This window comes from Vicugna pacos, chromosome 11 (genome assembly GCF_048564905.1).
Source record: "Vicugna pacos chromosome 11, VicPac4, whole genome shotgun sequence".
In the NCBI taxonomy this organism is placed as follows: domain Eukaryota; kingdom Metazoa; phylum Chordata; class Mammalia; order Artiodactyla; family Camelidae; genus Vicugna; species Vicugna pacos.
The window spans coordinates 78,104,199-78,219,493 of record NC_132997.1 but is presented as its reverse complement, the minus strand read 5'-3'; the positions used below and the strand labels follow the sequence as shown (position 1 = coordinate 78,219,493).

General features: G+C 40.0%; 1 protein-coding gene across 5 annotated transcripts; it reads right to left on the bottom strand.

Annotated features, from left to right (window-relative positions):
- Positions 1 to 4,822: 4,822 nt before the first annotated feature.
- Positions 4,823 to 114,416, bottom strand: GBF1 (golgi brefeldin A resistant guanine nucleotide exchange factor 1). 5 transcript variants are annotated; one of them, XM_031682697.2, is made up of 41 exons: positions 114,158 to 114,416; positions 103,192 to 103,297; positions 101,675 to 101,741; positions 35,296 to 35,427; positions 30,841 to 30,959; positions 30,206 to 30,314; positions 29,637 to 29,697; positions 28,299 to 28,353; positions 27,487 to 27,585; positions 24,495 to 24,642; positions 23,940 to 24,163; positions 23,252 to 23,417; positions 22,440 to 22,651; positions 22,001 to 22,099; positions 21,211 to 21,405; positions 20,810 to 20,999; positions 20,078 to 20,218; positions 19,674 to 19,762; positions 18,556 to 18,758; positions 17,956 to 18,079; positions 17,522 to 17,647; positions 17,172 to 17,254; positions 16,265 to 16,501; positions 15,908 to 16,001; positions 15,364 to 15,540; positions 14,968 to 15,032; positions 14,759 to 14,882; positions 14,487 to 14,558; positions 14,235 to 14,329; positions 13,824 to 13,977; positions 10,297 to 10,522; positions 9,619 to 9,779; positions 9,241 to 9,487; positions 8,912 to 9,117; positions 7,705 to 7,855; positions 7,474 to 7,604; positions 7,171 to 7,272; positions 6,775 to 6,888; positions 6,447 to 6,627; positions 6,173 to 6,301; positions 4,823 to 5,683 (listed from the first exon to the last, which is right to left on the bottom strand). In XM_031682697.2, exons 2-41 carry the CDS (start codon positions 103,285 to 103,287, stop codon positions 5,403 to 5,405), a joined length of 5,685 nt encoding a protein of 1,894 aa, XP_031538557.1. In that variant the 5' UTR covers positions 103,288 to 103,297; positions 114,158 to 114,416; the 3' UTR covers positions 4,823 to 5,402. The 5 variants fall into 5 exon arrangements, with proteins under 5 accessions (XP_031538557.1, XP_015100131.1, XP_006210535.1 ...); XM_015244645.3 differs by lacking the exon at positions 27,487 to 27,585 and having other exon boundaries at positions 23,252 to 23,420; XM_006210473.3 differs by lacking the exon at positions 27,487 to 27,585 and having other exon boundaries at positions 8,924 to 9,117; positions 23,252 to 23,420.
- Between the last annotated feature and the right edge of the window lie 879 nt (positions 114,417 to 115,295).

Genomic DNA, 115,295 nt, shown 5'->3' with positions numbered 1-115,295 from the left:
AATGCTTGGCCACTTTGGAAGCCGGGGAACCCCAGGGGGAAGCTGGCGGGCCCCAACCCTGTGTTCCTCCGCCCGGAGCGGGGCCCCGGTACCGGGAAGAATTAGGGGAAGAGGAAGTTGATCTTGCAGTTAGTCCCAGAGCGCCATCTGGCGGAAGCTACAGGGAGACTCCGTAATCGTCTCGATCAGTATCTTAACTCAGTCTTCCCTGGAAGAGACAATCTGTACCTAACTTATTCTTAAAAATAGCAGGTTAACAGCGGGCTAGACTTTCAGACCTGAACTCAGAAGCTCTGCTTCGGGTAAGGGAAAATGCGGTGTTTATCTGAGAGACTCAAGCCTTGTTCATCGCTCACGGAGATTTGGAATATTAGAATTGAAAAGGCATCCAAAATTAATAGTTCAGACTTCCTCTGTTGTAGGAAATTGCCCTTTGTACAATTTTCAGCGTCTGCTTCAACACTTCTAGCGACAGCAAGGTCGGTACAGAATTTCATATAGTAGTGAACTCGGCGGCTGAACGTCTCTGGTTGGTAGAATTTCTCTTTAGGTGGTACCATGAGTAATCTCCATTACTGGAGGCATCCTCCCTTAGGCTCATGGTAGAACACAGGCTGTTATTTCAGACCTTTCCTGCAACTTTCCCCTGACCTTAATAACGGAATTACGGGCCTGCAGTAGCTCTGTATAAATGGAGACTATTATGGCTCTTGATTTGGGCTATTTCCTGTCACTTCCCCCTCATCTTCATCTTGCCTGCAGATGGAATGTGCCAGATACTGTGTTAAGGTACTTTAGTATATATTCTTATTCTTCCTCCCAGCAACACTAGGAGGTAAATATTACCTTTACTTTACTGATAAGAAAAATTAAGTCTCAGAGAGATGAAGTAACAACACTAAATGCACAGCTAGAAAGGAATAGAACAAGAATCAAACCCAGTCTGTTAACTCTAGGACAAAGCTCTTTACCCTAATTTTGTGTAAAACAAAGCCAGCCTTTCCAAATAACTTGCAGGCCTCCAAATAACTTGAAATTCAGGGATATTATCTACTACATCCCCCTGGTAAGTCAGATCCTTAACCCTTAAATTAAAATGGAATGAGGTTAGATTGGTATACTTCTATTTAGTGAACTTGTGCTGGTTACCATGAATCCCATTGTCCTTCAAAGTGCTCGTAAACCAACAGCTGAAATTGACATGAACTCTTCCAGTCTCCACAATGTCTCTAAAAGCACCCCTAAGAATTGATCTATTTTAGTGATAAGATTCTGAGCTGTAATTTATCTGAAGATTAAAAAAAGAAAAACCTTCATTATAGAAAATTTCAAACATATATATATATATAGTGGAGAAAATAGCATAATGAATCCCCAGGTACCCATTTGTCAGCTCCAACAAATCCCACTGTTGGCCTGGAGATTTAAACTGACTCAGAGTTTATTGTTAGTTGCTATAGCCTCACCAACTGCACTTAAGAAACCTCTTCATTGTTTGTTCCACTAATTTCCAGTCTAATGATTATCTGTTTCTGTCCCCAGCCCTAGCACTACTGCTGGCCCAGAATGGAGTCACCATTAATTCACTCCATTCATTCACCAATAAACAGTGAGGGCCTATTCTAGAAATCAGTGTTCCTGTCTGCAGACAAAAATCGAATGAATGTATATATGTCAGTTGGTGATTAAGTGCTACAGAGAAAAATAGGATAGAGAGTGATAAGGGTTTTCTGTGTAGAAGTCAGGGAAGTCTTTTCTGATGAGGTAACATTTGAAAAGTGACTTGAAATAAGTGAGGAAGTGAGTTATGTGGGTATCTGGGGGAAGAGTATCCGAGATGGAGGGACTAGCAGTGTTTGGTATATTTGAGGACCAGCAAGAAGGTAGGTGGGAAAAAGTAAGAACTTCAGATTTTATTCTGAACCATCTGAGGGTTTTAAGTAGCTGAGTGAAAATGATATGACATGTGTTAAAAGCATCCATTTGGCTGCTGTGTGCAGAGTAAGGTATAGAGAGTATGGGACTATAATGGGGGGGCAGTAGTCTAATAGGTGGTGTCTTAGACTTGGATGGTGGTGGATGAGGGTGGGAGAAGTAGTCACAACCTAGACAGATTTGAAAATCAGAAGCAGTGAGCCTTGCTGAGGGATTGGACATGGGAATGTGAAAGGGCAGGTGGGGGAGGGGATTGGTACAAGAACCTGAAGAGATGGAGTTGTCATTTACTGATATGGGGCAGACAGAGGAGAGGATTTGTAGGGGGGTAATCAAGAATTTTTCCTCTTAAATTTGTTATATTTGAGAGCCTATGACGCATGCAAGTGGAGATGATGAGGGGTAGTTGTACTTAAAGTCAGTGTAATGGATGGTATTTAAAGTTTAGACAGCGGACATCACCCCGTGATTGTGGAGAAAGGAATTGACCAGCACTGAGCCCTGGGGCATTCTTATGTTCAGAGGCTGTGGAGATGAGGAGGAGCCAACAACGGAAATTGAAAAGGCAGAGGAGAACCGAGAAAAACTAGTGTTGCTGAAGCTAGGTGAAGAGTATCTCAAGGAGGGGGTGATGAACTATTTACTTGAACTAAAGTTCTTTTTCCTCAACTAAGCTCAGAGGCTGAGTAGTTCTTGCTTTCTTACAGCCACTTGTCTCCCAAGCAGTGGGCCTTGAACAAAAGTAAATCCCAAGGGCTTCAAAAGCCACATATTTTGTTGTTCCTAGCATATTTTCCCCCACAGTGGGGAAATGTGTGCCCATTGTAACTAATTCTGTAATTCATCCTTCCTGGTATCATTCTTATGTGCTTAGAAAATTTACATTTATTCTTGGTCTTCTGTGTCTTTTTTCCAGTTTTCTAGTGAATTCTTGGCTTACTATTTAATTGACTATTTCTTCAAGGTGTTCAAACTCTTATTTCTTATGAGAAGCTACAGAAAATGTATGTAGTTTTGGAGGGTTTCCACACCACCACCATCACCACTACTTTGGAGTTTAGAGTGAGACAGACTAGCTCCCTAACTTCCCAGGGATTTGGCCTCTGAACATGTTGCCTCACCTGTAAGAGAAATAAATACTTCTACAAGGTTGGGTGCGCAGTGCACTTTGTATTGACACCTATGACTCATGTTAGGGTCTTAGGTCTGCAGCTTTCCTCTGGACTTTTTGAAATCTGCTAGCCTAGAGTTCTTATAGGAGACAACATTAAGACCAGCATTTCCCTCTAGATCACACTATTACTTTCCCACAAATTTTTGTCACTTCCACGTCACCAAGCCATGCTTCTTTGTTGGTCAGAATTAAGGCCTGAATATTAGTTCCTCTTTTAGCTTCCTTTGCCTTCTCAGAGATAATACTGTCAACAACACAAGGCATGTATGTGTTAGCTGATCTTTCTGTAACAGAAGGAGACTTCCGACAAACATTTTTCTCTGCTTCCCAGTGAGGAGGGATTCAGTTTGCAATCACTCCCGCTGCTTTCCTAATATTGCAGACTGAGGGATACAGACTTCATATTTCTTTGTTTGCAGGGTGGCCTTCAGAGTTCTATACAGCAACCAATGTTGTTCCCCCCATAGGGAAATACACAGAGCTGTGGGGCTCAGACGGTAGAATAGAGACATTACAGCAGAAGCCAAGGGCCCGAGTGTCTACCTGACTGTAGGTCCAGGCTTTTCTGCACTTGTACAGAAAAGTGCAGATGCGGCGTGCAGTCTTACTTCTAATTTTCCCAGGGGCAGGGCAGGCAAGGCTTCTAGTTAGTGTGGGAAGCGGGCCACTTGCAGGAGAAGGAAAGGAGAGGGGGAAAGTAGTGTAGGAGCAGCAGGGCTCATGTCAGTAGTTTTACATCAGGCTGTTTCCATTTCCAAGGTGCTCTTTTTACACCTGAGGGAGGCAGTTACACGGACGTCCAGACTCCTGGCAATATCCACGTGGTTGTGCTGGGCAGAGAGAAGCCTGGGATGCTGAGTGATCACATAGCCAGCTGGGCCCAATGAAAATGGTGAGTGTCCCTAACTCTCCATGAGGGAGGCTAGCTGGTAGTACAGCAGAGTACCACTCTCTGCCCTCCCTGGCCCCCAAAGGGGAATGGGATCACTCTGGAGGAAGAAGCCAAGATGATGGAGATGCTTCACTTGGGAAAGCTTAATAGCATTCTGCATCCACAGTCAGCCAGCCCTGCAGGGGCCACACTGCCTGCCCCACGCACACTCCCACTTGTCTTACCCCAAAACAAAGGGAAAGAAGGGGAGGGGTTCTCCAACCATGCTTCAGTGACTGGGGTGGATGGAGGCTGTGGGGTGGGAAAAAATTTTCCCTCTTCAGTTCTGGGCCAAAATGAATGCACTGTGCCAGAAACACATGATCGCAGCTGTGGGCAAGATAGCTCCCTACTCCCTGAGCCCCATGAGCTCCTTTGTGTTCCTGAACCACGAGGCACATCTGGGGGAAGACTTCTGAATAACTACAACTCAGCTCTGGCTCACCTTCCCTTTGACCAATCTAGGCTGTCACAGACATCTCCATTGGAGCAGTTAGGGAAGAGGACAACTGCCCTCTAGCATATCCCTGGTGACAAGGGCACACTGCTATAGTGGTGGTGGTGGTGGCAGCAGTGGTAGCAGTGGGGCAGCGGTGGCAGCAGCATTGGTGAAGGAATCCTGACCAAGTCCCGGCGTCTGGCTGGCTGGTGGCCAGGGGCCACGTGGGCCAGACTGTTGGTCGGCTCGGTTTCACTTCTGTTCGTGCAAGGTTCAAGCCCTAGGTATCCCAGTAACATGCTGCCCACAAGCTCAAGAAAGAAACCAGAGGTAAAGGCAATGATATTGGTACTAAGACATTTATTACATCATAAAAAGTCCATTGTTTGTCCTGTTTTTCCATATGTACATGCTCCTATGGGCAGTCCCTCTGTCCAGCCCCACCTGCCCACACTCCATGGTGCCAATCAACTCTCCAGACTGACCAACTAATGAGTAAAAGAGGAAGAACTAGAGGAGGTGGCCCAGGGCTGATGGGAGTGGGGCTGGGAGAGGGAAACAAAGTGCAGAGTGGTTGGCTTGGTTCTCGATGCCTGACCACGAGCAGGAGGGGCATGAGAGCAGGCACTGCAGGGTTGGCATACTGATGCCTCCCCAGAGCTGCCAGGCTGCAGGTGATACCTGAGTGTGTTCTCAGGTCAGACCCCCAGGAATGGAGAGCAGAGGAGGAAGGTCCCACAGACTGACTGTGGGGACTGTGGGTCTCAGGAGGGGCTATAAAAGTTCTTTTTCAGGTCCCCATCCAAGCAGCAGTGAAACAGCCTGGGCTGGGACTGGAGAGTTTGTGGCCCCTGGAACAGCCAAGTGGGGAGCTAGGGACAGCCTGGTAGGAAGTACTGGTCCTGATCTCTGAGGAGCCTGCCTTAGTTGACCTCAGAGGTGGGCATGGGGTCTGTGGGGCGGGGTGTGGCCAGGAGGGGCACTGGTGAGGTGGCCTCGATGAGAGCGGGGTTGAGGATGATGGGCAGAGTCATGGGTGGCACGCCCACCTGCAGTGGGGAGGCCAAGGGCTGCAGGATCAGTGGGGGCTGAGCCAGGGGTGGAGACCCATCTGGGGTAGGGCTCAGCCTGCTGGGGCTGGATGCCGCTGGTGATCCAGGGGAGCTGCTGTTGGCAGGTCGGGGGCCCTCCGGCTTCTCAAAATCTACAGGGAAAGCAAAGTGGCTACAGTCAGACTCCCTCACGTTTCATAGCTGGTTTACCAAACTTCTGATCCTCCCCATTCCTGTCAGCAAAATGACCCAGTCTACCTAGTTGGGAGTCTCCTCTCAAAACTATTCTATTCTGATGTCCAGCTACCTTCTTTCTACCCTCTACCTCTTTTGCTGTACCTCTAGTCAGCCTTTTTGGTCTGGACTTTACCAAAATCCCTGAAGGGCAACCTCTGCACATTCATTCCAAGTCTCTGATCCAGCCTTCTCCTCTGAAGCCTGCAAATCTCAAGCATCCAGCTCATCATAGCTGACCCGGCCCTGCCATTTCCCCTAAGAAGAGCAGGTGAACAGGATCCTCTGGTTCTTCCCTTCCATTGGCTCACAGCCCACGCTCGGCAGCAATCCCAAGCTATCTGGGCCTCCTCTGAGGCCTCCAACTTCCTGCTTGACACCCAGCAGGCTCACTCAGAGGAACTTACCACAGGTCCCCAGCTCAGAGGGCATCTCTGGGGGAGGTGGATGGCCAGGTGTCCTGGTGTCGCCAGCAGCAGGAGTCAGGTGGGCTGAAGCCAGAGGTTTGGGGACATGAGGCTCCATGGGCACAGGGTCTGGGGAGGGCAGAGAATCCAGACGGTGGCTCTTGCTGCTTGCTTTTAAGTGGAGCCCTGGCTACCCACAAGACTTCCCATCCACCAGGGCACAGAGGACTAGTAGCTCCACTCTTTTTTGATGAAGTTGGGCAGAGCCCCCTACCCTGGATGACAGTCTGCTTGAAGAGCTCATCTCGTAGGTGGGGCAGGAAACAGTCAATGCGCTCCCAGGTGATCTCCCAGAGGGCTGAGGGGCTGCCTCCTCGGGCATCCGCACTGTGGAAAATCTCCGCTGTGTCCATCACCAGGAGCATGTTCTTCAGAGACTCAGGGATGGCCTCTGACTGCAGGTGGCAGTGGGGCCATGAGAACAGGAAAGGGGCATGGAGGGTATGGTAAGGAGGAGGTAGCCACCAAGGGGGAAACAGCAAGTCTTCCCAGCAGGTGGGAGAGGAAGCAGGCAGTGGGAATGGGGCTGAGGTAGAACGTACCAGTAAGTCACTGGAGCCTGCGTGCATGTACTTGTCCATGAAGTCCAGGATGGTCAGCCAGAGGGCCGCAAAGGTAGAGAGTGACAGCAGTGGAGACAGGTGCTGCAGGAAGACCTATGGCCCGCCAGCCCCTTTCAGCTGAGGGTAGGGTAGGAGCCTTCTGCACCCCTCTCCAAGGCTGGGAGGCAAGGCTGCCCTATCTTGTGTGGGAATCTTAGATCAGAGACTCCTCTGAATTCCAGAGTCCTCCCCGGTCCCTGGTTCTGCTGAGTCTCCACAGCTGGGGGTCCTGAGCACCTACACTACATCTCTAGGTCCTACCAGAAGCCTTGGCTTCCCTGTTTGCAAAGAGACAGGTGGGGGGAGAGTGGGTGGGTGAAGGGTGGTGAGCAGTACCTTAGAGAGCAGTGTGGAAGCCCTCATCCGGGTCTCCTCCATCCCGCCCACATCTGCAGGGCTGATGTTTTCCAAGAGCTTGGTCAGTAGAGGAAACAGCACCTGATGGATAAGAAGCCAACATCTCCTTAGCAGGGTCAGATGGCAGCCTTGCCCACGTGACCCTGGGCTGGGGTGGGATGGGTACAGAGCAGGAAGGAAGGTATGATGCAGGCTGAGGACTGACATTAGGGGCTGTTCAGGCTGCCTGGCTCTCCTTGTCTTTAGGATTCACTTTACTTTAAGAACAGAGGGAAGGCCTACCTTGTTAAAACAGGACTCCCACTCCAGGGCATCTAACTTTTGCAGATCATGTACCAGTAGTGCTCGCTGCAGATAGGTCAGTGCCTGCATCCTCACCTGGCGCCGGGCGTCACAGCACAGGCAGGCAATGCCTGAGAATAAGAAAAGGCTTGGGATCCTTCAGGCATCCTGATACTTCCCAAGCTCTAACTCCACCTCTGCCCCTGCCCTGCCAGCTCCCCTGAGATTTACCCTGCAGTAAAGGGCACCAGCAGTGGGCCCAGAGGGTACGTGAATCCGCTTCGATCTTCCGGCCTCCTGTCTCCAGGTGGCGCTGCTCCTCCGCCCATGAGCTATAGATAGAGGCTGCCCTTGTGTGCAGGGTGTGCATCAGGTCTAGTAACTGGGGTCATAGGAGGGGCAGGACATGAGTCGGGTTAGGTCTGGTGTACCTCCTCCCCGCCAGCCCACCTCCACTGTCCCTGACTGAGTGGACAGTCCCTCCCTCAACAGAGCCCCTGGTACTGATCACACCATACTTCACCCCTCTCCTCACTCCCTTCTTGACCCTTCTTGACTTCATGAACTGGTTGTCCTAGTCCTGGCCAGTGTTTCCCAAAGTTGGGTATTACTCCTAGTAGAGGGGACTTGAGGAGGTGTGTGGACAAAGAATTTAAGAACACAAGTACACAGTGAGAAAGGAGCTTTCTTTTCAATTCTCTTTCACACCTTCTTTTTTTAAAATATCTTTTTTTTTTTCCTGGGGGGCAGGTAATTAGAGTTTATTTTTAAAGGAGGTACTGGGGATTGAACCCAGGACCTCATGCATGTTAAACATGCACTCTACCACTTGAGCTATACCCTCCCCCGTTCTTTTACACCTTCTGATGACAGATAAAGCCTCATCTTGTTAATCTCATTTTAAAAATGAAAGTAAACCTCGGGCTCAGAGGCTTTGATGGGCAATAGTGTCTGTCTGGCCACATTTAGTAATTTTTTATTTTCATCATTTTTCTAAGGTTATTCTAGTTAAGGCAATTAGTTCTCCATTTATTTAGTGATATAAAGTCTGCTCATGAAATAAATTTTATATGCCTTGAATAGACAGACTAACTCTGGAAGGATAGAAAAGAAACTGGTGGCAGAGGTTGCCTCCAGGGAGCAGAACTTAGCAGCGGGGGACAGGAATGGAATGGGACTTACTTTGATCTGCTTACCCTTTTGTACCTTTTGAACTTTGTACCATGTACATTTGAATCACTTATTTAAAAAATAAACTGTAACTTAAAAATTAAGCAAAGACACACAGGTGCTCTTAGGGGAGTACTGTAGAAGTACTGGCTGAGGACCTAGGCTGGAAAACAGGCCCTTCCTCTCAGCCCTGGCTGTCCCTGGCCCGACCCAGACTCCCAATGTCAGGTGCAGGGAGAGGAGAGGAAGTAAAGGGTGCCATACTTACGTCCTGACTGACCTGTAAAGACACCGTATGGTAGCTAGCAGGCACGCCTTCATCCTCATCATCATCACTATGCCCACCCCGAGTGGCATGTTGGTTGGAGGTTCGAGGCCGCCGAAGCATTGAGCTTTCCTTGGATTTCTTCTTGAAGCGGTTCCCTTTGCTGTCATATTTGTGACTCTTGCCACGTTTCTCCTGGGACTTGCACCCTGAGCAGGGCCAGACCCAGGTCACATTTCCATATCCATGGGCACAAATGGCCTGCCTTTTCCTCCCTTTCCCCCATAATTCACATGGCTACTCCCCAACTGCCCGTTCATCAGGTGACCCACCGCCATTCAGACTGGCCTCCACAAAGATGCGGAGAGTCTTGACACAGAGCTCAAAGTTGTCAGGTGTGATGTGGGCAGCGTCACGCACGATGAAGGACAGTGACTCCACACACTTGAGCAGGGACTTGGTGTCATGTGGCCCGAGGTCCAGCCCCACTGTTAGGCTGTACTGATTGACCAGGGGTGAAGGGCCTGGTCGGCTGGGCCCAGGCCCTGGCTTGGAGTTATCAATATCATCCTTCCCCACCTGTGAAGTACAGAGGAGCTAAGAATCCAAGCTTGACCCCGATCTTCCCTGAGATGCCCTCTCAGAGGACCAGGGATCTTTCCCACAGGCCAAGGAGGAAAGACCCACCCGCTGCCCGTACACTCACTCACCACTAACCAACCGCTGTTGACCACATCAGCATCTGTGGCCGATCGGTGAATCTTGCCAGGCCTGCCATGGTCAGTGTAGACCTCTGAGTCAGAAGTGTACCCTCTGTCTAGGCTCACATCATTTTGATGGTAGGTTGGGAGCTCACTGTCCGACTGGGCCCCTGAGCCAGTAGGGAGAGGGGCAGAGTCAGGGTGGAGATGTGGACATTGGGATGAAGGATAATTTCAGCTCTCAGAAGAAAGGTGTAGAAGCCTGGCCTCTCTTTTCTCTTGGTCTGGTTTAGTTTCAGCCCTGTCACCAGAGGGCTGAAGGATGGCCTGGAGAGCTTCTCTCTTGACCAAATGCGGCAGCAGGCTAATTTGGGCTCCTGATGGCATCTAGTAGCAGCTGTCACAGAAGGAGGTGGCAATGAGGACATAGTTTCTGAGAAAACAGTTCTCAGAACAGTAGGAAGCCTGGCTTCATAGCCTTCTCCCTTGCCTACTTGCCTTTACGCTGTTTAGTCTGGGTAATGGGGAGAGGCCAGTGGGCACAGGAAGCTCTGGAAGTAGATGGCAGAAGCCAGGGGTGTTTAATCTGCTGAATGCTGCAATAACCTGTGTTTTGTCTTCCTGTCTCAACCACTGGGGCCATAACTGTTTATCTGCCAGTGTGGGTCCCTCTGGAAAAAAGCTTACCAGCATCAGGTGCATCGGCCCTGGCTGTGGCCTGCAGGGCAGCTGGAGGCTTTACGCCAGAACCAATGCACTCCAGCAGTGTGAAGAGGGTGGCCCAGTCATCACCTGAGTGGATGTTGGCTGCGTTGGTCTTAAGGAGTTCATGGAGCCCATAGGCTATCTGGTGACTGACTCGGGATAGCACGCTAGGCTTCATTAGTAGCAAAATGCGCAGGGAGAGCAGTACCTAGGGTGGGGATGGAGAGCAGGAAGTAGGAATTGGGCACACAGCATCTTGTCTAGTCTCCTCCCCAACAAGTCTCCTTAGGCCAGTGAGGACAGTTTGGCTAAGATCCAACTTAGCATACTTTGTGGACAGATGGCCAGGCTAGGGATTGGGGTAGGAAAGAGGCAAGTGTGGTTATAAAAGGGCAACATGAGGGAACCTATGGTGTTGGAACTATTCAGCATCTTGGGTAGTGGTGGATATACAAACCTACACAGGTGATGAAATTGTGTAAAACTTACTACATACATGTATACACATATTTAGTACAAGTAAAACTGGGGAAATCTGAATAAGATCAATGAATTATATCTGTATCAGTATCCTAGTTATGATACTATAGTTTTGCATAATATTACTGGTCTTTTCCTTTTTTCAGTTTTTTAACAATTAATTAATTAATTTATATTTTTAAAAATTAAAAAATATTTTAGGGGGAGGTAATTAAAAAATTAAACTTTTTAAATTGAGATAATTATAGATTCTCATGCAATCTATTTTGTAATACAAGTGTTGAATATGTCAGGTAATTCATTGAATACTGTACTGAAAGTGGCAAACAGAATGGTTTTCTGGGTGCAGAACAGTTGAAAGCGCATCAGTTGTTCACCTCGTGATGGCGTGGCTGACTGGGAGCTATGGCTTCCTGCACTGCTCAGCATCACAAGAGAGTACTGTAACTGCATATCACTAGCCTGGGAAAAGATCAAAATTCAAAATTCTAAGTATGGTTTCTACTGAATGAGTATTGCTTTTGTAAAGTCACGGTAAAGTCAAAAAATCTTAGTCAAACCATTGTAAGTTGGGGGCCGTCTGTACACTTTACCCATTTTACCCCAACGGTAACATTATGCAAAGCTATAGTATAGTATCACAACCAGGATATTGACATGGGTACATTTCACTGATCTTATTCAGATTTCCCCAGTTTTACTTGTATGTGTATACATGTGTGTATTAAGTTCTACACAATTTCATCACCTGTGTAGGTTTGTATATCCACCACTAGCCAAGATGCTGAATAGTTTCAACACCATAGGTTCCCTCATGTTGCCCTTTTACAACCACACATGCCTCTTTCCTGCCCCCATCCCTAGCCCCTGGCCATCTGTCCACAACTTCTAAAACTCTGTCATTTCAAAAATGTTACTTGTGGTGGGGGGAGTTGGTGTAGCTCAGTGGTAGAGCATATGCTTAGCATGCACAAGGACCTGGGTTCAATCCCCAGTTGCTTCCATTTAAATAAATAAGTAAATAAAGAACCAAGATTTATTAAAAAATTAATAAATTCCAACCAATCCAACTTAAAAAAAAACACACACAAATGTCATATAAATGAAATTATATAGTAAATAACCTTTGGGGACTGGCTTTTTTCACTTAGCATTAATTCCTTGGAGATTCATCCAAGTTGCTGCTGCATGTATCAATAGTTTGTTGCTTTTAATTGCTGAATAGTATTCCATGGTATGTATGTAACACAGTTTACCTGTTCACCTGCTGGAAATCATCTGGGCTGATTCTGGTTTTTGGCTTCTATGAACATTCATGTATAGGTTTTTATAAGAAAGTAAGCTTTCATTTCTCTAGGAAATGAAGTGCCCAAGAGTACAATTGTTGGATTGTGTGGTAATTGCATTTAGTTTTATAAGAAACTGCCAATAGACTGACTGTATCATTTTACATTCCCATCAGCAATGTCCGAGTGACCCACATCCTTGTCTACATTTGGCATTATCAATATTTTCCACTTTAGCCATTCTGATAGGTGTGGAGAGGTATGTAGTGATATCTCATCATGGTTTTAATTTGCATTTCCCTGTTGGTTAATGATGCTGAACATCAATTAATTATCTTCATGTGCTTATTTTGCCATCTGTGTATCTTCTTCAGTGAAATGACTGTTCATATCTTTTGCCCATTTTCTAACTGGTCTGTTTTTTTACTGCTGTGTTTTGAATTTTTATATTTTAGATATTAGTCTTCTTCAGATAGTTGACTTGCAAACATATGCTCCTAGTCTTTACATCCTTTTCTAACTGGCTCTCCTAGAGTAGAATCTTTAATATTGATAAATTAGACTTCATCAATTTTTCCTTTTATGGATGATTGTATTTTTGGCATGAAGTCTAAGAATTCTTTGCCTAGCTCCTGAAGATATCCTCTTATACTTCTTTCTAAAGGTCTCATAGTTTTACACTTTACATTTAAATCTATGTTTCATTTTGAGTTGATTTTTCTATAAGGTATGAGGCTTAGGTCAAAGTTCATTTGTTTCCCTGACCCCTATAGATACCAATTGCTCCTGCAATTGAAAAGGCTATCCCTTCCTCCATTGAATTGTTTTTGCACCTTTGTCAAAAAATTAATTAGGCATCTTTGTGTGGGTCTATTTCTGCATTCTCTAGTTGCACTGATACATGTGTCTATCCCTCCATAAATACACAGTATTGATTACCATAGCTTTATAGTAAGCCTTAATATCAGATGTAATGACTCCTCCCACCTCCTTCTTTCTCAAAATGTTTAGCTATTCTAGGGTCCGTGCTTTTTCATCTAAATTTTAGTATAAGCTTGTCTATGACTACAAAAAACCTTGTTGCGATTTTCATAGGAGCTGCATTAAACTTACAGATCAATCAGGGGAGGAATGACATCTTTACTATGTTGAGTCTTCCAATCCACAAACATGCATGGTATGCCTCTTCATTTATATGGGTCTTCTTTGCTATCTTTCATTAACATTTTGTAATTTGCAGCATACAGATCCTATACATGTTTTGTTAGGTGTATATCTAAGTATTTGATTTCATTTGGAATGCTTGTAAATGGTTTCATTTTCCACATGTTCACTGCTAGTATAAAGAAATGCGATTAATTTTTGTGTCCTGATCTTATATCATGTAACCTTGCTGAACTCACTTATTATTTCTATGCTGGTTGTCTAAGTTGGGCCAAGAGATCTCAGGAGGGTCTTAAGTATGAGAGCCAGGAAACCAGGTATAGGGCTGAATTGCCACAGGGCAGCAGCCATCCAGCCCTACTGAGCAGAGCTGCTAAGTACCAGCTCCATGCCTGAGGCCATTCCAGACTCACCCCGCAATGCTACCTGTTAAGACTCCCCCAACCCCTATGTGTGGTAGGTCACTGGGCTTATGCTATGGAGCACTAAATATACTCTGTCTTAGGCCATATCCATAACTGATACTGTGACTTGAGTCCCTTGCATACCTTTCTGCCCTCCTAGCTGCACTCTGCTTACCTGGCCACTGATCTCCTCTCTCCGGAGTAGCCGAATGGCTAGGCGCAGCAGCCCCACCACTGCCCGCTCCACAAGGAAGCAGAAATCCTGTGCCTGGACACACAGGTGGTACAGATGGTCTCGAACAGTCTGCCACACACAGCCCACACGGTCCCTGAGGAACATAAAGGGTGAGCATAGTCTCAGCTATAGAGGCCAGTGGGCAATAAGCCTCCTTTTCTGACAGAGGCTAGGCCTTTCAAGGGCTCAGTGTTATCACACCCTAAGCATGCAGATATGAGCAAGCTTCTCCCCCACTGCCTATAGCTTCATGTGCTTCTTGTCCCTGGAGCCCACTCTACAAGATTAGTCCATGCTTCCATCCCTTTGGCACAAGCTCAGTATGAAGCCTGCCTAAGGACTGCCTTCTACCTGTTCTCCAGCACAATCCTCAGCAGCATCTCCAGGCAGAAAGCAGCATCCTCCTCATCATATGTCTCTTCATCTGGTGTCACTGAGACCAGAGCCTGGAGAAGAATAATAGCAGGAAAGTAGGCATGGAGGAGAAGCCAGCCACTGGCCCAGCCCAGACAGAATTTGAGGCATATGCCACTCCTGTATAAGGAGGTCTCCACTCCTGGACCCAGCCAGCCCTTTCATTCCTCTTTCCTCTTCATTCTGTACCTTCATGAGCTCCTGCAGTGACTCCAGCTGGAGGAACTTGCTTTCTGTGATCATCTTTTCTGGGTCACATTGCTAGAGGGGCCACGAGAGAGAGAGAGGGGTTACTGATAAGGACTAGAGGGAAGAGAATGTTCCCAAGAGCTGGGGAGAGAGGGCAGGAGTCAGCACTGGTCACAAACTCTGGATGATTCTATTCTTCAGTTCATAGGACAGCACTTGCCTAATAGAGGGGGTCTAGGCTTGTTTCACCAGGAGTAGACAGGGGCAATTACCTTGATACAGTCCAAGGCCATTCGCTTGGCCTCTTGGTTCTCAGTGGATGGGCCCCGAACACTAGACTGCTCAGTACCACTTAGTGTCAGCCAGCTTACGAAGCTCAGCACTGTTGACTCTCCTCTATACAAAGAAAGTACAAGCCCTAGTGAGCTCCAGAGTTCTGATCCTCCCTCCCCAACATCTCCAGCCTCTGATTTGCACTCACCGGTTCGATGGTGTCTCCTCCCGCTGTAGAGATATCTTGCCGTTGGGATCCACAAAATCTTCTACCTGGAAAACCAAGTCAAGAATAATTTCTTTCTACATGCCCTCTGCATTTCCTGCTCCTCTATGCTAAGTTCTCTGGCTTTCTTTCTGTTGCTCTCTGCCCTACATTATTGACTGGGCCCCCTCCAACTGGTGACTGGCAATGACTTCTACCAGCTTTCCTTTACAGCTAGCCCCACCACCAAAGATCTGTGGTTTTACATTTGAGGTGTTGCCAATAAGTTTCAGCAGGCATCAGGCCCAGTGCTGTTCTCAACCAGTTCTATATACAGACAGTACATAACCGTGGAGTGCTTGCCTTATTGTTACTGATTAGTCTCCTACCAAGAATTACCTCCACCATAGCCTTGGGTAGCAGCTGGGCTCGGAAGAGCTGCAGCATGGCCTCCATGATATTCTTCCAGCCCTCCCTCAGGATGTCACCATGACGATGGGCCAAATGGAATACTGTCCTGGCTGCAATGTGGGCTTTAGGATTGCTTCCAAACACACTGGGCAGGTTCTCAACAGACTGGAAAAGAAGATGAGAAGATGCTTAGGGGCTGGCAAATGTCTTGAAAGGTGATTCTCTTAGGCCTCTACCTCTGGTTCCCCAAGGGTCCTTCTGCTAAGTTCTGCTTCACTCCCCCATAATACTGGTGGGAAGGGCTAACTTGGTTAAGGCCTTCCCCATTATTTCATCTCCTCTCTCATCCCCAGTATATGAGGTGACACTCTTCTCATGCTAGTGTGTGTCAAACAGAAATGGCTGAAGCTCTACTGCAGTTGAGGGGGATTGAGAGAATATGCTGAGGGAAACCAATTTCACAGATAAGGGCAGATCTAAAAGAGAGGTCCTCCCCTGGAAGTCGAAGTACACAGTTCCTGTCCCTGCTCACCTCACTGCTGAGCGCTGTGAATTTGCATAGAGAGATGATGAGATTGTCAAACACATCACTGAGGCCATAGTGGGCGGAGATCATGGCGCACTTCCTGCAACGTCACACACCAGAAACAGTCACTGGAAAGCCAGGCAGCCCTTCCAAGTCCTTGAGGGATTCTTCCCTAATCAGTCCCAGGAAGAAATCTTTTACTCTTGAGTTTGTGTAAGTCTGAGCTTTGCCAAACTTCAGCCTCCCTCTAAAAACTCAGAAGGAACCCCATTCTATGGAAAATAAGGGTAGAGGTCAGAGAGGCATGGAGGAAACTCAGAGAGGTGAGAGAGGAGATCAAGACCAAAGTCAAACCCCAGCTACCTGAAGCCTGAGATGGCTTTCTGGATGATTGTCTCCTCAAGGCTTTTGTCAAAGACATAAGAGAGAGCAGCAATAGTGGGGCCCCAAGTCATGGTGAAGAGATCAAGATCGTAGCTGCCAGAAGGCACACGCAGGAATATGCCCTCTGGGGTGGCACCTCGATGAAGCAGCACATTCCATACATAATTCTCCCGAACCAAGCCTGTTTGCTCCTCAGGCATCACAATTTCCTCATTCCTGTCAGGAGGTAATGGAAGGAATACATACACTGCTGTGAACCTGGCTGGTTACAAGCTAGGACAAGGGGCTTTGCCCATTACTGGCACTTTCCATCAATAAAAGGCCATAAAAACTGCAGCTCAGTGGTCTGCTTCCCCCTGACCAGTAGTATGAGGGAAGTATCCCATAATCTCCAAGCTCTATCTCTAAATGGGCCTTTGGTTCTGTAGTAAAATCTCATATTCTTTCTGGGTATAAAAGGATGAATAATTCTATCTTTTCTGATTTACAGTAAAAACCTAAATGTCCTATATTTGACCTCTGACCCAAACCCCTCACCCTCCAGCACCCATCCTGGTTTGTTTTTGTTTTTGTTTTTGTTTTTTACCAGACTGCATCTTGTAAGCTAGACAGGAAAACCCACTGCTCTGGGTTCGGAAAATGGGGCCATGACACTCCCCTTAGTAGAGGCAGTTTGGATCCTAGCTCAGAGTACTAGAATTCCAGTACTGTTCAGGATTCTTTAAGGAATAAATGAGTTGAGGGAGAGGGTGCTGCCCAGCTAAATTGTGAGGCTAAATCCAGGGCATGAGTCATTGCAGTCTGATGTGACTCTCTCAAATCTGGAAAAGGAAGCAGAGTGCTTACTGTTAACAGAGATGCTACACCATTCTCCCCACATACTCACTTGATGGCATGGTACATGTCCTCTAGGATGTCTTGCTCAAAGTCTTTGCCTCCATTCACACCTTTTAGGTTTTTTCGAAACTCCTAGAAATAGGGCAGTAAACTTTTTACCCCATGTGTCAATGCTGAAGCCCCACCCAAGGAACTCCTGGGTCTGTGCTAAACAGGACTTAGGAAACAGTAAGTGGAAGAATCCATCTCCCTACCCGAGTTCCTATTCTGGATTGGCCAGCCCTCTCTGACTCCTTGGACAGAACATTGCCTATTGTGCCCACTGGAAATCCTATGTCTTTCCTGCTACCTCCAAAGCTGTGCTGGATCTTCTCTGCCTTGGCTGAGATCCACGCTTACCTCCAGGGTCATGGGTGCATTCTGTTTCCGAACGTTGTGGTTGTGCTGGTCAGTATTAAGCATGATGACAGCATAGGCCAGGGCAAAGCAGGCATCACTATTGGCAAATGGGGAGCCATTACAATTCTGAAAAAGCAAAGACCCCACCTATGTCAATGTCCTTCTCTGGCCAATCAAACCCTTACTACCAACTGACTGGTCAATGCTGGTACGAAGGGAAGGTACCAGCCAGAAAGCAGCACATCTCTTGCCAACTCCTTAAAGAAACCTGGCCCTTCCCTGGAAAGCTCATTGATGTTGCTCTCAGCCTTCTCAGGAGATAGTAACTGGGTCCTTCAGTTGGTTGCTCCAACTGGTACTGGGTTGGAGCCATTGGAAACCCTTAGTCAAATTAACTTGGGATGCTAGGCTCAGCCCCTGCCACTCAAACTCACCCTCCAATGTTCTGTGAATGCCTCTAGCAACCTCTGGATGACTGGTGCTTCCCCAGGCAAGCGGAAGGCTTCCAAGTAGAGACGGAGAGCTTCGTCCAGCCGCAGACCCTGAAAGCTGAAGGTGCTACAGGGATAGAAAGAAGGATGAAAGGCTTAAAATATGTAAGCTGCAAATTGTGGGCACTCTCTTGAGCCACAGTCCCTCTAAGCTTTTCCTACTGCAAGAGGAGGCTGAGGTCTCTAGCAAAGGGAGCTATCGCCTGGTCATCTCTAACACAGAACCAGAATTTGACAACTCCTAACCATAGTACTTTTTACATCAGCATTTTCTTGCCAAAAACCTCATCCGTTGAAACCCAGAATCTACCCTGCACTCAGGAACACTGCTCCACCCCTTTGCAATGCTCTCTATGTAGAATGAAATGGTTTCCAAAGCTATCTTGCTGGAGACCTCTTTCAGATTCAACAAATACAAATCAGGAGAGTGGAGAGGAAGAATGTGTGACCTGGGTCACCAGCTAGAACTAATACTGCTTTGAAGGAGTCTGTCCCCCCAGACTGATCATCAACTATGTCCCACATTTCTTGCAGCTTCCTCACCTCACAAAGCTCTCCAACAGGTCAATGTTTTTGCGGTCACTCACAAACTCTCCAATCATTTTCTTGTCCAGCCGAGGGTTCTCTCGCAGCCACTGGGCTACCTCTGTGTTGTTCATTGGGATGGTGAGGAGGCCTTTTTCCTGCAGAAACTGGATCCCCTTCTTTGGTTTCTGGTTGAACTGCTCTGTGCCAGTGATCAGCAGCTGCAGGAGAAATACGAGAGGTGTCAAAAGCTGCTCTGCCTCTAAACCAGACAAGGCCAGACCTCCATCATTGTCCACAGCTGGTCACCTAACAAGCTCCTAGGACATCGTTCTAAGTCACTCTAGAACTAAGGCTGCATCATATTGGCCCCTAGCCTTCCCTGATCTCCATAATTAACTAGAATTGGTTGAGGAGCTCCTTTTCACTCCTTTTCTGAGTGCTGATGATACATAGCACACTCCTCCAACTTGGAAAAAAAAAAGTAGAAGAAAGAGACTAGAGAAAGTTATCGTCTCTCTCCAGTTTTATTGCCATCCCTGGTATGTGTTTACAGTTTAGTTTGTATCCCCCTTCTTTCTTTGGTTTCCTAGCTCTTGAAGTCCCTGGGGTTTGAAGAACAAGATGAACTAATTGTGATGAAAACAACTTTTTGACCGTCTAATCACAGCCCTGCAATCAAGGCCATACATAAACCAGTCATTTAGGCTGGCCTTAAGAGGAAGAAAGGGTTAAAGAGAAGATTTTCTTTGTGTTAAAAAACCAAAAAGCAGAGTTATTTGAATTTTACTAAAGCTCCAGAATAAATGTCAATTCCCTTTTATTGCCAACTGTCACCCCAGGGCTTGAGATGACCAATAACCTCCAGTGACCCACAGGAAACCAGTTCCCAGGGCTCTTGTCACCACCAGTAACACTTGGCTCTCAGATAGGGCCAGGAGCACATAATAGAATATGACTGATTACATGGCTTAGGAGTAAGGGAAGACCTTCAAAGGAGACTGGGGGTTTGGTGAAGTCCCAGCAAGCCGAAAGACTAGTCAGAATGAGACGCTCTCTCATTCTCTGAGACAGAAACCCTACAAAGAACACTCAGAGGTGGGCAGAGGCTAAGCTCTGGGAATATCTATATATACCTTCTTTTTGTTCTTAATTTCAGTCAGTTCCCGTGGATCTGGCAGGAGACAGGAAAATCGAGGTGGTTTCCGGGTAAACTTTTTGTCAGCTAGGAAAAAGAGAGGGAAAAACCAGTAAGATTCTTTTACCAGGATAATGACTTTTGGAAGGTTGCTGATATACTCTCTAGTGAAAAAGGAAGATGCCTCAGAAAACTTCTTGTCCTTATCAGTCTTCCACTTCCCTACAAGTCCTACCTTCCAGAGCTCCAAATGTTTTCTTTCCTGTGTCTGGGTTTAAAGGCATGGTAAACAGCCAAGTTTCACTCAGGTACTGCCCTAGGGTGTTCCTGCTCCCTTCCCCTCTGTTCTCCACCAGGCCCTCTAGTTGAGGGAGCTTAGGATCATGGACATCCAGTACCCACCCCCAGAGTCACCAGCTTCCTCCAGATCACTGCATCCTGGTTTTCCATGTTCTGCTGGCAGCCACCCTCCACCTGGCAGATTCAGGCCTGTGATGTCTGGGGCGACACCTACAGATTTCCCATCGCTGGCTGCTCTCTCAGCTATAAGAGAGAAGAAGATAAGTGAAGGCTTATGGTGAAGGAGTATGCAGGCAGAGCTGCAAGAGAATTGAGTCTTAGGCCAAGGAGACCTGCATGTTTGTACATAGGTCACCAGCCCTGAATAGGACAAACCCAAGCCCAAATAAGTAGGCACTGTCTCAGGCCAAACATTTGATTCTATAATTTAATAAAGAGCTTACCCAGTCACTTTCCCTGATCTTCTACAACCTCAATCTCAAGGAGAAGTTAGAGAAGATTAATTAGAGTAGAGGCAGACATTGGAGGTGGGAAAAGGTAGGGCCTGGATATTTTAGGGACAGAAGTCCTATATCCTTTAATCTATGTTCTCTTTTCTCCCCATAAAGAAATAATAATTATGTTTGAAAAAAAAAAAGCTAAAGTGTGGGAGAGGAAAAAGGGAGAAGTCCATGAGTCCTGCCTGGCCTATCATTCGAATCACCAAACCTCGGAAAAATACAGAATTAGGAATACTTCAAAGGAAGTGAAATAAGGGTAGGCAAAAGAATTCAGTGAGTAGAGAAAGGATAAACATAGAACCCTGGGATCCTCAAAGAAAGAAATGCCTCTCACTATCATTGGCTTCTCGAGTGCCATCTATTGCTTCATAGCCAGGTCTGGCTGCCTCTTTCTTCTCTTGCTGGGTAAGGTTGTTGAGAACTTTGGCCTGGCAGTGGGCCTCAGTGCTGTCAATCACTGTCAACAGGGCATCAAGAGACAACAGGTGTGTTGTATAGAGCTGACCAGACACAGGGAAGGCATTCTGGAAAGTAAACAGATACAGTAAACTTGAGGTTAGAATACTTCTCCAAAAATCCTAAAATCGCCTATAACTTTCATATTGCCTTAGGATGCCCTTCTGCTTGTTCCCCAACTCTAAAGTATTTCCCTCTCTGTATGTAGCATCCTCATTACCACCAGAGAGACTTTCTTAATACAGCCTTCTTCTAGAGGCCAGTAATAATACTCAGCACCTTGGACAGCAGCTTGGTGAGATCTTCAAAGAGGTTGGAACAGTAGTAGTCACAATCATAGTTGATATAGAGCTCAGTGACAAAGCTGGGGATGTGCCAGAGCTGCACAATGGCCTCCAGTGCCATCTCCTTCATCTCATAAGGCATCTTGGGGTTCTCCACAGTGATGATCTCCATGAGCTTTTTGATGTACATCTGACAATAATCCAGTAATTGCCATTTGGGGGGTGGAAAGGGTTCAAGATAGGAAGAGACAAATTGGACAGGAAAAACATTAAACAGGAAGCAGACACCTAGCCAAGAGGCATGTATTAAGAGACACATAAAGGTATTCCATCCCCTAAATACATCTTCCTCTTTGGTCTTCATGTTGGAGGAGGCCTGGGTCTCTACCTCATGCTTGACTGAAAACAAGGAGCCTATTGCCCTTTTCGTGCTCACTATGTTTGCCTGATCTGGTCCTATTCAGAGTTCACTCTTGCAATTTAGTAGCAAAGCTAGTTTGACTTGCCTGCTTGTATTGCAAAAGAACTGCAGGCAGAAGAGCTGTACGCATTCATGGTGAGGTTACCTGCTAGTCCTCATATTTGGGTTCTCCCATTTTATAGCCAGCCAGTTTTCCCTGGGCTCCTTGTAATTTCTCCACTAAAGAGGACAGCCAATGAACCGGAGGCTAAAAGCACTCTCCTAAGAAGCTGCTAAATCCCACCCCTGCAGCAAGACAGAGCTGATTCTAATGAAGGTGTCATGCATCTTCCTATTTGTTTTCTTTCAGGTTCAAGAAACTCACCTCCAGTTGGAACTTGAGGTGCTCCCTCATGCTCTCAAACAGTAGGAAGCATACCCGCAAGGAAGCAGCATAAAGGTTCAGTCGCTCTACGCTGAGTAGCTGGAGATCACAGTAGGATGGACCATTAGGTTTCTGAATCTGACTATGGCCCAACCAAGAGAAAGGCAGCAGAGCAAACTGTGGGGAGTTGCTACTAAGGTCCTGTGCTTTGAGGGAACTCTATATCTAGCCATTTCTGTTTCCCTTTGGCTGCCAGAGTCCCTGGGGAACTACTGGAGTCCTGCTGACTATGACTACTGATCAACAGGGGAGGAAGGTTCTTTCCTGGGTTTTATACTCTTTGCACAAATCAGCCAAACCTCCCTGTGCTCCCATGACCCTTAAGAGACTCTGAAAAAAAAGCCAGGAGCTGGGACCCCTTCTAGAAATCCAATCTTACCTGGAATAAGTGGCGGCACATCTCATCCTTGATGAGGCCCAAGAGGGTTTGGCACTGGGCTACAGGGGCTGACTCAAGAGCCACTGTCAGCAAATGCAGTCCCATGTGGATCATAACCTCTGAGTTGTGGCGGTCATGTGGGTTGGTGAGGGAGATGAGGAAGCGGAAGAGCTCACGGATGCAGGGAAGACCATAGGGGACCAAAGCTGTGCCTGGGAAAGGCCAGGAAGGAAGTGGGACTGCTAAGACTGCTAACTGGCTTGACTGCTTGGCGTAGCCAGCCCTCCATTATATAGGGATTTCAGGTAAGTGATTCTCTTCAGAAAAAAAAAAAAGTTTTTTTCTGGGGAAGTAGGGAGACTTGTCTCACTTTCTAAAAAAATTTATTATTTTTTTTACATATATATATTTTTTTTTGCAGGGGGAGGTAATTAGGTTTATTTTTAGAGGAGGTACTGGGGATTGAACCCAGGACCTCGTGCATGCTAAGCATGAGCTCTACCACTTGAGCTATGCCCTCCCACTTTGTCTCACTCATTATAGGCAATCAAAATTACTGATCCCACTTTTCTGTTAAAAGTCCCAAGCTTTCTATTCTTCCCTTTCACTTCCTATTGTCCATCAAACTCCTTCTCTGTAAGTTAGGGAAAGGTTCTATCCTATAGTCCTCTGGCTTGATTCAATTTCCTGACTAGAAAATGGCCTAGGTCTTGAACCAGCAGACATTGTGGGTCTACGATGGTCTAGGCTCAGGCAGCTTAGTGGATAGGATGGGGGAAGGTGAACAGGCAAGCCTGCCTGAGAGTACGCACCTTCTTTCTGAGAGGACTGTGTAAAGCGCACGCCCCGGGGATTGACGTAATCCATATCATGGACAGAGGCAGAGTCAGAGTGGTCAGCCGGGGATGTGCACTCCTCTAATACTTCAGGTATGGATTCCACGGATACTGATTGGGCCTTTTCCACATGGGCCCCTTCCTGCTATGAGCGGTAGGAGGGGGATATAGGAAAAGGGATGAAGCAAGAGCAACTTGGAACATACTTCCCTGAAATATCCATCCTCCAAGTGTCTCTAATGGACCGCAGGTGCAGGGCAAGCTCAGTGGGCTATGAATCTACGCAAGATGGCTCAGGGCAGAAGTATGATGAAGGACTCAGAAAACAACACCTGAGGCATCATTGACCTACAGTTATTAGAAGCCCAGAGGCAACAGAGGCCCTCAGGCGCTTGGAATTTAGATCATTACCATCCAGAAAAAGCCATGAGCTGCATCCTCACCTTTTCCACGTACTGCCTATGTGCACAACTTGAAAATCCCATGAGCTACCTCTCACAGTGAGTTGTGCTGTGGTTTTTCTAGATGCACAGCTAATTCTAGGAAACAGGGAAGAACCCCCCACCCCAACCTTATTTTGAGCCAAGGCCGGGACAAAGGATCCAAAGGATCAAGCCAATTCCCACAGTAGACTGGACAGGGGCCTTAGAAATCAAAGCTATACCTGGGGGTCAGATTGCTCAGGAACCCCTAGCTCGCTGCTGCCAGGCTCTGCAACTGAGCTGTACCCTGGAGAGCCAGGTTGCTCCAGGTCAGTGAGGTCCTCTTTGGAGGTGGTCTGGGAGGAGAACTCTAGGCCACTGTCGGTAGAGGGGCTGACCACTGCTGAGGCAGCTTCTGAACTTGCAGAGGAGATGGGAGTGGGCACATCAATGAAGGGCATGCTACCTGCCAAGCAAAGTAAGTGAAGCTTGAAGAAGAGAGACTTTGTGGGAAACATATACCCTCCACAGTACTGGGTTTTTTTCCGTCCTAAACTGCATATTGATTTCTGCATTTGCTGGGCTAAAGCAGTCAGAGTCCCACTGGAAGAATAACCTTAAGTCACTGCAGAATTGCCAAATGGTCACAGTCTGATATGATCTGGAGTTTTCCCTTTTTGTTCTCAGCATAAAGACCAAAGCTGCTCCATTGATTGGTCTGCAGTATCAAAATTCCTGAGAGGAAGGAGCTTTTTTCTTATTCATTCTAATCAGAAGCAGCAGCTCAGGGTACTCACCAGTGAGGTTAGAGGATAAGGTGGTTCCATTGGGGGTGGGCAGCTCTGAACCTGGTGTGACTTTGGTCATATGGCGTGGGGGCCGGGGGGATCTCTTCTGTTTCTTCCACTTGGATGAATCACTCATGCCTCCCGCTCTCATTTTCAGCTGGAAATATCACACCTCATTAGCACTGGTATTCAAATTAAGACTCTATCCCTAGAAATCTCCCTTCCTTTAGTCCTACTGGTCCCTAGAAGACAGTCTATACCCTGCATCTGTGACAAAGTAAGAATCTAGACCATCAGAGCACATACCTACTCCCCTAACTGGCCTTCTACATTTGCCACTTTAAAGGTCAGCCTGGGACCCTCCATGTGGAAGGTGACATTCTGTTTTTAGGCTGGCCATAGATAAGGCCAGTCCTCACACATCACTTCACTCTTGAATCATGGGTGCCAATCCTGAATCCTGCAGATGGTGCCTCACCCTCTGGCAGACAGGGTAAGGGCAGGGGGTCCTTGCTTGAAATTTCAGATTCAGGCCCTAGACCCCTGGGCTCTCCTCCTCAACCACCTGCAGAGCAGCTGCCTACTCCTAGTTCTTATCCAATAATGAGAGTATACTCCTCCCTATCCAGACTTTTAGGGTTCCTATTACTTTGTGAACTGGGCCTACATCTTAACTATACCCCTTACTCTGGAATGTCTACATCAAGTTGGTCAAAGATTCGTTCTTTGGAATTAAGAAAGGAGTGGCATCCCAGCTGATTTGTGGAGGTAAGGACAGAAGGTCATGTCATGTTGCTAATCTGCTCTGCTGCTCCCAATTTTGGTGTGTCAATAAGACCTTCTGTCCTTTTCACTGTTGGTCTTTCTAGATGCAACTTTGTTTTCAGATGGTAAGGCTACTGATTTCTTGGACTCTTGCTCTATTCCATTTCCCTTTCTCTTGTATTTTTATCTCTCCTGTAGCTTCCTTTTAGTCACAAAGGAAAATCTCTATCATTTGTTGACTACTTTAAGGTGTATGTTTTCATGCATTTTCTCCACCCTAAGTTTACAGCTATTTTGTTTAGGCCCATTTCATTTTCTTAATCCTGATGCCTTCTCAGTTAGGGTTTGAATCCAGAGAGTAGAAACACTTCCTCCCTGCCTCTTTCTAAAGGCTAGCCGACTATACCATATTATCCTTGGCCTGTCCAATTCCATCTGATATTTGAGGAATAGGACCCCCTTCCTCAACCTCCCCCAAGCTCTCCAGTAACCTCTGATCCCTTGCTTAGAAACCATATAATTCTTCCTTCTCTACCCATAGTTTCATCCATAAAGGAGAGAGGCCCAACAGCTGAGCCCCACCCCCAGCTCTTAGTAACACAGCAACAGCCTCATATTGGATTTACACTTTTAGTCCCTGTATCTCCAGAATTCCTGCAATTATATGTCTAGAATAGAGCTTCAAGTGTTCTGAGCACTATGGTTAAGTAGGAACCAGGATGCTCCCTCCAGGAACCACGGTAGCCCATCTGGATCAAACTCACGGTAAAAAAAAAAAAAAGTTCTGAGGGGTAAGAGTCAGTCAAACATGCAGATAAGCAAGAAGTCCAAGAGATCAATGAGGAAAAACAGGAATCTCCTGGCTTTAACTAGAAACTGTCACTGAGCTCCAAAAAGTGCTAACATCTGGGTGGACTTTGGTGAGGTATCTTTTCTCTCCAGATGGCCCCCCACCAATTATAGGAATTCTAGGTAGCCCTACTTCCACTGAGAAACCAGTCATTGAGATTCCTTCCCACACTAGGGTCAGTCCTTCCTGTTTCCTTCTCTATCCTCTGCAACAGTAGTTCTAACTTGATCATTTCAACGAATGTTCTTTGCCTCTTGGCTGGAGAAGGAGCCGAGAGGCTGCCAGTTCTCAGTCCTTAGAAAGTATAGCTGTGTTCCCTATCCTAAGGTCCTAAGGCAGGTAGGCGAGCAGTTTATGAAACTCTACATCACCTTATCCTTGTAATTCTCTATTTCTAAAGGCCAATATACGCTGTACAAAGAAAGGGCAGGTCCTAGGTTAATAATCATGGCAAAATGCTGGGTAGCTACTGAAGAGAGCTGCAACTTAAAACTAGGCAAGCACACAAATGAAACTTGAGACAAGGCATGCAAAGAGAACACAGGCCTATGGACTGTCTAGTGTACACACACACACACACACACACACACACACACACACACACACAGACTCACAGTTCTTTTTATCTTCATTGACCTGGATGTCCACAGCCACACCTCTAGCATGCACCCTTCTGTGATAGACAGCCTACATAACCCATATCCCTTCTCTCTCTCTTCTTCCCAAAGCAGGGATATGGGGATTAGGGTAATCTCTAGCTTGCACCTCTAAGTTCCCATACATTTTTACTTTTAAAAGACAAAGGGCATCTTTGCAGATCCCAAAGTATTCCCAGTGTCCAGGGCTATCCTGGCACCTGGCTCTTTTCCACCTATCTAGAGTCCTAAAACTGAGAATGACCCTTTAGTGGTAACCAAGAGAAAAAAAAAAAAAAAGTCCCCAACTAGATCGGCTACCCTTTCTCTCAAAACCAAGTTCAGGTATTCAGACAGAGTCAAAGGACTGTGCTTAAGCTTTCTGTGCCAGCTCTGAGACAGGGAGAGGATAAAAGAGGGAAGGGTTTTATCTGAAGGTCCCTCATAGTCCCTCTAGAAATGGTAGACATTAAGCCTCCCCACAAGATGTCAGCAGGACCCAGGCTCTCTATCTAGGCTTACTACATGATGTATCACCAGTTCAAGGCTTTCTTCTGCCTCCAGGCAGCCAGATGCCCCAGAATTCCCAACACTGCAAAGTTACGAACACATGCAACTCTTCCAAAGCCGTGCTGTTACTAGGGAGGGGTGAATTGTGCTCTACACAGTGGAAATGGGACCCAGATGTTACATATAAAAAATAAACATTTAAATAAATGAATAAAAAGGGTAGAGGGAGAGGGAGAGAGACCTTGAGGTTCTTAAAGAGTAGTACCCTCTCTAACTGGTTCAGGGCTTTGGTCTGCTCCCCACTACTTAGCTCCAGTTTGTTGAGGAGACATGGAGAAATCTGTGAAAGACAGGCAAACGAACGATTTAAACAGAGTGAAATAAACTGAGACACAAGCCAACAGGGCAAAGGGCAGGAATGGGGATGGATGGCAGGGGAAAGGGGAAGGTCAGGTGCATGCACCAAACAGCCAAGGGTCATCTCCATGGGCAGAACCTCTCAGGGCTGCAAGCAGAATCCTCATCAGAGGCCTGTGAAGTCCAGGGCTTTAGTTCAAGATAGAAAGAGGGCATTCTTCTGACACCATTCTTCTTCTAGCAGTTTGAGAACCTTCTGATTTGGAGTCAGGCTTAATTTATCTCATCAACAGAGACTAGCCCAAGCATAAACTCAGTCTAATCCAGCATTAGAGTGGGATTTGAAGTATAGCGTCTCTAGGCCTCCTACCTGCTGACAAGGCTGGGCCCTGAGGGGATGGCAGGACTTTCACCTTTATCAACATACATTTTTAGCCCAGTCTGTTGTTTCCATGAAGGACTGGCTCACCAGCTTACATGGAAGGTCAACAAAGATAGGCTCGAAAGGAGAAGTTGGGGAAGGAGAGGTACCTGGGAAAGAATAAATTTCTTGCTACAGGAGTGATAGCTTTTTCTGGATTCCAACCTGACCTGTCTAAGCAAAAGCATGTTTTTGCTAAGCAAGGGTATCCAGGAAAATCCCCATAGCATGGAATTTGGGAGATCAAAGTTTGGATGAGGGACAGCATGTCATACCTTCTTCATGTTGGTCCCCACATAGTTCTTGGGTTCTTCTTTAAACTGAGGTAACCTGTAAGATAGAAAAATCCCGTGGACTGTAATTAGGGATAACAACAAATCTTCCCCTCCACATTAGCCACAGCCCAAAGATGCTCTGGGTCAGAGCACGCTCTATCTCTTAGGAAAAGCTAGGAAGAGAAGCAGGCTAATTTCACCCTTTTCAGAGCTTTATCAAAGAACCACAGGAATTGAGCAACATATGACACAGACACTTTCTTAAAAAGAAGGTAGTCATCAGGGAAAGGTGACTAAGTACCCTCGGATGACAGAGGCTCTTTTTGTCTTCAAATTGATTCCTCCCACTTGGCAAGTATTGCTGAAAATCATGAGATGGGGAGAGGGCAGTCTATCAAAACCCCAGGAGACTGGGCATAGTCTGAGAACTAAAAGACAGGTTGCAGTTTTGAAACCAGTAAATTTGAACCCGAGAAGAAACAATCTGCAGCAGGGACCAGGGGCCAATCAAGTCTGTAAATAAGGATTATTATTTATAGATCTGATCTATAATCAGATCTGATTATTTATAGATCTGATTTAACAATCTGGGATTTATAAATCCCAGGGGGAAGTTTTTTGGTTTTTTTGTTCTAAAAAAATAGACTATTTTTAAGAACAACCTTAGGTTCACAGCAAAACTGAGTGAAAGGTACAGTGATTTCCCATATAAGCCCTGCCCCATGTCTAACTTCTCCTATTGCCAATATCCCCTAGGGAAGGCTGTAAAGCCCTCGCCTCAGCTCTTCTCAAAGTCTATCGAAAGGAAGTGTAGAATACAGGGTGTTAGGCACAGTATGAATAGGTCTCCTAGACCCTACATTGAGGGCCTTGACGAGGGTAACCAACAGTTTTGGTTTGTGGGGATGTGGGACTTTCAGTGTTAAAACTGGGACAGTCGGGCAAACCAGGATTGTTGGTCACCCTAGCCTTGGTCCTTCCTCACAGAAATCAGGCTGAGCTCTGGGAGCTCAGCAACCTGTTCCAGGCTCCCTTGAGTTTGGCTTCCTCTCTGGGTTCCCTTCCCAGCTGCTGCCTGCACAGAAACAGACACAAGTTTGGGAAGCATAAGATCTGTCAGCCTAGATCAAATAACCCTCTGTCTCCCCCTGAGGCCAAGCCAGCTCCCTCCTCCTCCTTTTATCGGTAACCCTGGGCCCAGAGAACCACCCTCATCCATAATCTCAGTGGCCTCTGATGTGGCTGTGGGGTTGGCCAAGTCCCTGAAGTGGCTGTGTGGAAGCAGGCAGGCTCAAGAGGCCCGGGCAGCCGGGCTGAAGCAAACAGCAGCAGGTTTACCTTGTGAAGAGCAGCTGCACCATGTCTACGAGAGTGTGCTCTGCGGATTTTCTCAATAACTCTGCACAGGCAAAAACAAATAACACAGGTGTCATTACTTGCCGTGCTATTATCAGGAGGCTTCTCAGAGCAGACTCCCCTCCAAACCTTGTTTACTAAGGATTATGCCAAACTTATTAAAACCAGCTCTAGCTCAGCCTGGCAGTCATAACCTCACTGGCCCACTAGATGGCACTACTGAGTCAGGAAAAAAAGGGGTGCAGTGATGTGTTCTCAGGAGTTGCAGACGGGTGTCAATCCTAGAAACCCCAAGGGAGGAAAGTTTGGTGGGCTGAGTCAGTCTGAGATCTATCCCAGTTCCTGCCCTGGCACGAAGAGCTAAGGTCTCTGTTCTAGCTGTACAACAAATAGTCAAGTACAGAGACGTTTAGACTCCTCTGGCTCCACAAGGTAGGTGATGGAGAAGCCATGAGTTTTCCATCTCTCTGAGGTTCAGAGACAGCATCCTGTATTCATACTCACAGATCCTGGCCCCAGGAATGGTGAAGGGCCCATATTCAAGCACCTACCACTGAGCCTCATTTCAAAGCAGATCCGGAAGCAAGACTGCATGATCTCACACACAGATTCATTGGTTAGGTGGGCACCCACTGGAGTTAGCAAAAGAGTCCGCAGCACCTACCAGGAAGAAAGAGGAGGTACTGTGATAAACAAGGCAGGCTGGTTGAAGAAGGGTATACCTGAGGGGAGAGAAGCTGGCTCCTGTTTCCCTAGTATCCTACAGAAGCACTCAGGGGTGAGAAAGAGGTTAGCAAGAATGCTGATCTTGCTTCAGTTTGGTAGGGGGGTCTTCCAGGAGCTTGTCTTGGGAACTGTCTTTACTCTGCATGACCGCGACATAGTTCAGCACTCATTCCAGCCCTAGCCCAGGAGCCTAACAGATGGATGGCACAGATATAGTCTGTCAGAGGTACAAGTGTATTAAAGGTTCTGGTATTTGATATCAATTCATTTAAAGTTTTTAATTAGTTTCCTTAGAAAAAGCTTTTACTTTGGGTACCAGAGCCGCTTGTTTGGAAACAAAGTAGCTCCCTAAGCCCCAGTGGAGTCAAAACACAGCTTCACGCTGCCAGCAGACTCGGGTAAGTAGAGCCAGCAGCACCAGCTCCTGGCCATTTGCCTAATTGCTCTTCCCCTCATTTACCTGAAGGATTTTCATCAGGACAACCTCATCGCTGGCAGGATCCGTGCCCACAAAACGGGCGTGGGTGACAGCATCTGCCATGTTCTCCATGCCCTCTGCTGTGCCCTCATGAGTGGGATCTGCTCCAGTGAAAAAGGAAAGACTAAATGATGTTCAGAGGAAAGACAGAAAAGGCAAGACATCCTGTCTCAGGACTCTTTTGAGAGACTTTGGTTTTCTCCTCTCCAATTTCCTAACCTAGCTTCTTGAGCTAGCTGAGAATTTTTGCCCATAAACTGCTTTAATGAGCTTCTCAACACAAACTACTGTGTGGAACAGTGGTTCTCAAACTTAAAACATGTATCAGAATCACTTGGAGGGCTTGTTAAAAATACAAATCGCTTGACCCACTCCCAAAATTTTTCGATTTAGTAGGCCTAGAGTGTGGCCTTAGAATTTGCATTTTAAACAAGATCCCAGGTAAAGTTAATGCTGCTGGCCAGGGGACCACACTTTGGGAATCACTGGTGTAAAGCTACTCATTTCACAGAGGAAGGGCATGGAAATTTAAGTTTTTGGCCCAGAGAAAGGGCCAAGTAGGGCCAGAGCTTTGAATGCTAAGACTGCAGCCTTCCTCTTTTCATGTGTTATTTTTCAACACATCTCATTGCTTTTGGAATTCTGTGCTCAGGTGCAACTAAGGTAGGGGAGTGGGGAATAAACAGTCACTGCTGCCAATACTTATATCTGGGTGCCCCATTATAGCAAATCAGAGACCTCTTCCAACTTTAATTCCATTCTTATTTACAACAGTGTGACACGAACAAGAATCCTGTCACTAGCTTAACTAAAGACGAAGGAGAGATAAAGGACAAACTAAACAGGACAGGAGGCTGGCTAACTGGGAAGTAGGAGGGAGGGAGACTTTCATCTGTGAATAAGAAGAGAGTGGAGAAGCTAGTTCTGCCAACCAACACTATGCTGAAAGCTAACACAAATGTTGCCAAGGGGACAACTCTGCTCCCATTCATAAGTTAAATATCCACAAGAGTAGCCAAAGAAGTGGCCCCATCAAGACCTACAAGGGTCCTGCAGAACTGCCTAGACTGTCCTTGAAAGGGAAGCATAAGTAGGAAAAAAAGGTAGGGACATGACAAAGCTTTGTGAGTGACAGAGAAAGATGCTCCAGAAGTGGCATGGTATAATGTAGAAGTACCTCCTACTTTTAAGTGCAGGAATTAGAAGAAATTCTTACCATTTTCTTATTCCTGGTACCTGAAGTTAATGGATTTCCTAAACATGAAGCTCAGGGGGTAGCTGAGAAACCAGAATAGTTATCTTCCAACAATGAGCCAGAAAACTTTCATTAATTGTGCGTGGTTTTCATCTTTCTCTTCTGTCCTGGTTAGTCTCTGACACCTAGTCAAAGACTCTGTTCTATTTACTGCATGTCTCTATTCCAGCATCATAAGTGGTGACTTTAGAGGTCATGTAGAAGGAAGCCAATTTCATGATGATATACAGTGACCCAGCTCCTTCTATCACCCCAGCTCTCCATGTTTCTCCCACTCAACACAGAAAATCCTATATTCTCAAAGCCCTTGCCTGAGTCCTCTCTCTCACAGCCCTGCCTAACATTCAGGTCCTTATGGTCCACAGAAGGACCTTTCCTTGCTCGGGAAATCTAGGTCCTTCTCAGTGTTATGTGGTGCTTCAGAGCTCCCAGTGAATGGCAGCCTTGCTCCCACCTCACAAACTCCTGGGGGGGCCCATTTCTTCCCATCTTTCAGTAATCTCCCTTGTTGAAGTAGTTTAAGCTCTACTGATCTTTTTGTAGCTCTTATCCCCTGAGCTTGAATGAACCAGCAAAGTTAATTTTCTAAAAAGGTAGGTAAGAGTGACAGGTCCTTAGAACCACAGGCAGGGCCCAGCAAGCCAAGCAATCAACGGCACAAATCCTGGCCTGGCAGCTGTGTGGTGCCAAACAAAAGGCTGGTCTTTGGAGTAGGACCTAAAATAATCCTAGAACCCTTGAGTCACAGGATTGAGGGGTAGAGGGCAGTTCCTTACAGAGGGGCAGCCTAAACAAAAGGCTGGCTCACTTAGCAGACCTTGTCTTTCCCAGGGTCCCTTCTCTAGAATGTCTTCCTTTTCGGGCCACTCTGGGGAAGGCTGCAGGGAAATTTGCCAATCTCATCTTCTTTGCTGTCTGGCTTTCATACGCTCCTTCCTGCTCCTTTTCTCAGGCCTACTGCAATCACCACCTCCAGCATTCTCTTTTCCCACTACAGGAAACTCCAATGACCAGCTGGCCTGAGGTCTCCGATGACCAGCTTGTCTGCCAAGTCGAGGAAGGGGAGAGGGTAACACTGACAAAAGAGCAAAGGGAAAAGGCACAGAGGGCAGCTGGAGGCCGTGAAGAGAGATGGCCTGCAGGTGGTGCTCAAGGTAAGGGTGTAAGTAGCTGGGCCTGATTTTTGCTAGGGAAAGGTCTGAAGTTAGGACGAGGGTGACTGGAAAGGCTGATGCACCTATTCAGAACCTAGCTGGCACCCAGGATTCCTGTTCAGGATCCTGAACACTTCAGCTAAGCAAATCCAACTTTTTAGAAAAGACAAAGGATTTTCTTGCCTTGAACTGAAGGCCATTTTCCTTTCTGGCTAGCTACAGCCTGAGCTGCTCTTTTCTTGTCTCCCTACTTAGAAACAAGGACAGCTGCCTGTTTACTATGCCCCTCACCCTTGCAAATGGGCAGGCAATAGGGGAAAAGGAATTCAGGATCTTGAGTGACAAGACCAACTAAAAAGGAATCTAAAAAAGACACCATAAACAAATTCAGAGATAAACAATCAACTGCAAAAAATATTTAGGCTAGACTGGGAGAAAATATTTGTAATGCTATGACAGACAATGGATCAATATCCTCACTATACAAAGAACTCCTACAAATTGATAAGCAAAACAAAAACAACTCAATAAAATAATAGGCAAAGAAGAAGAAATTCAAATGTTCAACCTTAAAGATATAAAATCAATAAAATACCAGTTTTCACCCACTAAATTAGCACAAATAAAGAATACCAATAATATTCAGTGCTGGTGACATGGTGGGGAATTGGAAACTCTCAAACTTTACTGTTGGAAGTGCAAACGATACAATCTTTTGGGCATGCAAACTGGTAGTACCTATAAAAATGTAATTTGAACATTATAGATTTAATCCAGAAATTTCAAGTATAGGAATCTATCACACAAAAGGAAAAATTGATAAATAAAGTCATATGAACAAGGATGCTTACTTCAGCATTATTTATAATGGCTCAAAATAAGAAACAATGTAAATATTAAATATTACTCAATAAGAGAATGATTAAATAAATTGTATTCTATCTATACTATGAAAATTACACAGCTACCAAAAAGAAAAAAATCTTAACAGGGGCTGAGGGGAGGGGGAAATAGTGTATTATTGCTCAATGGTTAGAATTTCTTTTTTGGTGTGATGAAAAAGTTCAAGAAACAGATGGTGGTGATAGTTGCACAACACTGCAAATGTAATTAATACCACTGAATTACATACTAAAAAAATGATTAAAATGGCATTTTTATTATGTATATTTTATCACAATTAAAAAAGAATATACAAACTCCCAGTTATAAGATTAATGAGTTTTGGGGATGTTGTGTACAGCATGGGGACTACAGTTAACAATATTGTGGTGTATATTTGAAAATTGCTAAGACAGTAGATCTTAAAAGATCTCATCACAAGAAAAAAATTTGTAACTATGTGAGGTGATGGATTTAACAAAACTTATTATGCAATAATTTTCCAGCATATATTAAACTAATACAATGTTCTATGTCAATTATATCTCAATGAAACTAGGGGAAAGAATAAATGAGATGGATAATTATATCATACATACCTTTCTAAGTTAATACTATTAAGTGAAAAAAGAAAACATGTAAGCACATAATCCTATTTTTCTTTTTTTAAAAAGGTGGGACTTTATGTGTATTTATATACATGTAGAAAAAGAAACAGAAAGAATCCAACCTGTTAACATTATTTACCTAAAGAACGAGGTGGACCATTGAGAAAGATAGTGACCATTAACTTTTCTTTTAGACACCCATTCACTGTTTATCTTCTTAACATAGCATGCATTATATTTTTTAAAATAACCTTAAAAATAAACCAAACCAAATCAAACATCCAAAGACACTATACCCTTACCTCCCAAAGCATAAAGAAACCAGAGTCCTAAGGAAATCTCCCCTCACTCCCTACTCTGTACAACCTGAGTCAAGTAGCGTGATGAATAATCAATAACAATCCTATTTCTCTACTGTAAGGAAATAGCTGGCTGGGAAGAACTTTCCAGCATCACCAGCTCATTGCCTAGAGCCTGACCACCCCAGGAGAGGCAGGAAATTAAGAGCTGTGGTCATCCACAAAGCCTGAGCTCTTACCTATGAGCGCATAGGACAGGAACTTATTGACAGAGGTCAGTGCTAGTCCAGTGATAGGGCCAGTGGTATCTTCGGAGCGAATTACTTCCAGAAACGGACGAAGGAACACATTGGGCTCAATTTCTGAGAGTTCTGTAAGAAAAGAAATGAGAAAATGAAGAGATGCCATTTTACAAAAAGCTAGACCCTAGAAAAAGGCCCTTTTTATCTATACCATGAGGCTAGAGTTCTTAGCTGCTGGAACAATCTTACTCCATGTGGATTACTTTGAATCAAATCCTAGACACTACGTCATTTTATCTGTAAAATTTTTAGTATGTAGCTCTAAAGGATTAAAAAGCTTTAAAAAAAATCACAGTATCATTACCATGCTTTAAAATTAAAAATAAAATGAGTAAGATGGTTAATTTTATGTTTTATATATTTAAACGTATTTAACCACAATTTTAAAAATTAACAATAATTATTTAATATCATCAAATATTGCTGGGTCAATTTCCGATGTCCATTTCATCACGCTCTCTAGTAATACAGAGGTAAACCTCATCTTAAGTACTGCCAACATGGGCAAATAGATTCCAGAATGAGCTGCTCTCTATGTCTATGTCTATGCTGTTACAAAGATAAAGAGATGTTAGAGATAAAGAATGCAGCACATCACAGGAAGGTGAGGGGGAACCTTGAGGTTTATAGTCCCTTGCTGAAAAATAACCTTAAAAAGAACAAAAGGCTGTGTAGTCCCTACTTGTGGAGGCAGTCTGTAACCTTGTAAGGTCCTCACCACTCTCTAGCCTCCTTTCTATCTACAGTAAGCAGACGGCTAACTGCCCTGAGATGAAGGGGCAATTCATAATCTTTATTTTACAGATGTGAAAAATAAAGCTCAAATAAGACACATGATTGGTCCCAAATCACACAGCTAATAAGAAGCAGTGCTGGGATTTGAACTCAGTCTATACATACGGTTCCAAAACCTGTAAAACCATTACATCTATTCTACCTAATTAACAGCACATACTCCTGAATTTAGAAGGTTTCATTCCAGGTCTAAGAAGCTACTCTTCTCTGGACCTGCTCCCTACCCTACTCTGCCCAGAGCTGAATTTGTTTTTCTAGAGTCGGCTGTGCTTTCATCTCTAACAGACCAGCCACCTAAAAGGCTTCCTAAATAGGCCAGAAAGATTTGGGGACATGGTAGGGGGCTGCCCCACCTTTAGAGACAAAAGGAAGCTGGGTTTCCTAAGCACTTTCATTTTCATGCAAATACAGGGAGCTTCCCACTCAATTCCTATCACCCTCCTCACTGGGTAAACAGTCCCTGGGCCCGGCTGCTCCTCAGATTAATGCTTTAATTAATTGGCAGATTGGGTAGCATTTTCCAAGCTTGTCTCTACAGTGATCACATCAGCTGTATAAAACCTGCTTCTCATCCCCCACTACCCCCACCTAGAGATCTACAGTCTGAAGGAAAAAAACCTAAAGAAAAACCTTTCTGTGTGTGTAAGGTGGTAGAAGGTTGAGATGAAAGGAACAGAAATATTTGGAAAAACTAAAACGCATAAAGTACTTTTAAAAAGCTTATTAAAAAACTTACAGTCCCTTAGTCTTGCTGCTTTAGGAACACAACTACATTACATATGATTTGGTGTGTCATTAAAAAAAATAGTCATGTTTGGTATATTTGAGATAGGAAAGTCTAGACTGAAAAAAAAAATCTTTGAGAGGTGGTATAGGGAACAGATTTTCTAAGCATTCAACCCAGTTGCTACAAATATACTAGCTTCATGTCTTCATGGTGAAGGACTAGGGCAATTTTACAGCCATGGTTTGAAACTTCCAGAGCCACATGCATTCTGCCTTTTTTGGTTTGTTTAATTTTGTAAAACTGACTATTTTTGAGTTCTATAAATTTCAACACACACACAGATCTCTGTAACCACTATGGCAGTTTCAGTGCTCCAGAAAACTCCCTCTGTTATTCCTTTGTAGTCACACCCTCCCCAGGCCCCTAACCCCTGTCAACCACTGATCTATTCTCCATCACCACAGTTTTATTATAAAGGTCATATAAATGGAATCATACAGTATGCAACATTTTGAGACTGATTTCTTTCACTCTACATGATACCTTTGAGATTCGTCCAAACTGCTGCATAGATCAATAATTTGCTCCCTTTTGATTGCCGAGTAGTATTCCATTATATGTCTGTACCACAGTTTGTTTATCCATCCATTCACTAGCTGAAGGACATTTGGCATCTCCAGTTTGGAGCACTTATGAATAGAGCTGCTATAAACATCTGTGTACAGGCTTTTGTGTGAAGAACACTGGTTTTCATTTCTCTGGGATAAACACACAAGAGTGAGATTTCTGGTCAAAGGGTAAGTGTATGTTTAGCTTTTACAAGAAACTTGCCAAACTGTTTTCTGGAGTCTCTGCATTCACACCAACAATGAGAATTCTAGTTTTTCCACATCCTCTCCGGTGCTTGGTATTTTCATTTAAGCTATTCTAGTAGGTGTCTCCATGTGGTTTACATTTGCATTTCTCTAATGGCTGGTGACATCAAACACCTTTTTCACATGCTTATTTGCCATTCATGTATCCTTTCTTTCTCGTGACATATCTGTACGTATCTTTTTCCCATTTATTAAATGAATTGTTTTCTTACTATTGAGTATAGAGACTTAGAGAAGTCTATTCCAGATTCAAGTCCTTTATTACAATGACACTTATATAGTTATTTACAAATATTTTCTCCCAGTCTGTGGCTTGTTTTTTCAATCTCTTAACAGTATCTCCCATAGAGCAGACATTTTATTTTTGATGAAGTCCAGTGTACCAGTTTTTTCATTTTGTGCATAATGCTTTTGGTATCATATCTAAGCACTCTCCCAAGTCACAAAGATTTTTCCTATGTTTTCTTCTAAAAAATATGCAGATTTAGTCTTGTCATTTACGTCTATGCTCTATTTTGAGTTAAATTTTGTATAATATGTGAGGTTTAGATTGTGTTTCATTTTTGTTTTTGTTTCTGCATATGGATGCCCTATTGTTCCAACACCATTTATTGAAATTAATGTCTTTTTTGGTACTAAATTCTCCTTAGGACTGTATCTTATTTAGGAATGAAAGAGTTATGGAGGATTCTCTTCAGTTCCTCCTCTCCAGCAATCACCCTTGTTCTACTCCCTTGTTTGTTTCTGGGTCTTTCTGAATTTGGGTTTGTTTTTAATGCTATGTAATGGAACACTCATTATTTGTAAGTTGATTGAGCATAAAGTATTTCATTATAAAGTGGCCATCCATCACAAGGAGGCATGTGGGCTGTAAAAAACATTAACTGTGCACTCTGGGCTGGAATGCAACTTTACCAGAATAATGCAGCTTTTGTATTGTGTGCAGTTGGGATAAAATGAGAGACAGAGAGACAGATATTGTTGGGGGAACAGGTGTTGGCTGAACTGGGGTTCTGTCCCATGTTTTCTAAAGTTGTTTCCCAACCCTTTCAGGATTGCTTCTCTAGATCCAGCTGTCTTGAAGGTTCTCTGGCCACCTTTCAGAGCAGATAATAAGTGACTGACTTCTCAGAGTACTGCTGCTCCCATAAACTTTATTCTGCTCACAGACATGCCTTTAGAGGCAGCAATGCAAGTTGTTAGAGTACTTGTTCTGCCCTTATTGGTTGTTTTTGATGCCTTTATTTTTCTTGTCAGAAAAATGGGAAATATCCCTTATCATAAAGTTCTTGAGCCCATTAGCACAAAGGGTGGCTGAAGCAGAGTAAGATTCTTCAGTCTTAATGTGACTAAGAATTTACATGTAGCTGTAAAGAACATTTCCAGCTACTTGAGAAAGGTGAGTAAGTAGGATTCTGTACACTTAGGGAACAGGGAGAGTTGCTACCAGTCCCATAACTGAAACTCTTTAGGGATTCTCTTGTTCTTCTCCAAAAGCTTTGGCTATTGACCCTTTAGTCCTTTCCATCATCAACTGCTAATGTCAATTTAGAATTTAGTTCTTTTTTATTTCCTTTTACTTCCCTTCAGAGCCCCTAGAGGAGACCTGATAGGATGGTATTTGGTGATAAACCTCTAATTGTCTTTTCTTGCTGCCATTGAATAGTGAAATACTTTCCTAGACTACTAGAGGAATTTAGATTAAAAAAGTTGCTCCAAGTATGTAGTGACTGCATAAAACTGGGGTGAATGTCCTGTTTTAAAGTATTGCAACAGAAGTTTTTAATTTCTCCTGGGCTTTCAAATTGCCTGCTTAAGTTTTGACTTGGTCTTATACAATGAATACAGAAAACAGCAAGGCAGAGTAAAGGACCACAGCAGCTCTGGTTTGCCTGTGTGTTACAACCTAATTGCTTTCCTTTCAATATGTGCCAATTTCCTCTAGAAGGAAGAGAACTAGTGTTTAGAGTGGATACGCATCAAACTTACGCTCTCAGTAAGACAGATGGATCAGTCTGTCCTCGGGCCTCTGCGATATGTTTGAGGCTGGTCCCTATGGGCCTAATTTAGCCCTGCTGGCCTTGTTAAAGGGGCCTCACTCTTCCCTCTTGGATTAGGAGGAAACCTGGGCAAACCTGAAGCTTAATTTATATAGCAGTCCTAAAATCAATAACTAAGTGTTTAGTCATTGGTTAGGAAGAGGAAAGGTACGGAAGAAACTTCAATTCTAGGTTAGTTTTAAATTTTTATTTGCCATCCAAGTCAAATGCAGTTTAATATACCTAGTAGTAAACCTGGAGCAACAGCATGGTATAATAATAGTTAAGAACATAATCTATAACAGACCTGGATTTAAATTCTACCTCTTCCACTTAATGTGTGACCTTGGGTAAGTCACTTAACCTCTTAGATCTTGGTCTTCTTATCTGTAAAATGGGAACAGTAATACTATTTCTCAGGGTTATTAGGAGGATAAAATAATCTACATATGATAAGTAGTTTAGTAATCTCTAGCTGTTGCTGATGTCTGAGGCAAATTAAGGTTGTCCTGGGCAACAGACTGGGATTCTTTTAAGGGTGGTAGACAGCAGCTCCTAGCAGCAAGCTAACCTGGCTTATTTAGCAGGAATGCCCAAGGTGGAAAGCTTATTTCTCTTCCTGTCAGGATTATGTATCACAGTGGAGAAATCATGCAATAAACTATTTTCCCGTGGGTATGCTGCTTTTAAGTGCCTGTGTTATCTTCTGAAAGTGAAGGCTAAATCTGACCTCAAGCAGACCAGAGTGGTCCTACTCAACAAGGAGGAGATGGTAAAAGTGAGAATTTCAGGAGCAGATTTATGGAAAGCAGCCTGCTATTGGCTCTATATGCTGTTAGAGATTTCAATCTGAAAAAAAGTACATCTTTCTATCCTCTTCCTAAGGGGAGATGGACCTGCTATAGGCACAGAGGCCGCCAAGGTCCTGACAAGGTGTTTGAGCCAGAGAACATACATAAATGCCGAAAACCCTTTTCTTTTTGGTCATCTTGAACATTTGGGGCCCAGATATCTAGGGAGGAGGAGTTTTTATGTCATCGCTGGCTTATGTTGGGACCTCATGAACATGACCTTCTACAAATTACTTATCAAAGACAGCTTGGGGGAAATAAAAATTTTGATTTCTAATCCTCGGGATTTTCAAAATTTCAGTAAAACCCCAAGACGTGTAAGTTCATGAAATGCTTACTTATGTTTAATTAGAGTGAGAGTTAAGGTTTAGGTTTTTGATTCATAAAAACAGGTTGGGTTAGCCTTTGAGGGATAGATCAGTCTTAAAAATGAATATTTCTCAAAGAGTTTTTAAGGGATCAAGTGTTCAAAATAATTTGCCTTTCTTGATGTAAGGTGGTTGGTACCACTATCTCCTACTGGCGCTATGTGGACTCATGGACTCACTTTGTACCTAGATGCGGCAATGATTAAGCCATCACCATACTTTGTTTCTTAAAGGGTCATAATACCAAAGATAATCTCCTCAACCCCAACCCCTTAAGGCACCTTGAGAAACTAAACATTTGTTTAAGAATAGGAAGGAAACAGATCTGGGAAACTGTTGGGTGATAGCTGAAAAAAGAGGATGCAGTGTTAGGATCTCAGACAAATAAACTGGGCTTGCTTTCCCCTCAGGCGACCTTTGTAACAGGCTGTCTGCATTCATGTGCATTTACTCCCAAACTGTACTTTACGTTTAGAATAAGTTTTGGGGATTTAAAGGGAACCGTAAAGAATTTAGTTAAACTGTATACTACCACCACCATCTTCCCCAGGAAAACCCTGTGGATGAGGAAACAACAGCCCAAAGAAGTGAAATGTTTGCCCAAGGTCACATAATTAATGAGAGACGAAGACTGGGCCTAGTGCATTTCTTTTTTTCATTTCTCCTGTTCTATAGTGCAGGGTTGCAAAGGCTTGTCTGGGTTTGAACGTTAAGCCTGGACTAGGTTATTTCTTTAAGAGCTGCCCTTCGGCAGTCTTCTCTCAAGTCAGTTCCTGAAATCAAGCCTAATTCCCCACCTGACCATTCAAGGCTGGAAATAAAGGTGTGACAGATATTCCAGAGGTTTCTGGCTCCACCAAAGTTTGGTTTGGCTCATCCTCTGGACTACTACTCCTGATGTCCCCTAGTGACCAAAAAGAGCACAGCTCTTTCCTACTGAATTTACAGTATCTCATTTGCAGATCATTCTCAATCTTACTTCGACTTTTACAAGAAATATTCCAAGGTATAGCATAGTCAGAGAAGTAGAATATGAGGCCCTAACACTTTCTCCTAGAATGGAATGTGCAGGATAGACGATAAACCCAAAACCAAAAAGCTTTTTATGCTCAAGTAATTTTGTCTTGTGTCTCTGGATATAGAAATGTCAAGAGGAGTAAATGAATTAGACTTCTGTTTTTACCATGCTCTGATTTATTACTCTGCTATACATGATCTACTTTGTGAATGATGATATTCTGTCTTCAGGAACATAAGCCAAAATTTCCAGGATGAAGAGCTAGGACGGGAGCAGGCTGGTGACCCTCTAGAAAGCAAGATGGGAGAAGTAGGTTCTAAGGGCAAAAGGGTCGAGACAGGCATTTCTGAAGCCAAATGGTGTTGAAATAATATACCACAGGACTTTTTCCTTGTCAGCGTAATCCAATTGAGAATGCCCAACTGCCCCTGATAAGAGTCACTCAGGAGTAAAGAGCTTCGCTACCAGGGAAAGCAGCTTATGTGTGCATTTTGGCTCAGGAATGTGCCAGTCCATTGCTGGCCAAATGAGAAAAGGCTGCTGTGGGGTGGAGAACACAAGCCTCCTGGGAAGATGGTGACTACTCTCCTGTATGCTGAAAAGAGAGTGTTCCCTTTTGTCTAAGGGCAGTGCGTGATGCCACAAGTTGAGGTCTTTGATGTAGATTATTGGAGAGGGTGGCAGCTCTGATGTGAGAAGAGAAAATAATGTCATGATTCATCCCCTTTTGGACAGATCACCTCACCATCTGAGAAGAGTAGGGGGACATCTGCAGATTCTCAACCTGACTTTAGGCCAAATTGAGACTTCTCTGTTTTAATGTCATAATATAGGGAGTTGAGAGCCCTCTTCACTGATGTTGAGCAGAGTATGGGCAGAACACCACCAAGACATCTCTAAAAAGCTTCATTTTTCTTTGTGTTGAAGTGGCCTATGAGCTTTTCCAGAAATAGTTTAATAAATCTCGTTGTGATTATTCTTATTGGGCACTGACTAGCTAGAAGGTAGACCTGGATTTGATTTCAGAAGCAGGTGGCCTAGTCCTAGAAGGATCCCAAGTGTTCTTCCTCCAGTAGGGAGTTGAATTTCCCCTCCTTCTTGTACCCATTCCTTTTTTTTTTTTCTCCTTCCCATCTTAATGAGCCAGTAACCTTCAGAGCACCTCTCTACCTGATCTGCACTCTCTGTTTACTGAACTGTTTGTGCCTTGAGGTTGACCGTCTTCCAGGGTGGGAATTTTGGCTGCTTGGCAGGGGTGTCAGATGTCTCCTTGGTAGTGAAATTACTCAGCCTGCTTACTATGGGCAGCATCATGGCACCTTTTCCCTGAAGGACTCAGGCAGCTCTTCTCACTCTTCTGAAGAAGATCTAGACAGCTGAATCTCAGTCCACAGGCAGGCTGAGCCAGGAGGTAGAACACCAGAAACTTTTCTATTCTGGCTTCATAGGAAGCAGTAGAGTTGAATGGGTAGAAGCACAGATTTTGGAGTCAGATGAACCTGGATTTGATTCCCATATCCACCACTTGCTAGTTGTATGATCTTAGCTGGTGGGTAAGTCTACTTATCCTTTCTAAGTCTCATTTTCATCTTTAAAATGGGGATAATGATGAAGAGAGAAGGTATTTAAAGTGCCTAGCAAATGGCATGGCTCAAAGTAATAAATGGTAGTTGCTATTATTATTGTCATTTTTCTCTCTTCTAAAAGGAGGATGAATATTTCTATCATTCATTTAAAAAAGGAAGCCTGTTGCATTCTCCAATAACTGTGTATACCACAGGAAGAGTGGAAACCCTCAGAAATTAAAAGAGCTATTCCAAATTACACCATACATAAATAAGAACCACCAGTTATCTTGGTATTTATCCTTAACTTGTATCCCTTTAAAGGTTTAGTAATCAAAGGTAGAAGGCTTACCTTTGAAGTTTTTTATATTTACTTAATAAGAAATAAACTGAACTTACAGTATCTTACAGCATTAAGAACACTGGATTGGGACTCTAAAGCTAAAAAATTAGAATAATAATATCTTAATTATGTTTTATTGTACATTTACTTTATTCCATGCATTGTACCACATGTTTTACATGAGATACACGAGATAATGTATGTGAATTCCTGAGCACAGTGCCTGGCACATAGTATATGTTCAATACATTTTAGTGCTATTATTTATTTTTAAATTGAATTTATTTTAATTCTCTAACACCCATTTTACAGGTGATAAAATACAGGCTTAGAAAAGTTCAGTATCACATAGCATTAAAACGCAGAGCTAGAATTTGAACCCTACACCTATGTTTTTACCTAGAACCCTCAACTTCTAGTCCTGGTTCCAACACTAACTGTATTTGTGGCATTGCACAAATTACCTAACCTCCCTAAATCTTAATAACCTTATTTGTAAATTATTTTTAGGATTTATTTAAGCTATAATCTCCTATGGATTTGGAGGATTTTCTGGAATGGCTAGTTGAAAATTAGGGTATTTTTGCAGAGCACTATTACTCAAAGTATAATCTGTAAACTGTTTCAGGTTCACAAACTGCTGCTTAGTGCACAAAGGGATATACACAGAAATTGAAAGAAAGCATTTTGAAAATTTTATAACATCTTGACAGAGTAATTTTATGTATGTTGATTCTAACAATAAAAAATAAGACTTGTATTATGTCTGTTTTTTAAATTTCATTTTTCTGGTAATCTGGTTTATTACAGTTTATAAAACTATGGGTCTGCAGTGGATTGACATAAAGGAAAAAACAAAACAAAACTCTGGTCCTTCACCACAGATAGTACTATCCATCTATGAAAAAGTACTAATCTAGAGGACTACGTGAACATCTCACCAGGATTATGAAACAAAATTTTAGGTTTCTTTAAAAAATTACATGTTTACAAAGAGGTACACATTAAATCAGAAATGTCCTTACTACTGGTACCCTGCTAGGAGCACAGCATCCCCTGCCATTTCCCCCACCCTACCACCACCAAAAGCCGTAGGAGTTGCTCCTGTTAGAGCTCTCCTGATACACCTAGCAATCAGCAGTTGAACCTAGAGGGCAAAACTCCAATTCCGCCTAGACTGAACTCTCTTGGAAAAGTTAATACTTTTAAACCATCATTCCCTTTTTTTGGAAGGGTCGGGGAGTGAGGGTGATAGTGAAGGTTCTTGGCAGGCTCATTTAAAAGTCTAGCCCTTCTAGTTTTCCATCACTAAGTTTCCATAAAGCGTTGACTCACAAAATGGAAGTGCTGGAATTTTAACAGTCAGATTCCAACTATCTAATTTGACAGATGAGCTTAGGTATTATATGCCTGGTTATTGGTAGGAGTGGGACTAATGATTCCTTGTCCATTGACTGGACTGTATACTACGTAAGGGTCACATCCAGAGCATCCAGAGAGTTTTCCATGAGACTTTGTCCAAGCCTCTGTATGGTATCACTCCTGCCCCTTCTCCAAGTCTCTCAATGCCTTATTTGAGCTCTTTCCTTTTAAGAAGCAGACTAGCAAATCAAATCTAGCAATATATAAAAAGAATCATATACAAAGACTAAGTGAGGTTAATCCTGGGAATATAAGACTGATTCAGTATTTGAAAATCAATTAATCTACCATATTAACATTCTAAAGAAGAAAAACCTCATAATCATGACAACTGTTGAAGAAAAGGCATTTGACAAAATATAACACCCATTTGTATACATCTACAAAAAACTATGGCTAACAGCATACTTTACAGTGAAATAACAATGCATTTATCCTAAAATTTGGAACAAGGGAAACTGTCTACTTTCATAGTACTGGAAGTCCTAACCAGTGCAATGAGACAAGAAAAGGAAATAAAAGGCATGTAAATTGAAAAAGAAGAAACAAAACTGTCACTGTTTGCAGACAACACAACTGTCTGTGTAGAAAACGCTAAGGAATCTAACAACAATAACAAAAAAAGAATGAATAAGTGAGTTTTAGTAAGATTACGGGAATACAAGGTCAACAGACAAAAATGAATCACATTTCTTAACTGGATAAAGAAGTTGTGGTATGTTTATACAGTGGAAAACTACTCAGCCATAAAAAGAATAAAATAATGCCACTTGTAGCAACATGGATGGATATGGAGATCGTTATTGTAAGTGAAGTAAGCCAGACAAAGAAAGAAAAATACCATATGATATCACTTATATGTGGAATCTAAAAAAAAAAAAAGACACAAAGGAACTTATTTATAAAACAGAAACAGACTCAGACATAGAAAACAAACTTATGGTTACCAGAAAACAAACTTATGGTTAGCAGTGGGGAAAAGGGTGGGAAGGGATAAATTGAGTTTGAGATTTGCAGATACTACTATATATAAAATAGATAAACAACAAATTTCTACTGTATAGCACAGGGAAATATATTCAATATCCTATAGTAACCTATAATGAAAAAGAATATGAAAAGGAATATATGTATATATATGTATGACTGAAACATTATGCTGTACATCAGAAATTGATACAACATTGTAAACTGACTATACTTACATAAAAAAATTTAAAGGCATTTGTAGAACAACAACAACAAAATCACATTTCTACACACTAACAATGAACATCTGGAAACTGAAATTAAAACACATACCATTTACAAACATGCCAAACAAACTTACTTAGGTATAAATCTAACATAACATATACAGAATCTGTATGTTGAGAACTATGACATGCTGATGAGAAAAGTCAAGACGATCTAAATACACACAGAGACATACCACGTGCATGGATTGTTAGACAAAACATAGTAAAGATGTCATTTCTCCCCAAACTGATCTATAGTCTCTATGCAATTCCTATAAAACTTCAGACAAGATTTTTTTTTGCAAATATAGACAAGTTTATCATATTGAAATGAAAAGGCAAAGGAACTAGATAGAATACTGAAAGTAGTATTGAAAAAAGAAGCATACAGTTGGAAGAATCACACTACCTGATTTTAAGATTTAGAATACAGCCATAGTGATCTACATAGTGTTGTGCTGTCAGTGTTGTGACACACAGATCAATGGAATAGAACAGAGAACCCAGAATAGACTTACATGAAAAAGACCAGTTGATTTTTGACAAAAGTGTAAAGACAATTCACTGAAGAAAGGATCAGTTTTTTTTTTTCCCACCAACAAATGGTATTGAAACAATTGGGCATCCATATGCCTCCCCAAAACAAAAGAACCTTGATTTAAAACCTCACATATTATACAAAACATTAACTCAGATCATAGATGTAAATGAAAAACATAAATCTGTTTATTTTTTAGAAGAAAACATAGGAAAAATCTTTGTGACCTGGGAGAGTGCTTAGATATGATACCAAAAGCATTATGCACAAAATGAAAAAACTGGTACACTGGACTTCATCAAAAATAAAATGTCTGCTCTATGGGAGATACTGTTAAGAGATTGAAAAAACAAGCTACAGACTGGGAGAAAATATTTGTAAATAACTATATAAGTGTCATTGTAATAAAGGACTTGAATCTGGAATAGACTTCTCTAAGTCTCTATACTCAATAGTAAGAAAACAATTCATTTAATAAATGGGAAAAAGATACGTACAGATATGTCACGAGAAAGAAAGGATACATGAATGGCAAATAAGCATGTGAAAAAGGTGTTTGATGTCACCAGCCATTAGAGAAATGCAAATGTAAACCACATGGAGACACCTACTAGAATGGCTTAAATGAAAATACCAAGCACCGGAGAGGATGTGGAAAAACTAGAATTCTCATTGTTGGTGTGAATGCAAAGAGATACAGAGACTCTAGAAAACAGTTTGGCAGTTTCTTGTAAAAGCTAAACATACACTTACCCTTTGACTAGAAATCTCACTCTTGTGTGTTTATCCCAGAGAAATGAAAACCAGTGTTCTTCACACAAAAGCCTGTACACAGATGTTTATAGCAGCTCTATTCATAAGTGCTCCAAACTGGAGATGCCAAATGTCCTTCAGCTAGTGAATGGATGGATAAGCAAACTGTGGTACAGATGGTGATGGAATACTACTCAGCAATCAAAAGGGAAGACTATTGATCTATGCAGCAGTTTAGACGAATCTCAAAAGTATCATGTAGAGTGAAAAAAATCAGTCTCAAAATGTTGCAAACTGTATGATTCCATTTATATGACCTTCGTGATAAAACTGTGGTGTTGGAGAATAGATCAGGGGCCTGGGGAGGGTGTGACTACAAAGGAATAATAGAGGGAGTTTTCTGGGGCACTGAAACTGCCACAGTGATTACAGAGATATATGTGTGTGTTAAAATTCATAGCTCTGTATACTAAAAAAAAGTTAATTTAACTATATGATAATTAAAATTTTTTAAAAAGTACTGAAGGAGGGAGGGTATAGCTCAAGCGGTAGAGTGCATACTTAGCATGCATGAAGTCCTGGGTTCAATCCCCAGTACCTCCTCTAAAAATAAATAAACAAATCTAATTACCTACCCCAACCCCACCCCCTCAAAAAAGATCTGAAAGAACTTTACACAAATCTCAGTCTAGTTCACACCAAGAATGGCATCCACATGATGTAGCGCAATATCAGGCCCTGACTTCCAAGACTGAGTTCTGAAGATATCAAGATTAGGTTATTAAGGGAATGGACACCTATGAAAGTGGACCTGAATTCAGAAACGTTCTTTCTCCTCAAGGGCTGTGTAAATGCTAGACTGGCATAGAGGGCCTATTTCTTCTCTCCCTGGGCTCTTCTAACCAATATTAGAAAATATCTGGAATGGAAACCCATTCTTTTAAAATCTTCAGTTGAAGCAGTCCTGCAAAGATAGATCACATTTCTATCAATTTAAAGCCCACTGAGCATAGTAGAGAAGCTATTGCCTAGTACATTAAATCACTTGGCTGTAGGAGCTCACACCCTAACCTTCCATTTCTTGCTTTAACCTTTGGCCCATGAGAATTAGTTCCCTAAGGCCTAGGTAAGATAGAGGCATTAAATATATAGAGAAAGAATTTACCAGGGCATAATTTATCTTCCACAATACACAAAGGGTACCAAATCCTACCTGGCTAAAGGCCCTTGGCATTATTAAAGTCACTATGGGAAGTGCTGACAACTACTGCATGCAGCTTCAAGGAGAAGAGGTGGGGATAAAAAGCAAGGGTGGGAAGGGGGCTTTCATCTGCCACAAAGACTAACCCATGCTCCGGAAGCATTTGGGCCACCAAAGGCCCCTCTCCTACATGACGATGTTCACCTGTCTGCTTCAAATGTGCCAACAGTATATACATTATTAAGTAGCCATGTCCTGAAAAATCTCTAATCCAGCATCCATTAGATTAAGTCTGAATTCTGCTGGCCAAGCCCCAGCCTCTCAGGGGGCTGGCATCAACTATGGAGGATGGAGTAGGGTTTCAAACACCTGTTTCAGCTTTTTAAGTGTCCGATTCAGGCCACTGTGCTCTGGCTCAGGGACCCTGATGATGTGCATTCTCTTCTCCTGCCAAATCCTTAATTTAAAGAGCCTAGCCCCTCAGGGGAGGAAAAGATAGCCACTTTGAAGAAATGTTTCTTTTAAAGTTAAACACACATATACCCTATGATACAGCAATTTCACTCTTAAATATTTATTCAAGAGACACTAAAATATACATTCACAAAAAGACTTGTATAGGAACATTTACAGCAGCCTATTCATAACAGACAAAAACTGGAAACAATCCAAATGTCCTTCAATAAGAAAATGAGTAAGTTCTCTTATGGCTTATCCATACAATTGAATATTACTCAGTAAAACAGAACAAATCAAAACAAAACAAAAAAACTAGTGATACATGCAACAACATGGATGAATTCCAAAAACATGCTAGGTGAAAAGAAGCTAGATACAAAAGAGTATATCCTGTATGATTCCATTTATATGAAATCCAAAACCAAAATTAATCCATGATAATAGAACACAGAAAGTGGTTTTGTGTATGTGTGTCAGGGATAACTTAAAGGGGGCATGAGGAAACTTTCTCGGGTAATGAAAATGTTCTTTATCTTTTTTTAAAGATGGTTAATGAATTTATATAATTATCAAAATTTATCAACTGAACACCTAAGGTCTGTGCATTTCATATGTTAATTATATCTCAATTTAAAAAAAAAGAGAGAACTGGGGGCTTGGAATGAACCTCCCCTACTGGGCATTATCTTGGAGGAGGACAGAGAAGGGAAGAAACAAATTTGCTTCCCTCACAATTCTGGGAGCAGAGGCTCACCAGCCAGCTGAGCTGCCACCACAAGTGCCCCTTGGGCAACTTTTGGGGAAAAAAGAGATTTTCAGGTGGTAACTGATAATACCCTCAATGGGCCCTGTTCCCCCACCTAAGGAGTGTCACTGAAGTGTCTTCAACAGTATTTTACTTCCCCATTGCTCAAAGTATAATCAGGGTTCAACTTAGAAGAAGAAAGTTCACATATAACATAAGCTAGGCTCTCAGTACTTACAATTCAGTCTTTAAAAAAAATTATATTATAACCATAGTAATAGACAAGTCAGAGCTCTAGTTCCAGAACTACAACTTTCTCTGTCATGAGGCCTTGCACAAGTCATGACCTTCTCTAAGCCACAGTTCTTTCTGTATAAAATGAGACTGGATGAGCTCTATGTTTCATTTTAGCTCTACTGTTGTATGATTTTATAAATCTTATGTGGCCTCCAGGATCAGATGTGGAAGGCAAGCCTTGTAATCCTTCTCAGCATTGTTACAGAGACTCATCCTTTAGCTTAATGAGGAATCCCATAGGGATTCTGCATATCATGTGAAATGATTTCTCCTCTCTAACACACTTAAAGAGTTAGTTAGATTCAAAGAGAACAGCAACAAATTTAAGATGTGAGAAGATGCTTACATGGCAAACCTAATGTGGCACAGGATAAAAGAAGAGTAGGTATCCTCAAAATCCAGTGAGAAGACTGGAGAAGAAAACAAACGTATCTAGTGCCTACTATGTGCAAGGTATGTACTGTACTAGACACCTTGCACACATCATCTCATTTCACAAGACCCCTTTAAGACAAGTTTTTATCTCCATTTTACAGATGAAAAATGGAGGTTCAAGTAGGTCAAGTAACTGTCAAGACAACCCAATGGCAGGGATGGAACTTCAACCCAGGTTTACTCAGCTCGAAAATTTATGCTTTCTCTCACAACCATTTGGCAGGAAATAGGTAGGTCCTACATCTGCAAGGGGTCCTAGCATTTTCTTCTTGTTAATAACTCATTTCATCTATCTTAGTTGTCCTTGGTACTACACAGAAGAAAGGGTTAAACCTACAGTTAGGAAGAGGAAATTCCCTGTAAAATTGAAACACATGCTGTGGCTCTGACTAAATTTCACACCCATTCTGTTGAGCAACATCCATAGTGTGTGAGAAAAGATTCCTTCTCTCCCCCCACCCCCATCCTTTATCCATTCCATCACCTGCTGCCTTCCTTCAGACTAAGCTAAGGGGGAGGAAGGGAGGAAGACTATACATCTTTGCTTGGTGCACATTTAATCAGAGGTTAGTAAACCCAGGGTAAGAAGAAGTACTATGTGAAAAAGGAAAAGGAAAAACACTTTCTCATTTCTACTTGGACCAGCAGAGGAGGGAGCATTTACGATAAGCCATAATGAGGAAAGGGGTTGGACTTCTGCTGGAAAGAAGGAGGAAAGGAGGAGGCTGTCCTTCCCAGAAAGTAGGCAGAATTCAGGGGAATAAGGCCAGTTTACACCTGTCCCATTGTCTGGTATTTCATGCTCGAGTGAACCCTGTATTTCTGTCCATGAGAATAATGTCTCACCCAAGAAAGCAAATGGGAAGGTGGGAACACTGATTTTTTTCCCCTCTGCTACCCTCTTCAACTAGATTGCAACTTCCAGTACCAAATAACAATAAATATAGTTATTTGACACTTGAAATTGACTGGATAGAAGATGCTTGTGAGAATTTGAATCTAGGGTAGCTACTTGGTATAAAAGAAAGGAGGGTAAGGTCAAATGAACAAATGCCATTATGATAATTAGTCTCCAAAGATAGCCCCATATAATGCCACCTCTCATATGCCCTTCCTCCAATCAAGAGGTAGAACTTAAGTCTATTACCCTTGAATCTGGTCTGTGACTTCTTTGACAGATAAAATGAAGAGGAAGTGACAATCTGGGACTTCCATGCCCAGTCACTAAAAAGGCTATGAAGCTTCTATTTCTTTCACTTTGGAGATCTGAGCTGCCATGTACAGAGTCTAAGAGAGAGAGGTCATGAGAGAAAGCCCTAAAGACTGAGGCATCATGTCAAAAGAAACCACATGGCACTAGACATCCAAGTCACAGCCATAGCAGACTGCAATCTGAGGAGAGACCCCAAGTGAGACTATTAGAAGAACTACCTAGCTGAGCCCTAGTCAACCCATGGAATCGTGAGATATAATAGAATGGTTGTTGCTTTAGGACCACAGTTTTGGAGTGGTTTGTAACGTAGTGATAGATGACTGAAACAGCTGGCTTTGTAAAAATGAAGCTAGTAGTTCTTTTGTTCTCAGCTTATAACATAAACCATATTGCAGAAATACAGGGAAATATACTCAGTTTTAGTTAGAATATAAGGAATTTATACTGGTGGGAATCCCATTCTCACTAGCAACTGAAAATTAAAAACACCAAAAATAAACTTAAGAAATTTATGGCACATAAATGGAGGAACAACAAATCTGCAAATTTTACTAGAGTCACAAAAGAAGTCTTGAATAAATGAAGAAGCCATAATATGTATCTGGATAGGGAGGCCAAATATATTATAAAGATGTCAAGTCTCCCCATATTAACTTATGTTTTTAAATCAAAATTCCAGTGGGAATTTTTTAAAGAACTTCAGTAAGTGACCCTATACTTCATGTGAAAGAATAACAGGATAAGGATGGCCATAATATTTTTTTAAAACAACTAATGACAGAAAGTTTGCAATATTATTTTTAAATGAATTATAAAGCTATAACAAATAAGCAAGTATAATACTAGCAAAAGAATAGGTAGTGAAAATATGTACTCTGTGATATATCATAAAAGAATATTCAGTAAATGATACTGTAACACATGGTTAACTATTAGGGACTAAAAGTTAAATTCCTGTTTCATTCCACTTGACAAAATAAACTCTATTTGATTAAAGGAACACTCAACAAATATTTATGAGCACCAACTATGTGCCAGTCAGTGGGCTAGATAATAGAAATATAGCGGTGAACAATGCAACGCAATCTCTGCCCTCATGGAGTTTCCTGTGTAATGCAAGAGACATTAGGGCTCATATAAGTATTATGAAGGACAAGTGAAAGGTGTTCAAGCGTTAAATATAAAAATTGAAACATACAATAGGCAGAATAAAGTGACCTGAGGTGAAGAGAAAGTAGTTATAAGATTCATCAACATATTTTTAGCATAAGAAAAGGAAATGGAAGCAGAACTGAAAAGGGCTGAATACTAAGAGTCTTTAGAAAGAAGCACCAATGAGAAATAAGTTCTGAAATGGAAGCACTAGGTGTAGGGTGAGAAAAAAGAAGGAATACACAGAAAAAAATGGAAGAGGAAATCACTGAAGAACATCTCTCAAAATCAAATGATATGATTTTCATAGATCAAGAGGACTCTCATTAAGAACCTAATACAAAGAATAAAGAGAGACCCACATCAAGTGTTTTAGAACACTGGAACAAAGAATTTGCCAAAAAAAAAAAAAAAACAAACAAAAACCAAAAACCTTCTAGTTCAAATACAAAGGACTGATTGATAATCAACATGGCACCAGACTACTTGAGATCAACACTGGAAATGAGAAGACAAAGAAGCAAAGCCACTAGATTCTGAAAGAGAATAATTTCTAAACTAGAATTCTATATCCTGTCAAATCTTAAGTGTCAGTATAGAATACAAATAGTTTCAGACATGAAGAATTCAAAAAAATTTGTATCTCAGGTAGCTTTTTCTAGGAGCCTTTGGAGGATTTTTTTTTTTAACCAAAATGAGTGTAAACCAAAAAAGAAATGGACATAGAATCCAGGAAAAAGGAGTCCAGAGAAAAGTGAAGGGAAGTTCCAAGATGACAGCTGTGCCTAGTGCCTAGAGAGGAACCAATGCAGAATGGAAGAGGATAGAAGGCACTGAGAAAGATTCTCTAGGAAGAAATAAAAATTGAGTAGAAGAGCTGTGTAGTATTCAAAACAGTATTCAAAGAGTTTTTAAAACTGTATTGCAGAGCTTGAGAAGAAACGATGAAACTAACATAGAAAACTAAGCATATTTTTTAAAAAGGGAGCAATACTTGACTTGGTATTGAATAATACTTAAAATCTTAATAAGGTAAAGACTGAATATAGATTTAACCAATTGGAGAAAGAACTATATTGGGAGGATGGAGGGAAGGAAAATGAGTACCAAGCAGTACTATAAAAGTATTATCTCTACATCTAGGGGAAGGACGTCAATACATATTATTTCTAAGGTAAAAAATCTACTTTTACAATAAGGCAGTATCAGCATATTATTAAGGAATATAAAAGTAAATATCTGGACAAATAAAAGAGTTTAGGGAGGGGGTCTTAAAAGGTTGGGGGTGGTATTATACGCCTTGCAGCATTATTGGATTTTTAAAACTATTACCTAAACAAATAAAAATAATAAAGAGAATCTATCTTAAAGAAATAAGAGTGATAGGTAAAGAATTCTGTACAATGATATTTACACTACATTGCTTATAATATTGAAAATGAAATAATCTAAATAACCAACAGAAAACTTTAAACAAAAATTCTGAAACATTCAGAAACATTCATACAATGAGTATTAGATCTTGTTTTTGAAGAATGTGTAATAATGTGGAAAAATGCCCATAATATATGATAACAGATAGAAGAGGCAAAAATATATAGAATATGGTCCCAATTTTGCTAAAAGGTGTGTGTGTGCATAAAAAAAAGATAAACCAATAGGTATTTCCAGGTGACTGGACTATGGATGGGTTTTATTTCCATCTCTTTTACTCTGTATTTTCCAAAGTTTTCTACATGGAATATTCTATTATTACACAATTACTAAATATTATTTAAAAACTTTTTAAAAGCTAGTTCAAAAAAGGGGGGGGGAGAATTATGCAGCCTAAATGACAGTCTGATGGAATTTTTTTAACATTTTTTATTGATTTATAATCATTTTACAATGTTGTGTCAAATTCCAGTGTTCAGCACAATTTTTCAGTCATTCATGGACATATACACACTCATTGTCACATTTTTTTCTCTGTGAGTTATTATAACATTTTGTGTATATTTCCCTGTGCCTGATGAAATATTATCACTAAGTTTTAATAAAACTACCATTTACCCAAAACTTGTTATGAATACTGATTCTGTTGTTCATAAATAGCTAAGAATAATTTTTTACTACAATATTCTCATGTTTAGAAAACTAAAATAATCATAAAAACGTGGCACTTATAAGATCATTGAAATAATACTGGCCTTTCTGGATTCATGTCCCTCACCCTCACCTTCAATAAATACTATTCTGTACATCCCAGTCCTGGCCCTATGTTAGACTTTAGAGATACTAAGATGAATAGCTTATAGCACTTGCTCACAGACTACAGACTATACTAGCTGTATGACCACAGCCAAACTTCAAGTTTTCTGGGTCTCAATTTATTAGCTTGCTTTCATTCTTTCTTTTCTTTTTTCTTTTCTTTCTTTCTTTTCTTCCTTCCTTCCTTCCTTTTCTATCTATCAGGATAGGAACAGCTCTGAAATTAATGACTATGATTTCTAATTACCAGGCATGCCAAGTGTTCCTAATTGTTAACTAGGGCACAGTTTTAAATCTGTAAGTCACATAGGACCTAAGTGGTGGTTTTGTTCCTAATGCTTGTTGAATAGTCACTAATATTGGGATGAGCTAGAGTATGAAGGAAGGGGAAGAGGACAATTGAAATTACCAAGAAATATAAACAGATCATGTCCTTACCTAAACTATACTCAGTCAAAAACCAGAGTCGTAGAGCCTCTCAAGAGTATGGTCTAAACAGAGGTAACTGACAAGAGACTACTGTCCTCATTTGGATATGAACTGGTATGCCACTTTGAAATAAAGTGGATAAAGGGAATGACAAAGAAAACTGAGTACAAGCAATGAAGAGGATTACCACTGCTCACCTTGCAATAATAAAAGTAGGATGTACCATTGTCACCATAATGTATCAAGAACCCTGTTCTGTGTTAGTTTTATCCATTGGTTCAGGGTATTCAGGTCTCTGCTTTGATGGCAATAATAAAACCAAGATCTTCCCAAGAGTTTAGGCCTGGCTCTCTCACTACTCACTTTCTCAATTTCAGCAAAGATAACTATCCTTGATTTCTTGCTATCAGAATTAATCTCTTCCTTCTTGGTACTTTAAGAGTGTTGTTGCATTAGTATAGCATATTCTGGTTTATGGAATAACTAATTGTAGTCTGTAAGCTCCTGGAAGGTATAGAGAGACAAGGGTTCTTTGCTTTTGTGTTAACTACAGTGTTTAGCAGAGGGTCGTGAACACAGTAGTGCTCAACTAACGTTTTTGATTTGGTTGAAAAAGGTTACAGTAAAGAAATCCACACCCCAATTTTCCTATCAAAGATTTCTTGCCATTTCTAGGAAAAACTGGTGAAAAGTAATGTTTACAAGGAATAGGGCAGCACCTGAACAGAAGGTCCCCCCATATGTGACCGGTGGCCATTGGCCAAGAGTGAGAGTTTAGAGGAGTAACATCTCTGAGAACAGCCTGTCAATGGTAATGGAAAGAAGCTTAAACTTTGAGGTGGCTATATTGGGAGGGGAGAGGGAGGAGAGGCCATTTTGTGCTCTTTGGGGAAAATGTTAATGAGAGGTTTCACAAATGTCAGACTTGCCTGATTAAACGAAGCCAGCTAGGTAGATGTTTTTCATATTAATGCCATCTCTGCTGAAAGAGCAAAGGGGGGAAGAAAAGGAGGTTTGAGAAAGGAAAATGATAAACCTCAATTATTTACAGAAGAAATTATGCTTCTGCTAACTTGGGCAAGGATAGCAAAGAAGAGAACTGTTATCTGACAGGCCTGGCTGCTCCACCTCCTTGTCCCTTTTAAAAAGAAAAATTCAAGCCTTGAAGCCAGGAGAGGAGGTATACCAGTGCATGAACAGTGCTCTGCCTAGGGTGTCTAAAAATTTAGAATGCAAAGACTCTAAGCAAGTTAAGTCACAGAAAGTTCTATCTTAATAATTACTCTTAAAACTTGAAACAAAAAAATAGGAGGAAAGTCAGTAAAATAACTGATATGTTTAGGGAATTTTTTTCCTCCTTAGTTTGGACCTATGTGTTTAGAGCTTTTAAAGTTTCTGCAGTTTAAATTAAAGACTAGGAGTGGGCAAGTGCTATTGATTAGAGAGCTCAGCTTCCTCTTGCTCTTGTTTCTCCCCAGCCCAGCCTGCAATTGTGTCCCAATCAACCAGCATTAATACAGATACACAGAGGTATTTATTTGCTGCTGATTCTGCCTGGCTGTATTCAGACTCGATCTCCATGTGTATTTAATAAATCACAGTAGTTAGGTGGACAGGATTAGTTCCAAGTCACCTAATGACTATATCATGAACTGCAGCATTAAAGGGATTAATATTAATCTGAGCTGTTGCAGTTCAGTGGGAAAGTCCGTTGTCCGGCCGGCAAGAAATCCTCAACAAGACCAGAAAGATTAATGAGGGCTTCTACATTCTGCCTGCAAATCTTCACCTACCAGGGTGTAGGGTAGTGAATCCCAGTCCAGACGAGATCGTAAATAACCCACAATATCACAAGTATTTGGGGCAGCTGAGCCCCAGCAAGGGAGGGCTAGTTAGCCCTCTCCATGTTCTCCTCCTGTAACCCACACCGTCAAGATGGCACAAGAATTTTACAGGCCTACAGAGCAGCCGGTTTTGTTTTCTTTCACATGAGGGCCACACCTCGTAAATCACTTTCTTATTTCAGGAAAAGAAGAGTACTAACTGCAGTTTGGATTTGTGTGTACTCAGAAGCTTCCTCTTGTAGTGTCACTCCTGAAGTTGGGAAAATAACCTGGCCTCCACAATGCAAGGAGGCTGCTTTCAAGTCATGAAATCTTTTCTTAGCTTAGCAGCACAATTCCTTTTCATTAGCATCCACAATATGCTCCCCTTGCACAAGACTCTGGAGTGCACATTCAGAACTACTTTCTTGGTCCTGCCAAAGTAAGCATTCACTAGGAAGAACTATATCCACAGCTCACCACAGAAATCATCACTTCCTTGCACCTTGGCCCTATCATTATCACCAAAATGAACCTAGCCATGCCTTGGACCTCCAAAGGACAACGCACATCTTTGCTTTAAGTGTCTTAGAGAGCAAACTAATGGTGCCCATGTGAGATGCAGAGAAAGCAATAGGCCACAATTAAACTCAATTCATTAAAAACTTGTTTCATCCGTAGTGACTCTACAAGCACTTGAGGAAAACACCTGCAGCCAAGTTTCATGAACAGAGTTGTTTCTGCTAGAGAAATCAAATGGAAACAACTGTTTCTATCTTGCAGCATCACAGTTTTATGGTTTGGGAACACCGAAAGTATGGGTTTACTTAACTAAAGAGCCTTTAGACTGCACAGACAACTGTGGATCAGCCACCAAGATTCCCCTGCAATGGATGAGATTGCTAATCAGAATAACTAGGCCCCTACCAACAAAGGTTATTGAACTAAAAGCAAAACTTTAAAAGCATTAAAATAAAAGTGGGAGGAAGGTTTAGCTCAATGGAAGAGTGTGTGCTTAGCATGCACACGGTCCTGGGTTCAATCCCCAGTACCTCCATTAAAAAAAAAAACCTAATTACCTCACCCCCAGAAATAAAAATAAATGGAATGATAAAAATAAATAAATAAATAAAAGGAGTTAAAAAAAAAAGTGGGCGAAAAAATAAAGAGGCTGGTGCCAGGTTTTCCAGTTTATAAATGCTTGCTAAGCAACATAAGCATAGAGCTGCCATGGCTGCTGCTGAAAAGGGAAGAGACCTATTAATTACATTATGCCTCAACCCCACAGCATAGTGAGGGCAGAGAAAGATTTAATATTTTCTACATTTATAAACATTCCACCATACTTATAGGAGGGATATCTAAAATGGGGTCCACTCAAGTACTTTATTAAGTAAAGGAGGTGCTGAGGGAATTGTTAAGGCTGAGGGAATTGTTAAGGCTAGATCTCTGTTTTCCAGTTAAGATGCAAGGAAAGAAAACTCTCATTTGTTGGGAAAATGCCTTGATAAGCCAGAGAACCTATAAACTCTCAGTTCCACTGGAGTAGTTCAACTTTGGGGAAATGCATGGTGCACAGGAATGGTTGGTTCTACAGCCAACAAAGGCAGTTCACTTGAGCGGGAACAGAAGAAAATTAGGTCCATATCCACAATTCATGTTTTCCTGACAGCCAGGCTGGTTAGTATGAAGTTAAAAGGACTGACAGGGGTAAGTGACAGGAGCTTTCTCATCACTCTTACCAAACCAAAGCTCGTAAGCTTTCATCAGACATCCAGGCTTTATCCTCCACAAGACAGACACAAAGGAAGAACAGCATGAGATCATCCTGGAGAAAATGATGGGTACATGCAGCAACTTTTCTTGATAGTTGCAAAAGGCTTAATTCTTTCTCTCAACCATACTCCCTGTACCATTTCTTCAACTTCCCATCCCTTGCAGCCTCTCTCCTGCTTCTGAGAAAATTAACCACCCACACATGGAGTCCAAAACCCCTCTCTTCATAGTTGAGTAAGCCCTAAGTAAGGCTCAAGTCAGTGGCCTCAAGACAACTGAGGATATTAATCAGAAGTGGTACCATGCTAAGATTATGTGTATACCACAGCAATCTACTTAGAGCTTCAGTCCCAGCACAGAGTGATTAGGGGTATTTATAGTATAGTACTTAAGAGCTCCTCTGTCTCTTGCCAGACATTCCCACCCTTCTAATAAATAAGTCCTCAAATCATCAGAGGAAAGAGGCTCCTCAGACATAAAGAACCTGTGTTACATAAGTCTATGGGGAAGGGGACTTCTGTAAGCAGCAGGAAACTTTCTTTCCTCAAAGCACTCTCTAAAGGAGAGCACCCTGCACACTGCTGAGTCCCCAGGCCATCATGTACACAGGAACAGGGCCATCCAGCGGGATGCATCAGGCTCCAGGAATGCTGAAGTCTACATATTTGCCATTCAACACCAAAACGGCTTTTCAAGTTCAATCAGCTATAAATGTTGCTTTGTTTTAATTTTCCACTGAACTTCCTGGAACCTATTATCCAACTGTCAGGGATGTATATTTAGCAAGAGCAACATGGCCTCTTTGCCGTTGCCCCACTGCTCATGTCACCTCTAATAAATAGAAAATCAACCCCTTCCTCAACCCCGCTCAAACCCCTGTGGCTTGGGGCTGATAAAGAACAATCTTGGTGTAGAAGCCACAGACTGACTAACCCCCAATAGTTAAATGCAAACCCCCAAATCTCTCTTACGTTAATGCTACTGCAAGGTTTTTTTTAATAGCACCAGAAAAAAAATAACCCTAGAGTGCTTATATTCATCAGAATAAAAGCATGCACACGTGCCTCTTTTTTAGGGAAATGCCAAGAGTAGAAATGAGGTACCTAACAGAGACTAGAAATCTAACACAGATTAATAGGAATCTCAACCAACACAGGCACAGCAGACTCTGAAATATTCTATGTTAATATATTAATAGAAAAGATGTAAAAAACCAAAATTAGGGCTAAGAAGAATAAGCAGGGCAGATACACAAGTTCAATTTCATCTCAGGAAGCTAGTTAGAAAATATAACTTCCTTTTGGTCAATAGAACACAAGGTACAACTTTTTCCACTCTGTTAAAATGCTTTTGCCTTTTGAGCTACTGACACTTTTTACTCTGACATCAAGCAGTAAGAATAGACTAGACCTGAATGAGAAACACGTGTACCCTACCATTTTTCCAATTCACTACTTCTACCAACTACAAATCCACCTAAATCCTGCAACTATCCACATGGTCTCCTTCCAATTCCACAATATCCAACACAGATCTTTAAGTCCAACAGAAAAGATGAGGCCTATGTATATTTAAAATACAGGTGGTCATATTTTCCTAAATTATATAAATGTAAACCAAGAATAATAAACAGATTTTCTGATAACCCAATACTCAGAATAAATTAAAACAGAACTGGGAGGGGGGAGGATATAGCTCAAGTGATAGAGCGTATGCTCAGCATGCACGAGGTCCTGGGTTCATTCTCCAGTATCTCCTCCAAATATAAATACATAAATAAATCCAATTACCTCCCCCTCATAAAACAAAACAAAACAAAAACAGAATTGAAGGCAACTTCCAGGAATAATTCAGCAGCACTAAATTAGCTTCTGATCAAACTTGATGACAGCAGATCTAGAATCAGGAGAAAATTCAGGAGAACAAAATATATGTTGCCCTTCATTCCACAACTGATAGTGAATCAAGTGAATCAAGGACACATAAAAATCATAACTAGAAAGAACAAAAATTCTATTAAAAAATGTAGCCTAACCTGATCAAATATAGTGCACAAGATATGCTTATCAGTCATGGAAGGTAGACAAGCAGTATCTTACTTACGAATGAAGATAGTGAGGCAAAGCTAAGAAAAGTCACAAACTGAGCTGACCAAAGAGAAAGAATAACAAGCTTCACATTTACAACTTATGGAGGCTGGCTCTGACAGGGAGAAAAATCAGTATTATATGGGAAAATAGTAGATCTCCTCTTGCCATTTCATTTTAGTAGTATTACACTCATTTCCCCAAAGGCCATCTTATTAGTACCGATGACCAAAATAGTATATACCCTCGTATCTATAGATTTTAGTACACATGCTGCCGAAGTGAGCACTGTATCCATAGATTTAACATTTACTAACCCAACTATTTAAAAACAAATGTGAAGATCCAAGATATTGGGGTTTTACTTATTTTTTTTGGATTAAAAGATTTTAATATAGCACATTTTAGTTGCAGATCATTTTAAAGATACATTAAGTATAATGAAAAATTACAAGTAATTTAACCCTAAACAATAAGTCCAATAAGCATTTTTTTCCATTTGATATATCCTGAGCACTTATTCATGGCTATAGAAATTTTGGAAAACTATAACTTAGAATAATTAAATACTATTTTATTATGTGCAGGTACTACAATTTTATTATGATTTATTTATTAACTATTTCTATTTGAGGACATGAAGATTGTGAAGATCTAAGATAAATCAAAATTAGTAACTTTTCTGAGACAAAAGTTTGAATCCTGCTCTAAGTAATTTGTAACAGTAAGTTATTTAGCTAGTGTGTAAATCTACAAATTTAAAACTTTTAACTTTTAAAGTACATAAAATCATTAAGTATACAGCTCAAAGAATTTTCACAAACTTAACCACCCATGTAACCACCACCCAGATCAATACATGAACATTACCAGGACCCAGAAGTCCCTATCATGATTTCTTCCAGCCATAATGACTCCAGAGGTAACCACTGTCTTGACTTCTAATACCATTGATTTGCTTTGCATAATCAATGCAAAGTATTTAATATATAAGTGGTATCATGCATTAAGGAATCCTTCGTGTTTGGCTTCTTTAGCTCAATATTACACTGGAAAAATTCATCTGTGTTGTTATATGTTGTAGTTCACTAATTCTCCTTGCTGTAAAATATTTCACTGTGAGACCATACCACATTTTACTCATCCATTTTATTTCTGATGGACATTTGGGTAAGTTTCCCCTTTTTTGCCTTCTATGAACAGTGGCTATAAACATTCTTACACATATCTTTTGGTGAACATACGTATGAATACTTATTGGGCATATCTCTAGATATGGAATTGCTGGCTCACAAGGTTTAGGTATATCAACTCATTTTACTCGTTTCTGCTCTATTGTGGCTTTCAATTTCTCTAATGACTAATGAAGTTGAGCACCTATTCTTATGTTTAATGACTATTCAGATAATCTCTTTTGTGAGGTGTCTGTTCAAATCTTCTGCCCATCTTTCTGTTCCCTTTTCTTATTGATTTATACAAGTTCTTGTAGAGACTTTTTTATTTGCCAGGTTTGGTGATTTGTAAATATTGCTAGAAAATTCCTCACAAAAATCAGTTTACTCTATTTCATACATGTCTCTTTCATTCTCTGGATAAAACTCAACTCCAACTAAGCTATATTTCAATTTTTAACCAGCAGTTCCAACCCTTGATACTATCATCCTGAGGTCTTTGGAATCAAAGAATAGCAGGAAACACTAACATGCCAGGTCCCAATAAGAGCTGCAATTCATCTTCCCAATATAACAGGGACAAAATGTGGGGAAAGAGGAATCAAAAAGCAATACTTTTCCTGGGATGAAAGGCCCTACAGCACACAGGCCTGATTAGTAAATGGAAATTCTAGACAGCCTCTGAATAGAATCCTTTTCCACCTTTCAAATAATTTACAGCTTAATGTCAGCTAAACTTAGTAACTTCTCTCATTTGTCCATGGCAAGGAGATTCTTGGCTGGTTTTCCATGGTCATTACAGGCCTTCTCACAGATCCCTGAAATATGATGTGGCCATCAAAATGTCAGCACTTACCTGCTGCCCACACTCTGGACATATGATCCAACTCTCAGGTCAGTGACTGATAACACGGGAAACAAGACTAGTTTCAGATCTGATTCAAGAACAGACAGCTGGCAGTTCTTGATAATATAACCTAATAGTGATGGGTAACTCGTTGACTACATCAAGAATTATCTAAAGTGATAGTCCCTGTGGAGCAATCATGTAAGGGTGGAAGAAGCAGCATTAATAAATAGGAGCATCCAAGCAACAAAACAGCAGTTAATTCTGCTGATGAAAAAACTCCCATGCTTAAAAACCTTAATGATTTCCCACTTTTAGCCAAATTAAGGAGAATAACAGAATTTAGAGCTATAAGGAAACAAGCACTCATCCAGCCCATTTCCTATTCCACTTGCGTGTGTGTGTGTGTCTGTGTGTGTGTAATGAAACTGAAGTCAAGAGAGATTAAGTCACTTACCCAAGATTACACACATAATTATGACAAAGCCCCATCTATATCTCAAGTCTTCAGATTTCCAGTTACGTCTCTTTCAACTATTCCTAATGGCCTTCCTTCATTGGCAGTGAAGGCCCTCCATAACACGAATCTAACCTACCTATCACCCTTCTCTCCCACTGGATTCCTGCTCTTCCCCAAACCCTGGATTGTCCTACCTCCATCCTTCTGGCAGGAATGCTCTTTTACTCTATCCCTGTCCAGAACAATACCTGATACTCATAAAATGTGATTATTTTTGTATTCCATGAAGCATCCGAAAGTGTCTGGCATACAGAAGATATTCAATAAAAATTTATTGAAATGACTCTTTGGGAGAGAAACATAGTTGAAAGGACTTCGACTTTCATATAAGAGGTTTCTCCTGTCCAGAATTAGAAGTGGTGTGGTACCTCTTAATACTATTTCACCAAGGTGATCAAGTTTAAAGCTAACATTTCCTCAGGCACGTGGAACCAAGAAAACAAATTCATAGAGAAAAGGAAGTCTTAACACCAGAGTTAGAAGGAAACTAGGGATCATAGGATAGTTCCATTATTTTACAGGTGAAAGAAAATGAACCACAGAAAGAAAATGTATGTATGTATGTATGTATGCATGCATGTATGTATGTGTGTGTATACATGCACATACACACGTTAAGTCTACATATAACTTCAGGAATCTATTAATCTCTTGAATTCCATTCCTAGACTCCAGATCAGAATGTCTGACCTCAATCCTTCTTGAATCAATCTCCTGTATAAAATTGTATAAATTTACTTACAACCACATGAGAACTTTTTCTTATACCTAATTCCAATTTGAAGATTATGCTCTTGAATTCTAATATTCCAAGACATGGAAGTCCATTTTTCATTTTATTTTACCCTTTTCTGAAATTTTTTCAGGCATATGTATCTTTGATGCTGCAACTAGAACCAGAAAAGATATTCAAGGTACTGGCATGCTATAATTTTGTTTTCAAAATCCTGCAGGATGAGGCCTACCATTGTAAGAACCTCTCTGGCTACAGTGCAAATAAGAAGCCAGTGTATTCAGAGAACAGTCTACATTCCCTTTCTGGGTCAGATTATAGACTACAAAAGGTCAGTGAATCTTAAATATAGTTTAGATTTCCCCCTAAGTATATATTGGCTTAAACTTAAGTCTCATGTACCGTTTTTCTGTTTGAATACATTTTTCTAGTTATTATTCCTATTAGAAGAACTCAATTTTATGTGAAGATGGAGATCTCATTATATGCTCTCTAAAGTCAGTAGCTTTGTCTTTTTTTTTTAATTGAAGTACAGTCAATTACAATATGTCAATCTCTAGTGTATAGCACAATGTCCCAGTCATGCATATACATACATATATTAGTTTTCATATTTTTATAAAAGGTTATTACAAGATATTGAACATAGTTCCCTGTGCTATATAAAATATACTTTTAAAAAAATCTATTTTTATATATAGTGGCTAATATCTGTAAATCTCAAACTCCCAAATTTATCCCTTCCTACCCCCTTTAAAGTCAGTAGCTTTGGAATCAAAAAGACCTAGATTCAAATTCCAGTTCTGGTGTGACCATGACAAACTTCTCTAAGCCTCAGTTTCCACATCTGTAAAATGGAAATTTAAAAAACTCTACCTCACAGGTTCGGTTTGAGAATTAAATAATGTATATGAAACATCCAGATAAGAATAGCTAAGAAAATTCTTGAAAAAGCTAGGTTCTGAAAGAGTACTCGCCTTGCATATTAAAACGTATCATAAACAACTATAATATATTACGGACAAAATTCAGAGTACTTGATAGAGAGTTGGACTTTCTCTCTTTCTTCTTCTACTTCTCTCTCTCTCTTTCTTTTTTCTTTTTTTATTTTTTTCAGTGGAGGTACTGGGGATTGAACCCTAGACCCTGTGTATGCTAGGCACATGTTCTACCACTGAGCTATACCCTCTCCCTATAAGTTATTGTTCAGATAGCTGAAGCAATACAGTCATTAAGATTATCTAAGCCCTCAAGGAAGCTGTGTAATGCTTTTCTAGGAGAAATCTGTACAAATATCAATGTCATTTTACATCAGGGTCATTTATGGTCAATTGATTTTGACAAGGGTGTCAAGACCATTCAATGGGTAAATAATAGTCTTTTTAACAAATGATGCTGGGACAATTAGATATCCACATGCCAAAAAAAAAAAAGTTGGACCATACCTCACACCATATATAAAAAATAACTCAAAACAGGTCAAAGACCTAAATGTAAAAGCTTAAACTATAAAACTCTTAGAAGAAAACACAGGTTTACACCAGGGTTTCTCTACCTTGGTACTAACAATAGTTTGAGCCAAATAATTCTTTGCTGTAGAGGCTATTCTGTGCATTGTAGGATGTTTACTAGCATCCCTCCTGGCCTCTACCCACTAGATACAAGTCACACACCTCCCTCCCTAGCACTGACAACCAAAAGTGTCTCAAGATATGGCCAATTTCCCTTGGCAAAATCTCTCAGTTGAGAATCAATATTTTAGACTAAATGATGCTCCTTATTCCTCTTCCTTTCCAAAATTACCAATGTCTATGTCATGACTACCTGAATGGCTATTTGCTTAGTGGGTGAACTTGAAGAACACTTCAGAAAAGTCATCTAATATTCCATAATCCATTATTCTGCGATGATCTCAGCATTCTTCCTAAGTAAGTGCCAATAGCTCCATTTTGAAAAGTTCCTAGTCCAACTCCTTCCAATAAAAGGTCACAGATTAGTATAATGATTTTTTTTTGGTATGGCACTTTTTTGGGTAATACCTTTATTGAGATATAATTTATATGCCATAAAAATTCACCCCTTTTAAAGTGTACAATTCAATTTTTTTAGTATATTCAGAGTTGTACAAAAAAGTACAATGATTTTTTAAAATACTGATCCTCTTACATTGTGAAACTTTGTCCCAACCAACTACTCAGCATATCAACCAGGGAACTAAAAAACAAAATTAAAACAACTTGATGCTCACCTTGGCATTGTATCCTCACAGCACAGAAAAGAGTGATGATGCTTCTCACAGCAATCAATGACTTAGCCATTCATATACAGTAGCCACATATACACAGTAAGACAAGCTATGAAAGAAGCAAACTGAATGATAGAATTTTGCTTGAAATTTAGTGTCACTGCTGTAAAGAAACTAGAGGGGGGGAGCCACTCCTAAGCCAAAGCCCTGTTCCAAGAATCCTAAACATTCCTTTTTTTCTCCTGCTTCCTGAATTCCAGTGTCATTAGCAAAAATGCATGTAATTCACAGACCAGTAAGTGCTAATAAGACTAGTAAGTAACTAGCACAGCAGGTATTATAAGGTTGGAATCCTTTTTACTATCAATTCTACTTGTTTTGATTCAGATTCTGAGCTCCTGTACAAGACAACCAACTTATGTGATGGAAAGTCAAGGTTTCACTTTAGAGCCTCTGTTTCACTGCTTAGTACAACTACAATCCACTTCAACCTTAACTTTTTTTTAGTTCTTGAATAATACCTGCCTTGCTGCTGTCACTGTCTAATCCAGAGGTTGTGGCTGGCAGGAGAAAATGGCTCTGAAAGCCACAGCTGTTATACAGACCAGCTACCATCTTCCAAGTGTGAGAACCACGTCCAGCTCCTTCTTTGATCAGTTTGTTCACATTAAAATCTCAGATTTAATCTGAAGCCAGTTAAAGGAGTTGTGGTTTCCAAGACCAAAGCTATTTTGTATAAGAATAGTATCAAGGAAACTGTACATGCAGCCAGAAAAAAATTAAAATGCAAGATAATCCAGAAATACTTAGCCTAAATTTCCCCTACCTTCCAAAAGACCTCAAATCCCTTGCCAAGTCATGTGAAAACACATACTCCATCTGACTCATGGTTACCTATTTTTCTCACTGTTTATTGACTGTACCCATGCAGATGGTTTGAAAGTTTATTCCATCTTCCTTTCAATAAATGGCACTATATTTAATATCATACTTTTAATGATAAAAATAACAATAAGAAGAATAACCATTTAGTCATTGTGTACCACATACCAGGTATTGTGATAAACACTTTAGTTATATTATCTTATTTTTAATTTTCACAATGATCTTATGAGAAAAGTTTTATTACTATCCCAATTTTTTACATTTAATTTATTTTCTAAACATACAGCATCCTGCTCCTGGGCATATATCTGGAGGAAAATATAATTCGAAAAGATACATGTACCCAAGTGTTCACAGCAGCACTATTTACAATAGCCAAGACATGGAAACAACCCAAATGTCCATTGACAGATGACTGGATAAAGAAGATGTGGTATACATACACAACGGGAATACTATGGCAATAAAAAAGAATAAAATAATGCCATTTGTAGCAACATGGATGGACCTGGAGATTGTCATGGACCTGAAGGTTGTCATTCTAAGTGAAGTAAGTCATAAAGAGAAAGAAAAATACCATATGATACTGCTTATATGTGGAATCTAAAAAAGGACACAAATGAACTTATCTACAAAACAGAAACAGATTCACAGACATAGAGAACAAACTTACGGTTACCGGGGCAAAAGTGGTGGTGGAAAGGGATAAATTGAGAATTTGAAATTTGCACCTCTAGGGGACTGATGGAAATGTTATTAGCTATCTTGATTAGTGGTGGTGGTTTCATTGGTGTATATACATCTATCAAAATTCATCAAATTATGCATTTGAAATATGTGTAGTTTACTATACAGGAATCATACCATAATAAAGGTGTTTAAAAAATAAACATACAGCAAATACTTTTTTTTTTGGTGTACTGTTCCACGAGTTTTAACACATAAACAGTCATGTAATTAGCACCACAATGAGGATACAAAACAGTTTTACCACTTCCAATATTCCCTCTACCACCCTTCTTTATAGTCACACCATCTTTCCACCTCTAACCCTGACAATCATAATCTGTTCCTGTCTCCGTAGTTTTGCCTTTGCCAGCATATCATACAACTGGAATCATTTATTCAGCATAATGGCTCTGAGATCCATTCAAGTTCTTGTGTGTATCAATAGTTTATTCCTTCTAGAAACACCATCCTCATTTTATAGATAAGGCAGCTGAGGCTCAGAAAGGTTAAGTAACCTATTAAAGGTCAGCAATGTGAGGCCACTATTCAAACCCAGGTCTGTGTGGTTCTAGAACCCATACTCTTCATATATATATATATAAAATAATTGAAGTATCATCAATTTACAATGTTGTATCAATTTCTGGTGTACAGCACAATATTTCAGTCATATAGGAACATACATATATTCGTTCTCATATTCTTTTTCACCAAAAGTTACTACAAGATATTGAATATGGTTCCCTGTGCTATACAGTATAAACTTGTTGTTTATCTATTGTATATGTATTAGTTAGTATCTGCAAATCTCGAACTCCCAATCTACCCCTTCCCACCCTCTTCCCCTACTAGTAATAGAACCCATACTCTTAACTACAATGCTATACTGTCCCCTATTAGCTTAGACTCTCAGAAAAGCACACCATGATAGTGATTTAAACATGAAAGGCTCTTCTGGAACAACAGAATAAATGAGTTTCATATTTACCACAATGGAGGCTGAGAATAGTTTGTCAAGACTCCTAGTGATGATTTCGAAGCTCTTAAGGGAACACGATGGAGGAAAGAGCAGGAGCTATCATTAGAGAAACAGGGCTAGGTTTAAAATTCCACTTCTGCCACTAGTTAAGTATGTGAACTTAAACAAGTTCTTTGTGTTTCAGAAACTCAGTTTCCTCTTCTATAAAATGAGGGTTATATTATGTTGAAATATTCTTGGAAGGATTAAATGAGATGATATTCATAAAGTTCCTGACATATAATAATATTATTGCCACCTATATTGGATACAGACAATAAAGTCATGCCAAACAAAATACCTTCTAAATACACAAGTCAGTATTTATTAAGCTCTGAAAGATGTAGAAGACATGGTCCCTGTCTACAAGGAACTTATATTCTAGCTAGAGTCAAACACTTTCCTGAAAACAAAACAGATGCTATGATATAACATGATGATAAACTGTGTGGCTGGATCTATAAATAAAATATAGAAATAAATGCAATTTAATTCTAGTCAATAGCTTTAACTTTCTATTTTTAAAAAATAGAACCAAGACTCACGTATGGACTCTGTCTTCTAGTCTAGAACGTTCCCTAGGCACAGGTAAGGGCAAAGTCTTTACTTATCAACATGTAGAATGTATTCTAAAAACTACTGGTTCCTGCTCTTTCATTCCAGGTATTTGCATCAGTTTCAAAATGATAAGTATTTATCCCAATAATTTTTGACACTTGAGAGGAAGAAAAATACATAAAGGCCTGAGTTCTGTGACACGTGGTAACTGGTTTAATAAAATTTCCGAGTTCTTTAGAACAGGGTATGATTCGAAAGAGTTATTTAACTAACATCTGAAAGAACTCAAATTCTCTGTCCAAAGGAATTCTGTAAGATCACTTCCTTCCATCCTGTCTCTGTTTGGCCTCGGTAGGAAAATACATAAATAAATAGATATACGGAAGGACGATAAAAAAAAGAGGTGAATAAGCTGAAATGGTGGAAAGACTATTAAAATGAATCTATAAGAGTCATTCTACTTTCTTCTATAAATGTTTTCTATAAATCTTCTTCACTCAACTGATGTTTACTATGTGATTCTTTGCCAGTATAGCAATAACTCTTTTAAAATCAGCTCAGATTTTTTAGGCTTTTAAATTAATCATAAAATTAAACATATACAAAAAAAAATAAGATTGCCCAAATCTTTATTTCCCAATTTGACCTGGGAGCAAAAACCCAGTAACAGCTCCACAGCAAAGCATCTTACCAAGGCTCTATCACAGCTACTTAAGCAACGTATTTCCCACAGCTGGCAAGTATGTACATCTATGCTGCTGGCTTAGTGCTTTGAACGCAAGAGAAAATAATTAAAATAGTTAAATTTTTGTTTTAAAAAGTTAAAATACACACAGAAATAGTGGGAGTGAGAGTGAAATCTCACTTGAGGATCAAATAGAACCAAGAGGTTTATTTTTCTAGTCCTGCTTCACCTAAAGTTTTATGCTTATAAGTTGCCTAAGCTCTGCAATTTATCATCCTAAGAAATATAACCATTCCTAGGCCTAGATTTTGCCCAGACTTTAAGGCTGCATCTCCTATCCCTATCACCTCACAAAAAGAGAAAAGCCAAATCTCTAGCCAGCATTATAAAAACAAATAGCTAAGATTTTAAAAAAAAATTGTGAGGCAAAACCATAACTCTTTATTCTAATATAAGTCAGTGGGGCAATTTTCTCACAAGAAGCAATGAATATGGAATCAGGAGACCTGAGTTCAAACTTTCCCCACTAATAAGCTGCATGACCTCGGTCAAATCACAACCACTGTGTGCCTTAGTTTCTTTTTCTGTAAAATGGGAAGGCTAGAGTAGATGCAGGAATCACAAACTGAAGGCCAGGTAAAAACTAAAGCTGGTCCACAGATGTGTTTTGTTTGGTGTGGGCTGTGAGGTTTTTTATTTTTATAGCAATAAATAAATTTATTGAGAATAAATGAAACCACATTTTGAAATGACATGTTGATAACTACTACTTAAGAATACAAACACTTAAGACACCTGCACCCCAATGTTCATAGCAGCACTATATACAATAACCAAGACATGGAAACAGCCTAAACATCCATCAACAGCTGACTAGATAAAGAAGTTGTGGTATATTTACACAATAGAATACTATTCAACCATAAAAACTGACAACATAACGCAATTCGCAGCAACATGGATGTTCCTGGAGAATGTCATTCTAAGTGAAGTAAGCCAGAAAGAGAAAGAAAAATACCTATGAGATCGTTCATATGTGGAATCTAAAAAAAAACAAAAACAAACATAAATACAAAACAGAAACAGACTCAGAGACATAGAATACAAACTTGTGGTTGCCAAGGGGGTGGGGGATGGGAAGGGACAGAATTGGATTTCAAAATTCATAGATACTGACAGGCATATGCAGAACAGATAAACAAGATTATACTGTATAGCACAGGGAAATATATACAAGATCTTGCAGTAGCTCACAGCGGGAAAAAAAAGTGACATTGAATATATATGTTCATGTGTAACTGAAAAATTGTGCTCTACACTGGAATTTGACACAACACTGTAAAATGACTATAACTCAACAAAAAACATTTTTAAAAAAGAATACAAATATTTAACTCGATGCAAAAAAATTTAACAGACTGTTTTGGATAAATGAACATTTATAATAAAAAATAAATAATTATTTAACTGAATATACTGTTAAAGGTCTGGTGACAAACCCTTTGTTCTAGCCAGTTCTGAATTCCTTTCCTCCTTAGTCTATTACTCATCTGCTAAGGAGACCAGGTTCTGAACCATATGATTTTTTCAACATTATGAAAAATTTCAAAATTATATAAAAGTAAATGAACTAGTGTAATGAACTCCCATGTACCCCAAATCCAGCCTCAATAATTAGCAACTCAGGGCTAATCTATTTGCATTATCCCCTCCTTCTCCCCTATTATTTTGAAGCAAATACTGTACATCATATCATTTCATTCATCTTCATTATCATCACATCTAAAAAAACAATACTGCTTTGGTATCAAAGTTTTAGTTACTGTTCAATTTACAACTATTCAATATCTACAGTCCTCATAAACTTTTGTTTTATGCTTGTATGAATCAAGATCCAAATAAGATCCATATATTGCAACTGTTTGCTACATTCAGTTAAAAACTGAACTGAACTGAACTGAACTTTACTAGATAGGGTAGACTTTAAGTTTGCTGCAATCCATAAGGCTCCCTATTCTCATACTAATTTAAGTTATCTGCTAGGCCTTTGAAGTTTTTTGAGTTTGGGTCTCTGGTGGATCTGAAGTCTCTTGCTGTTGTAAGGCAACTTGACTCCTACAAACATAGCAGAGACATAAAACAGATGAGGGAAACTTCATGCTTAAAACTGAAAAAATGAAGAAGTAGCAATATAAACTTGTTACTTAGAAATGTAGAAGTAAATTCCAAAAGAATCTGCTAAAAGAGATGAAAGGAGTTGCCTCCTAGGAATAGCATATGATGGGACTGCTATTCCACATCTTCATGCCTACCTTACAGGATTGTTGTGAGGTTTAAATGAGATATATATTTATAGATACTAATATATAAAAATGGGTCAAGATGGCAGAGTAGTAGGACCATGAACTCACCTCTCCTCACAACTACAACAAAACCACAACCGACTGCTGAACAGCCATCGAGAAAAAAGACTGGAGCCTAGCAAAAAAGATCTGCTTCAACTGGAAACATAGAGGCAACCACAGCAAGAAGGTTAGTGCTTCTATAATTTTGTTACTGTACACTGAATAGATATTATTGCTTACTGAATATTGTATAAACTCTTCTCTGGCCTTCTGTGCCCAAAGGCATTTGATTTAAGCCTACCAGAGCCATTGTATGTGGCAGCTATATTGTATTACAAAGTAAAAAATGTATCAGTGTACTGAAAAAAATATATATATAAATGCAAGGTATTTAATATGAGTAAAAAATTTTAAATCAAAGTAGAACACTCATGCAATATTAATTCGTTTTCAAGAATTATTGAAAACTTTAAGATACAGAGATTTTAGAATCATTCACTTGGAACTAAATGGCCATTATAAAATTATATAATAAGTTTGAAGCACAGTTCACCTGAAAAATGACAACTAGATAACAAAGGGAAATTACAGAGTGAGACTATGTCAAAACTCATAGAAGAAATGATTATGTATATTTTCTTTTTAAAATTATACTCTGTAATATTCCAACATCAAAATTTTCACTACAAATAAAGTGTAATGACACTCATGTAGAATAGGATACCTCTGAAAGTATTTCCAAACTTGTGTGAGACAACAATGGACCCAAAGAACCTGAGGACTTAAGGGACATTAGAGATAGTTTGGTCTACTTTTCTCATTTTAGAGAAGAAAACTGAAGGCCCAGAGAGAACAGTAGATTAGAAACTAGGACCTTAGAAAAAGTTCTAAGAGTCTGGGCCTTTAACTTTCTGCAGAGAGACCAATGAGAATGATTGGGCATGGCAGTCCATAACAGAGGTAAAAAAGGACCTTGCTCAATGGTGAGGAAACTGACACATGCTGGGATACCAGCTCCCCTTTCACATGGTCAATCTGTCCTAGGCACAGTGCCATGGCAAAGAGATACAGCGCCTTTCACTGTTTATAATTCTGCTTTCTTACTTAGGAAGCTGGATATCATGTCTAGTTAAACAAATCCCCAAACCCAGACTTTTCACTCAGTCTTCTCACTCTAAGAGAAATGAAAAACAGGGCAGAGCTGACCTGACCTATCAGCACTTTTCATTTTCCCAAGAGCTGAAAACAATAACATTTTCTCCCAAAGTCCTAATGCCTCCTCTTCATGGCCAACCAGTAAATAACTTGGGGAAGACAATAAAAGTGACCTAATTCCTATTTCAAAGTACAAAGCTAAACCTTAGGTTATTTATAGGGCTGGTGTCAGCCTTGTCCTTATCTCCCCTCCTTACACCTTGGACTGCCTGCTCTCCACACAGGGAGACTCCTATGCACACTCTGAGCCAAAGGCTCTCACAGGATCTCTCATTTCTATACTTCAAGTGTAAATAAACTAGCTGATGTCCAAGCACCACTCTGTAAGGATCAAAAATACCATTACCTACCTAGGTTTCAAACAGTCCACAGTTATAGGGGGAAAAAAAGATACTGGCAATAAATATGAAGATAAAAAAGCATTATCCATATGTAAAAGGAGCTGATACAAATCTGAATGGACCCTATCAATTTCTATCAAATAAGTGGCCAAGACTTAAGAACAGATAATTCACACAGAAAAAAATTCAAACAGTAAAATACTTGAGAAAATGCTAGTAATTAAAGAAACATAAAATTATTAAGGTATCATCTTGTCAACTAAATTAACAATAACAGAGGGGAGGGTATAGCTCAGCAGTAGAGTACATGCCTAGCATGCACAAGGTCCTGGGTTCAGTCCTCAGTACCTCCATTAAAAATTTAATTAATAAAAAGCTACTCTCACCTCCCTCCCCAAAATAAAAAAAATAATAAATAAATTTTTTAAAAAAAGTTAACAACAACAACAAAAAAGTCAGTAACTCAACATAGGGTAATACAGCCATAAAACGCAGTCATTCTACTAATGGAACTATTATTTCCTGAAGATAATTAGAAAGAAAAACAATTCTATCATCACAAAGATGATTAAAGATGTACTATATACAACAAATTAAAAATTTTAAAAGAAAACAGACATATGGACCAATGGAACAGAATAGAGAGCCCAGAAATGAACCCACAAACCTTTGGTCAACTAATCTTCGACAAAGGAGGCAAGAATATACAATGGAATAAAGACAGTCTCTTCAGCAAATGGTGTTGGGAAAACTGGACAGCAGCATGTAAAACAATGAAGCTACAACACACCCTTACACCATATACAAAAATCAACTCAAAATGGATTAAAGACTTAAACATAAGACAAGATACAATAAACCTCCTAGAGGAAAACATAGGCAAAACATTATCTGACATACATTTCAAAAATTTTCTCCTAGAAGAAATAAAAGCAAGAATAAACAAATGGGACATAATGAAACTTACAAGCTTCTGCAGAGCAAAGGAAACCAGAAAGAAAACAAGAAGAAAACCTACGGAATGGGAGAAAATTTTTGCAAGTGAAACCAACAAAGGCTTGATCTCCAAAATATATAATCAGCTCATACAACTCAATAAGAAAAAAATAAACAACCCAATCCAAAAATGGGCAGAAGACCTAAACAAGCAATTCTCCAAGGAAGACATACAAACGATCAAAAAGCACATGAAAAAATGCTCAATATCACTAATTATCAGAGAAATGCAAATCAAAACTACAATGAGGTATCACCTCACACCAGTCAGAATGGCCGTCATTCAAAAATCCAAAAATGACAAATGCTGGAGAGGCTGTGGAGAAAGGGGAACCCTCCTACACTGCTGGTGGGAATGCAGTTTGGTGCAGCCACTATGGAAAACAGTGTGGAGATTCCTCAAAAGACTAGGAATAGACTTACCATATGACCCAGGAATCCCACTCCTGGGCTTGTGTCCAGAAGGAAATCTACTTCAGGATGACACCTGCACTCCAATGTTCATAGCAGCACTATTTACAATAGCCAAAACATGGAAATAGCCTAAATGTCCATCAACAGGTGACTGGATAAAGAAGATGTGGTATATTTATACAATGGAATACTACTCAGCCATAAAAACCGACAACATAACGCCATTTGCAGCAACATGGATGCTCCTAGAGAATGTCATTCTAAGTGATGTAAGCCAGAAAGAGAAAGAAAAATACCATATGAGATCGCTCATATGTGGACTCTAAAGACTCATGGACAGAGAATATAGACTTGTGGTTACCAGGGGGGTAGAGGGTGGGAAGGGATAGACTGGGATTTCAAAATTGTAGAATAGATAAACAAGATTACACTGTATAGCACAGGGAAATATACACAAAATGTTATGATAAATCACAGAGAAAAAAATGTGACAATGAGTGTGTATATGTCCATGACTGACTGAAAAATTGTGCTGAACACTGGAATTTGACACAACATTGTAAAATGATTATAAATCAATAAAAAATGTTAAAAAAATTTTAAAATAATTTATGACATTCTAATTCAATGTATTTTTATAGTTGACATTAAAAATGATAAATAGGTGAATGCACAGAAAATTCTGTATTAAATTATGCTACATGGATAAAAGGAATACAAATAGTATGGTATACACACCAGCCAGAATGGCCATCGTTAAAAAGCCTACAAATGATAAATGCTGGAGAGGGTGTAAAGAAAAAGGAATCCTCCTACACTGCTGATGGGAATATAAACTGGTGCAGCCACTATGGAGGACGGTATAGATGTTCCTTAAAAAACTAAAAACAGAGTTACCACATGATCCAGCAATCCCACTCCTGGGCATATACCCAGAGAAAAATATAATTGAAAAAGATACACACATCCCAATGTTCATAGCAGCACTATTTACAATAGCCAAGACATGGAAACAACCTAAATGTCCACCAACAGGTGACGGGATAAAGAAGATGTGGTATGTGTGTGTATATATATATATATATATATATATATATATACACACACACACACACACATACATACATACACACACACACATACATACACATACACACACACACAATGGAATACTATTCAGTCATAAAAAAGAAAAAATGCCATTTGCAGCAACATGGATGGAGCTGAAGATTGTCATTCTAAATGAAATAAGCCAGAAAGAGAAAGAAAAATGCCATATGATATTGTTTATATGTGCAATCTTTAAAAAAAAGGATACAAATGAACTATCTATTATTTAAAACTTAGATGACTGATTTCTTGAATACATGTAAGCACATTTGACTGTCCTTTATGATTGGATTACTGCATTCTGTTGATTCTTGCTGTGGTTGGCTTTATTCCTTTGATAACTATGTAAGTTTAAAAAGCTAAAGCTTTAAACTGTTCTTAAAAACACTAAACAGCACATATATGTAAATTTTAAAATGGTTTTATCTCTCAAAAAATATCATGGCATATTGATTAAGCTATTTAAATTTTGTGTTATAATGATAAGGATTAGAGGATATCAGAGAGTTAGGTAAATAGATTTTATGGTGAAAAATTTTTTTGTGCTTATTTGTCTGCTTTGTTTATGGTCTTCTATGGAGTTAAACAATTTCGGATCCTCTCGATCTGTACACCCTAAGGCCAAAAAAACATCCAGTGCATTTTCCCAGATATTATGAATTTTCTACTAGGCCAGTCAATGGTAACAGGAACATGAGGCCAGAATTCATTCACAGTTTCAGGCTGTTTCTTAGGAAGCCAAAGATACTCTGGAATTTTTGAGAAAGTAAGCTAATTCTCCATTTTAACCCCTTAAGAACTGAACAAATTCAATTTTACAACAGAGATTTCTGTTATCAGGTATAGAGTTTGGTGGAGGAAATTCTACCAAGGTGGGGGAAAGATGTCAATGTAACAGCATAGCTTGCATGGTCACCAAACAGGCAGGACAATGTTCCTGGTTAGTTTCAAGATCAACCTGTGCATTCTTCATACGGTGACTACAGTCCTGCTTGTCCTAGAAAGGTGAAGAATAGCAAATAACTCTTCAGGCTCTTTTCTGACTGGTATACAAAGAACCAGATGAATCTATCAAGTAACAGACAAGTAATTTAGCTTTTAAATATTTCCCATGCAGAAGGCCTTTATCTCCATTTCAGAGCTCCTGGATAGAACCCAAGAAGAGCTCACACCATTACATATCTCAATCTGGAAGATCCAAGGTAGCCCCGTGACTCTAGTCACTCTGGTCTATTTGCATCAAACTTTAGAGGGTCAGTAGTAAACAGGTTGATGAAGCACAAAGGACTACCTGAATCCAACTGAGGGTTTCTCATGAGGAGAGGGTTCCTTGGACCAGTTGCCATAGATGTCCCCTTGAAAGAAATAGAAGACAGAGGGGAGTGACGGGGGAAGCAGCAGGAGAGGGAGGGATCACGCTTACTGGCTTGCTTTAGAAAAAGAGAGGCTTTTTTTTTTTTTGAATGTTTAAGGTTGAGATGGTAATGGGAGAGAAAGTAATTCACATGTTGAAACAATATTCACAAATATATTTGCCACATACACCCTGTATAATTTAGAGACGGGAGAGTTTGAGAAAAGACAGAGAGAGAAGGCTGAGTAGGGAGAACACAATTTTTTAGGGAGAAAAAATATCAGTATTTAAGTCCAAGTAAACTTCTGAAATTTTCCAATTAACTTCTTCTGTAGCCAGCCTCCAAGATGAGCCCAATGACAATGATTACATACCTTGGTACAATCCTCTCCCAGATTGTATCAGGGTTGGTCTGGGTGACCAATATAATGTCGCACAAGTGATGGTACATTATTTCCGAGACTAGGTAAGAAAAATTAGTATGGCTTCTGCTCTCTTGGATCATTTGCTTAGAGGGAAGCCAGCTATCATGTTGTTAGTCACCCTACGGAAAGGCCTGTATTGTGAGAAACTGAGGCCTCTAGATAACAGCCTGCAAGAAACTGGGCACCTCATCAACAACTACATGAGTAAGCTTGGGTATGGATCCTCCAGTTTGATTAAGCCATCAAATAACTGGAGCCTTGACTGATCATCTTGAGAGACCCTAAGTCAGAACCACTAGCTAAGCAGCTGTCAGAGTCCTGACCCTCAGAAACTGTGAAATAAAAAAAATTCAAGCTGCTAAGTTTTAGGGTAATTTGCTATATAGCAATAGATAAATGATAACGTAACATCTAACTAAATATGTTTGATGGGGAACCATACCATATGGCAATAATATCATAATTTCATCTACTAGATGAGGAAAAGAATATCTTCAAATTTAAAAGTGGTATGCTGCCCCAGATACCACTAAAAGCTAAATAAGGCTAAAAACAGGGGCTCTGTTGGAAAGAACAAATTATCTTTCTCTTCCAACACTAATCTAAGGATTGTCACAAAGAGGCATCATCAGAAGAGTCCAACATAGTTTCCTCCCACTAGTCATATTATGTATCCTATAGCCAAAGACATGGGATTAGTGAAGTGTAGGTTTCCCATGCAAGCCATTGTGAGGGTTTTGTCCCATATCAGAGCATCAAGGGTTAAAGTTGAGGCAGCAAATTTATCCCCAGAGATATATGCCTGGCACTAAGCTGAGATTCACAAGATTCTCCCTGAGTTTTCCTTACCTCTGGATGCTGGGATAACCGATGCTCACTGAATGCCGGTATTTGTATGAATAAAAATGAAGGGATTTAGCAAATCTTGCTCCTGCACACAGTTGTCAAAAAAAATCTGACCTTTACAACAGGAAAAAGATGGGGGATTTAAAGATTTAAAGAAGAGGCAGTGACTGTCTGATGTATAACAAACCTTTGAAAAACTATGAAGCAGTGAAAATCCCCTACAGGTCCCAACAAAATGTGGCCAATTTGCATTCCAGCAAAGCTTTCCATACATACCATTTGGCTCCTGTGTGTACTTCCAGGCAAATAAATCCTGAGGAATAATCCCACAGGGACCTAAGTTTGATCTCTGATATATTACTGCTCCACAACTCCAGACCATGCTCCACAAATGCCTTTTTGGTTCCAAATAACTAAATCAAAGTCATCCTGATAAGCTCTGAAAACAGGGAATGTGAGGAGTGGTTTAATGAATGTTACAACTCAACCTATTATAGACCACAGTACATTATTGGAAGAGGGAGAAAAAAAAAATCCCCAAATCTCTCAAGACCAAATCCAGACATACCTGTCATTCAACCACACCTGACTATAAAGCCCTATTCAAAGCCTGACTTTGATCAAATGGTTAGGATGCATTTGCAAATGTAACAGCAGTGTGTGTTGGGAGTGGGCAGGGAGTGGGGAGGGTTGAAAGGGAGGTGGGGTAGAGGCTACAATTTTCTGTTTACTTTGAAACTGGTCCAAACTCATTAAAAAAAAAAAGCAACCAATGAAAGTAATAAGCACTGAAATGTATTCTGATTTTAAATATTACATGGAAAAAACAGCAAACACATTACAGTAGCAAAAAATAATTTTTCTAAATGTTAGGTAAATCTACCACCCAACACGTAAACTAGAGAAAGCAGTGTTAAGAAAAAAAGGAAAGCTAGATTTATAGAGAAAACTGAGAGAACTAGAAGTTCAAGCTTCCTAGATCCCAGCATCAGTTTTCTCCTTCTACGGGAAGAAAGTAATTTTTACAAAAGTGAAATAAATTTAGATAAGACATACTAAAACATATGACTAAACCATAGTGACTACTATTAGACAAATCATAAAACATGTAGACACAAGAAGTAGAAGCTGAAGGTCTGAAAAGAAGAAGGTAAGAAAAAGCTACTTAGGAAGTCAATAATTTGATACAAACACATCAAAATAAGAAACCATCTGGCTAGACAACAAAGAAATGCGAACATTAGAGTTTCAATGTCTGCATGTAATCTCATATAAGTAGTAATGGAGTCACAACTGAAATCAATTTATCTAGCACCTTAAAAAGAACCAGTCACTCATCAGGAATTAGAGTTAACTCCTCCCCAGATGGACATTCAGCAAGCAAGAAAATAAGCTGGGAATCTGCAAGGAAACTGAGCCTCCTGTATAGTCAGCAAGACCCAGCCCATTGCCAGGTCCAGGATTCTGATGGCATATGAAACCAGAAATACCACCATCTATCGTCAAGACCCAAAGTGTAACTGATACTCTTTTTTTTGGCGAGTCAGATTTCAATCCTGTCTAGGCAACCCATGTCAGCTGTGACCACTATGTTTGCTGCAGATTTTGGAAGACAGTCAGTCTTTAGCACAAAAGATAGAATCTCAATACTTTATTTGGTCCAGAAGAGCCATCCAGCTACTGGAAGCACGCCAGGAGACCCATAAAGACTGGAAAGAGTTTTATCATCAAAGTCCTATCCAGTCTCAAAAGATTTTGAAGCTATAATCAAAAAATCGGAAAATCACAAGTGTTGGTGAGGATGTGGAAAAACTGGAACCCTCACATATTGCTGCTGGGACTGTAAAATGGTTTAGCTGCTGCGAAAAAAAATTTGACATTTTCTCAAAAAGTTAAACAGAGTTACCATATGACCCAGTAATTCTAGTCTTGGGTATATAATTCAAAAAAATGAGAACAGGTACTCAAATACATGTACACATATATTTCTAGCAGCACTATTCAAGTAGCCAAAAAGAAACAGTCCAGATGTCCATCAATGCGTGAATGGATAAACAAATTGTGGTATAAACACAGTGGAATATTATTCAGTTGTAAAAGGCATAAAGTACTGATTTACGCTACAACATGGATGAACCTCAAAAACACTATGCTAACTGAAAGAAGCCAGATAGGTCACATCTTACATGATTCTATTTATATTAAATATTCAGAATAGAGACAGAATGCAGATTGGCGTTTGCCAGATTTTAGAAGGAAGGGAGAAGGGGAAGCAACTGCTTAGTGGGTACAAGGTTTCTTTTTAGACCAATGCAAATGTTTTGGGACTAGATAGAGGGGTGGTTGCAACATTATGAATGTACTAAATGCCACTGAGTTGTTCAATTTTATGTTACATGAATTCCACCTCAATCTTTTAAAAAAATCCTCTTGAAAGTGAAAGCAAAGATTCTCTTACTAACTGTACTTAATTTTTCTAGAGTCCTTTAACAGCCTCCCTTCTGGGAAACCACAAACAAGTTCCAGCTAAAGCTTGTGGTCTCCCCTGTAGCTTTTGTGAGACAAGCAGTTACCTCAGGCCATAGAGAAAAGGGATCATTTTGGATTCTTGCAAAAGTGAAGTACACCTGGTAGCTTTCCATTCACCAAAACTGGCTGCCCTAAAGCAAAAAAGTCAGTGAGTCATCCCTGTCTTGTACTCCCCACTGGAGGCTCACCAAATCCGAACTTCTTCAGCTAGCCACAAATCCTTGGAGACTCTATGACTGCTGAGACCTTGTATACTATGCAAGAGCACAGTAAGAAATTCCCTCTCCTCCATCACAGCTCAATGCTGAGTTCTCTAGAGACATAGGTACTTCACTGTCTCCTATCTTACCTTCCAATGAGTTGGGCCCATTCAGGGTGGTATGGCTGTACACTCCTGTCTTGCATTCTGAACAGGTCTTTCCCCCTACCTAATGACAGTTTAAGTCTCACCAATGGACAGGATTTTCTGGTTTGAATAATCCTTCCTCATACTGTCACTTTGTCTTTCACATTTTCTCCCTCAAATTGGTAAAGCATTACTAAGCATTTTCAGAGTATGAGGTCCATCCTGTGATGTTTAATACCTGTTGTCATCTTTGCTCCCATCAATAGCTTCCCACCCTCCTAACACAAGGCCTTGGTCACCCATGCCCTTAAAGACTCCTAAAATTGATGGTTTATGTTATCTACCTTGTGCCCAACCTACTCCATGATGCCATGAAGATACACAACATACACAAGCTTCCTGAAGTTCTTCCCCATTTTTTCACTCACTGCTATTTCCTTAGCTTCCTTTTGGAGAAAAAAATCAGAGCTAACCAAAGAGAGCAACCATCACTCACTACAAAGCCTCTAGGTTCACAGCTATATATCATAAAAGCAAAAAACAAGGAGACTCCCATTTCCCATTAATTAAAAAAAATTGCTCCAATAAAGTGATTGCTAATGGCATCGATCAACTGCTTACCTCAATAGCTTAATTTGGAGCACTTTAAAAGATGCCCTGTAAGATATGAATAGACCTATGACTACTTCTCTAAGGAAGGAGTGCTATTCCCTCCCTTAAGATCTGATGGTTTGTACCCCCATAGCTTCCATCACCCCTGAGATGACCTTTTAATGGTATCTAGGATCATCAGTAACATACCATACTTTACCTCCTCTCACCCCTCCCTCTCATTCATCCCTCTGGGTAAAGCATTCAAAGCCAGTAATTGCCAAGTCTCGGTAGATTTTTAATTCTTCTTCCACCTCCCAGCACTACAGTTCTATGAATCTCCTAACCCCAAGCCAGAATTTGAGCCTGCTCAACTAGACCCTGAAACTAAAAAACTCATGTGTTTTATTCCCAGATAGTTTGCCTCCACAGAAGGCCAGAGACAGCCTGGTTGTGTTAGTGTGTATGCCATGCTTTCAGTGGGCCTTCCTGTTGAACTTGGATGTCTAACAACAGGGGCCAGGGAGCAGTAAGTCTGCTGTTAGAGAACAAGGTCGATTCACCAGGCAGCCCAGGAGTCTCTGGAAATCAGCTCCTTTGGTAGACATAGCAGAATCACATAGAGGAAGGGTATTTCCCATAGGATTCTGACTACAGTAATAAAGTTAGCTTGTATCCAGGTAACACAGAAAAGTTCCAGAAGCAAGTAAGCTATATTCACCTCTGTCTCTTGTTCCTCTTCTGTAAATGGCCCACCTGAAGGCTAGCTATAGTTCTGCCCTCATCCACATCAAAAGCAAATTGTTAGCTCATTGCCTTTTTCCAAATCAAATCACATTTTAATAGAAACTTTCACTAAATGTGTACTTAACCTTTCTGGAGCCTGAATTTTATCCATAAAAGGAGGATAGTAATAAAGGCTCAGTGTATTTTGTGAGTTGCTATGACACATAAATGAAAAAAATACATGCAAGTTGTCATAGTCAAGAGGAACTAAGGAGACAAGACAACTAAATGTAATGTGGTATCCTGGATGGGATCCCGGAATAGAAAAAGACCATTAGGTAAAAATCAAGGAAATCTGAATAAAATATGGATATATTCAGTTAATATAATGTATTAGTATTGGTTCATTAATTGTGACAAATGTACCGTACTAATGTAAGATATTAACAATAGGGGAAACTTGGTATGGGGTATATGGAAACTTCTTTACAATTACTCTATAAATCTACTCTACTCTAAAATAAAAAAGCTTCTTAAAAAGTCTGAAAAATATGTAAAAGCACTTTATAAAGTTTCAATCAATTATAAAATATCACATAATTTAGTAGATTGTCTTTTATAATAAAGAGATTGTTGGTAGGTAGGCAACCGTCTTAAGTAGCTCAGATAACAGAGATATTTTCAACAGTTAAGTTCTGGTGTAGAAGAGTCTAGCCCCCAGAAACATCCCAGCTGTTTCCTGCCAGCTGGTGCCTCATGTCTGACTTTCAATAGAGTTGATTTTCTTCGTATAATTATATTTGACTTTCAACCTGTTTTACTTAAAAAAAAAAAAGGTTACTTTTTAAAAGGACCCTACGCAGCTATGTGCTTTATTTTAAGACTGCAAAAAGTGAACTGTAAGGCACAGATATGGCTACTTATTGGGTCCATTCCCTAACTGCTGAAATAGATCTGATTTCTACTCCCAACTTCAAATGTAGGAACAGACAGATACCCAGAGATAGAATACAGCAAGTGTACCCAACCTCTGCCAACTCCTATTCTGCCTTGGAAAAAAAAGAAGAAGAAGAAGAAGAAGTAGAAGAAGAAGAAGAAAGCAAGAGTCCCAGAAGTGCAGGAAATTGTTTCTCAGACGAAAGACAACACTTCCTTTCCCAGAAAAATCCATCTCCCACACTGACATCCTGCTCCTACTATATTTACCCAACCCAAAAATCTGCCGATGATATACTTCCAGCTGCACTCTGCCACATGGCCCTGTCACTCAACCACAGTACTCAGAGGAGAATCTGTCCAGAGGGCAGAGCCTAGAAATCACTACACACTAATCCATGCTTCCTCTATCGGCAGCCTTCAGAGTAAAGTGAGACAAAATACGGACAGTATTACTCCCTGTTTATTTTGGAAGTGACTGGGGAGACAAGAGGTACTTCATTTTGTATAGTTGCTAATTTTGACTGCTCTCATAGTAGCCAATGGAGGAGCCTAAAGAATGAAGGATTGAAATGTGAGGTTAAAAATAACTGTTAATGCTAGCTGCCCAGAAAGCATCACTTAATAGCCTCTTCCATCTCAACCTACCAGGATCAGGCTTGATCAAGTCACTTATTACAGGGTAAGCCCTTCAGTTCTGGGTGGATGGATCCAAGGAGTCAAGGATGGAACCATTTCACCTCACTCTACCCTTGTAACACACTCTACTGAAAGAGGAAAGCCCAAACAGTGGACTGGGTAATGGTAAACATTAGAGCTGATTCATATTTTCCTATTTAGCAGCTCTGTATTCTTGGTCCTTCCCTCCTACTCCTATACCCCTATCTCAAGTCCTTTCTGTTCATTCTTCCTTACCTTCTGCCTCTCTAGTTCCTTTTATTTTCTTTCCCTGCTTCTCTTTTTTTTATTTATCATGAGCAAGGTTTCCTCCACACAACATAACTGATAGATGATAAGGCTTTCATTAGTAATGTCATATCATTAATCTACTTCCACGGTAGTAACAGCATAGAACCTGAGACGCAAGAGCAATACCTTTTTCTGCCTTTTCTTTTCTTAGGGAGGCTCAGTTGTGCATATTGATCAAATCCTTCTAAGGAATAAAAGGAAAGGAGAAACAAAAGAAAAATGTAGAGAAACAGAAGGGAAGGAGAGAAGAAGGTAAATAAGAATGGGGAATGCTTTTCTAAAAGCATTTTCGCTCTTAAAGCTCCTGTATGATGGGTATTTTTAAACTTTATAGATTTTTAAAGCTGAAGTGAAAGTTCTTTTTTTTTTTTTTAATCCTTTCAGTCACATAATTCTTTATTTTGTTTTTTGGGTTTTGCCGGGGGGGAGGGGATTAGGTCTATGTATTTAATTATTTATAATGGAGGTAGTGGGGATTGAACCAAGGACCTTGGCATGCTGAGCATACCACTTGAGCTATATCCTCCCCCTTGAAGCAGAAGTTCTTAATGAGTCCAACCAGGCTTTTAAAATAGATCTGAGAATAAAAGTTGAATATCATGATGAATTCGTATGGCTATCCCACTTAGAAAGGGCAAAGGAAAAGAGAAGGGAATCAGCTTCACGTGGCTGTTCCCACTCTGGCTTAGAGAAGCATTTATGCTGCTGGTTGAGTGGAGAGCAAATTCCACTGGGGGATGCTGCCAAATTCTAGGAAATCACCAAACCCTCAGTCAAGCCTCACTGAGATAAACCTTTTTCCAATTTTCAAAACTCTTTTAAGTTACTGGATTTTTTTTTTTTAAACAGCATCACCAAGGCCATAAAGCAATACACACCTTCAGGGCACGCAATTGTGTTTCTTAAAAAGAAGATACTTAACACAAGCAAGCTAGGAAGAAAATTCACATCCACACCTAAGAACAAGTCCTTTAAGAGCAGGTATTTTAAGCAACCACTCAAAATTTTCCATCACTGTAACCTGAAAATGATTCAGGCAAGAATCATCAATATATGATAAATCTTGGAGGCAAGTTTAGCGAGGAGCAAAATGAGGTCTTAAAGTGTCTCCTCAAGGGTTGCTTATGAGTTCCAAGGGGATAATAGTATCTTTCCAGTAGAGAAACAAAGTAACACCTTGACCAAGTGATCAAAATTAATATCACCAATGAGGGGTACCTCCACATATGATATCCTGAGAAGGACACTATTATCAGTAGTGGCATCAGATTCATACCAGACACATATAACCAGAATCTAATCATGAAGAAACACCAGACAAACCCAAATGAGGAATGTTCTCTTAAAAAAAAAAAAAAGGAAGAAGAAAAACTGGCTGGTATTCATTAAACAATTTCAATGTTGTGAAAGACAAAGAAAGGCTGAAGAACTGTTTCAGATTAAAGAAGACTAAAGAAACATGGTAACTAAATGCAATATGTGATCCTTGACTGAAGGGGAAAAAACCAAAAAGTTTATTATTGGGACAACTGACAAAATTGGAATATGAATAGTGAAATATTGTATGGATGTTAAATTTCTTGAATTTGATAACTGTACTGAAGATTATGTAAGAGAATATCCTTGTTCTTAGAAAATATACACTGCAGTCTTAAGGGATAAAAGGTCGTGATATATACAACCTACTCTCAAATGGTTTAGAAAAAACATTTATATATGTACGTATGTGTGTACAGAAAGAAAGAGTAATACAAACAAGTAGCAAAAGGGTATATGGGAGAACTCTGTATTATTCTTGCAACATTTCGGTAAGTTTGAAATTATTTCAAAACAAAAATTCAAAAGAATTCACCATCAGCTGACCTGATTAAATGTCTTGACGCCAACTAGGTAAAGAGGAAACGGGGACGAATTTAGATTCTAGATAACACTAAAACAACCTCTGGTAGGGGAGCAAGCCAACTTTTCCCCTTTCCTTTGAAGCTTTTAGAGGAAGACTATTACCAACGTAAATATTTCCCACTCTCTGTCTTCTGTTACTGCATGCACACAACCCAGTTTTGTTGACTCTTGAGCCTACCTAGGACCACTTAGGATCCTGGCAAAAGCTCCTGTTCTCTAAATACCAAAGAGTTTTACCAAATGCAGCCATTGCTCATTTCCTTCCTTATGAACAACCTAGAGAACAGAATAAGTCTTTAAAACCTCTGAAATGAGACTGATTAAGATGCTAATCTTGGGCTCACTTGGGAGGATTAATGAGCCATATTTAGATTCTAGCAACAGAAATCCACTTTCCCTTGACTACTTTCCCCACAATGCTTCTGTCCAGGTGGGCTGATCCAAGAACTTCTCTTTCTGGGCCAGAGGGAATCAGGATCCTCTGCCAGAGTCACCAGGCTCTGCTCACAAAAGTATTTGACTATAGTAAATATTAATTATGTATACTGGATGTACACTCATCCCAGAAAAAAGAGGCAAAGGAGAAAGAACTGCAATTTAAACACAATAAGCTATCAAGCAAATGATAGGACACAGGTCTTTTTGTGGAATACATTTATACTTCAACATCCACTCCAACTTTCTCTTTTAGAAAGGTCTTAACCACTGTTTAATTGCTTCACTGCCTCACTATCTCTTCCCACCCTTGAAAACCCTAGAAATACTTTCCTAAGAAAAAAGGACATTTTTAAAGGGCATTTTCTCTGAGGACCCAAGGTTCTCAAGGGCTACTTCTGAATAAGGGTACTTTTTCTGGGATTCAAAAGATAAATACATGATGAGATATTCTACTAATTTGAAGCCAAATCCTATTCAAAGTCACACGGGTTTTGATACCTTTTTCTTCACATGGGGCCCTTGGGCTAAAGAATGTTTTTGTTATTTTCAAACTGGATCTATCAGGTTTGAGCTACAGAAAAGGACTTTCCTCATTCTTTCAGCACGTTAGCTAAACAGCTATTAAAATCTTTGCTTTGTGTCCCTAGATTTCAAAATCCTAACAACTGTGTTAGAAGCCCAAGCTTGAGGGCTAAATTTTATTAGAAGCTGACTTTTATTAGAAAAGACAATTAGCCATTGATATCTTATCCTGTGGTACAATTTTAGGCAGTCCAGCTCTGAGATGCACAGACTGATCAATCAAAGGTGAATATAAATAGACTAATCAAAGACACCCAAAGCCCTAAAGCAGCTAATGAAGCTGCCATACACACAGTTAACTGCCAGGCAGCCAGGGCTAGGGCAGAGAAGAGACAGACAACGCAGGCAAACACCACTGCTGCTCTTCTGACCATCCTAGAACCTCTTTCAGCACACCAGGCCATACAACAATTTCCTGAGGTCACATGTGGAAGCTGGGCAGACTTCAAACCAGTGCCCAGCTGTCCATTCAAATTCCAGAGCTTCTCAAATCACCACCCCACTAGACCATAAACTTTGAGGATAGGAACTGTGTCACTCTCCTTGAAAACTAGGTCCCTAATATTGAATTCAGTGTCTGGCACACATTAAGTGCTCAAGAAATATTTGTTAACTTAGTATACACATGAATTTCTGCCAATAGCAAAGTTCCTGAAGAAGATGCTGTTTTGGAGTCTTTCCAGCACAAATGACTCCTTACTTAATCCACCAAAAGAACTCAAAAGGACGGCCAGGCCATGTCTAACATGGCATGTTGTCCCTCTTTCCAGAACAATCAGCTTAACATCACATAAAAGGGATAAGGTACAAGGTGCAAAGTGACTAGTCAGTCACAATTACATCCACAATCCTTATTTCCTTGGGGAAGAATACTTATTCTAACATTCTCCAGCACTGTTATGATTCAAATGGTCTCAAATTAATCTCTGCCTTGTAAAAGCTGATTCATCCAGAGAGAAACAACCATATAAATAGAACTGCTTCAGCCATTTAAAAAAAAGAAAGAAAGAAAGAAATCCTGCCATTTGCAACAACAGGGATGAACTTTGAGGATATTATGCTAACTGAAATAAGTCAGACAAAGGAAGATAAATAATGTATAATGTTACTTACATGTGAAATCCAAAAACAAACAAATTCATAGAAACAGAAAGTAGAATAGTGGTAGCCAAGGGCTGAGTGGTGGTGGGGAATGGGGAGATGATGGTCAAAGGTTATAAACTTCCACTCATAAGATGAATAAGTTATGAGGATCTAATATACAGCATAGTGACTGTGGTTAACGGTAATGTATATTATACATTTGAAAGCTGCTAAGAGCAACTTAATAAATAAATAAATCTTAAATGTTCTCACACACACACACAAACTATAATTATGTGACATGATGGATTTTGTGGTAATCCTTTTGCAAAATTGTGGTATCATTTTGCAAAAATAATATGTGTATCAAATCATCATACTGTACACCTTAAACTTACAAAATGTTATATGTCAATTATATCTCAATAAAGCTGGGTTGGAAAAAAGACAACATGTAATAGTAGATCTTTAAGTAAATAAATGAATGAATAGATAGATAGATAGATAGATAGATAGAACTGCTTTAATGAAACCAAAGTTGATAGGGATGAAACCCAAATGTAATAGTCCCTGGTTCCCAAAGGTCAAGGGGACTAAGGTACTTCACAGAGTTCTTCACAGGATGCAAGAATAGGATGGGAGAGGCACCCTCACTCAACACACCACTTGACTCCTTGACCAAGAAATAACATTGCAGACAGACAAATTCAAACCAGTGCTGGAACAGAAGTAAATTACAGGCTGTCTCTACTAGGGCTTTCAAAATTTTTAACCACGACCCACAGAAAGAATACAGTTTGCACTGCAACCCAGAATATACACATGCTTCTAACTGAAACAAAAGTTTCCCAAAATAATACTTATCTTTAATATGTCTGATGCTGATCATTTTTATTCTATTCCTTTTTTCCCTTAGTGCCCATAGCTTGTATCAAAAAGCAAAGAAGTGCTCAAAAGGGTCATATCAAAGGAACAAAGGAATTAGCTTGAAGGAGCTCTCATTGGCCAAACTTGGAATTACCTGAGCACCAAAAATAATCATAAGTGTAATTAACTGTAAACACTAAATAAATAAAAATCCACAGGCCCCCAAAAGAGGGAAAACTCCTCATTTTCCACCATTAGTGGTCATTATTATACTTACCCTTTACTCTAAAAACTGGCAATTTAAGGGAAAGAATTAAGCATTTTCCTTGACTTTTCAGGAGAAACTGTGGTTCATCCTCTAGTTCATGAAGGAAACCTATTCTAGAGAACACCAGCTAATAATGTAGAAAGAAAGACAGAATTAGAAAACCATCATTCTTGGTCAAAAGACACATGAAAAGATGCTCAACCACTAAACATCAGGAAAATGAAAATCAAAACCACTTAGACATCACCTCACACCTGTCAGAATGTCAATCATCAAAAAGAACACAAATAACAAATGCTGGCGAGGATATGGAGAAAAGGGAACCCTCCTACACTGTTGGTAGGAATGTAAATTGGTACAGACACTCTGGAAAATAGTATGGAGGTTCCTCAAAAAACTAAAAATATAACTACTATATGAGCCAGTAATTCTACTCCAGGGTATATATCCAAAAAACAAAAACACTAATTTGAAAAGATACATGCACCTCACCACAATATTCATAGTAACATTATTTACAATTGCCAAGATGTGGAAGCAACCCAAGCGCCCATCAACAGATGAATGGATAAAGATGTGATACACACACACACACACACACACACACACACACACACAATGGAATACCACTCAGCCTTAAAAAGAATGAAAATTTGCCATTTGCAGCAACATGGATGGACTTAGGGAGCATTATGTTAAATGAAATAATAAGTCAGAGAAAGATAAATACTGTATGATATCACTTATATGTGGATTCTAAAAAAATACAACAAACTAGTGAATATAACAAAACAGAAGCAGACCCACAGATACGGAGAACAAACTAGTGGTTGGGGAAAGAGAGACAATATAGGGGTCGAGAGTGGGAGGTACAAACTATTGTGTGTAAGATAGGCTACAAGGATGTACAGCACAACATGAGGAATATAGCCAATATTTTGTAACAGCTGTAAATGGAGTACAGCCTTCAAAAATTGTATAAAAAAGAAAAAAATTAATAAATAAACTCCAAAAAAAAAAAGAAAGAAAGAAAGGAAAAGAAAAAAGAAAATCATCACTCTGCAGCATACCACTTCCCCTCCACAAGCGAAAAATGATTCTGGCAAAAATTCATCAATGGATTATCATTAGTGGATTATCATTATCACTAGTAAAGAATACCAGAGAACAGGATATTCACAAGGTGCCAAATTATTACTTCACAGATTACCTACTAATTGCAAAGAGAAAAATAGATTCATTTTACAATAAGGAGATATGGCTGTCATCATCAAAAGCAAGTAATCAAATTTAACACCAATAGTGGGACGAACTGATAGTAAATGCCTCCTGTGGCAATATAACATGAAGTACATCTATGAAGTACTCTTCCCAAAAATGTTTAACCTGAATCAAGTTAGGTTTTTAATCCTAACTTCTAGAATGGAAATATATGAGGTAGAGGAACAAGTTAAAGGACACCACAAGGAAACAGGCAAACCCAGAATGTAGAACATTCTGAAGATAAATGACTTGGTCTCTTCAAAAGATCAATGCCAAGAGAAAAAAAAAAGGTGGAGAAAACTATTGGATTTTTAAAGTATAAAGAGATATAACTACCTAACGAAATGAGAATTTTGCTTGGATTTTGGTTTGTAAAACCAACAGTAATTATAAAAGGCAGTTTGGGACAAGTAGGCAATTCTAATATATGGACTGGATATTAGCTAATATTGGTAAATTATTGTTAAATTTCTTAGGTGTGATAATGGTACTATGATCATGTAGGAGAATATCCTTATTTAGAATGCATGCTGAAATGTCAATATGTCTGCAACTTATTTTCAAATGGTTTATGAAAAAATACACATATACATGGATAAAGCAAATATGGTTGAATGTTAATAATTCTGACTCTTATGAAGTATGGGATATAGGTAGTCACTGTGATATTATTTCAATTTTGGGTATGTTAGAAATTTTTCATAATAAAAAACTGAAAAAATGGTGTACAACCCTTTAAAATGATATTGCAGGTCTTTAATAGAATGCAATCTGCAGTCTGAAGATACCACTCTAGCCCACAGTAGGGCAGTCATAATATTATTTTAGCCCTCACTTTATTATCAGTTTGGAGCCAGTTTTCTTAAACCTGTTGTTTGCCCAAAGAGACGAATGAACCCTCATGAAAAAGCTCCTGTGGAATGAGGCTTTCTTATTCTGCAACTGTCAAGAGTCAAGTTTTATATTTTTCCCTGCCAATGAATAACTAACTTTACTGAAAGAACAATCAATCAGTAGAAAAATTCCTACCAGTGTCAGGGAAACTTCATTTGTCCCTGACAAATGAAGATTTTAAAAGATTTTTTTCTAATTCAGGGCCCATCACAGATAACATTGAAGTCCTTTTGATCCTCTTCCTCCTCGATGTCCCCAACTACCCTTAGCCTCCAGTTCCCAAGCTGCTTTCCAGGACACCTGGAAACAAGCTACATGGCTTAGTGCAGAAAAAACCTTTACTCCCACACTACATCTGGCCCTGCCTTTCCACCAAATCAAATGCCAATTTATTGCCTTCTGATGTACAGTCTATCAGGCCACTTCCTGGATGCCCCCACTTCACACTGGGCCAGAAACCCAAGGCAATAATCTGAGTTCTACAAATGGGCAAGTAATCGCTCAACAAGCATGGAACAAAGAAAGATCAGTTGTGATATGTGCACATGTGACAGGCAGCCCTTCACAACTCAACGTACAGCAGCTAACAATGATAATGGAAGAGGCATGCAATGAGAAGCCAGCCAACAGGCAGCCAGGAGTGCTTGTCCATCTAAGTCCTTCAGATCTCCAAAGACCAAAGTAAAGAAACAAAGGTCTCAAAATGGAAAAGGAGCATCTTATCTCCTTATTTCCAGAAGCAAAACTGAAAGCTTCAGGTAGTCACTGCTCTTCATCTACCACCCTTTCTTAAGGAGGTAATCTGAGTTGAAATGATCTAATCTTCATTTTGCTCTATATCCTGGTCTATCTTCTAATGGGTGCCAGGAGAGAAAAGAGAAATGCATGCACTCTTTCCATAAACATATCCAATATCATTTTAGAAACTGGGGTGACCCACTGAGCATCTATGAGCATAGAGAAGCAGTTAGCGAAGGCAAGATTGAGACAAATATCTCTTTACTATCTCTCCTAATCAAAACTGCACATTGAATTTCAAACATTTGGCTTCTTCTGAAACCCTCTTGGCACTTGCATCAAGTTTGAGTGGGTGGAAAGAAAAGAAGAAAGGGACTCTGCCTGCCTCTTTGTTAAAAACAAAGCAGCAGCTGGCTTTCCCTCTTTTTACTCATCTGACTGCTGTCATGGCAAGCTGGGCACATACCCAGAGAGAAATTTCAGGCCTCAAGAGATGGCTGTGCTAAAGATGACAATGTCAATGAGAGCAAGACCAGCAACTTTGACACCCACCACAGACCACACTGTCACACTGCCCCCTAAACTCTACTAGAAAGAAATTAGGTTCCTTTACCTCTGCTTTTGAGAGTGAAGCTATTAAGAATGCCCTTTTTTCACAGCTTCCTTTCAGATACATGTAGTGGAAAATGTGCCAGCAGACTAGTTTTGATGGCTAAGTGTATTTGAGTATTATGGAGAGAAAAAGGGAGATCTGGACCAGTAAGAATCCAGACTATGCAGAGTGGCTGCTTCTCAAGAAAGTCTTCATTTTCTAATCTCAAGGACAAACAAATGTTTGGAAGAACTTTTCGGTTTAGTAGTGGCAAGCGAAAAGGATTCAGATCATTCGATAAAGGCCTCAGTAAAAGAAATGCCGAAGTACAGACTTCTGGGGGCCACCTTATTCATATAGCTATTGCCTGAGGAAAAAGAATCACAGTACACAGTATTTTCCCTAACTGTGCTTAAATGCTTACAAATCTGAGGCCACTCAAGCTACCAAGATTCCAAGGTGCCAAAGTCAGTCTGACTCAAATTCAAATCACACCCTAATGTGTTGCTAAACAATTTCCCAACTAACAGTCATATATTTTTTATAGAACAAGAAAGTCAAAAAGGGCACAGGAAATAGATACTTTAAAAGTAAGTGTGCAAACTTTGCCTCTTCCAACACTCAGTCCATTACATGAATTTGTCTGTCAAATTTTATCACACTTGGCTCTGTCAGTCCCGACTGTAGGCCTTGAACAATCCACAAGTTCATTTCCAAGTGGGACAAAGCTAATGACTCAAATAGTCAACTTCTTCTCATACTGATTAATAATGATACATTGCTTACTTTACTACTCCCCAAACTACAGGCCCCTACAGAAAAAATGAAATGATGCATTCAACCAATACTAGAGATGGTATCTCTAAAAGCAAAATGTTTTTCAAATAAGGTACGCTTACTCAATCTTTTTCCTGACAGTGACAACTAAAATCTCTTTCCTACACATCTCCATGTTCTAAATGAAAAAGATTAAACTTGAGGTGTGAGGCATCCTTGAACAGTTTCACTTCTACTTAGAAGGTTATTTCTAAAAGGCCTAGACCAGACAGGTGTTAAGTCATAGTTCCTCCCAGGCCAGACTGTTTAAATGTTCTCTGGAAACCTCTGGAGGTTACATGGTTTCAAACCTCCTAGCTCAGACTCTGAATTCACAAAGCTTGAGACAGATAGTACCCTACAGGTGTGTTTGTCCAGGATAAACTATATTTAAATGAACTCCTGATACATCCACTCTCTTCAGGCACCTGCTTCTCTCTCTAAAACTCAAGCACACCACATCTTGCTGTCCAGGTAAGTACAGTTTAAAAAAAAAAATCCTATCCCTCACAGTTACAATATGCAACTCACTGATGTCTTTGGGAATACCTAAACTGTAGCCAGAACAGCTTTACATGAGAAAGTCAAACAAGCAAATGTATGAGCTAAATTTTTGTTCAGTTCTTTGGCTTGTGTGTTAGCAAGGAAAAGAGCAGGAATAAGAAAAGATGGCAATAGATTGTTCCCTCTCACTATCATCCATTCCATGCCTGAGAGGGAACCATATGGCATAGAGTAGAGGCCACAAACGTTAGCCTTGAGCCACTAGTCTTAGAAACCAGTGACTATGAGTGCAGAAGTCTGACTATTTATTTACCATTTATTTACCCAATGCCATTTACCCATTTGCCATTTAGTTACCCAATGCCTAAGTGCCTAATCAAAATGCCTAGCACCTAGCAGATATTCAGTAAATATTGGTTAGAAGCAAATATTCAACAAATATTGGTTAAAAGTAATTCACTAAGCTAGACCTAGAAGGAATCTAAATCCTAGTAAATCTCAGAAAGAAAAGGTCCAAGAAGCTAGAACAGTCCCATAAGTTAATGCATGTGCTTATACTGAGCTTCAAGACAACCTTAGTCTTATGCTAGATACTCCCAATCCTCATAGGTCCTCAGAATTAAGAAGGCCACCCTGGGGTTAAATCTCCAAAGGCAAACTCATTATCCTCCCCACTACCACCACCCCGACACACACACCACTAAGAGGTCTTCCTTAGGCCTTGGCTCTGAAGGCTATAAAGTCATTAAGAGGTGATCCCTTACGAGAAGATTCTGGATATGACACTTCTAGACTGTTCTTCCCTCTATGTTTTAAACCAAAAACTCTCTGGAAAAGAATTTCTTTGTAATGATCTAAGGTTAAAGACCAAGAACAAAAACAGTCTGTATCTGGAGGCAAATGACCACAACCAAACACCACAAATCACAACTGACTAAGTCCTTTCTGTGAAGCTATAGTGGATGAAGGGAACTAAGGCTTATAAGGACTTGCCTAGTCTGAGAACAAAGAGATCAAGAAGGATTCTTGTTCCAGCTAAAACTAAACTGTCTACTCTCTACAGACCTAAAACCAAGAGTAGTGTCAAATATCCTGATATTTCACTTTCCCTTTCATCCACCTATCCCATGCAACAAATCTTACCACTCAGTATAATTGTGAGATTGAAGATAACTCTAAGACGCAAGAGCCCCGCCAAGATCTCTAGAAGGATAAAAGGAAATGTCTTTGGAATCTAAGCCCATGGTAGGATTTGGGCAGATGAAAGAAAGAGGCTATGGTCCTTCTGCCCCTAAGGCCAGGATGCCCCAGCCCTGCAGGCAGCACAGAGTTAACTACCCACCCGCTTTGAGAAGCACAAAGGTACATCACTGCAACATGCCTAACATTTACATTGCCTCTCTCTGCTCATTAAACAGGTTTTGGTTAAATAATGAACAAACTGTATTACAGACTCCGATGAGAATTCCAAAATTATAAATCAACTGGGAAAGCCCAAAGGGGCAGACAGACAGGGAGGGGGGAGAAGGATAATATTGACTAATATAAAGGGCGCAGCTTGACAGTGGATATTCCTGCCACACCTGATCAAACACACTCCGTTGGGGGAGGGGAAAGAGAGCAAGAGAGGGGAGATGGGACAAGACAGCCTGAAATTTGCATCCGGAAAAGATTAAAAGGGATTCTTTGGGGATAGAGAAAATACATAATATATATTACTATAAATGCAAAACTGTACTAAAAGCTAACTCAAATGTCAAAGATTACAGCTTGAATAAATTTAAATATAAAAGCCATGTGCTTCTTGAGTTAATGAGAGAGACATAAAAGGACAAACTGGGCCAGAAGGCTGAATAGAGCCTTATGCTGCCTTTGCTGGGCAATGGGTTCAAAGCACAGCAGCAACTACAGTCAGAGGCTTCCCTCCATGGCTCTGAGCCTGACAAATCCATCACTTTTCCAGCCTACTTTTGGTATTTTTAAAAGGGGTAATTTTATGGGATATGAATTTAAAATGTACAATTCAATGGTTTTTAATATATTCACAAAATTGTACAACCATCTTCATTATCCAATTTCAGAACATTTTCATCACCCCAAAAGAAAACCCTATTAACCATCAGCAGTCACTCCCCATGCCTACTTTTAGTTCCTGGCAACCAAACATTTAATTTAACTCCTCAGAATAATCTCCTAAAGGATTCCTAAGAGAACTGAAGGACCAAATGAGGGGCAGCAGTCAAGTCTCACTGATGGTGAGCTAAAATTACCAATATGCAAGCTTTGCTCTTAGGTACTCTGTACCTTCCAAGTGCAAGTCTTTTTAGATCTGGTATTAGAACACTATTACTCTAAATGGTACAGAGCATACTGTTCTCATGCATTTTGGGCAAATATTGTCTGCAAATGTGACCCAGAGACACATATCTGTGAGAATAACTGGTATGGTCTTAGTCAGCCTTACTAGAGACAGAGAACTTACTTCCTTCACAATGCTCAGATAATGCTTCTGGAGGAGTATGTAGTACTTGCATCCTTAAAAGATTCTCTGATTGTTTACAAGAAAAGAAAAAAAAATCATTTTGGTTGACTGACAATGTCCAGTGAGCCACCTATTTTCAACAGTAATATTCTTAACCAACCAAGCCAGCAGACAGCCTAGAAAAGCACAAACAGAAAGTCTTTGTAAAAAGAGCAAGTTCAAGTCAGTTTCATGAGTTAAACTGAATGGAGTCCTAGAATTCCTGCCATATTTCCTCCAATCTAAGTGGTACACCATTCCCAAGTCACATGGCACGGGCAGTCCCTTCAGTTTCTCTCACCAACCATTTCCCAGCCTCCTACCATAAACAGGCTTCCAAGAAAGCTATCCTCCTGATACTGCCAATCAGAAAAATCTGTTTGTTTCAGTAAAAGAAACAAGAAATTGGTCATGGATTGCAGAGCCCAGGACCACAGGGACAGCTGACCCATAAAGCTGCTTCTGGAAGCCAGCACTGGGGTGGGGGTGTCAAAACCAATCAAAGACCATGAAATACTCTATTTCAGGTCCACTCTGTCATTTTCTCAGGCAGGTAATATGCTAAAACCCAAGAACAATGGGGCAACCTTGGCAGGCACCATTTCAACATCTGTCACAGCTGTTGGCACCTGGAAAATACTACCACCTCCTTCCTCACTCCAGGGGAAAACGTGGTAACACCCAGTACCACTGACAGAACTGGCTCCTCAGCACATTCTGGTTTTATTAGTTTCAAGCATCAAGTAATCCGGATTCTGAACCCAAATATGTAAGAAAATTAGGCAGTGGACTTAATTTTGGTAGCTCTTAAATGGCATAGAAACTCCAAATCCTGGACTACACTACTCACTACAGATAAAGCTGCCTGAAGAGTAAGCTAACTACAGACTAAGCTGAAGTCCTGGGATATGTCAGGATGGAGAGAACAAGTGTGGGATATGGACTGGACAGCAAGTAAGAAATGTGGCTCTGCAGGATAGCAGCAACACCTCAGCTCCTCGAGGTCTGCAGAGTGCCCAAAAGGCCTACCTATGCAAGCAGCCAACTTTCTAAAGCAGCCAAGTCACTTACAGTACAGGCCATAATATGAGAACATGCCACCTAGTTGCAGCATTAGCTGTGCTAACTAGCTAAAAACCACCTCCTCTATACTTTAACTACCACTTCTTCTGTACTTGATCCCTCTTGGCCAACTTTTCCAACACTGAGTGAAACTTTTACTCATTTTCACAATGAGTGAAATTTGCTCCTTTAAAGAAACATGTAGGGATTTCTTAGATAACTTCAGAAACCTAGGTTTAGAAAAGTAGTAAGGAATTTTTCTCCAGATATTCTCCTACATTTCTCATGAAAGGAGGAAATTTATTTGTTTATTTTTAATTTGCAGAAGCCTAAAAATTTCAACTGTGGTCTTAGATATGTTACTAGCTAAAACCATTCCAAGGATATATACTGCAAAAGCCCTTTATGTTAAACAGAGGAACACAGCTCTGATGCTTTCCCTTTGAAAAATTCAAAGTGTTGAGACTTGCCTCCTCCCTTGATACATATTTATACATAATATAAGGCACTTCCTGTGTACATTCTCTAATTGTATGAATGGAAATGACACAGAATAGGACACTAAACTTGGCATTAGGGGTCTGAATTCTGGTTTTGACTCCACTTCTTAGGATCAGTGTGACCTCAGATATATCACTTAAAATATCTCTGGGCTTTCCTCACATAGTTGTGTAAAAGTTCAATAAGGTAAGGTAACTCGACTTATGGTGATCATTTTGAAATGTACAGAAATACTGAATCACAATGTTGATAACAAGAACTAACACAGTTCAATTTTATTTCAAAAACAAACAACAAAACTCATGCAAAAAGAGTTCAGATTTGTGATTACCAGATGCAGGGGATGACAGAAGGAGGAATTGGAAGAAAGCAGTCAAAATGACAAACTTCCAGTTATAATATAAGTAGTAGGGATGTAATGTACAACATGATGAACATAATTAACACTGCTGTATGTTATATATGAAAGTTGTTAAGAGAGTAAATTCCATCACAAGGAAAAAAAATTTTTTTCTGTCTAATGTTATACCTATATGAGATCCCAGATGTTCACTAAACTTACTGTATAATCATTTTATAACATATGTAAATTCAAATCACTATGCTATATACCTTAAACATACGGTGCTGTATGTCAATTGTATCTCAAAAAAAAAAACTGGAAGAAAAAAAATTAAGTTCCCCATCAAATAAATAAATGAATGAAAAAAGTTCAATAAGGTAATAAATGTGAAAGTGGCTTTGAAAATTCTAAACATATGAATATCACATAAAATAATTATGATTAGGAAAATGAGGGCAGGGTATGTAACACAAAAGATTCTGGCAATATGTGAAGACTGAAAGATCTGCATTACGGGGAGCTAAGGCCCTAAACCAACAATGATTTTCTGTAAGAGTTTCGTTGCAAGTATTAAAAACTTCACTTGTGCCACCATCTTTCTATTTCATAGAATACATGAGTTAAAGAAAGTAGTTGAAACAAAACAAAACCACAAAATTGCCAAAAATAACTTACATATAACTCAAACAATGAAGGAAGCTTATAATTGTATGAACAGATTCCCCACTAAAGTGGGACACCCTACTAGGAACTCTAGGGAAGATTACAGTAAATTAGGGCAAACTACACCAGGGCAAACCTGGCTTGCAGCCAGTTTTTTTTAAAAGAAAATTTTATTTATCGTTCATTCATTTAAGTACTATCTGTATCTGCTTTTGCCTACAATGACAGAATTAAGTAGTTGCACGGTCACTATGGCCTGCAAACCCTAAAATACATTGTCCTTCACAGAAAAAGTTTGTCCATCCCTGAAATAAATCAAACACATTTTTTTTAACCAGGACTTACCTGTTACATTGTTTAAAACCTCCTTTAAATGACTGAAACTATGCAACAGAGGATCCCGTTCCTCATCCTGTAACACACAAATTAAAAAAATTTCATTATCAGGCCAAGAAGAAAAAGGAAGTAAAAGATAGATCATGGGCTCTTTCTCTGAATCCAACCATAAAATTCAGTTAAGTTTTCCTTCTGAGGAAAAGGTTAGCCATGGTTCATTTTTCCAGAACCCTAATCTCATATTTCATAGAAGTACTCCAGGCTTACCTAAAATAGTAAACCCTGAAGTACTAATCTTAACTACACCATGACCACAGCACTCAAGCTACTATGGTAGGTTGCTAGGTCCTTTATATATGCTATGGTTGGAATGTTTGTGTTGCCTCAAAACATGTACACTGAAATCCCAAGATGGGTAATTAGGTCATGAGGATGGAGCCCTCAAGAATGGAGTTAATGCCCTTATACAAGAGGCCCAAGAGCACTCCCTTGCCCCTTCTACCATGTGAGGATACAATGAGAAGTCTGAGACCCAGAAGAAGTCCCTCACCTGAACATGCTGACATCCTGGTCTTGGACTTCCAATCCCCAGAAATAAATTTCTGTTGTTTATAAGCTACCCAGTCTATAGCATTTGGTTACAGCATCCCAAACAGACTAAGATATGTGTACTATTCTATCTCTTCTCCTTCTTCATACTCATCATGTAATCAAACATATACACATTTTGAAGACATTCCTGACTCCACTCTCACTTCTAAAACAATCCATTTTTTATAAAAAGAATTAATAAAAAATTTAAAAATTTAAAAAATTAAAAAATAAACAACCCATTTTTATAAGTGAACATAAGAAATTTCTAAATACACATATATATATTCAGCAAGTTAGAGAAAGAAAGTAGTTAAAACAGTAACTTAAACAATGAAGGAAGCGTATAACTATATGAATTATATAATTCATACAATTCATACATTGGAATGTCTAAACTTGTTTTTACAATTGTACCAAAACTTGTTTTACACAACAGTACAAAAATCCTTGCATATCCTTGAATGTACATATGCAACAAAGAAAGTCAGCTTTACAACAGGTAAATCTTACTCATCTGATTACAAGATATAGCCTGCTCTATATATGAAAGCTTGCTGAACTCCAAGGAGTAACATTACTAAGCCAAACTCCATGTATCAATAACTAAACTAATTTAAATGAATTTCATAGCTAGTTATAGTTCTCAGGGCTTAGAAGATAAGGAATCTCTCTGACATTTTTAGGCATGTTAAAGAGGTCCCAAGTACTAGCTTAAGTTGTTTACGAAAACAGCTAGAAGAAAAATGGTGTCATCTTTTGGGTACCAGAATAAAAAAGGCAACCTATAAATTTGACTCTAGTTGAAATAAAACAGAAGGGTCCTTACCACCAAGAACAACTCTGAATTCCTACTATTATCATTATCAGGAAATTGATTAACCATGCATCAGATCCCTTACGGTGACCAAGCTTTCTGTACATTCCCCACTTACCAGTGGAGTATGGGTGCTCCATCGGGCATTTCGTTTGATGGCCCCGACCACGATGTTAATTTCCCCTTGAATGATGTAAATATTTTTATCCACCATCCTGGCAAACCTAACAAAAAAAGTTAAGAGAAAAGCTAGTTAACATTTGGTTACCCAAGAGCACATCCATGCTTAAATCAGTATTTGACAAAGTTAGAATTATGACTTAATTCTTCAGTACCAAGATTTCCCACCCCATACTAAAATGGGATAAAGTCCTTTTTATGTTATGAATCCAACTACCTGGCCTTCCTGGAGGTCTCTGGAAGTTCAAGATACAACTCAAAAGGATCAATACAGAAAATTTCTCAAAGGCACCTCAACGATCTCTAATAAGCATGTCAAATTCTTCAAAGTCAATTGTTCTCCCAAATCTCTCCTATTTGGCATTTAGATATGCAGCTGTCTTGCTAGTTTGCTAGTTTGTTAAAGAAATATTTCAGATCTTCCCTTTTTTCTTTTTTAAAGTCAGTAAATAATGGTTTCAGTTAAAAGAAAACAATGAAAGCTGTCAGAAAAATAGCCTTGATTTGGAATCAGTTACAATGTCAATCTATAGACTGTATCCATTCTGCCAAGTCAGCTCCAGAAAACTAGACAGTGGCAGTGATACTACCTTTGAAAGGTTATGAAAAGTCAAGTTCACCTGCTTATTGTAGGAAATCTCTAGTAAACATATTGAAAGATAGACTCTTCTTGGCATACAGAAAAGCCTATGAGCATGTAAAATCAACCTAATGACTTTCCATTATTTAGAAACCCTTTAAAAAGCAAAAGGGATAAAAATCGGAGTTTGGGGGACATAGAGTTAGACAAACATTTAGATCAGGCTTAAGGAAAGTTAAAAGAGTAAGGCTAAGAGAGTAAGGGAAGAAGAAATTCCAGAAATATTTATTTAATAAGCACCTACTATGCATAAGGCATCTTTCAGAGTGCTAAAGATACAAATAAGACATAGAAAGAGCTCTCAAACATATTGTGGAATGAAAAAAGAACAGTAGTATATGACTGCATGTTACCAGTTATGCAAAAACCAACCAACCCACCTACTCTACGCAAAATACTAGATTTTGGGGGACCTGAGATATTTGAGCCTTGTTTACAAGTATAATATCCTGCTATTCTTCATTTGGTAACTTAGCAAACTTTTTTTTTTTTAAAGCGCAAAGAGTGGTGACAATCCTCAGTCAAATTTGTCTAAAGTGGTTTGGATTTTGGTGAGCCATTCCAACTCAGTATAATACTTGGAAAGCAAAGCATCTTTTCAAGAAAAACTGCTCCTTCCAGATCCATGAAACAAAAATAGATTTATAGTAAAAACTGTAAATGATCAGAGGTCAGAAAGAGCAACAAAATCAGTGGTTTACTCTGATGGGGTTTTCTGTTGTAGGAACTCTTCATTTCTAGTGTGTTTTATGTTTATTTTCAGTATGTTTTGTAATAATTACTATATTTTGTAGTAATTTAAAACCAAAGTTGCTAGCATCATTTTGCTGCTGTACCAGTTAATAGTCACAGATTCCTATTAAATAAAAGTATGCTGGGAATATCAAATGTAAAGAAACAGTTTGTTAAACAGCATTCCTGTAGGAAAAGAATGACGTTGTTGTGCATCTGGGCTCACCACTGTCACCCTAGCTGGACATGTCCTGGGTTTCAGACCTTGATTGCTGGACTCCTGGTATTTAATAATTATTTCCAGTACTTGTTTTTCTTTTTTGTTTCAAAAAATGCACAAAAGCAAAGGGAAGAATATTTAATCCCTGAACAGAAGTAAATAACCTTCCAGTGTTTTATATATATACATACTTTTAATTTTTTAATATTTTATTTATTACCATATTGTTTAATTATTTTTTAAAATTTTGGTGTGGGGGGAGGTAATTAGGTTTGTTTAGCTTTGGAGGAAGTACTGGGGATTTAACCCAGGACCTTGTGCATGTTAAGCCTGTTATCTTATCACTTGAGCTATACCCTCTCCACCACCTCAAAATTATTTTAAACAAAAGTGAAGTATGTCATCCTCTATCCACTAGTTGTAACCAACTTGCTTCATAACATGTTGTTTTCCTATGTCATTCATAATTATATCAAAAACACTAGACTTTTTTTTTAAAAAAAAACAATATATGACATACTACAGTAAGATATCAAGAGTAATACAACTGGCCAGTATGCAGATCAAGAATAGTATAACTAAAATCTCTGTGTGTCCTCTGTTTTCACACCCTCCTTTCATTCATAGATCCCACTATTCTAAACATGATGTTTATCAAACTTTTATGTTGCTTTATATTTTTACTTCATTTATATATATCTTTAAATAATACATATTCTGCATATTTTATACTTTATATAACTAATATCACATTGTATGTATTCTTCTGCAATTTGACATTTTCCCTTGAAACATGTCTGTGAGTTACCCATGTTGTTAAGTCATTTAATATATTTTATACAAGTATATATAGAGATATGTAAACACAGAATAAAAAGCCTGGGTTGGGGGCGGAGCTAGGTATAGCTCACTGGTAGAGTGCACGAGGTCCTGGGTTCAGTGCCCAGAACCTCTATTACTTAAAAAAAAAAAAATCTGGACAGATATACCCCAAACCCAATAACCATGGTTATCTCTATGAAATCGGAGTGTAATCAGAGGATACTTAACCTTATCTATAATGTTTTAACTTTTCACAAGGAGAATATATTGCTGTATCATCAATATAATTAAAAATTAATAATGATGAAAGTGATATGATACAACTTCTGCCCTTGAAGCACTTACAGAATTTAGCAGGCTCTAAAATAAAACTGAGCCAGATATAGAGGGGAAAAACTGCACATAGCTCTATTTTGCATATTTTGCAAAAGAAAGTGAGAAGTATGAAAAACATGATAAAGGAAAAAGAAATGGTACAAATTTTGTCTAGGCCCATAACAACTCTCTCAATCCACAAGGGAACCCAACAAAAGACAGCATTTATTTTAATGATAATTTAAAGAAACAACTAGGTTAGTCTCAGAAGACTCTCCTTTCCAAACAAATGCTCTAGGCACACAACAATGTTCTCTTCAATGAACTGAGAAGATTCAATGATGAGGACATACAACAATGAAGAGGAGGAGAACCAAGAAACAGAAGAAAAAAAAAAACAAATTTGAAAATAATTTAAAGTATCCAAAGAGAAAAGATAAAATCTCTAGTATCTCTCTTAAGTTATTTAAGTAAGATGAATATGCTCTAGATCTCTGGAAGAATTTTTCAGAAACTCCTAACAGAGGCTGCCTCCAGAGAAAGGAACTGGGGAACAGATGTGAGAGGAAGACTTACTTTTTTTCTCTGTATATTCTTTTGTACCTTTTGAATTTTGAATTTTGTGTCACACACACACATCTCTTTTTACAAATTAATTAACGGATTAATTTTCAGTGAATAGGCTCTTTAAAAAAGGTAGTTATATTATTCCATGTGTAAATGAGTTAAGAGCAACAAAGTTAATTAACTAACAAACATTTACTTCAGTCAGATATCACTTAGCACATGCCAAGCAAAATGCTAGGCCCAGTCATACAGAATTGTCCCTACCCATCCAGAAAGAATTTATAACCTTGTAGATTAGATAAAACATATACATCTACACAGAAACCCATATATATCTCCAACACATGAGTGATACACAGTGTCATAGCAGTGAAGCAAAGAAAATTATTTCTGGCAGACAGCCCTGTAAAAGCAAATGAAAGACAGACAGAATTCAGTCAAACACAAGGAGAGAAAGGCAAGAGTAAAGGTTTAAAGGTGGGAAAATTCAGTATGTATTTAGGGGATCATGATTATTCCAGACTTGTTGGAAGACTATTCCTAGGTAAATAATAGCAGCTAATGCTAGAAAAGCAAATGGGGAACATAACATGAAGGGCTTTCAGTATATAGTTACTATTCAGTATATGTACTGAATACCTATTATTGTAAAAAATATTTTAGGGGGCCTGGAAGGGAACACTATAAACTAAGAACATTTAATTTCTCTTTCAAATAACTAAGAGAATGAGAGAAAATACCCATACTAAAAACAACATAGCAATAAATAAACAGCAACAACACTATATACTACAAATCGCAAACAAAACTGACAATAAGACTTAACTGAGATCGAATATGATCTACATGCTGCTTGGGAGGATTCTTCCTGGAGGAAATAAATTTTGAAGCAGGATGCCAACTGAAGTAATCAACTTAACATTTGATCAAAATTTATTAGACACCAAAAGTTAACAACTTTCTAAGATAACAAAGATCTAAGCAAAAAATCCTTGTTTTAAGTGCCTTTTCTCAGTGAAAAAGAAACACCTAGAGAATGAAGAAGAATTATTTTCAAGGACTATGCAGAGTTGCCTAATCTTCCTCTAAACCTCTGAGCATGTATCCTCACCCAGGGAATCTCCCAAGGGAATTTGTCCTTCAGATTCAAATGGGAAGCTCTGATGAACCATTTGCTGTCTAGCAGCCAAGGGCCTAGAACCCCTTGTCACAAGGTCACAAAGACCTGGAGAGATCTCATGAGTACGGTTGAAAAGAACTTAAGATTTACCTTGTGTCAGAAATAATATGAAAAGGAATGACCAAATGCACACCAACATCCCCAGCCAGATAAGCCACTGGATCAGAGACTCTAAGCAATGTATATCCTTTGAAAGCACTGTCTGTTTAAAGCTGGGTCTATAAGATTCCCTGGGTACTTTGCAGCATCCCAGTTACTCATCCCAAGAGGATCCAAGAGAAGGAGTCATTATATCAACTGGCAACTCCCTCTAGATCTAAACAAAAGCAGGAGAGACAGAGACAATCAATTGGATCCTTACTTCATGAAATACCAAATATTCTATTTAAAATGAATTAAGACTTATATGTGAAAAAGAAAAATTTGAAAATTTTTAGGATATATGAGGATACTTTTATTATCTCAGCATAGGGGAAATGCACCTAAATAGGAAACAAAAAGCATAACCCACACATAAAAAATTGGTAAATTAAATCATTTTAAAATTAAAGGCAACTGTTCAAAAGACATCATAAAAAAGAGGGAAAAGATAAGTCACAAACTGGGAGAAAAATATATGTAACACATATAATAAAGAAGCAAGATCCATAATATAATTGCTACAAAACTAAAAGAATGGACATATAAACCCTCCTCAAAATTGGCAATAGACATGAACAGGCATTTCCTATAATAAAGAAATACAAATAGTAAATAAATATATGAAAAATTAGCTTAATTAATAATCAAGAAAATTACAAATAAGATTACAATAAGATACCATTTTTACACCCTCAAAATAGCACAAAATTTTAATTTGACAATACCAAGAGTTGGTAAAAATGCAGACCAAGTGGCTGGCAAGTCTGTAAATGGATACAACTCATTTGGATACTAATTTGGCATTACCTAGCAAAGATGAAGAACTTCATATCCTGTATCTCAGCAATTCCACTGCTAAGACTATACCCCCAGGGAAATTCACAAAAAGTTCACAACAGTGGCTGAGGGGAAGGGAGATGTGACTAGCAGGGAAAAGCATACATGTTTTGGTAATGTTCTGTTTTTTAAGCTGGGTTTGGGACACTGATGTCTTATATATGCTGTATATACTCTGTATGTATAAAACAGACCATCAAAAAGGTCCTTCTTTTTTAAAGTCCGGGTCTTTGCTGTCTGCCTTTGCGCATGCTGTTGCCTTTCTGTTTTGAATATTTTTCCCACTCTTGTCCATCTGGTATATTCTTATTCATTCCATTCAAAAGTCAATGAGAGTCAGAATACCACAGTGGTATTCTTGACTGTTATTACCTATACGATCTTAGTAAAGTGTCTTAGCCTCTCTGAGCCCGTTTACAGTTCTCCATTGCAAAACGGAGCTATAGTACCTCCTCATCTATTTGTTGTAACACCTAAATAAGAAGCCTGTCAAGCACCAAGCATGCCAGAGAAAGGCTGGCTGTTGTTATAATGCCTGCTCTGAGAAGTCTTCCCTAGCTAACCCAGTCCCCCAGAGAGTATTAGTACTCCTTTTTTTGTCACCCAGTAACACTGTACATACCTCTATTAAACACATCTGATACTGATTTATAATTAGTTATTTAGCCTGTCTCTTCCATGAATCTATAAGCATCTCAGGAAGAGACAATGATTTTATTTACCTTTTTATCCCCAATGCCTAAAACATAGTAAGAAAAATGATAATGCTAAATGAATAAATAAATGAACAAACTAATATCAAGACTGACTACTGAATACTGTGCAGCTCACATTCACCTCTTGTGAGAACAATGACTTCATAGAAGGACTCTAAGCCAGGCAGGCAAACCTTCTTTCTGCATCCCATGTTTGTTTCTCTACCAAAAGTTACAAACCTTCTATATAGGCTACCCTGTGGACAAAAAGAACCCACATTTACCCACCAGCCAAATCATAATGCTTCTGTTTTCACATCTGTCTTCTTGAAGTCTCCTCATACGCTATTTGTTCACTTTTCTTCTGTGAAATATACAATTCTTTATGTAATTGTAATTCTTCATATATTGTATGTATCTTATTTTCTTTGAATCTAAATAGATTATTAGTAACCATTAAGTTCTTTTTCTTAATTGCTTAAAAATTGTTCTTTTCCAGTTAGAAGTTAGATTCTCCAAAGGTAAAGACAAGTTTTTTTTCTTTTTCATGGTGCTTTGGTATCTAATACAGAGCTGTGCAAACCAAGAAAACTCTGATGGGCTTTCTGAGGGGCTAGAAAATACCAGCTAGCTGAACAACCATCAACTGGCCTATCTTCACTCAACCTCTTGAACACTGCAGAGCACTAAAGATGCAGAATTTATAAGAGTTCTAGAGGTGGCCAAGGAACACGCCACAGTTCTGTGCTTTGTTGATAGTGACCAAAAATTACTGAACTAGTAAACAACTTACTGGACTCAGCAGGTCACAAAAAAAAAAAAACCTGGAGATGCCAAGCTCTATCAAGAGAGGAGGCAGCGCCTTCTCAGCTCCTGCCAATTACCATAAGGAAACACAAACCCAGCATTGCCAAACCTTCCAATTTTTCAAGAGAGGGCAGAAATACGGAGTTTTAAATGTGCAATCTCCAAAGTTGTAATTATTGGGAATTAATTAAAGACATTTTAACCTGTTCATGTAAAATGTTTTAAAAGTAGAGAAAACTACAAAAATAAAATTGAGAAATTTACTTGAAGGGTGGAGGTAAGAGAAAAATCAAACCAGGAAAAAATCTGGTGCCCTGACAGTACACGACAGAAAAATCCTCCCAAACTTGATAATCAGGTGACCAGTATACTTCAGCGCTGCCATTCGACCTCCTCCCTCTATGGAGATTCTGAGGTTAACCCAAGAACTGCAAGGCGAGCTACTGGAATATGTCCAGAATTGTCCAAAGATGTCCTTTCTGCCAGCTTGGAGATGAAAAATGAAGCAAGGTTTCTCTCACTTATCTTTTAACCATTACTCAGGACACCCAACATGACAACTAAGGATAAAAATTGGCAGAGTAAGAAAAAGATTAAAAAGTTAGTTTGTATGATTATAGAAAACTACAGTGATTAAGTCTTATAAGGCCTGCCCATCTTATATATCAGGGACCATCATCCACTGTCATCAGGCACAAACATTTTTTTGTTTTTGTTTTTTGTTGTTGTTTTTTGGCATGGGGGGAATTAGATTTATTTATTTATGTATTTTTAGAGGAGGTACTGGGAATTGAACCTAGGACCTGTAGCATGCTGAGCATGCACTCTACCACTTGAGCTATACCCTCCCCACCTCAGACATTTTTTTGTCAACTGCAAAGGGTTTTAATAATTTAACTAGCTGCCAACAGTTTAAAACATAATGATCTGCATCTCCAGTTTCTCCTAAAAAATGGAAGAATGGTCATACTATGCCCACATTCCAGTACACTATAGTCACTACTACATCCTAATATATTCTCTTCTGGCTCACTTCACTCATTTACATCACCTGCTTGATACTCAGGCATTTGAGCTTGTAATCCTTGGTTTATGTGATGGCAACAAATCATTACTTCCACGATCCCATCCACTACAATTGGGGCTCCAAATCACTACAGTGCCCCATTACATTTTCATTTAATTAAACAACTGTTGTATAACATACTGAGATACAGAAAAAGAGGAACAATAAAAGTTAAATAGCTGCCAGTTACATTTATACAGCTCTTCCAGTCAGAGGTAAAATGAACCTCCCCTTCTCCCTTCAACTCAACTCCACAATTACTCCAACAGCAGAATCATTCTAGTTAGTCACACTGAATCACAGGGACAGACTGGTCAATTAACAGAAGTGGTGTACAAAGACTAGGATGATCCTTCCAGTGAGTACTGTATAAATATAATGGGTCTCCTCAAAAGCAGGAGCTGTGGGGGGAGGGTATAACTCAAGTGGTAGAGTGCTTGCTTAGCATGCATGAGGTCCTGGGTTCAATCCCCAGTACTTCCACTAAAAATAAATAAACCTACTTACCTCCCGGCACCAAAATAAAATAATTAAGTAATACAATAATAAATAAAACATAAAGAAAAAAAAAGCAGGAGGTGTGTCTTTTTCCTCTCAAGCTGCCCACACTAGCCAGTCTAAGACCCTATCAATGAAGTTATTATCTATGTATACTTTTTCCTCTTAATGGAGGCACTGGGGATTGAACCCAGGACCTTCTGCATGCCAAGCATGTGCTCTACCACTGAGCTATATCCTCCACCCGCTGAAATTGTTATCTAAAAGTGGCAGTCATCCTGTCTTCTGGTGCACAGGGAAGTGAAGAAGTGGCCTAATTCTGAGAACTTCCAGTTCAACTGCGATTGGTGCCCAGCTACTCATGAGATGTGTCTACAACCTGAGTTCCCACTGTGCCAATGAGCATCACTATCAAGATTAGAACATACTGTCTATAGCCACCTTTAAAAAGAAGCTCAAATACAGATCTTGAAGGAAGAACAAATTTTCCAATTTGGAGCTGGGGCTGGGAATAAAGAATTATTCCTATCTAGAAAATGACTTTTTAAGTAAGAAAAGGGAAAATCGTTTATGCCTAAGTTACATCCAGGCCCAACTGAAAAGATGTTGGATTGGTAGATAGTGTGGCTGTTGTCTGGGTAGATAGTGTTAACTACCCAAATACTAGATTATCTATTATGCAAAGCATATCAACTCAACAGGGCTCAACAGGGAGTATAAACACAGATGAGTAAGGTAGACCTATCAAACCTGGATAGTTCCTGGGCTGACTATGTCATTTTATTAGGTACTTTCAAATACTTTTTTGGACCTTCTGCCACTTAGATCAGCAAGTTAAAATGCAAATAATTTCCTGTACCATTTACACCTGACTTATTTTAAATCAATAAGGACAAACAATAAATGCTGTGCCTATCAACACACAAACACACACACACACACACACACAATTTCAGGAGGGCAGTTTAGTCACTCTAGATCCTAGATAGTTTTCCCTTCTAACAAAATGAGGTTTTGAGTCTGCTACTACCTCACCATGCAAAAGTCCTATTTGCCAAGGGCCAGAATCAGGCCACAAGTCAGGATCACATACTAAAACTAATCCTAGGTACAGGTAACATTTATTAAGTGTCCACTACATGCTGAAAGGCATTAGGTTGACATTGCTTTATCTCTACTACATGCTTTAACTAGGCCAGGGCACATATATGCTACTGCTTTTAAGAAGTGCATAAACTGAGCAGAACAATCCCCAAACAGACCTCTGCATCTGTATCCTCCACAGAGCTCAAAGGAGTGCCTTGTGTACCTGACTTAAAGAAATATAAATTTCTATGTCATGCATCAAAAAACACTATTTACATGATTCCTCATTTCTAAAGGCATTCTTTACCTCTGGGGTACTTTCATAGCTTTACAATACAGCAGTTTATCAAAGGTCATCATAAAGTACACTCTTTGGGGTTAAGTCCCATCATTCACTCTGCTGCCCTGACCCTACCACTTTTAAATTGACTGAACACCTCTCATGACTCTTTTTACCCACCAAAAATAAGAGGCCAACAGTACCAACTTGACAGGTATTCAAATCCCTCTCTGCTCTCCACCAAATATGTCATAATACAGTGGCTTCCTTGAGACTGAACTTCATGTCCTTAGACCAAGAGAAAACCTGGAGGGAAAATGCCAATCAAAAGCATAACACCAGAAGAGAATATCTGTAAAAGATTGTGTAAAGGAAGAAACAGGCTCAGAAGATAAGTCCAGTATTTACATACAGATCCAGACTGACAGTTGAGCTGCCCTATAAAAGGAAAGTATTCTCTTAGCCCAGGTCCCCAGGAGGCTGGCCTCAATCCTCCCACATCTCTTCTCACTACCTGGTCTAGGTTGCACTAGTTCATCATTAATTATTAATGAAGCAGTTCAGCTGCATTAATGAGACAGTCACATAGAAGTGGACGCTGTACAGAATCTGAGGAGATGTTCATATCTAAGGCCTAAAAATCAACCCTGAAAAGTAGATATAACGCTCTTTACATTTGCTTTCAGCCTTTGAGGACTGGGCTCTGTAGGATGCAGAAAGCTCCGGAAGAGCGCAGGCGACGGCCAGGTTAAGCCTGGGAATACAGGAAGGATTCGGGTACCCGCAAGGAATCAAATGCCAGAGCTGAAGTCGCCCCTCCGGCTGCAGGGGCCTGACCTTTGCCCCCTGCACCTCTCCCAGTTCCCTCCCATAACAATCTCTCCCACCTATCATTCCTGCCTCTGCGTTCTTAACCCATCCGGGCTCATTCAGCTTAAGGGCACTCCTCCCCTTTATTCCCTCTCGCGATGTCAGGGCGGCCTTCACGCCACTGGAACTCTTAAGAGACTTCACTGACCTGTCAGAGGATCCAAAATGGCGGGGCCTAGTCCCAGGACCGGCAGCCGCTGCTCATGTCCAGCCCGGGCCCCGAAGGCGTCTCCGAGCAGTTCTCCCGGCTCTGGTGGCAGATGGGAGCAGGGAAGGAGCCCGTTTCCTGGGAGTTGAGGCCGAAGTCAAGGACCGCACAGTCGGCCGGAAAGAGTCGGCCAGAACGGGCGGTGGACCCGGCTACCTTCCCTGTCAGCTCACTGACGTGGTAACTAGCCTCAGTCTAGCCCGCTGCCTGGTAACTGCGCGAACCCTGCCGCGCGCAGCCAATCATAGCTTGGCACCGTGAAAAGTGGCATTGCAATTATCCAATCGAAGAAGAGAAAGTGGCTTCGAGAGGCGGGTACTACCTAAAGAGGAGTGATTACAAGGGAAAGAAAGGGTAAGCAGAGGACAACCAATCGATACGAGGACTCCCTGAGTGACAGCTATGAAAGCCAATAAAAAAGGAGAAATGGTGCTGGGCGGATGGAGAGGAGGAGTTAGCTAGAGTTCGGTTGCAGTGCGCTGCTTGGCAGTGGCTGCTGGGTATTATGGGGAAGAAAGCTATGATTTGCGGGAAAGGGGGCGGGGTCCGTTTTGAGAGTCTGAGTGGACGACCTTACCCCACCCCCCACCATCACCTCATTCTCTCCGCCATACCCTATCAAAGTCACCTGGGCCAATACAATGACCCTTGAGGGATCGTTTCCTTTCAAGACAGCTCTGGGGGAGCAATCTATTCCAACCACCCTTCCCCCACCCTCCCGTCTACCTGCCCTGTTTGGCTTCTCATAGATGTATTTGTCCCCCTTTGCAACTTTGTTCCTCTGTCTTGTGCCCCATTCCTACCACCCTGACATAGACACAATGAGAGGTGGCAGAAGCCTTAGACATCTAATTCAGGTCCTTTCATTTTACAGGGCAGGAAACTGAGTACCAGAGTGAAAAGATGGCCCCCACATTTGTATAGCTAGTTAATGGCAGAGCAGAGAGACAAACCCAGGTGTCCTCACACCCAATCCAGCTCTCTTTTTCACAGCCCCTCGCTACCTCTTATGCTTTACTCTATCAGACTGTAACTCTAAGCTCTGACCCTCATCCTAAACCTTGGACACTCTACCTAC

Bases quoted from the DNA above. Each gene is read 5' to 3' on its own strand.
- GBF1 (XM_031682697.2), bottom strand. From the start codon at position 103,287: ATGGTGGATAAAAATATTTACATCATTCAAGGGGAAATTAACATCGTG. The intron at 28,354-29,636 runs GTAAACCTGCTG...TCTATCTTACAG, and splicing joins GTGCAGCTGCTCTTCACAAG to GTTACCTCAGTTTAAAGAAG. The intron at 16,502-17,171 runs GTGAGTATGTGG...ACCTCCTGACAG, and splicing joins GACATGTACCATGCCATCAA to GAATGAGGAAATTGTGATGC.